The following is a 138,805-nucleotide window of genomic DNA, read 5'->3' on the forward strand; positions in this document are numbered from 1 at the left end:
CATCGATTTTATTTTAAAAGCTTCCCCTGGAGATACCAAGGTGCAGCCAGGGTCAAGAGGCATACCCGGATGCATTAAAAAAAAAAAAAGAAAAAAGAAAAAAAGACAGCCATTCCCTCTTGGAGTTGAACACACGTCAGAGTTGTGTGGCTGCATGGAAGACTCGGAATGTGGCGCAAAAATTAGCTGAGTTTGGAAACATTTGGAAATTTGAAAAGAAAGGTAGTTTCCCAGGGCCCAGCAGAGAAAGCTTGGTAAGAGTGGACTTGAAGATTTGCGAGACTATGGGGTCAACAACCCACAGGCGCAGTGTGGTCTTATTCTGTTCCACCTGGAATAACCAGGGTGGGTATCACCCTCGGTCACCTGCTCAGTTCCAGGTGGCGCCTGTGTTTCTTTTCATCCAGACTCAGGCCTCTCCCTGTCTCAGAGCCGTCTCTCAGTCTCTGTCTCCCTGTCATCTGTCTGTCCGCCCCTCTCTCTTCCCACACTTCTCATTGGATACCAGCCCTATCTCTGCCTCCACCCAGCAGCCTGACCCGTCTGTCACCTCCTCCCTACCTCAGCTCCCCTCTGCTACCTGTGCCTGTGTGATTCCTCCCCAGGTGCCTGTTCCTCCCCCTGGCCTACCTTGTCCCCCCTTGCTGCTCTCCCTGGGTCTCTGTGTCCCTCCCTTTCTGACCCCTCTCTCTGGGTCTCTGTCCCTCTCTGTCTCTGTCCCTCTCCTCCTCATTCTGCCCACCACATGGGACAGCCTCTCAGCTCAGCCCCGCCTTCTTCCCTGGGGGTCGAGGAGATGGGAATCTGCCCTCTCCCCTACTCACCAGCTGTCCCTAATGCCCCAGGAATTGCCTCTCAGGTCGCTGCAGGAGGGCTCAGCCCACCAGTCTCCTCCCCAGATGCTCCTCTGGGGCAGGACCAGAGGGACTGACACAGCTGTCGCCCGAGGGCCTGGGCCACACGCACATAGAGCAGGGGGTTGAGGCAGCCACTGGCCACCACCAGGGTGAACCCCAAGGGTCTGAGAAGCACCCAGACATCCCCCAGGTCCAGACCAGCCTCCTGCATCCCCAGGAGCCTCAGGAGAAGCAGCAGGTGGAAGGGGAACCAGCAGAGAAACAGCATGGCCCTGGTGGCCCAGGGCATGCCCAGCAGTGGGGGCCGCCCCGTGAGCCTCACCAACCACAGCCTGGCCCGCAGGAGGCTGTGGAAGGTGCTCAGCACCCCCAGGGGCACCCCAAGCCCAAACACCAGCTGGTCCAGCACGTGGCCCCAGGATCTGGAGCCCTGGCCTTGGCTGGGGAGTTCCCCGGCAGGTGTCTTGTTGTAGGGGTCAGCGGGGCTTGCCTGGTCCCTCAGGGCTCGCAGGGCTGACCCACTGAGGCCCAGCAGGAGGAGCCAGAACCCAGCGGCCCAGAAAACCACCTGGCGAGCCGTGTGGTGAGCCAGAGCCCAGGCCGGCTGCAGCAAGACAGCCTGGCAGTCAGCAGCCGTGCGGGTCAGCAGGCGGCCGCTGGCGTAGAAGGTCAGGAAGGCCAGGCTGGGGTCCAGACGGCAGAAGGCAGCACCCAGGGGCCAGCAGGAGCGTGTCCAGGTGAGGGTCAGCGGCAGGAGGACTGTGAAGATGACATCAGTAGTGGCCTGGTGGCCAAACCAGGCAGCCGACAAAGGGGAAGGCAGGAGGGGGCCCGCAGCCTTGATCAGCAGGCCGTGGATGGTCACCTCCAGCAAGTAGGAGGTGAGCGCCACCAGGGAGTAGAGGAGGATGAGGGAGGCCCAGGGCAGGCACAGCGCCTCATGGGGAGCCAACCGCGGAGTCTCTGCAGGGTCCTCCATGGGCTGAATGATGCTGTGGGGACCCGCAGGCCACCACGTTAGTGTGACCTGCCGCTGTCCCCAGAACCGCCCAGGTCCTGCAGTCAGCCCCACTGTCCACCCAGAGGCCCGGGCATCATCCTCTCCTGTGCATCTCCCATCCTAGCTCTGCCCACGGCGCCCACCCCATTCAGAACTCATTTTCCTCCCCAGCCTTCCTGCCTCCAGCCTCCTGCTCCAGCCCATCTTGGAATACTCCAGAGCTGACCTGTCCCTCCCCTGATCGCAGCCCTTCCGGGGCTCCCCAGCACCCCCGGACAAGATCCCAGCCCCTCAGCCCAGGGTGGAAATCCTGGGAGGCTGTCCCTGTTCCCCACTGCCTCCTCTACTGGCCTCCCCCGCCCCCCCCCCCCCCCCCCCGCATCAGGCCTACAGGCTTCCGGAGCCAGCTCCTGCCCCTCAACCCTTCTGTCCTCCGACCTCCTGGACTCTGCGTCTCCAAATCTCAGAGCCCTACCTGCCAGGTGGCTTCTCTGAGCAGCTCCTCCTCCAGGTGGAGAAACCAAACCCAGAAAGAGGGATTCAAAATCCCACTGCAAAGCCGACACCGTGGGACCCTGAGGCCTGGGTGTCACCTCCCGGATCTGCCTGCAAGGCCAGCTCTGTCTGCAGGCCTGACTGTATGCCCTCTGTTCCGTGGCGTCCTCCTCCGGCAGGTGGAGGGTAGGTGTCTTCCGGGTGTCTGAGCAGGAGCTAGTAACGAGGTCTCCCCAGAGGATTGGAAGTGGAACCTGTGGGCAGCTCACAGCGGAGGGAAGAGGAAGTGGGAGCCGGGGCCTGGCTGGGAATCAGAGAGGCCACTGAGTGGCGCTGAGCCTGGGCCTCGGTTTCCCCTCTGTGTATCCCCAGGGTGGTTTCCGCCCCTCCCCCGGCCTGCAGCCTGGCCTGTTGTAGCCCCGCCCACCCCATCTGCCTCCCAGCTCCCCACTTCCCTCTGCTTTGCAGTTCCTAGAATAAGCCACACCTCTCACACACACAGGCACAAACAGCACTGTCCCTGCTGTTATTCATCCCTTTGCTGAAGAAGCAAACTCCTATGCATCCTTCAAAACCCAATTGGGTAGCACTTTCCCTGGAAACCCTTCTCTGGCCACCACTCACCCCATCAGACTGGGTCAGGTACCACTGTCCTTGTATGCATCAGTGTCTCAGAGTGGGTTGGTGCTATGCCAAGGGCAAGGACTAAGTGTCCACTGAGAACAGGACAGTGTGCGATGTCCTTTACATCATTTTAATTTCTTCCAAGATCCCCGTGAGGACGTTACTATTGCTGCCTGCATCTTACCAGGGGGAGATTGAGGCACAGAGCGAGCACAAGGAACTGAGCCAGCCAGGAAGTAAAAGGACTGAGGAAGGGATCTAGGGCCACCGACTGTGGCTGCATCATGTCATCCTGATGAAACCCGATAACTCCTTGAGCCACCAAACCCCACGAGGCCACAGGGCATGTTGGGAAAGGATGAGTGAAGGAACAGTCCTGTGTCCACCCTGCAGACTCCCACTCACCTAACAATGCCCCATTCTCATGTCCCCTCCTCCAGGAAGAAGCAGAGTCCTGCCTGGAACCTCCTTCCCTCCCTCTCACTCCCTTGACCCCCCTCTGTGTGTTTCCTGAACAACCCCGGAGTCCCCAAAGGCTGATTCACATCCCCAGAATCATCCCGTCTGGGGTCTGAATGGCAGGCAGCTTGGGCACAAATTTACATGGACAGCTGATGGTCTGGAGATGGCCTGGGGGGGGGGCTAAAATCAGGGGGGAAACAGCAGAACCTCGGGCCAGTTCTCCAGGGAAGAGCCTGCGGGCTGCAGGCCCAGAGCACCGACCTCCACCTGCTGACCCACCCCTCGCTCTGGCCTCTGGTGTGACCCCAGCCCCGTGCACGCTCCTCGGCTGGAGAACCAGGGGTCCGTCAACGTGTGATGAATGATGACCATACTGGATCCGTCCCACTGTCCTTATTTGCACCAGGCACCTCTAGTCCTGGACCCTGCAGTGCCAGCTGCCTGCGGCACCCTTCCTCCCTCCCGCAGCCTCCTGGATGCCTCGGGTGGGGTCTTCAGGTCTGCTCAGTGTGTCCTGGTCCCAAAAAAGTCCCCAGGCCATGGGAGGGGGCAGTAGCCTCTCATCCCTTGCTCTCCCCTAATCCCTCTTCCTCTCGCTCACGACCAGCTATTGTCTTTAACGTGGGCCTCCTGCCCATCATTTGTGTCCCCCACCCCATGCTCTCACTTTGAAAGGCCATCAGAGCAGGGACAGCAGGGGTTGCTTCCACTCTGTACCTGAGAGCGCTTGGTGCTTCCTAAAGACTGTTGAATGAGGTGAGCCGGGATCCCTGTGCCCACTGAGGTGGCAGATGGATGGCCCCCAGGAGGTTCCTGTTCTAACCCCTGGGACCTGGGAATGTGTACCATGACTCAGCCAAGGGAAGCCAAGGCCACCATGGCACTCAGGCTGCTGCTCTCGTCCTCTGACAGCAGGGAGACCGTCTCGGGTGGCCCAGGTGGGCCTGATGTGACCACAGAGGTCCTTGTGGGGAAGAGGAAGGTGAGAGTGGGAGCCAGGGACAGATGTAAAGAGGCCGTGGGGAATGTGGGCCCCTCTGGAGGCTGGGAAAGGCAGCTGACTCTCCTCAAGATCCCAGAGAACTTTTTAGGACCTGTAAAATAATTTGTGTTGCTTGAAGCCCCCAAATTTGGATACTTTGTTACAGCAGCAAGAAGAAACCAATACACCCATTTTATAGACCAGCAAATGGAGACACTTGGAAGGTCACACAGTCACTTCATTGTTGAGTTTGCCTTTGGAAGGAGAAGGGGGTGGGGAGTTGGAGGCAGACTGCAGAGAAAGGGGGTCTACACCCAAGATGGATAAAGGCGGACCTGGAGGGAATGGCTAGGCGGTGGTGGCAGTGGGTAGGATGGGTACTGGGAAAGAGGAAGGAGCACCAACAAGAGGGGAAGGGGGTGGCTCCTGTGGACCTCAAACTGCCTGAGATGTGGAGGAGGAGGTGAAGCCAGGCAGGAGGAGGAGTGTCCTGGATCTGTACCCACTGCCAGGTTTCCCCCAGCAGGGCCCCCTGCCCTCCCCCAGTGTCTGACCCATCACCTTCTCCAGCTCAGTGGCCCTCCCGGCTCAGGCCACCTCCTCTACCCCTGGACCCTGGACGCAGCCTCCTCCTGGCCTCTGGCCATCCCTCACCAGGATCTTTCTACCCTCTGCCCTCCCCTGCTTACAGACCTGTCATGGCTCCCCAGCACCCCTGGCAAATCCCCCAGTCCCTCAGCCTGGGATCCAGCTCCCCCCGCCCACCCCCGGCGGGGAGGTGGCAAGCCCTCTGCTACAGCCTGAGCACCTCTTTGGTGGTTGGTGCCCATCTCCACAGACTCAGGAGGCAAATTCAGTTAGAAGGTGGTCACATCGTCTCCTCATTTTATTCCACACGAACGAGAGTGGGCACCCGGAGCCCACGGGGCATCTGGCAGTGCTGCGGAAGCGGGTGGACGCCGGACTCCCACGGTCTTGAGTTCGAATCCCGGCCCTGGCAGCGCGTCCTGGGGAGGCGGGGGGGGGTGCACCATGCACGAATTAGGCTCATACCTCGCAGAGCAGCTGCGAGGAGTAGAAGGCCCGGGGCGCTCAGACCGACGGTGTACGAGCGGGGAGGGCTCCTGCGCGGGGCTGGGGACGTGTCGAGGTGAGGAGTCTCATGACAGCTATTTTCCGACATTTGATGACAGACTGTCTCCTAAGGCTGGGAACATCTCAAACCAGGCCAGATTGGGGGCGACGCCTCCCCTCCCGCGTTGCCTGCGAGAAACAGAGGTAGTGATTAAGATGGCATAATTACCTCCCTCCTGCCTGGGATCTTGGGTTAGGACTGCTTTCCCCTAGCTGCGCGCTCCGCCAGCGTAGAGGCTTCCCCACGCTGCAGTCTCCACCCCTGGGAGGGGTTGGCACCTACTATGTGCGGGGCCAACACGTGCGCGATCAGGGCTCCCCAGCAGGTGAAGGCTGCAGGCTCCCCAGAATGGAAAGTACCCCGGGCCGGAATGTCGACCCCGCCCCCAAACTAACATTCAGCCCCCCCCCCCACCGGGATGTGAGCCCTCCCACTCGGACATCAGCCCCTCCTCCTGGAGGGTTGGCCCCGCCCCCTGGACTCCAGCCCCTTCCCCAGGAGGTCAGCCTCTCCCCCGCGCCCCATATGTCATTTCTTCAATTCAGGATCTTTGCCTCCTGCGCCATTTACCCGCCGGGTACTCTCTGAGCGAAACGGGTTGATGCAGTCAGCCCCGTCAAGTGCTGTGCGACCTTCCGTGAGTGACTATACCTCGCTGAGCCTAGAGTTTCCTCAGTTTCCTCGTCTGTACGAAGGACATCAAGGAAGTGCTGTCCCCATGGGTTGAGAGGCTGTTGTCGGGGGCGCACAGGACAGGATCTGGCACTCAGGAGGTCGTGATGGATGGAGGAGCGACTCGCCTCCCGTGGTCACAGCAGTCTGATGCGGTGAGGAGTTTCGGGCCCGACCGGGCGGAGGAGAAACCCGGGCTCCGGGAGGCGGTCCAGGGAAATGCCAGCCCCGGGGGACCTTGCCCGGAGCGCTCCCGAGCGCAGCCCCCGCCTGGCCACGCCGCCAGCTCCCCCGCCACCAGAGACCACCGCCCCCGCAAGGAGAGTCCCGCAGCGGGCCCCGAAAGCCACCGTCTACTTGAGAGAACGCGTCGCCGCACTCATTAGAAAATCAATGCAAATTAAAAACCTCCCCGGGAGCCACTTTCCCTGGAGAAGGCGAGGAGCAGAGTCTGACTCGCGGTTGCGTTGGCGAAGCCAGCCGGGGAAACAGCTTTGCGGAGCGGCGCTGGGTGGCGGTGTCTGGCGACACGGAACACGCCCTCTGACCCTGCAGTTCCCCGCCGAGGAGCTGCTCCTAACAGGTGTCACCGCTGGTCGTCGCAGACTCGTCGCGCCTCCTCGGTGCGGCAGCCGCCTGGGCGCCTCACCCACAGGAGCGCTCCTCACGGCGACCCTTTGCCAGAGGCCCACCAGTGTCCCCATTTTACACGGGTGGAAACCAAGGCGTGGAGGGCGGGAGCGGCTTGCCTGGTGTCCCCAACAATAAATGACCATGTCTTTGGACTAAGACTTTTTTGGGACTCAAAAAAGTACATAAATGTTTAGGGATATTATTGCTAGGAGTGTGTGTGTGTGTGTGTGTGTGAGAGAGAGGGCGGGGGGAGAGAAATGAAAAAGAATAACAATTTCCCTCCAAGAACCATCTTCTTATCCTTGCCCACACCTTTTTCTTAATTTCCTCATTAACCTCTACTAAGGTTGATGTTTCCTTTCAACTTTTGGTGCACTCATTTTATTGTTCTTTTTCTACTTTCTGGAATGCTTTGCTTTACTAATTTCCTTTTGGACTTTTGTTTTCCCCCTATTAAAATTTAGAGCTACAGATTGTCCTCTAGGCACTGCCTTGGTCCTCCCTCCGCCAATTTAGGTGGGCAGTGTTTCTAAATCAGGTGGAACTTGAATTTTGATCATGGTTGAACACAGGAGGTACTGATAAAGGTGTTTTGCAACATATGTCCAAGGCAATAGGAGTGGGAATTTGGGGTCCTTCCTCATATTGGATTTTTAATTTCCAGTGTGGCCTGTGTTACTTCTACCATGGGGATCATTCTAGGCTGTGCTTATGACCTGAATCAACCAGTTTGGGGTGGGAAAAGAAAACCATTGTAGAATCTTGATTTTTTTTAATGCTCTAAAGTGCATAATTGGGACAGTTAGGAAATTTGAATATGGACTTTTGTTAGATCATATCATGTTAAAGTTCTTAAGGAGAAGAATGAAGATATGGTTGTGCAGGGAAAATGCCCTTGTTCTTAGTGGCACAGGCTGAAGAATTTATAAGTGACAACTAATGTCCTATTTGCACCTACTTTCAAAAGTTTCAAAATTTTCTGGAGCTGCCTGTAAACACGGCCCCTTAGGAACAGCACCTTGTCAGGGTGCCCTTCCCTGTGTCTCTATCTTGGCTTGCTACGTGGTGGAGGTGCGATAATGTACACATGCAGGTGTGTGGAAAGGAAGTGGGAAGAGAGAGCGAACATGGGAACATCTGTGGGGTGGAAAATATTAACATCTTGGGAACTTTATAGTAACCAGATAACTGAAAGGTAACCAGTACTGTTCTGGTAATCATACCTTAGAAGTTTTTCAAATGAAATATTTTATTTTTTAAATTTTTTAGTTGTAGTTGGACACAATACCTTTATTTTATTTATTTATTTTTATGTGGTGCTGAGGATTGAACCCAGCACCTTGCACATGCTAGGCGAGCACTCTACTGCAACCTCAGCCCATAAAAGACAAGTGTTTACAACAAAGTTTGGGTCAGAGGTCACCTTTAGAGTTGGAGGAGTGATTGGGAGGAGGAGGAGGAAGAGGAGGAGGAGGAGGAGGGGGAAAAGGAGGAGGAGGAGGAGGAGGAGAGGAGGGAGACAACCCTGGAGTACTGTTTTATTCTGTGACCTGGCTAAGTCGCGCTCGCATGGTTTTTCACTTGGTGATCAATCAATTAATTCTCCCAGTTCTTTTTTTTTTTTTTTCAATGTTCTCCAGAATGTGTGTTAGATGGAATAATTTTTGAACTTTCAAAGATACATTGTAGCAAGCTCAAAGCAATCTAGATACCCATCAGTAGAGGATGGATGAAATACCTTTAGGCACAGTATATCTGCATAAGAGAACACTTGGCCCCACCACTGAGAAACCATGTGGCAGCCTCACAGACATTTATAAGCAGCCACCTCTTAGACACACTCTTTGTTTGTTTGTTTGTTTGTTTGTTTGCAGTGCAAGGGATTGGAATCAGGGTTTCCTGCATGTCAGGCAAGCACTCTACCACTGAGCCACATCCCTCGTCCCTAGACTCTTAATAGAACACACATGGTGTGGGATAATGTACTTGGCATGTTCTGTTTGTGTTAAAAATAATTGTGCATGGGTAGGCTATCTGGAAGGATATGCAAAAAGGTGATGTCATCCCCAGGGAGGAAAAGTAGGCATGGAGGATGAGGAGTAGGAGTGAGAGTTTCTTTTTTGCCATGTGCCTACACCGCTTTAAAGTTTTGGTTTGTTTTTCATAAGCCACTTCCTGCAGTTAGTGTTTTTCAAGGTGCCTCCATCCTTCCCGTCACCGGGGTATCAGGTCATTTAGTCCTATCCTCACCCATGAATGTGGAAGCATTTGGTCCCATTTTACAGAGTTGGTAAACTAAGGCTCTGAGTGGCAGAGTTTCAGAACACGTCAGAGCTGGGCCAGAGATGCCACTAAGAATTGGGACAAGTAAGTGTGATGGTGTCTGGTTTGGATGGTTTTTTGTTTGTTTTTCCTCTCCCTAGAACTAAGGGAATGGTGCCCCACGACTAGGAACCACTAGCATTTCTATCCCTGGAGAGAAGCATTTATGGCATGTATCAGCAAGGGCCGCTCTGGGTTTCCAGTAAGAGCAAGTCTGACTCTAAGTGGCTTTGGCAATACGAAAACTTATTACCTCCCTTCATACAGTTCCAGAGGTTGGTGGCCCAACAGGTACAGGTCCATTCAGCTGCTGCAGCACAGACACCAGGTGACAGTGGCTCCAGGGAACTGGAATTTGAGCTCTCTCTTCATGGCCCGGGTGTGAACAGCCAGGGCTGGCATGGGTTCTCCTTGGGGACACATAGCTTCCCATGTGGCTTGCCACAGTGGTTGCTGTGCAGATTGTAAAAAAAAATGGCCCCAGTTCCGCATGCTGCTCAGAATCCATGGCCTTTTGCAATGTCGCTTTGCGGATTTTCCGACTGAGAGGTGGAACCTCTCGCCTGATCTAGGCTGGCGTGTGACTTGTTTTGACCAGTAGGAATGATGGTCACCTGTGCAAAGTTCCAAGCTTTATCTCCTGCTTTTCTCACTCTTAAAACCCTCCTCGTGGGCTGGGGATGTGGCTCAGTGGTAGAGCACTTGCCTAGCAGCACAGGACCCTGGATTTAATCCCCAGTACCCCTAAAAATCAAACAAAAACAAAACAAAACCTCTCCACATAAATGCCACATTAAAAAAAAAAAAAAAAAAGAGTCACACTGCAGGACAATAGGAACTACATGGCTTAGCCAATCCCATTATCCCAGTTGACCAGCCACCCCTCCCAGATTCATTTAGCAGGTCCACAGGTGCATGAGGGGGTCCAACTAAGACAAGAAAACTGCTCAACTGAGCCCAGTCTAAATTTCTTAACCACAGAAATCATAAAAGGTTGTGATTCTAAGCCTCTCGATTTTGGGAGGGTTTGTTCCACAGTAAAAGCTAACTGACCCATTCACTGTCTAGTCACATGGAGAAAGGAAGGGGCAAGCCCCTTTCATTTAAGGGCACTTCAAGGAAGTCACACTGATGATGTCCACTCCATCCTACTGGCCAGACAGGAGTCCCATGGATGCCTCTACTTGCTACAGTTACTGGAAAATGTAGTCTTTTCTTTCTTTTTTTATTTGTCTGTCCGTATTTCCTCCTTCTTTCTTTCTTTCTGGTCAACCGCATGTCCAGCTTAAAGCAAATAAAACTGTCGTAAAGAAAGGGAATGAGGGGTGAGGTCGTAGCTCAGTGGTAGAGTGCTTGCCCTGCATGTGTGAGGCCCTGGGTTCGATCCCCAGCACCACACAAAAATAAACACAAATAAAGATCTTGTGTCCATCTACATCTAAAAAAAAAAAAAATTAAAGGAATTGGTGGGGAATACCTAGCTGTCCCTTAGGTGAGGGACTGCTGGGGAGACTTCCTAAAGAAGAGGCAGATCCTTGGAAGCCCGCCTAAGTTAGGGTTTGCACCCTAAGGAGGGAGATTTCCAGCTGCTACTCGGAGGTTCCCATTGTCCTCTGGGGACTTCATCTCTGGGACAGGATGATTGATGAATCCCTCATCGCCAAACGCTCTGGCCAGGGCAGAAGGCAAAGACTGAAAAAATTTTTCTTGGAAATCTCTGCCAATAAAGACGTAGAGAAAGGGGTTGAGGCAGCTGTTGAGGCAGCCCAGGGAGAAGGCAGCCCACAGGACGAGCATCATCTTGGGCCAGTGGGATTGCTTTTGCATCATCAGTAGCCCTGACTGGACCAGGAGCGCCATGTTGAATGGGAACCAGAAGAGGAAGAAGGCATTCACTAGCACCAGCAGCATTCTCTTCGGCCTGCTGCTATGGACCCAGCCTACCTGCCGGAGCTTGGCCTGGATGAGGTGGGCACAGGTACCAATGATCACCAAGGGCACCAAGAAGCCCAGCAGGAAGTGAGTGATGGCCACTGCCATCTGTCCCTTCCAAGACGTTGGCTCCCCATCCTGGGTGACCTCGTTCTGTAAGTTGAACTTGAAGTAGCAGTAGTCACATCCATTCACTTTTCCAGTGGCCCGGAATTTCAGGTAGGGAGAGCACGCGGTGGCAGCCAGGAGCCACACACCCAGGGCCAGCCAACTGGCCCGTCGTGCGGTGCGGTGGTTTCGGGCCCAGACAGGGTAGAGAACAGACAGGCAACGGTCCACAGAGATAAGGACCAGGAAGTAGATGCTGGCGAAGAGGTTCAGGGCCAGAAAGGCCATGTAGAGTTTGCAGACCAGATCGTCGAGGGGCCACTGGCCGAAGGCAACATTGTGGATGGCGATGGGCAGGAACAGCAAGCCCGAGAAATCAGCAAGGGCCAGGTTGAAGAACCAGATGGTGGTGACGGTCCGGGCCATTCGGAAGACGGTCATCCACAGCACCAGCCCGTTGCCCAGCACACCCATGGCGAAGGACACGGACAGCACTGCTGTGGTCAGCTGGCGGAGGTACCCCATCTGCTCAGGCTGGCACTCGGAAGCACTCATCTTTCTAGAAGAGGAATCATCACGTGTCAGAGCCAGAGGCTGCTTTTCACTAGAGCCCACCGTCCCCTGGAAGACCCCAGGCGTCCATTCCTCCATTCAGTAACTTTTTATTGGCTGGGAGTGGGGACACATGCCTGTCATCCCAGTGGCTCAGAAGGCTGAGGCAGGAGGATCACGAGTTCAAAGCCAGACTCAGCAAGGCCCTAAGCAACTCAGGGAGACCCTGTCTCTAAAGAAAGCACAAAAAAAGGGCTGGGATGTGGCTCAGTGGTTGAGTGCCTCTGGGTTCAATGCCTGGTGCCAAAATAATAATAATTTTTTATCGACTGCCGATTATATCACAATGATATTCTTCTAGGTACGGGAGATGAGTAATGTAGCAAGGCAAGCCTTCACAGAACTTGTAGCCCAGGAAAGTATGTCAGATGTAACACCTAAAATAAGTAAATCCGTGATGAACCGCTTTAGAAGATGACATGTTATGGGGGAAAGTCAAAAGGAGCGGTTCTGATTTTTGGTAATATTAGCACAGCTTTTTTAAAGAGTCCTACAGTCAAAAAATTACAAACACTAGACAACAATATCAAAGATCAATCTACTGATCGAGAACACTGGAGAGTAATCAAAATTAGGCATAAACTAGAGGAGAATCCCCCCAAAGGAGGGTTTTAGTTTGCATCTTTTGTGTGTGCTCACTATGCTGACCCTACAGCTCCCAGATGCAGTGGTGCACGCCTGTCATCCCAGAAGCTTGGGAGGATGAGACAGGAAGATCCCGAGTTCAAAGCCAGCCTCAGCATAAGTGAGGTGCTGAGCAACTCAGTGAGACCCTGTCTCTAAATAAAATAAAAATAGGGCTGGGGACATGGCTCAGTGGTTTAGTACCCTTGAATTCAATCCCCAGTACCAGAAAAGAAGAAAAATTCTACCTGCCCAGCTGATTTGTGTTATGAGAGGACAGAGATTAGAGCAAGGAAATTGGCCATAAAGATAGTAGGAGCAAGAGAACTGGGGAAGGAAGCCACCCATTGGGTAAATGCCAAAATCTGCATTCAAAGCCCATCCAAACCTTTTCCTGACTAAATGTCTGGGGGAGACACCAAGATGCCTGGTGGAAAAGGAACAGTTGAAATTAGAAATTCCAGAGCACAGATTTCAACCATCGTCCACCAGAGGTGACACAGACTTTGGGGTTTCAGTCCAGCCAACTTAATTGTCTGCCAAAACAAAAGTCACTTTTCAAAGGAACTTAACACAATGCAGATTCTCAATGTCACTTATGATCTCCAGTCTGTGTGTGAAAACCTCTAGACGTGTGAAGTAACAGAGATGTACAAACCATGCTCAAGAAAAAAGCAGCAATACAAAAACCCTGGGGTGACATGGATAGTGTAACACACAAGGATGTTAAATCACCTGATACAAATGTGTTCGAAGACTTCAAGGAAAAGGTATTCGTAATAAACAAACTAGAGGCCCATGGCCTGCTTAGAGGTCACTCTGGACATCTTGACCAGAAAAACTGCTGACCTTCGGAATCAGAATATCCTGAAATTAGGATGTTCTCTCCAGGGCTGACTGAGAGTCAAGCTCCCCTCAGCTGTTTGCAAAACGCTGTGCTCATTCCCTTTTAATTCTATCTAGAGTTCCAGCTTGCTGGCACAGAGAACTGCTTGCTAAAGTAATAAAATCGAGCAGCTCAGCACTCACGGCTGCTTCTAATCACATCTCTGGTTCTATGCTCCTGAGAACATGCCTGCTTGTTCATTTATCTCTAGTTCTGGGTTCCTTAGAACACCGTACCATTGTTCATTCCTCCTATTTAAAAAAAAAAGGCTGCTCAGCCTGGGACTTCCCTTCATCCTGAGTGAAGTCACCTGATCCCCCTCTTTAGAACAACTTTGTCTCTGTGTCATTGTTCACTCGCTGTGTTCCGCTGGTCTGGCCTGGCAAATAAATAGTGTGGGTATTCTAGTAGAAAAGAGGAACTATAAAAAGAGAAGTAACCAACAATTCTAGACATGAACAGTTGAGATTTCATCAAATGGATATATGGGCTTCAGAGGTGGGAAATGACCTCAGTGAACTTGAAGATAGATCAGTAGAAATGTCCCAACCGGAAAGATGAAGGAAGAAAAAAAAAAAATTAAAGAAAAATGACTAGGCCACCCAGGACACTGTGGAACAATATAAGTCAGTCCACCCTAGAACCCTAGAAGTAGTGGGATTTCAGGGCAGAAAAAGCAAATGAGACAGAGAAGTCTTTGCAAAAATAAATAAATAAATAAAAATAAATGACCTTAAATATACCAAAGTTAGAAAAAGACATTGTCTTATAGATCCAAGAATTTCAATGAACTCCAAGCAGAATAAATACAAGAAAATCACTCTCAAGGCACAGTGCAGGAAGAAGAATGAACTCCAAAGACAAAGAGGCAATTTTGGAAAAAAGCTCCATAAAAATGACACTTCACATAAAGCTAAACATTGATGTGAATATGAGCTGACTGATCACAGAGGGGGGATGGAATGGTGACTCCTGTTTCTAAGGTGCTAAAAGAAAAAGGAAAAAAGAAGTCCATTTGGGATTTTACAACCTGTGAAGCTATCCTTCAGCAATGAAGAACATTTTCAAGTAAAACAAGTTGAGATGATTTACGGTGAGCCGGCCACAAGGAAGGCTAGACGAAGCTCTGGGGGCTGGAAGGAAACGATAGCAAATGGTAACACGTTTCTTAGGAAGAATGAAGAGGGTGAAATGCTTTCTTAGAAAATCAAGGTAAAGGAGGGGCACTGGGAATGTGGAGGCTGGGGCGGAAGAGAAAAGGCTCAGGACAGACCCTGAAAGATTTGATTGATTGATTGATTGACTGATAGATTTGGCTACAACCGCAAAATCTGCCTCACTCAGGCCCAGAGCAATGAAGTGAGCCTTCTATGGACTGAGACCTCTGAAGCCACGAGCCCCAAACGAACTTGTCTTCTACAATTGTTCTTGCCAGGTCTTTTGGTCACCGTGGTGCACAGCTGACGGAAACATCATCTGAGAAGGGACGGACACCCAGAATGCATCTAAGGAGCTCAACCCAGCAGCAAAAAATAATCTGGTTCCTTCAGTGGACCAACGATGGGAGCAGACATTTGTCAAAGGAAGGTCTACAAATTGCCAAGAAGTACGTGAGAAAATGCTCAGTCCTTGATCATCAGGGAAATGCAAATGGAAACCGCAATGGGCATCTCACCCTAGTTAGAAGAGCTGTCATCAAAAAGAAAAAGGAACAACGCTGGAGAGTTCAGAGAAGGGGAGCCGCACACACTGCTGGTGGGGATGTAAGAAACAGAGCCGCCTCCTGGTCTGGTGGGCCGCTACTGGTGCAGACCCAAAGGAAACCAGGCAATATGTTGAGGAGTCGCCTGCACCGCGTGTTTATTAGGTGTCCATAAGCAGTGGAATCCTATTCAGCCATCAGAAGAGCAGTGGGAGTGAGGGCAGAGAGGGAAGAGGCCTGACCATGTAGGACATTGTGGTCCTGAATGAGGACTCCCACAGCTTTCCCCCTGAGAGCCACCGAGCCTTTTTTTTTTTTTTTTTTGTCGTTTTAATTTGTTTTTATTCCTCTCCAGAGCCTGCCGGTACCCCATCTCCCTTCACTTACCACATCCCGGCTTCCCGCTCCCTGTCCATTGCTGAGACTCCCCTTGTCCCCTCTTGCCTCAGGGCCTTGGCACCTGTTCCGCCCTCTGACCTCACACCCTTCTTGCCCCTGCCTTTTGTTTTCAAACTCCTTCTTGACTTCTCAGTGCAGATCTCTTTGTCCCCCAAGCCTTCCCTGGTCACCTTAACTAAAGCAAGGCTGTCCCCTGGGAACTTTTTAGAAATGAAGGGATTGCTATGGGCAGCCATGTCTACACGATTCACATCCTTCCTCTCCGGTCCCCAGTGATCTCTGAGTTCTGTCAAAATGAGGCCCGTGTGGGGCTGGATCACCAGCTCCCAGTGCACAGCAGGCGGTCAATCAGTAATTGGAGGGTGGATTAAAGGCAATCTCCTGCTGGGCAGGACTCCCTGGCCCTTGCAACCCAGGAGGCTGAGGCAGGAGATTCACAAGTTTGAGGCCAGTCTCAGCAATTTAGCTAGATCCTGTCTCAAAAAAAAAAAAAAAATATTATTTTTTTAAAGGGGCTGGGGGTGTGGCTCAGTGGTTAAGTGCCCCCCAGGTTCAGACTCTGGTATCAAAAAAAAAAAAAGCAATCTTTGCCACTGGAAGGTGGATTCTCACCCATTTCACCTAGAAACACACCGTGATCGGGTGCTGGGTGCCAGACACCACCCCATGAGCTGGGCCCAGCGGCGGGCCTCAGGATTCCAGGATTCCACACCCACCTCAGGAGCCAGACACTGCCCCCTCAATGGGCCTCAGTGGGCAGACCTGAGAGGCAGGAGAAAGCTCTTCCCGGGAGGTGACCCAGAAGGGCAGCCTCCCTGTCACCTCCCTCTGTGCACACCACACCTATGCCTGAGACCCCTCCCAACAAACCCAGGTCCGTTGTCACCCACCGTGTCCGAGGGTGGGAGTGGGGTCCAGGGCTCCGCCTGCCTCCGACGTCTGCCCCCGCAGCTGCCAGCCAGGAGCCCAGGTTGGGAACAGGAAGCAGCTAGTGAATTTGCGGGGACAGATAAGGGTTCAGGAGAGTCTTGAGCAAGGGCTCTGGTGGCCCCAGAGATCAATATCAGAGAGTGTGAAGGGCCTGTCCCTAGATGTGGGTCCCAATAGGCTCAGGGCCTGGGGACCAGCGGGAGTCCCTCCAGCCCCCTGCTCTGCCCTTCCCAGCTCCTGAGGCGAGTTCAGATATGCAAAGCACTGGGAGCGCCCCTGGCACAGCGCCGTGCCCAAACTTGGCCAGCTGTCATCCCTGACAGGACTTCCCTGCTAGAGAGGGTTCTGGCCGCTGCGTTTCACGGGACGCTTGAGAGATACCAAGTAAAAGACAACATAGAAAATGCTACATGCTCTCTTTGCCCTTGGAATTTCGACTTCGTGGTTCCTGGAAGACCTCTTAGAAATGGATTACCCAGAGGGACACACAGGTGGAGCGTCCTTTGTCTGAAATAGTTGGGACCAGAAGTATTTCCTGCCCCATGGATTTAGGAATGTCTGCACATACAGACTGCGGTGGTCTTGGGGCTGGACCTACGGCTCACCTGAGATGCACTCCTTTCACACACACCTTCTGCACACACCTGAGGTGAACTTAAACACTGCTAGGGTGCACACTGTCTGTGCCTGTGGGGTTTGGCTTTGTTTTGTTTGGGGTACCAGGGATTGAACCCAGGGGCACTTGACCACTGAGCCACACCCACAGTCCTTTTTATATTTTATTTAGAGACAGGGTCTCACTGAGTTGCTTAGGGCCTTGCTAAGTTGCTGAGGCTGACTCTGAACTTGTGATCCTCCTGCCTCTGCCTCCCAAGCCGCTGGACTTACAGGCGTGTGCCACTGTGCCTGGCTATGCCTGTGGTTTTGGCTACCCAACCCTTGAGGTCAGGTGAAGAATGCTCCATCCATGGCGTATGCCAATGCTCAAAATGTTTTGGATTTTGGAGCATTTCCGATTAGGGATGCTTAACTTGTACAACTAAAATGAAGTATTCCCCAAATTGAAATCTTTTTTTTTTTTGTCTAAAAAAATTCAAAAACAATAAAACAAAACAAAACTGCATTTTAAAAAATGCCTCAACAGAGGCAGGAACAGTCACCAGAGTGTGGAGACCTTCTTTGGATCATGTGTGACCTTGTTCCGTCGACATCTTTATCCCCCACCCCGACAAGCAGTTGATTTGGAAAGATACTGGGAGATTGAACCTGGGGTGCTTTACCATGTCCCCAGCCCTTTCCATCTTGAGACAGAGTTTTGCTAAGTCCAGGAACTTGGCTTTGAACTTGTGATCCTCCTGCCTCAGCCTCCTCGAGCAGCTGATTTTAAAGTCCAGATATCACATTATTCCAACAGAGAATAACTCAGTATCTTTGGTATGTTTCAGATATGGGTTGAGTGTGCCCCACCCCAAGCATTCTGTGTTGAAATTTAACCCCAAATTTGAGGTATTAAGAGGGTGGAAGCTTCCAGCTGGGAAGGCTGTGGTGGGAGGATCACAAGTTCAAGACCAGCCTCAGCCACTTGGTGAGACCTTGTCTCAAAATTAAATTTAATAAAGGGCTGCAGATGTGGCCCGGGGGCAGAGCAACCCTGGGTTTAATCCTAAAAAAAAAAAAAAAAGTGGAAGCATAATCTAATTGTGATGTTTAGGGTTGGGGACTTTGGGGATGATTGGAATTGGATAAGGCCATTAGGAACCCCATGACTGGGTCCCGCAGGCTTTATAGGAAGCCCTTCTGAGTTTCTCTTAACTATTACGAGGTTTGGGGGTGGGAGGCCCAGCTCTCCTCAATCACTTTTGACGCAGAGTCATTCAGGTGCTTAGGTGTCTAAGCCATAGCAGCTCTGTGATAGCTAGGTCAGGGCTTGGGAAACGTCCCTGTAAAGTGACAGAGAACAAATGTTTGGGGCTCTTGGGGGAACACAGCCCAGGCTGCCAGCACCAGCTCTGCCATCGCATCAGGAGACCAAATCCACAGAAAACAGGATGTGGCTGTGGCCGTGCCTGGAAAATTTTCTTTATGAATGCCGAGTTCTGAAGTTCATATCACCGTTATGTGCCACGAATATTCTCCTTCTTTTGATCTTGTCCAGCTGTTAAAAAATATGAAAACCATTCTTAACTCAGAGGCGGCACAAACAGCAAGTCCTGGGGCCAGAGTCTGCCGTCCCTGAACCGGACACCAGCCCAGCTCTGGCCATACGGCTGCCTCAAAGATGGTGAGAGCCCAGAATCATCACCACGGGGCTCCTGCTCCTGCTCTGCAATTCCGGCTTATCATCAGCATCTCCCAATACAGCTCCATCTTCACCAGCTCCTCACCTGTCCCACCCATGCCCGGTTGGCATCAGAGGTGTGTTGTCAGAAGACATCTCCTGGCTCAGAGGGGTCAAGATGTGGGAGAATGTGCTTTTTTGAATCATCAAGTTCAAGTTCAAGACCAGCCTCAGCAACTTAGTGAGACCTTGTCTCAAAATAAAATTTAATAAAGGGCTGCAGATGTGGCCCAGGGGCAGAGCAATCCTGGGTTCAATCCTAAAACAAAACAAAACAAAACAAAAACAGAATTTCAATACACAATGCCCAGGATACAGAATACATGGTACCTCTTCCAAAGGCGGAGCCTCCTTAACCAGAGCCAGTGGATTTTCTTTTTCTTTTAGTCGTCAGGGGACTTTATTTTATTTGTTTTTATGTGGTGCTGAGGATTGAACCCAATGCCTCACACATGCTAGGCAAGCGCTCTGCCACTGAGGCCCAGCCCCAGCCTCAGCCGGTGCCTTTTCTAAAGGCAACACAAGACAATCTGTGAGGCTGTTCTCGCCAGCCTGTGCTCTACCTGGATTTGGGGATTGCTTCTCGCTGTGGTGAAATCCTAAATGTATTTCTCCTGCTGCTACATAATCTTCAGCTTTTTAAAATCATGGTGCCCCATGAAGTGTTAATGGCATCCTTACCCAATCCTTTCTTGGCCCCAGTGGCCCGAAAGTCAGGGGTGTTTTTTCTTCCTAAGTGTTTTGCTATTATAAATAGGGCTGCAAATCATGTCTTTGAAGATAAAGCTTTTCTCCACATCCAGGATTATTTATTTGTTCTGGATTCCCACAAGTGCCCCACAGAAGAAAAGATCTTGTCTTTACCATCCAGGAGGATATGAGAACCTTACGACAGCACAGGACGGATTCTTCCCCAGCCTCATCCAGTGGATCTTGGGATTCTTGTTAGATTCCCCCCGCCCCTTGTTGATTTACTGGGACAACTGGTGGTGTGTGTGTATGTGCGCGCGTGAGCGTGCATGTGTGTGTGTGTGTGTGTGTGTGTGTTTTGCTAGGGATCAAATCCAGAACCTTGCACATGTGAGGCAAACACTTCACCACGGAGCGACAAACCCAGCCCCGATTTGGGGTCTTGTGTGGTGGAGTAATGGTCTGAAACGGTCTGCGGCTGTTTCTGTGTATGAACCATCTCCTCAGTCTCTTGTCTACCTGCCTCCTGGAATCCAGCTGCCCCTCTCTTTCCTATGCCCTTTACAGAGAAGATTATAAACTCTGCTTCTGTCACAGGGGAGACAAGTGCTCCCCCTACTCTATTTCTTGACTTGTCTTAGGCTGGGGTTTTATTTTTTTAATAAGCTGAGTTATTAGTTCAAAGGCTGTCAAATCTGTATCCTTAATACAAGAAAAAATTAAGTATGTTAAAATTCAAGCTGTGTTTGCACACAGTATGATCCACACTTTTTAGGGGCAGTTCTGAGATTCTGCAAATGCATAACTTGTGTGGCCAGCCCTGTCGTGACACAGAAGAGTTCTGTTGCCCCAGATTCCCTGTGCCCTTTCACACTTGAGTATTTTAAAACACAAGAAGAATGCAGGAAGATGGGAGTCTGTCAGAGTGGCCACTGAAAGATGCAGGGCTTCTTCATGAGGTGGAGAAAATGTTCTAAAATTGACTGGGGGGCAGTTGCACAAATCTGTGCTATACACTTTAAGTGTGTAAATTGTCTTCTATGTGAATCCCAAAAATCATTAGCTCTAAACTAAGCCACACACGTTTGCTTGCAATTGCATTAAACCTATAAATCATTTGTGAGATCTTGACATCACCCCAACCAAGAGCCAGGGACATCTTTGTTTTTATTTTGGCTATCCTGAAGTTCCATTCAAATTGGAGATTAAGTTTAAGCGGCAGAAGTTTATTCTTTCTTCTTTGCTAATTTTTGCACGATTATTAGCTTTGGGTGGGATTTGAAGGGTATCTTTAATATAGGATGTTTGTTTATTGCTGGTGTAAAGAAATGGAATCGATTTTTCTCGGATTCATCTTGCCACAGGAGACCTTGCTGATATCTCTTATTTTTGGTCTAGTAGTTTATCTGCTCATTCATTGACTTTACCGGGTATAAATTATATCATATTTAAATAGTGGCAGCTTTCTCTCTTCCTGTCTAGTCTCCACACCTCTTGTGTCCTTTTCTATTTCAAGGAAACGTTAGTCAGGACTTATCTTCGGCTCTACACAGAGCGACAGCCATAAGAGGGACATCCTGGCCCGCTCGGGACCCAGAAGGAACACCATCCAAAACTTCTGTGGTGTTTGCTGGAAGCTCTATGCAGTTAAGAAAGTTCCCTTTCTTCCTTGGTTTGCTAAGTATTCTAGCTTTTAATCATGGACAGGTGGCGAGCCTTATCAAATTGGTTTCCCACATTAATTGAAACCATGATATTTTCTTCCCTGGTCCACTGACATGATGAATGACACTGAAAGATTCTACAAAGTCCGAACCATCTTTGTACCAGAGGCCCAGATTCTACCTGATCATGATGAATTTTGATCCAACATTAGATTTAATAGGTTATTTATTATGTGATTTGAGTGTTTTGCATCTACATTCGTAAGAGAAACAGAACTGTATACAGTTCTTTTCTTGTATGTGGTCATTTTCCAGTTTTGAAATCACGAGAATCATCAATGGATGCTAAATCTAGGGGAAAATTTTAATGAGGAACCAGATTTTACCTGGTCTTAAAAGTGTCTGTCCACGGACTGCTCATTAGTTACAGAGGAGGAAAAAAAAAAAAAACCAGCAGTTACACAGTGGAAGAACTGGACATCATGTTGGCCAAGTGATCAAACCTAGTGACAAAAACAAGGGACAGTCGGGCACTGACTGTCCAGATGAGAAAATCAGAAGGACGCACTTCACCTCCTGTACCCTGGCGGACACCAATCATCATGAGGAAACGTCAGACAAACTCAAAATGAGGAACTGTCACTTTTAAAGGAGGGGCAGAGGGGATGTTCTTCCAAAATGTCAGTATCATAAATGGGGGAATGTTCCAGATGAGAGGAGCTTGGATCATCCCTGAAGAGACCTGAGAACTAATGCAGTGAGACTCCAGACTGGATCCTGGACCAGAGGGTGAGTGCTGTGAGGCACATCACCCAATCAACTGACAAGACTAGAATGTCACCAGGAGATCAGACAAAAGCGTTGCGTAAATATTGTGTTTACTGAGGTTGATTACTGCAGTTATGTAAGAGACCGCTCAAATGCTTCAGGAAAACACATATATAATGAGAAACGAAAACTAGCTAGGACTGTGAAAATCTGCCCTGCCCTCCTTTTATGGAAACAGATAAAGTCAGCTGCAAGGTTAACTGGAAATATTTCATCCAGGGATGTGCCGGGCCAGTACCTGTAAGGTGTCATCGCAATCTCTTTGTGAGTAACTACTGCTGTGCTATCACCACCAGCAACATTATTGCTATTTAAAAGTATATACATAAGAATGGAACACCAGCCATTTGGACACAGATGAGAAGCACTGATTTCCAGCCCTGGTGGAGAGCTTCAAATAAAGGTGTCTGAGCACAACATGCCACATTTATATTAACATTGTAGTTTCCTAGGAAACAGGACCCTGGGTCCACTCTACTGTTGGGATTTGATGCTTTGAACTATAGTTCTCAAACATCCTTTCAACTGTCTTTCACCCAGATTCCTCTCTTCCTCTAAATCCTAAAACTCCAGCACAGCTTGGATCATTCCTAAAGAAAAGGGAAACAGTAAAAAAGCACGTCCCTGAATGCCCCTCTGTGTTCCCCAAAACCTATCCAAGTTAAGGGAACAACAAAAGCAAACCTGGGCCCAAAAGTCCAGATATAAACCATCTTGAAGGATTGCACACACTGGGAACTAGGGAGAATCAGAGTGGCTGTAGAAAGCTACTTTCTTGCATGCACAGCAGGACAGGTGCTTCCTGGGAAGCTGCTCACACAAGCATACTCAGCAAGTTGATGCTGATGATGCCGTTGCTTCTGCAGCCTAAGACATAACAGCCCTCTCCTGAGTGGGAACAAGTGCGGAACTAAGGGCGCTGTAGAAGGGATAGTGTCACTCATCCAACTGACCACCACTGGACAAAACACCTTGAGGGAAAGGAGACACTGTTTGACAAAGCACCCTGAGGGACAGAGGTGCTTTCAGTCAGAATGTCACCACTGAATATTTTGCAGCAGATTCTGATCTCTTGTAAGTTTTCCCAATAAATTATGTCTCCAGGCACTTTCCTTGGCCTATCTGCAACCTGCCCCACTGCCCTGGCACACCTGGGCTGGGATGGGAGACAGCTCTTCCCTGAAGCGTGGTCTCCTTCATTGCAGTGGGGTGACATTGTCCCTGGTGACTGGTCTTGGATGGGTGGGTAGAATGACAGAGCTAAAGCAAAGGAATAAACAGTTACTCACTAGCATTAAGTCTGGATAAGCGTATTTGTGCAGGTTATGTGTAAATTTAAAATTATTTCTAAATTAAAAAAAAAATGTTTTTGTTCTTTTCTTTAAGAAACTAAGTTGGTGTGGACCAGTGTGTAGCAAACATTTCCCAGGCAAAAGAAATTTTGTTGTATTTGAGATGGTAGTTCCGTACAAACTACGATGTTCAACTTTTTGAGATCTATTTCTTGCCATTTTCTAGGCACCCTGAATTCATTTCACCGTTAAATAATGGTTATGATCACCCCCACGGTAAGTCAGCCGTATTTGCAAAACTCTGGGTGGAAAGACGCATACACAAGTGGACTCTGATGCTTCCGGTTTTCCTACTCCTGGCCCAGGGAATCGACTACATTTCCCAAAGCACCTCAAGGAGCCGGGGAGAGGTCTGAGCTCTGATTGGGGACTGCTGAGCTCTGACCTCACTGATGAGGGCGTGGTCATCAGGTTTGCTGGGAAATGTAGGCGAAGCCCACGTGGAAGGAGGGGGCGGGGCTTGTGAGAACGCTGCAGGAGACTCCGGACAACTGCTGGGACGTGAGAACCCGCCTCTCAGCCTCCTGGGATTCGTAGTCCTGAAACTCCATAGGGCCCCTGGTTTTTCCTGCTCCTCTGGTAATATCAAGCTTCGTGCTCTTTCTGCACTATAATCTGGGATCCTTTAATGCATCCGTCCCAGTCAGCTGCCCTGGCGTCCTCTGGTCCATAACTCTGGCCTCGCAAATTGAAAAGCCAGAGAAGGAACATTCCCAGCTGTAGTCCATGGGACGCCTGGAGGACTTCCTGGCAGAGTGGACAGGTTTCCCACTCCTTGACCACATAAAGCCACGTACGCGCGCGCTGCTCTGGTACATAAACAGTCCTCGCCAATGTGCACCATTCCCCACCCATAGCCTCTCTTCATGCCACAACACTCCCTGAGCTGGTATGGTGGCCCTGGCCACCTGTCAGGGAGAAGACCAGATAGTAACACCTATGGTGATATGGAAAGCCTTCCCCGTCCCCAGGACCCAGTGGTTGCCTGACTTATCCTAGACAGGGCAGAGAGGAAAAACTGCAGAGATCCAACTCATTTTTGGGTTACCTTCACCATCATGGTCCCACATTGTATTCTCATTCAGTGGGCTCCCATGTGCCAGGGAGGCTGGGGGCAAGAGTTGATCCTACCTATCCACACCTACCCCTGCCATCAGTGTCCCCCAGCCTGGCTGAGTCACGTGAGCAGACAGTGGTTTTGGAATACAGAAGAGGGACATTAACTGGGGGTATCCAGAAAAGGCTGGCTCTCATTAATGGGTGTTCACCCTGCAGAAAAGGGAGGACAGGGACTTTTGCATGTGCAAAGGCAGGTGTCAGGAGACAGTGGTGGAGGTTGGAATAACCGTGGATTGCCTAGGTATTCCAGCAATCTTTTAGAAGAGGTGAGAATTATTACCATTCCTGCACAGCAAGGCAAAGTCCCACTCAAACTCATCTCGTAGATAAGTGGCTAAGATAGAATTAGAACTTGGGCCATCTGGCTCCAGAATCCAGGCAGGTCTCTATTGTATAGTCTCAACCGTGTCCCGTGGTGACCCCTCTGGAAATGGCACATACTCGTCATTGTGGCCTGATCTGTCCTGGTTTGCTGTAAGTATCATGCTGTCTGTCCCCTCTAATCCTGGGAAACTGCTTAGAGTGGAAAGACTTTCAAGCCATGTCTGTCCGCACCAATTGAAGCCCTTCTGACCATAAGCCATTCCCACCTCCATTTTCTGTACTTCCTGTGCGGTCCTGTAGCTGAAAAATAACTCCACAATGGATAAGAGGAAGTACTCTACTCTGCTAGAGATGACAGGAGTGGCTTGTCTCCCACTCCCACCACAGTAGATCCAATGATGACACTTTAGGCATGTGGTGCTATGGTGGAAGGAAGGTCAAGAGCAAAGATGTAATGGCAGCCAGAGTCACATCCCTATTCCTGTACTCCACAATAATGTCAGGGTCAGGCCCAGGTTGCCAACATTGGCAGTAGCATTGGGATAATGCCATGAGCTCCTCCCCGAAATAATGTGGTAAAAATGCTGAGGCCCAGGCTGGCCAACTCCTGGGTATTTTCACTGCTCCCAGGGAATAAAATTATGAAAAACGGCAAGGGAGGAAGATAGTGTGTGGCTTTATGTTCAACCTCTTCCCAAACACTCATTTTCCCAGCCTCACCTGAACATCACAAGAGCCATACAAAGTAAGGGAGATGGTACCCATGTTCAGATACAAAAATTGAGGTTCAGACAGGAAGGGCCTGACTCATCCTTTCATTGGCCAGGAAGTAGAGGCAGCAGCATTGGGAAGGAACCTGAGCTTCCTGGCAGGGAAGGTTGTTAATTTGTGTCTGAACACAGAGCCCAGGAGTTTGGGAGAGGGAAAAATAGTAGGAGGTGTCTCTCCTTTCAGATCAGGGCTTGATGAAATGGTACCATCTGGAAAAAATGAGCTTGAGACACACTAATTAACACTAAATAAAATTAAATGGGTTCTTTCCAGTAGGACCTGCCAGATCCTTTAGCACCTTCGTGTGGTCCCAGATCTCTGACCAGGACCAAGGCCAGGGTCTGGGGCAATGATTGACAGAACTTGGGTCCCAAAGGCCTTCAGAGGGGACACAATGGAGGTGAAGGCATTTGAAATGTGTGCATATGTGCACTCGTGGTGACATATGTGCAAGGGAGCACATAATCGTGCACACATGCACATATGTTCTCAGTCATTGATACTGGGCTCACATGTCAACCATAAAAAGCAGGTCTGTAAGGTACCCAGGTGCCAGAATCTGCTTCGCCCGAGGCAAGATAAGTCAAAAGTGCCTCCACAGTCCCTCAAGTCAGATTCCACAAGGCTTTATTGGCGCCGGACCAAGCCTGGTATTCGCAGGTTCAAGAAAAGGCACAGACACTGAAGGGGCTCCCGAACCCCGCAAGAGTCCTCCCAGAAGCGCCCAGCCCAGCCGGGGAGGGGGGCACACTTTCACCGCGGGGCCCAGGGAGGGAAAGGCGTCCTGGTGTGTGTGTGGGGGGGGGGGGAGGTGTGCACAGTGGAGGGATGGAACGGAAAGGCGGTGGACCCGCCCTCTAGAAAGGGAACTCGCAGACGAAGTAGAGACGCCGCTGGCAGTCGTGGTCCCACCAGGAGCCGTCGTCCGAGGCCTGCGCCACGCAGTTCTCCAGCGCACCGCCGTTTGGCTGGTCGGGACTAAGCGGGTGCGGCGCGGCGCTAGGTTGAGCGCCCGGCTCGGTGCTGGGCGAGCGGTGCCAGGCGAAGAAGGACACCCGCTGGCCGTTTTCGAAGAGGTAGAGCCCTTCGGCGCGCCGGTCGTGCACGCCCAGCCACACCGGCCAGTTGTAGGGAGCGAGCGCTGCACGCAGGTAGCGAGTGAGCGCTTCCATCTGCTGGCGGTCGGCCGGCTGCGCCAGGCTACCGCCTCGCGCCACGCACCGCGCCTGCGCCGCCGCTTGCACCTCGAAGTCGCGCGAGAGCAGGAAACACTTGTGGCCCAGGCGCAGCCCCTTTAGACAGCCTGTGGGCGGGGCGGGGAGGGAAGGCGGGGTCAGGGAGTTTGGGGCGGGACCAGGGTCTGTGCGGGAGGAGGCGGGGTCAGAACCCGGGCGAGCTACAAGGCGGACCACCAGGGCTGCCGAGGGTGGGTCTAGTCTGCTGGGGCGGGACTTTAGGGGGCGTGGCGCGGCCCGAGTTGGTCAGCACAGTTGCGAGGGGAGGAGTGTCTCGCGCATGGCCCATCCCAGTTACTCGAACCTCCTGGGCACCAACACACGACAATTCTCTCGGGACACTCTCGCCCAAGACATCCAGGGTCCCCAACTCTTTATGCCTCTCAGGGCCCCTCCTCCCACCAGTGCCCAACCTGGTCCGGATCGTCCCATTTTCCCTTCTGTGTGTGGTGGGGACTTACCCTCCAAGCGGCCGTGCTCCCGCTCTGCTCGGCCCTGCGCCTCCTGCAGGACTTGCACCGCGTCGCGGGTGTCACCCGCTGCTTCCCGCAGCTGCCGCAGCCCTTGGGTCAGCTCGACCACGCGGGTGTCCAACGCGTGCAGACGGACGTGCAACTGGTGCAGGCTTGCGTCCAGACCGGCCAGGCGTCCCACTGCGGAAGGACAGGGCAAGCGCTGGAGGAGGAACCTTGGGGTTCTGGAACTTCTGGAAGTTCTAGATCAGTAGCCTAGACTCTTGGAGGCGAGGACTGGGGCGGGGCCCCCTGGGATGTGGGGGCTCTGGGCTGGGCCGTGAGCAGCTGAAAGGCCACCCCAGGTTCTGCTTACTCACAGATATAAGTGATGGTGTCCTCATGGGTGGGAGAGGGACTGGGGATGGTGGAAGGGGTTGGCGTTGCTTCCTCCTCCTCTTCCTCCCCCTGATCCTCTTGAGTCTCCCAGGCCAGTTTGCCTTCAGGAGTAACAGCAAGATTCTCATCCACCCCCACAGCTGGCAGCCCCAGAGCCTCCTGCAAATGCTGGGGTAGGGGAGGGATGGTCAGCCCCAGCTTGCCGCTCCTGATGCCCCACTGTCCCCTCTCCAGCTCAGCTCATGCTCTGAGCCTGAAGCCTTTCTCTGAACCCATCACCCCCATCCTCTGAGTCTATCCTCATGACTCCCCCTTAACCATTTCCATAACCTTGGAATACCCCCTCCCAAGCCCACAGTTCCCCAAAACTCCACAGCTCACCTTCAGCATCAGGGCCTCCCTCTCCCGTTCCTCCTCCAGGGCACCTCCCCAGCCTCCCTCCCATTCCCTCTCGACTCCCCGAGCTCCGTAGCCAAATCCTAAGAGTTGGGGGACCACCAGGGCCCCAAAGAGCCAAGCTGCCTGCATCAAGCTGGGCTCTCAGCACCCAAGGTTGCAGATGTCAGGGTGTCTGGTGTAGGGCTAGGGTCTCTGGAGACTGGTGAATGCTCCTGTCCTGTGTGCAGATCACTAGCCCCAGGTTCCTGGTTTTGTCAGCCTCTTTCTTGTGCCTCCCCTCCTGCTCCTGTCTCTGTCCGTTGGTCTCCTCCGCCCCTCTGTGTGTGTCTCCCCGCCCTCTTGGCTCCCCAGAGGTCCTGCCTCTGTGGCCGGAAACCTCCAACGTTCCAAAGCCTTGATCCCGCCTTGGGTCTCCCTACACCCCCCTCTTTCCACAGAGCTCGCTTCCGCCCTGTTCTTTCCTTCTGCCTGGCCAAGAGCTCAGATGGTCAGGAAGAGGATGGAGCTGGCTTTCCAAGGGATCCTAGGGATGGCAGGCCCTGGCCTTGGAAAGGAACCCCTCAGGACCAGGCTGGCAGTAGTGGGCTGCTGGGGCTTCAGCCTTATTCCTTTCTCCCCCTCCTGGCCATTCCTGAGGAGGGGGGAGAACTCTGGGACTCACTAAGGTTGTTATTACCCTGCAGCCACCATCGCCCACACACCCTGATGGAAGAGACTTTTCCACCACTCTCAGGCTCTGGGGCACCTCCTGCACCCTGGATGGCCCACCCTTGGCCTCCCAGCCCTTGCCTAGTGATGCAAGTGGGTGTGAGAGGATGAGTGCCTGTGGGGACATGTGTGAAAAGCATGCTATGGTTGTGTGTGCAGCCCCAGATGGGGTTCCTGGATTCAGTGCCTACATTTTACTGGAAGCCTCCTGCAGGCCAAGCACTGGGCAGGGCTATGCTGGAGACTGCATATGCTGAGCTGCTCATAGTCAAGCAGACAGAGAAGTCCCCAGGGTAAGAGGCTGGGCAGAGGGTGGAGACTGGGGGCTAGTGGCCAGAGAAGTTTGCTCCAGGTGGTAGAATAGACAGATGCTGGGCTGGGTGCAGAGAGAGCTCTGAGCATTCGGCAAGCTGTCTCAACCCAGCCTGGACCACTGCAGTCACCTCCTCCCTGCCCTCCCCCTCCTTCCTCCCAAGCCCCTCCAATCCCGGCTGCTTGCCGCAGCCAGAGCAATCCTTCCAAACCATAAATCAGATCACATCATTCCCCACTCCCCTGCTCCCCCACCTTCCCATCATAAGCAGGAGGGAAGCCAAACCCAAGCCTTAGTCCTCAGCATAGCCTGCCTGGCGGGGGCGCTGGGAAAGAGGAGCCCTTGCAGGTTTGCAGGTCTGCAACCTCATTGCCCCCACTGGCCCTGCCCCCATGGCTCCAGCCTTGCTGGCCTCCTTGCTCTGCCCCACCTCATCCTTTGCATTCGCCTTTCCCTCCTTCTAGAAGGTTCTTCCTTCAGCTCCCCCTCATTATTGGGGTCTCGGCTTCAAGAAGCCTTCTCTGGAAGCTTCAGGTCCACAAATTGCTTTATAAAGTGCCTCTCCTTATCAATTTGGTGTACTCACTTGGCATGATCCTATCAGTTAACACATATGCCTCCTGCTAATGAAAGCAGGGATTCTTGTACACGCTGTTTCCCCCGAGCTTCCCTAGCACATAGTAGGTGTTGACTCCCGCTGAGTAAGGAGGTAGCTGTTCCTTGTGTGGCAGAGCTTGATCAAAGGCCCGGGGCTTGGCTTGTGTTTAGCATGCATCCTGAGTTCCCAGGGTGGTGGCTGCAGCTTGGGTGGAGGCAGTGAGGACAGTGGGAGAGAGGCTCAGAGGCAAGGGGAGCAGAGGCCATGCCACGGCCACCCTGTGCCAGCCCTGTGAGTCATGCAGGGCTTTTCCAGCGTCAGACTGGCTGGTTGTGCCAACAAGCATGTAGCTCATGAGCCAGGAATCAAGGGGTCCACGCTTCAAAAGAGGAAATGGAGGCTCTGAGAGGGGAAATAGCACAGCCCTCTGGAGGTCACCAGCCTGGTGGCAGCTGGCCAAGACTTCTGGCTCCTACAAAGAGCAGGGCATCTGCCCTCTGCTACTGGGAGCCCCAGGAGGGGCCTTGGAAATCAACACATTCAGCTTTCCATTTTCCAAGAAAGCTGGTACACCGAGGGCAGCGTGACCTTGGGCAGGCTGCTCACTGCTTTGGAGCCTGGGTCTCTCCAGTGCCCATCTGGGCCCAGAAACCCCTCACTAGGCCTCGAGACCTCAAGAGGTAATGTGTAGGTCCAGAAAGGCCTTGTAGGCTGTAGAGGGGGCACCGCTTCTCACTGCTGGTGCCCAAAAGAGCAGCTGTTTCCCCTGGGCCCAGCTGCTCACCACCTGGCAGGTGGGTGTGCATCAGGATAGGGGCCTCCCTAGGCTAGGCTGGCACCCACTCCAGCTCATCCCAGGAGCCCCGGAGAGCCTGCAGCTGGAGGCAAACTGAAGGGCTGACTAGAACTCTCCACTGTAGGTGCCTGTGTTTACTGGTGACCAAGGTGGTGCCATTGGAGCTGGAGTAAGATAGAAGTCTGGGCTGCCCTGTGGAGTTCACTCTTTCTGAGTGCATCCTGGGCATGAGTGAACACAGATGACTGTGTGTACATGAGCTCTGAGCACATGGCTGTGCAGGACTATTTGTGATAAGTGAAGATATGCAACTATGGCACCCTGTAGTGCATATAGGGGACAAATGAAGACTTTGGATCCAGCCTGCCTGTCCCTAATTCTGAATGCTCCTCTTTATAGCTGGGCAACCTTGGGCAAAATACTTAGCCTCTCTGTGCCTCAATTTTTTGTGCCTTTGGAACACAGGAAGGTGAAAGTCTCAGAGCCTGGCACACTGCACCTGCACAAGAAATGTCCTGGGGTGGAGTTATGGCACAGTATTGTGCAACTAAACAGGTGTATGCAAACCTGTGTGATGGGTGGTACTGTGGGTGTGTTAGGAAGGCACACACACTCCTCCCTACCATTGCCTCCGTTCCAGTTTGTGAGATATGAGCACGCACCCCCAGTTGTGCTTCTGGGCTTGTGGTGGGTGAGACCTGCACTGTGCTGCATGCATGCTCTGGAGGGCACAAGGGTATGACAAGCACAAGCAGCTGGGTATGTTTGTGGTCGTGTGTCCCCAAGTACCTTGTGCCTGGACGGCATGCCCAGTATGCACACGTGGGGTTATCTGTGAGTTCTATGCAGGCTGGTGACTCACACACCTGTGCCTTGGGGGACACAGTGCCTGTCAGGTGTGCCCGCGTGTGCCTTGCCCTGTGCTTAAGTAGTGTGTGTGTGTGTGTGTGTGTGTGTGTGTTTAGGGGCAAAGGACAGGAATCTATAACCCTCAAAATCCAATTTGGGGATGCGGGTGCCTGACAACAAATACTTAATGCACCCCACTGTGTGTAGAGGGGGTAGGAGGCACTCTGGGGCAGGGCAGTCTCCGGATGTTTGTTGGGTACCCTTGGGGGGGGAGCGGGACCCCATCGTTGGTGCATGGGGGCAAGCAGGGTGGAGTCTGGGGTTGGGGACTTGGCAGTGGAGAAGAGTGGTGGGGGAGGGCAAGGGGAGGGGGCGGAGCCGGCGGTGGGGGGGATGGGCGAGGTTTGGGGGCGCGGGGAGGGGCGATGTCTCCTCTGCCGGCTCCCGGAGGGAGGGGAGAGGGCGGAGGGAGGGGAGGGAGGGAGAGAGGGAGGGAGAGAGAGACAGGGTGAGGGAGAGACAGTGAGAGCGAGAGAGCGAGAAGGGTGGCAGAGGAGGCGCGGAGCGGGCGGCGGCGGCGGCGGCGGCGGCGGCGGCCCGAGGAAGAGGAGGAGGAAGAGCAGGCGGAGACGCGGCGCCCGGAGCCGGCCGGACCGAGCCGGGGGCGGGCGAGGAGGGGCGCGGCGGCCGCGGCAGAAGGGGGGGCGCTCTGCGGATGGCCAGGCCCGGCCCGCGGGGGGGGTGAGGTCCTCGGCACCCCCGCCCTCCCCCCCGGCCCCCGCCCGCCCCCTCCCCGGCCCGCTCGCCCTCCGGGGCGGTGGGGCATGGCCTGAGGGTCCCCCGTCTCCGGGGGGGTGGGGGGTGGGGGGAGGGGGGAGGGGCCGCGGGCGCCGCCGACCGGGACTCAGCAGCCCCGCCAGGCAGGTAAGGGGGCCGGGAACCTGGGGTTTTGGTGGAGCTGCGGGGCTGGGGCTGCGGGGGGGGGCGGGGGCGCCCCGGATGTCCTTGGCCCGGCGCCGGCTCCGGGCCTGGGTGTGCTGTGGGGGGTGCGGGTGAGGAGGGGATCGTTGCCCCGGGTGACACCAAATTGGGTTACGCCCGGGTCCCGGGTGCCCCGTCCCAGATCGCATCCTTGGTGAGAGGGTGCGCCCCCTCCCCCGCCAGCAGAGCCCCTAGCCCGAACCCGCCTACTGGCTCTCTAGGGCCAAGGGTCGGTCGCGGGACCGCCTCCTGGCCCTGCCCGGCCACTCCCCCGCCTCGCCCACCCTGGCGCACCTGGGCCCCTCCCTCAGGTCACCCTGGTTCCCACCCCCTTCAGCGCGGGTCTAGGCCCTAGCATCCTCTGCCCCCCTCGACCGCCTCTAGCTCCCACTTCTTCTTCCCGGAGCCTCGATCCCTTCCCACCCCCGACCCAGGCTCCCCCCATCCCCACCGTCTCCAGTCCTTTCACCGCCGGCCGGCGCACCCCCTCGGCTCCCGCCCCCGAGTCCCGCTCCCGGAGCCCCCGCCCCTCTCCCCGGCCCGGGGCTCTCCCCCACCAGCCTCTCGGCCTCAGCCCGAGCTCTCTCTCCTCCCCCCTCCGCCTCCATTCATTCTCCCGGGCTCGCTCTCGGCCACGCCAGTCGCCCCTGTCCCCCCGCAGCCTCCCAGGGCACCCCCTCTCCCCTTTTCCACCCCCCCTCGCCGATTCCTCAGCCCGTCTCAGTACCAGCTGCGTGCCAGCTATTCTTAGCCGCGGAGCGTTTGATTCATGCCGCCCCGGCGGAGTGTGCCCGCTCCCTCCCTCGAGGCCGGAGGGGGAGGGGCCGGAGCTGGTCCTGGGGGCTGGGGCAGTCGTGCGCGCGGGTGGCCGGGGACCAGCTTTTCTTTCATCCAACTGGCCACCCCATTCCTGCGGGGCTGGAGCTGAGGGTCAGCCAGGGTCAGCCGAGGGGGAGTGGCTGTGGCCCCAGATAGAGGCGGGACGTGTGGTAGGGCGGACGGAGGATTGGAAGGAGGCTGGGGTCTCGGCAGGGCAGGGTGGGTGGGGCAGCTGGGCTGCGCACCTGGAGGTGGAGGGGACTTCCAAGCTCTGGCCACGCGTGGGGGAGGGGCCCTGGCCGTGGTTAGATGCTCACTCGCCCACAGTTCTTGGAACTCTCTTCCCTCCACACATATTTTGTCTTCCCTTCCCCAACCCCCTAACCCATCCCCACTCCCCCAAAGTCAGCAGTACCCTCCACTGCTTCCCATCTCCATGACAACGGTGCAGGAGCCGGGCCTGGTGTTGGGGGTAGGGACCAGACCAGACATTCTGGTTTCCGGTGCTGGGGTGGGAGTAGGGGAGAACATGAGGAAGGCAGACCCCATGTGGAAGGGACCCATCTTCTTAGAGCCACCTTAGGGGAGAACAGTGAGGATCCAGAGGTCCTCTACCCCTACCCCTGCCCCCAGATCTTCACTTCACTTCTTAGTCTCCTCCCAGCCACCCCCCAACCAATGCTATTCCGTGGAACCACCAGTGCGGGCAATGCCAGCCCAGCTGCCCTGCAGCGCCAATCCTGAAACACTCCCACAGGTTATTCACAGCATCCCACACCCACCCAGGCCATCACACCTGGGCAGCTGTCCCTGGGACAGCCTCCCCACCCAGCCACATGCCCTCTTAAGATGCCCCAATAACTGCCAAAGGCCATTGCTCCTAGTTCCCTAGGGTACACCCCGTGCAAGATGCTCTGAACTGTGACAACCCATCTCAATGCCCCTTGCTCCCCTGGAATGGCCAACTCCCAGCAACCCTCTGCACATGTAGTCAGCCACACTCAGTGAAGTCACCGACTCCACCTGCTCATGGGCACCTCCTGCCGCCCCAGGCTCACCACACCTCCATCTCCCCTTTACTACAGCTCAGCCTCAGCCTCCCTCAGGGTGAGGGGCCAGGCCAAGGCCAGGAGGGCGGGATGCCGGTGGGTTGGTCCACCTGTCTGTCCTTAGCTAATTTTAGCTGCATTTTCTGTGGCCTGACAAAGTGGGCCAGTAGCTCCCGCGGTGATTCTGCGGTTTCTGGGACACGGCCACACTAGGTCAGCGGCAAAGTGGGGCGCAGGGGGGGCAGGGGCTGCTAGCAGGGCCAAGGGCACGGAAGGAGACAGGTGCTGAGAGCATGGCAGGATCAGGGGTGATATGCACTTGCAGAGGTGGCAGAGCATGTGCCCAGCCTCCTTAGTGTCCCTGAGAACAGTGGGGAAAACCTGCCCTTGACCACTTGTCCATTAAGTGGTGCCAGTGGCCTCAGAGGGGTTCTGGGCTCCTATTCTGACAGTCACCCTTGGCCCCTGCAGCCGCCTGTGATGCTGCCGTCCCCCGTCGCCCCGTGGCCCCACGATGACCCACAGCCCTGCCACAAGCGAGGACGAGGAACGCCACAGTGCCAGCGAGTGTCCCGAGGGGGGCTCAGAGTCCGACAGCTCCCCAGACGGGCCAGGGCAAGGCCCTCGGGGGACCCGGGGCCAGGGCAGTGGGACACCTGGTAGCCTGGCCTCTGCCCGAGGCCTCCAGGGTCGCTCCATGTCTGTCCCAGACGACGCCCACTTCAGCATGATGGTCTTCAGGATTGGCATCCCGGACCTGCACCAGACAGTGAGTGACCACCTACTTGCCAGAAGCAGAGGTGGGGACAGTGTCTGAGTGGCCTAGGAGGCCTCTGGGGCTGGGTGTCCTCCCAGGAAGCCCCCTTGGCTCCCATTTCAGACACCATGTGCTTCCCCTTCTCCTGCTCCTGTGTCCAGAATCACCCCCACCCCAGCTGTCCACTTCCTTCCCCACCTACCTTGGACCCCTGACTCACCCTGGCCCCGGTTGTCCCCCCCCCACCAGAAATGCCTGCGCTTCAACCCGGATGCCACCATCTGGACTGCCAAGCAGCAGGTGCTCTGTGCCCTCAGTGAGAGCTTGCAGGATGTGCTCAACTACGGCCTGTTCCAGCCGGCCACCTCAGGCCGGGATGCCAATTTCCTGGAGGAGGAGAGGCTGCTGCGGGAGTACCCCCAGTCCTTTGAGAAGGGGGTACCCTACCTGGAGGTGAGGTCCACAGCCTCCTGACCCCCTTCACTGACAACATGAGTCCTGTCCTAAAGCAATCAACCCCCAAACACATACTGGTTCCAGTTGAGACCTTAACAAGGGAAACCCCAGTGAGCTCTTCCGGATATCCTAGGACCCACAGGGAGTCGGAGGCCGAGTTCAGATCACCATTTGTTCTGAGTGGCCTAGGGAAAATCCCTTCACCACCCCAAGCTTCTCTTGCCTCATGGATTGGGGAAGGACCCCCAGTTACAGTAGGCATTCTAGAACATTTCTTGTGGGGTCCTCATGCCTGCTTCTTCAAGGTAGGAGTTGTAGGGAACTATGCCTCGAGGACCCAGCACTCTCAGGAAAGCTCTCTGCCACCATCTGCCCACCAACTGAGGCTCCAGAGCTGTTTCCACATCATCCCCGAGCTCCTCCTGGGGGATCAGAAGGGGTCAGACCTACCTGCCCAGGTTTCCGCTTCTAAGTCCGTGTCTCTCCCCCCGCACCCTACTGCTGACCTCAGTTCCGATACAAGACCCGCGTTTACAAACAGACCAACCTGGATGAGAAGCAGCTGGCCAAGTTGCACACAAAGGTGAGAGACCCCTGCTGGCATTGCCCCCAAACCTCCCTTCCTTCTTCCCTCTGAGGCCGCTCATCCTTCCCAGGAGCATTCCGTTTCCACCTGGCTCCTTTGCCTCCCGCTTCTCTTCCCCTGAGACCCCATGTCCACTCAGGGTCCTTTTCTTACTGCTGCTTGCCCATCTGGGGACTACTTTATAGATGCCCTGAAAGTCCCCAATCCCATAGCCTGAATTTCTACCAAATCCAAGGATCAATCCCTCTTCTCCATTGGTATTTGTTCTGGGATCTAACCCTCCAATCCTGGGGTCTCGTCTCCCCAGTGTCTCCCCTAGTCACCTAAGAGCTGGAAGGAAGTCAGGGGCTGCTGTGGCCAGAGAGGGAGGATTCTTGACGCTTTGGAAGGACGAAACCCTGACCCCTTCTTACCTGCTCCCCCACACTGTGCACCCTCTTTCCTCCCCAACCTTGCCATCCACTTTGGGAGCCACTTGCCTTATGTGGCTTCTGTGCACCTGCAGCATGGAGTTGGGTCACAGGGGATTGCAAAGACTCCATGCAAAAAAAAAAAAAAAAAAAAAAAGTGAAATATCTTATTAATAACTTTCTTATGGATTGCTTGCTGAACTGGAGCACTGTGGATATATTAGTTCAGAACATAGCTCTTCAGATTGAATTTCAATATAATTGATGGTTCCCCTTTCCTTTTGCTTTGGAGGTGGCCACAGGAAATTTCAATGCCACTTGCGGCTAGCTGTGCATTTCCACTGGACGGTGCTGCTGGGGATCTCTGCCCTTCCCCCCGGTCCCTAACCAGCCTATGTTCTCTCTCTGTCCATGGCACAGACGGGGTTGAAGAAGTTCCTGGAGTACGTGCAGCTTGGGACGTCAGACAAGGTGGCGCGCCTGCTGGACAAGGGGCTGGACCCCAATTACCATGACTCAGATTCGGGAGGTAGGGAGGAGCCCACGTCGTGGGGGACAGCAGGGGCCAGATAGGGCAGCAGGGGCAGGAATGCCAAATTCCCTACCACTGTCACTCCCGAGGGGGACCATGGGACCACAGGTTGTGGGTGTCAAGCTGGGGAACCAAGGAGGTGGTGTGGGAAGGGCTGGAGGCTAAGGGCCTGCATGTGACTGGCCTTTCTTGCCCCTCAGAGACCCCCTTGACCCTGGCGGCCCAGACTGAAGGCTCGGTAGAGGTGATTCGAACTCTGTGCCTGGGTGGGGCCCACATTGACTTCCGGGCCCGGGATGGCATGACAGCACTGCACAAGGCCGCGTGTGCTCGGCATTGCCTGGCTCTCACGGTGAGGCTGCCGTGACCACCCCTCACCCTGGGACCCTGTCTCCATTCCCCCTAGTCCTCTCTCAAACCCTAGTTCTTTAGTTTGTTATAAATAGCTGCTCCTCCTATCCCTGGTACAAAGCCCCCTTCCACAGACTGACAAATACACAGTCCCTATTGTCATTCCAACTCCTCAGGCCCCAGGTGTGCCCACCCATGCAGCACTAGCTGCCCAGGTAGCTCCTGACTCTCCCCAGCACAGCCTCCTCCCTCAGACACCCAGACCGCTCTCGGCTCTCACCTGTGCAGCACCCATCCTACTTCTGTCTCCCAGGCGTCAGCCCGCCTCATATTCCTTAAAACAGCGACCTGCTGTGCTCCCCGCTCTCCATGCACACGGTGGCCACCCTCTACCTGCCCTTCCCCAGCCAGTGCCTGCTGCCCGTGCGTCGACTCTCTTCTCACGTGCAAGCTCAGCCCTGCTTCGCATCCCCCTGTGCCTCAAATGCTCTTTTCCAAATAGGCAGGCCTCCCGGTACCCACAAAATACATCACAGAGTGTTCATACAATCTTATTTAGAAGGACCCCCCCATCAGCACACTTCATTCTCTTCATGCACAGCCCAGGATTGGCTGCACCCAAGGGTGACCGTGGACGAACATCCCTTTTCTCAGAGGGTCCAGTGGACTTGGCACACCATTCTCTTCTCCAACTCTTTTCTTGAAGAACCCTTAATGTAGCCAAGCGCCAGCCACACAGAGCTGCCTTTTATCAGTGTAATCAACCCCTGCATACTCAGCCCCAGACCTCCACCCTGGACACACACACCCAGCCCCTAGGCCTCCCCCAACCCGTTGCCACCGGCCACATGGGGTTGTTTGAATTCAAATTAATTAAAATGAAGTAAAACTGCAATTTAAATGCCTCAGTCTCACTAGCCACTTTCAGGTGTCATTGCCGTCCTGTGGCCACCATAGGGGTGGCACCATTGAAGATCATCTCTAACATTGCAGAATGTCTCCCTGGACAGTGCTGCTGCAGGCTGTCCTTACACAGGGTTCCTTCAACGCTTTCTCCTATTAGTATTCGATGTCACCCGCCTTCCACACCCAGAGGTATCCCTTAAATAGGATCATTCCCCACCCCTCAGCCTGCACCCCCAGTGAGGCTGGCTCAGGACTTGCCTCACCCCACGCTTGCCCTTTCCCAGGCTCCCTCCTGTCCCCTATCTTCAGGACTCTGGTCTCAGCTGCACTCTCACTTGGCCATAGGCCCTCCTGCACCCACAATTCATCTCTCCTTGTCCCCCAGTGTGCGTCCTCTGGGGTGAGGGGCACTGCAGCTACCGACATTCTTTAATGACTCATCCACGGTCACCCGTGGATGAAAGACTGGGCAGTACGTGAGAAGGAGATGTCCTCGGAGGCATCTACCCTGTCCCCTCATTGTTCCCCAGGGATGGGGATGGCCTGGCAAGGGGAAAGGCCTGGCCCAAGGTCTACGAGGGCGTTATGGTTGAGCTGAGACAGGCTTTGGCCAGTGAGGGTCACCAGGATTCCTCACCAGCACTTCAGAATGAGCTGGTTCTAGTGTGACTGTCATCTGTCCTTTCTTCCTTGGCTCTCTCTCCCTTCCTAGGCACTCCTGGACCTTGGGGGCTCCCCCAATTACAAGGACCGCCGTGGGCTGACCCCTCTGTTCCATACGGCCATGGTGGGGGGCGACCCCCGCTGCTGTGAACTGCTCCTGTACAACAGGGCCCAGCTGGGCATAGCTGATGAGAATGGCTGGCAGGAAATCCACCAGGTGCTCCAGACTTGGCCCCAAGGGGTAGGGGTGGGCAGTGCCCGGGCCCCAAGGCATCCCAGGTGCTGGAGCTGGGGCAGGGATCCAGATGCTGGGGTCCTGGCAGAGGGCAGGAGTGAGAATAGAGTGGTCTGCACAGAGGAAAAGGTGGCTGCATGGACATCAGGACCAAAGGGGACATAGGCTGGGGAAGTGAACAGCTTGATCACGGAGATACGTGAGCCTGGCCTCTTGGTCCTCTTGAGTACCAGACTGGACACCTAGGCGTGGAAATGACCAAACATTCAGACTTGTGAAGCTGACAGCCTAGGTCCTTGGGCAAGAATGGGGTGGAAAGAGAAGAGCGGGTAGATGTGGGGGTTCCTGGCTCCAGGGGAGAGAACCTGGACGGTTTCAGGCCGTGTCTGATCTGGCCCTTCGATCTCTGACCTCCCAGGCCTGCCAGCGGGGCCACTCTCAGCACCTGGAACACCTGCTCTTCTATGGGGCTGAGCCTGGAGCCCAGAACGCCTCGGGGAACACGGCCCTGCACATCTGTGCTCTCTACAACAAGGTCTGACCCCTCAGGGCCCAGCCGGCTCTGCACAGCCACCTCCCCACAGCCACCTCCCCAGTGCCGAGCCAGGCCCGGGGACTCCAGCCTCCAGGCCTCCGCAGTCTCTGCTCCTCCACGGTTTTCACCCTTCATCCTCCATCCTTCCATCCGTCTGTCCAACCATCCATCTATCCATCCAACAGATACTGACAGAGTGCCTTCCCTGGTCAGACCCAGAGCTGGGTGCTGGAGACAGTGTGCTGACCTTGTGGCCCGGAGGGGAGCAGACAGTAGCCCCTGTCGATACAGTCCAGGATGCTCAGAGGGAAGTCACAGGGAATCCAGGTCCCCACAGAAGCCCACCCCCGGGCTTGCCTTGGGTGGAGGTGCCTTCCTGGAGGGTGCACCTTTGAGACAAGCCAGAGATGGCCAAGCAGAGGGCACAGCCTGTGCAGAAGAGCAGAAGGAGGGCAGGTGGGACCACTGCAGGAAGGAAAAGGGGTTCAGCAGGTCCCCTTGCCATGTGTCTCCAGCCAGCCAGCAGGGTGCCTGGGAGCTGTGTGGGGGCACAGCTGGGGACCGAGGCAAGGCCAGAGTGCAGCCCTGGCAGGGATGAGGCAGTGTTGTGCGTTTAGCAACTCGAGGCTGGGTGGATACTACCCCCAGGAGGTCCCGGGAGAGGTGGGCAGTCACAGCAGCAGGAGGGCTCACATAGGCGCAGGAGCTGTACTCGACAGCCGTTGGCCCCTGCCTGTTTCTCCACGCTCCCTGCCCTTGAAGAACTTAGGGAGACAGGGCCTGGCATGAGGCTGCTGGTCTGGCAGCCCCCTTCCTCCAGGAAGTCTTCCAAAACAGCCCAGCCCCTTCTGCTTCAGGAGAACTTGCAGTGCTGGGGATTTGGCAGGTGGCCACATGCCGCCTGGTGGCGGTGAGCAGTATGCCGAGCGCTGAGGAAGGACTCGGTTTGTCAAACCAGACCACTTCCTCTCCTGTTTGCTTCTGCCTCTCCTGCTCCCTGACAGCAGGCTTGGCGTCCAGGACCTCTGATTCTGAGGCCACTGTGCAGTGGAGAAGGGGGACCCCCAGTCCTGGGCAGCCTGGGGGACCCTGGACAGGACCCTTTTCCTCTCCAAGACTGTCCTTCTCCCTGAAATGGGAATAAAGCCAGCTGATTGAAAGGGCTGAGTGATCATGTATATTAAGTGTTCATCCCTAGAAGACAGTCATGATAATAATAATTGTTATTATTATTATTATCATTTCCAGTGTCAATCAGGATTCACTTGGAAGACATACCATTCATTTGAGCAGGGAATATTTAGCACAAACAATTAATGATATAGCAGGCACAGTGACTCTTAGACTGGATGAACACATCATTTCCCCTTCTGGGGCTTCCCCTGTCTCAACTGTGAAATGGGTCAGTGATTGATGCCCACCACACAGAAGGATCAAGTGGGTTAACATTTTGCTTGCTGTTGGCATGGTGGTAATAAATGGGAGCTCACCTTCCACTTCTCGAGATCCCCGAGTCTTCCCTCCCAGGCTTTAAGCTTTCCAAAGGCTGGAGCTGGGGCTGGGGCTGACCATCTTTCCTTGATCTTGCTCCCTGGCCTCTTGGTCCGCCTGTCTAGCCTCTGTGGTGAAGGTCAGGTCCATGTCTTGACTGTTTGCTCTTCTGGGTGAGGGCTGAGTTTGCTCTGTCCCAAGCCCCCAGCATATAGAAGGCCAGGCTGCATCTTTGTGGAGCGAATGAATGGATGACGAGTCAGCCATCCTGGGTTCCTGCAGGGCTGTGCGCAGTGCCCACCTCAGAATGCTCCAGGGGTGTCTGTTTCAACAGATTGAATGACTCAGGGAATGAGTGAATGAATGAATGACTCAGTGAACAAATGAATTTTGACTGACAGTTCCACATCCTCCATCCTCGTCCTTTCCATGTGCATTTCTTATATACACCTACTGTGTGCCCCGTGCCAGGTGCTGGGGATGCAAGATGAATCAGAGACAGCGTCTGCCCTGAGAATGGTGGGGGGAGTTCACAGTCTGGCGCAGAGGCAGACGTAAACAAATCATTGAATCCCATGAGATAAGTGCTAGTTTGCAAGTAAATATGAGGTTCCCCAGGCATCCAGAGGAGGGAGCTACTAACTAAGACTTGGGCATTTTCTGGACTAGGGTAGAGTAGAAGGAAGAGCCCGGGAGCTAGTGGATGGTGCCTGGGCCCTGTACCCCCATCGTGGGAGCTGGAAGTGTGTGAGAATATGCAAAAATACAGGTGGAGGTAATACCAGTGCCGTTGGGGGACAGCGTGTACATACTCGGACACACACTTACACACACACGCGCACACATTCTTAGCACACACACACAACACTAACTGGAATGACTCTGCTGTCCAGGGGGTGGTCTTGGTGATCGGATCCTCCTCTACGAGGGGTCATTTGTAGGAGACAGAGGAGCACCAGCATGAGAAGACCAGGGTGGACTCCTGGCTGCTCCGCTAACTGCCTGTGGGTCTTGGGCAAGGGATTTGGCCTCACTGGACCTGGTCTGTGGATGGGCCTGTGCCTGTATCCCTGGAGGGTCTTATCTGGAAGGATAGGAAGGGGCTTGTGGATACTTGAAATTAGCATCAGGGAGCCAGCGCGGAGTTGAGCCGGGGCAGCCAGGTTGGACTTGGCCACGCCAAGGCAGGGCAGAAGAGTTTCCCCACTGACTGACTGTCCACTGAACAGTCCCTGTGTGCAGGTACTGTTCCTGGTGGCAAGTGCCACAGACAATACAATGCCCTGTGGAACTTACCACATAAGGGAGGAGATGCCACAGAGAAAAATGACATCAAAACGGAATGTCAGGACATGGTGTTAGAAAGAAATGAGTTAACATTGGCTTCAAAGAATGCCTGTCACATGCAAGAGTGTCACATAAAAATAAATAAAACAATTAGAAAGGAACAGGACAAGGGAGTTCCTTTAGACAGAATGTTCAGAGAAGGCCTTTCTGAAGCATGGCGGCACATGCTGTGATCCTAGCTAATTGGAAGGGAAGGCTGTGATAGTCATTCACTGTGTGACCTTGAGCTCCTCTGGAGCCTTAGTTTCCTCATCTGTAAAATAGGGACCATAATTTCCATCTCACTGAGTTGTTAGGAAATTCGATGAGCTCAGTTCTGAAGGGCTGAGCACCTGACCTGCCACGTAGTAAGCCCTTCCTAAGATTTAGAGTGGTGGTTCTCCACCGGGTGCTTCTGCCCCCAAGGGGACAGTTAGCAATGTCTGGAGACATTTTTGGTTGTCATGACTGGGGAAGGGACTGCTACTGGCATCTAGTGGCAGAATCCTGTGATGCCACTCTACACTCCACAGTGCAGAACATAGCCCTGTGTGACAAAGGCTCATTGGCTTCCAAAGCCAGTATGCCAAGGTCGAGAAGCCCTGGTTCCGATCAGCACCGTCCAGTAGAATATAACGCAAGCCACATCTTCCGCATGTCCTTAAACACCTCATGGCCACGTTTAAGGAAAAACCATCAAGCGAAATTCATTCATTTTAGTAGCATCTTTTATGTAACCCAATGTATTTAATATCTTCTCACCTCAATACAGAATCAATACAAAAATTATTCGAGATGTTTAATTTCTTTTGCGCAACTCTGTGTAAGTCCTTGAAACAGGAGTCCACCTTTAAAGTGCTGGTGGGCTACACTCACGGAGAGTGGCTGCGTCCTATGCAGCATGGGTTCAGGTGGGGTCATTCCCAGAGTTCCCAGTGCAGTGCCTGCGTCCACTCATGGTGACCTTCAGCTTTTTTTTTTTTTTTTTAACTTTCATCCTGTGCCCCTGGCTGTCACCTTCAGGAGACCTGTGCAAGAATCCTCCTCTATCGAGGCGCCAATAAGGATGTGAAAAATAACAATGGACAGACACCCTTCCAGGTCTGGGGCTGGTAGGGGGTCGCATGGCTGCAGGGGCCGGGAGGGAGGATAAAGAGGACCCAGTGGACAGACAGTTGGGACAGGAATGGTGGGAGGGGTGCCCCTGGTCAGGGAGAGGGGAGGGTTTGGGCTGGAGGGGACCTCAGGTGGTTTCCTGTCTTCTCTCCGCCACCTGGGCCACCCGGTCCCTGTGCCTCTCCCTCCAGGTGGCAGTCATTGCTGGCAATTTTGAGCTGGGGGAGTTGATCCGCAACCATCGGGAACAGGACGTGGGTGAGCGAGTGGGGTCTGGAGCGAAGAGGGGGGTCTAGGGCAACTGGGGTTCACGATGGGATTGGGGGGCTGGGGGCTTGACAGAGGAGCCAAGATGGGATGGAGAAAACCCCAAAGGGCCAGAACGGCCTCAAGAGTGGTGGGGGGAGCAATCCTACGCCCTTGCTCTTTCTCATCTCTTGTCTCTCTCCGGCCCCTCCCCCACCACCTCTTGCCCATACAATGCCACCTGCCTTTGTCACCTCTACCTCATCTGCCCCCAACCACCACTGCCCTCTCAGTGCCCTTCCAGGAGTCCCCCAAGTATGCAGCACGGAGACGGGGACCCCCAGGTGCAGGGCTGACGGTGCCCCCCGCGCTGCTGCGGGCCAACAGCGATACCAGCATGGCACTCCCTGACTGGATGGTGTTCTCCGCCCCGGGGGCCTCGTCCTCTGGGGCCCCTGGCCCGCCCTCGGGACCCCAGGGCCAGTCTCAGCCCTCGGCCCCCAGCACCAAGCTCAGCAGTGGGACCCTCCGCAGTGCCAGCAGCCCCCGGGGTGCCCGGGCCCGCTCCCCATCCCGAGGGAGGCACCCCGAGGAGGCCAAGAGGCAGCCCCGAGGACGACCCAGGTAGGGAAGGAGTCGGTCCTGGTCCCACAGTGCCCTGCCAGCCCAGTGCCCTCCTCAGAGCTTACACGCTCCCCAAGGTCAGCCCAGCTGTTCTGCTCCTGTCCTAAGAGGGGAGAGCCCCCCCATGTAGCCGTCAGTCCCCAGGGATAAGTGGGGACATACCAGCTGCCCTCCTGACCCCCTCCCCAAATCACCCAATTGTAGCTAAGCACCTGTGCATGACAGGGGCCTGGGACTGGGGGTCCCCAAAAGAAAGATCAGTTCCAGCCCCTGAGGACAGACAGAATGTCAGGGTGGGGTGAGCAGGAGGAGGGTTGTGGGCATGGGCAGGGGCTTTGGGAGGGCTGTCCAGACTTGGGGATGAGCCCAGGGAGGAGAAGAGGTCACCCAGGGCAGAGGGAGGGTGGGCAGGAGTCATTCGAGGGCAGGGAGGCCGGCCTGGGCAGAGAGCAGGGCAGCCAGGCACAGCCCCGGAGTGGGAGAAGCCGGGAGTGGTGGGCAAAGGACCTGGACCCGACCCAGGAGGAGGCTGGGAGTCCTGAGGGCTCCTGAGCTGAGGGATGACACAGTCCCAGCTCCGTTTCAGGAAGCTGAATCAGGCAGTGTGTGCAGGACCGTGGGAGGGGGCAGAGCGGAAGCCGGGAGGCAGGAGAGGGGGGCTGGGGTGCATCGGCAGGCAGGCAGAGGGAGCCTCTAAATGCCCTCTTCCCGGAGGACTCCAGAGCTGGGAAACCCACTCACCCCTCCCCCACTCTGTGCGCCATCCCCCTCCCACCCGAGGACCCCTGTTCTCCCAGAGATGCCCCCTCCCTCCACGCCCCCTGCCTCTTACACCCTCTGTGTATGCAGCTCCAGCGGGACGCCCCGGGAAGGGCCAGCCGGGGGCACAGGGGGCTCAGGGGGCCCTGGGGGCTCCCTGGGCAGCCGCGGGAGGCGGAGGAAGCTCTACTCAGCGGTACCTGGACGCTCCTTCATGGCTGTCAAGTCGTACCAGGCCCAAGCTGAGGGGGAAATCTCCCTGAGCAAGGGCGAGAAGATCAAAGGTAACTGGACAGGCCACGCAGCACTGTGGGGCCAGGCGGGGGCAGGCGCGCCACATTCGTTTTGGTGAATCTGAGCAGCACCTAGGCACCTAGAATGTCCCTTGCACTCTGTGGACCCCAGTGAGCCCCAACAGGTCCCTCTGCCTTGGAAGAGAAGGCACACTGAGAGGATTCTGCCAGGAGCAGGGTCCAGGTGAAGGAGGGGAAGGGAACTTTCGCGGGACCCTGCTGGCTAGGTTGGAGTATTTCACCCCCGGGGTCTCATTAGATGTCTGACTGCCCTTTCAGGAAGGGGTCCTGAGCCCCATTGTATAGGTGAAGGGACATAGATGAAGTGACTCGCCCAGTGTCCCCAGCCCAAGCCCAGCACCCTTGACTTCACCTCCTGCCTCAGCCAGGTGTTCTCTTCTGAGAAATGGGAGGGTGCTCTGAGGAGGTGGCAGGTGTGTGAGGCTTGGCTGAGGCCAGGGCTCCGTCAATGGAGGCTGCTGATACCAGGTGACCTCTCTGGTTTTCCCATTCTCCCCTGGAGAACAGTGCACTGGCTCCCACATGCAGACCCGGCCGGGCCTTCGGTGTGTTCTTGGATAGCACAGTGCTTTGGAGGAGGGAGGTGCGCTGCAGACACAAGGTCAACACCAGGAGAAGGAGCAGTGTGGGGGCTGAGAGCCAGGCTGCCTGGTTCAAATCCTGCCCCACCACCTCTGAGTGGGCCTCAGTTCCCTCATCTTTAAAATAAGACCCTTACAAGGCTGGAAATAGTCTTATAAAGCATTTAGACCAATGCTTTGCACATAATAAGCCCTGAGTAAGGGCTAGCCATTGGTGTCATAGTGGCCCTACTTCAGGCACTTAGAGGGGGACAGCCCGGCCACCCAGATTAGCAGAGGAAGGCCTGAAGAGGCACATGGGGACCAGGTTGATTCCTTGGTCTGCTTTGTAGTCTGTCTCCCCGTAGTCTGAGTTCCTGCAGACAGTGAGATCACAGGTCATTGGTCTCTGGGTCACCAAGGCCCAGTTTAGTGACCCAGCCCATAGGAGGCCCAGTGCACATTTGCTGAGTGAATGGATGAATGACAAGATGCGTCAGAGCCAGTGGCCTGGGAAGTGAGGGGAGAGGATGAGGGAAAGAAGAAAGGGGAGCCGAGGCCGGGGCAAGGGACCTTCAGGGTGCCCAGGACCAGAGCAGTATCTCCCACTGTCTTTCTGTGTAGGGAGAGGACACACTTCCTCCTATTTTCACATCCCCCTTTCATTAAAGGGACTTGGTTGTCTCGGGGCTCGCCTGCATGCATGAGGCCCCTGAGCTCCTCACCAGCTCCCTCTACTCTCAGAGTCAAAGCCCAACCTCGTCCCCTGGCCTCGGCGCCCTCCTGCCCACTCTTCCTTCACGCTCTCCACACACTTTACATCCTTTTCTGTGCCAGACTCTTCCTTCTGCCTGCAAAGCCCTTCCTCCTGCTCTCTGCCTCCTCAACTCCTGGGATCCTTCAGCTCTCCAGCCAATATGTCAATCCTCAGAGACCCCAGGGCCCTCTGCCATCTAGTTTATGCACTCCCATCTGCCCTCTCTCCCAACACCCTGTTCTTTCCTTTTGAGTTCTGGCCTTGATTTCCAATCCTGCAGTGGCTTGTAGAGTTACTTCTCCAACAGCCACTTGTCTGGGACCTCCATGAGCCACAGTGATTGTGTGCAACAGTGTCTGCCCTGGTCATGACTGGCACTAAATAAGTATCCATCCAGTAACAAATGACTGATTACGAGACTGCCCAGCCAAGCATGGCAGAGCCAGCCAGGAACCCAGGCCCCTGGACTTGCCATCTCTGCTCTTGTCCATGACCCTGGACACCTCAGCTGAATTCCCCACATTCTATCAAAGGAGGCCGTTTGTGTAGGGAAAAGGATCTCAACTCCTAGAGTGGCCTGAGCCATCTCCAGATAGGGGATTTTCTTTGTCACCTTCAGTGTCCTCATGCACAAAGTGGAAAAACAGTTGTTCCCTCCCTGGGTGGGTGCAAAGACTAATGAGGTGGAGGAGTGGGGACAGAGTCATGAGGAATGCTGGGAACAGGGAAGACGTGTGTCTATCACTTGTCAGCAGCAGCAGCAGCAGCGGCGAGCCTTGGATGAAAAGTTAACAGCACATTAATGACTCAAAGCATCAGCTCTGGAAACTGATCTGTGTTCAAAGCCACCCTGCCAGTGACGGGCCCTAGAACCTTGGGCAAATGATGCCGCTCCCTGAGCCTCAGTTTCCTTGTCAGTAAAACAGCGATAGTGAAGATGCTCACTGTAGGGTTCTGGCACAGAGTGAGAACTGGGTAAACTTTGCTAGCCTGGTCACCCGTCTCTGTACTTCAACGCCAGGCACGTAACAGGCAGAGGGTGAAGATGTGCCCACTGGCCAAGAGGTGGAGCTGGCAGCAAGCATCCTGAGTTGTGGTGAGGAGAAGGAAGGAGGAGATTTTAATTTCTTTTTCTTTCTAGAGCCAAGTGAGGCAAAGAGGCCGAGGGAGGGCCCTGGAGGAAAGGATAAAAGACTAAGTGGCAAGGACACTTCAGAATGTGGCAGAAGCAGGGTGGCAGGGGAGCACAGCTTGTCCTTGCAATGGCCACCCAAGTTCACAGGGCCTAGGATGGTTTAGGGGAATTATACAGCTTGGCTGCGGCTGATTACCAGGGGAAATAGATAAGGACGGAGGACCTGCCCCTAACCTGGGAGGACCATGTCAGGAAATGCCTTTTCCCCGATGGCTCTTTTCTTTTCTTTCTTTCTTTTTTTAAGTTTAGTTTTAGTTAAACAATACCTTTCTTTTATTTATTTTTATGTGGTGCTGAGGATCGAACTCAGTGCCTTGCACGTGCTAGGTGAGTGCTCTACCACTGAACCACAACCCCAGCCCCCTCTTTTGTTTTTTTAGTATTGGCAATTGAACCCAAGGTTGTTGGCACTGAGCTACATCCATCCCCAGACCTTTTAATTTTTTTAGACAGGGTCTCACTAAGTTGTTTAGGGTCTTGCTAAGTTACTGAGGCTGGCCTCAAACTTGCGATCCTCTTGCCTCAACCTCTGGAGTCCCTATGATTACAGGCTTGCACCATCAGGCCCAGCTCCCCTCACTCCTATGTTTCTTGATGTTCCCATTGGGTCCAGAAATCTTGAAGGTAATAGTGACATGGTTTGGTTCTCCCATGATCCCCTCACCCTTCTTCAGACATTTCTTGAGGATGCCCGTAAGCCAGGTGCTAGGGATTGTGGGCAGGCTACCTGTTCAGGAGTGTGCTGGCGGCTGGGGAGCAGCATAGACACATCAAAATGTCCCCATGTCTCTGCTCCCGTCCAGTGCTCAGCATTGGGGAAGGAGGCTTCTGGGAAGGCCAGGTCAAAGGTCGTGTTGGCTGGTTCCCTTCTGACTGCTTGGAAGAGGTGGCAAACCGTTCCCAGGAGGGAAAGCAAGGTAACGAGGAACTCCCAACTGTCCCCAGTACACCCTAGAATCCTCATCTCCCTTCCTCTCCCCCTCCTGGGGAACGGGTGGGGTGCTGGAGGAGAAGAAAGGCTCAGGCCATGGATTCCAAAGCAAGGAAGGGTTCAAGACTGTTCCTTGTCCTCCTGCAGAAAGCCGCAGTGACAAAGCAAAGAGACTCTTCCGGCATTATACTGTGGGCTCCTACGACAGCTTTGATGCCCCAAGGTAAATGTCTTTACACTCTCAGGTGCCCCCCGCCCTAGTCTTCCTGCAGGCTCCACACTTTAGCTATGTCCACCAGCTCTAAGCCCCCATCTCATCTCCTCCCAAAATTTGAAGGGGTGTCAAGGGTGGGAGAAGGCATTGGCTTCAGACAACTCAGCCCAACTCCAAACCATGCTTGGCAGCCATGAGACTGTCCATTTTGGGGTAGCCAGAGACTAATGAGGTGGCTGGGTACCCTGGGGGTGTTCGTGTGTGTGGCTGGGTGGAGGCTCTGGTCTCCTTCATGTGCCCCATCGTGCAGTCACATGCAGTGGAAGTGTGTGTGCATCCCCTGCCTTGCACTGATGTAGGGAGGGAGGGGACGGGCAGGGCCAGGTGGGATGGGGTCTGGAGAGGGGCACACTGACACCTTTCCCCTCCCTGGCTGCTGGCTGACTTGCTTCTGAAGCTTGATGGATGGGATTGGCCCAGGGAGGTGAGAGGGGAGGGGCAGGGAGGGGACGGGGTCAGGATGGGAAGGACGGGGTGCCTGTGGGGTGAATGAATGTGTGTGTGTGCACGACCAGAGCTGAGGTTTCCCAATGTGTGGATGTGTGTCTCTATAGGTGTGCATGACACCCATCCGTGTGCATGTGTGGCTGGAAGGCCTTTAGATGGAGGTCCCTGTAAAAATGCTCTGTCCCATTGGATATATCCGGGTGCATTTGTGACTGTGCTAACTGTGCAACTGGCTCTGCATATCTGTGCTTCTCTGAGTCTGTGGGCAGGCACTGCCAGAAGTGTTCATGTGTCTGATCACACATGTGGACAGGCAGGTCTCTGTACACATCTGTGGGTCTGTGCATGCTGCTGTGCGTGTGAGCACAGAGGAGTGTGTGCATGCATCTGCATCTATCTGATTGATCTGGAATTCAGGATCTGGAATGCTGGGGGAGGGGAGAGCAGAGGAAGGGAGGACTCCAGGGCTTGGGCTTCCAGAGGGCAGGGCTGTGGGAGAGGGAGGGTCATAATCTGGTGTCTGAGAGATGACACTCTCCTCCGCCGCCCCACAAGCCAAGGAAGGGTCTCCTTGTTCATAGCGTCCTTCCATTAAATGTGTCCAAACCTATGTGTCTGTGTTCTGGCCAGTGGGGAAGGGTCAGGGTTGGGGTGGGAAGAGAAATGACAACGTGGGGAGAGGGAGTGGGACTGGAATGCCACCCTGCGCCCCGAGGGTCTGAGGCGCTTGACCATTGTGCGTGTTCGCCTGGCACGTCTCCGGCTCTGGGCACTGGGTGAGTATCAAGGTTTCCCCACCCCTGGTGTTCTTGCTTCAGAGAGTTGGCCTCTGCTTCTGTCTCTGTCCACATCTCTCTGGGCCTCTCCTTGGCCTTGGTCTGGGAGGTCACTTGCTTCACCAGCTGTTTGGGGATGGTCCCTCTCTACCTCCTTCCCCTTCTGCTAGCCTGTCTTGCTGTCTACTGTGGTTCCTGTCTTTTCTCCTCCACTGCTCCTGGGCTCCCGGTGCTGCTGTGTGTGTGGAGTGCCTGAGGCCCCCTCCTCCTGCCTTCCCTCTGTTCTACCTGGCCTTTTCTGTGGTGACCTGGCCTGGCCTCTGTCCTGCATCCCACTACTGGGCCCCAGCACCCCTGCTGGAGCAGGGCCATCCAGCTGTGTATCCCCCTTCTGGTGTGTGCCACTCTCCCCTCTAGCCGGCTTGGGGTGCTGTGTGTCTCCCTCTGGCAGGGCTTCTGGGCCATGGGGGAGTGCTGTCTTGCCTCCCCAGGGGCCAGGTCTGAAAGTCCTGGACTTCCTTTCTGGGCCCTTTCAGGCGGTGTTGGGGTGCCTTGTGTGTTGGTCTGTGGTGGTGGGTTGCGTGTCCGCTCCGGGGCCTCTCTCACCCGTGGTGTCCCTGCCCGGGAAGTGAGGCTCTGTCCATGCGTCCCTGCACGCGGTTGCGAGAGGCATCTTGTGTGATGTTGTGCGTCCCTCTCCCGCTCTCCCTCGCTCTGCACCTGCGCGGGAGGGCTCTGGAGGGGGGAGGGGGGTTAAGGGGGGGCAGACCGGAAGTGCCTCCCCCTTCTCCCCCCGCGCCTCGCCCCTCCCCCTTTTCCCGCCAAGGGGGCCCCCGCGTTCCCCTCCCAGCCCCCTCCCCCTGCCCGGCCCCCTCCGCCACCCGGCGCAGGACGCCAAGGGGTTAAGCCTCCCGCCCGCCGCCGCCTCCGGAGCTGTCCGCGGTGCTGAAGCCGGCGCCGTCCGCGGTCCTCGCGCTACCGCCGCGGCCCGACCCCGCGCCCCGCGCCCCCGCGCCCCCCGGCATGTGAGCCCCCGGCCCTGCCCTCCCTCCCGCGGGGGGAGGTGCGCGCCCCCTCCCCCTCCCCCCTCCCGGCGCGGGTCAGCATGAGGCGGGGCCTGGGGGCCCGGACACGGGGGTTCGGCCGAGCGGGGACGGGGACGCGGCGGCGGCGGCGGCGGCGGGGGCGGCCGGCACCGGGACCCGGGCCGGGGCCGGGGCCGCGGCGGCGATGGCTTTGTCTGCGGTCGGCGGCGGCGGGGGTCTCGGGGGCGGCCCCGGCGGGGGCTCCCTGCCGCAGCCGCCCCCCGCGCTCTCCTCCAGCTGGCCGGCCCTGGGGCCCCGGCGGCGCAGCGTCTGGTACATCTACAGGTAACCCAGCGCGCCGCCCCTTCCCTGCGGCCTGGCCCGAGGCCCCGGCCCGCTCCCGGGACCCTGCCCGGCCGCCAGCGCCCCTCCGAGGGCTGCCCCCAGCCCAAGACTCCTCCTGCCCTCCCTGCCTGTCCCTAACCTCGGCCCGGCCTAGAGCCCTTCCATCCCTCCTCGCGATCCCTCGGCCGGCTCCCTGGGCCCCCCTGCTAGAGCCCCCGCGCACACTCCTCAGCCCCGGGACCGTCCTCCACCCTCTCACGGCCGTTCACGGCCCCCTCTCCTCTTTCCGCAAGACCCTTCCCCAGTCTGGCCCTCCAGACGGACCCCACTCTAGGTTCGGCACCCACTGCCCCTGCTGCCGCCGTCAGCGCCCCCATTCTGTGCAGCCCTCCACGGGGAGCCACAGTGGCTTCCCTCAGGCACCGACACCCCCAGGCCCCTGTTCCACTGATCCCCCTTTCCCCGCCCCTCTTCCCAGAGTTGGCAAGTCCCCCCATTCATACCCCTCTCTCCCATTCACAGTCGTCCCCCCATCACACACGCAATCCGCCCCCAGTCTCCCCTCCCCTCCCCTCCTCTTTTTCCGCTGCGTGTCACTGTGCGACTGTGCGTGTGTCAGTATGGCTGTGTCGATATGCGTGTGTGACCGCCTGCAGCCGTATGTGTATGTATGTGTGTGAGAGGGAGAGAGATGGGGAGCTGGCGGGCTCTTAGCCCACCCCACAGCTGTGTCCATCTGTGTGGCCCTGTGTGACAGTGTCTGTTTCTGTGTGACTTGGAACGATAGTGAGGCTGTCTGGGGAGTCGTGTGTGTGTGCGCGCGTGCATGCGTGTGTGTGTGTGTGTGTGTGTGTGTGTGTGTGTGTGTGAGTGATGGAGTGGATCTGTCCCAGGGACTGCGGCTATGTTTCCCAACACCCCACCTCCAGTGCCCAGCCTGCCCCTCCCCCACTAGCCCCTTCACTGGTCCCTCTTGTGTTTCTATCACCATGTGCCCCTCCCCTTGCCCCCAGGGGGTCTTGCGTGGGAGGGGACCCTTGTGAGCCAGAGGTTCTGCCCATGCCGGGCACGTGTACTGGGCCACAGCTGAGCTTCTGCATGGGGAGCCGCATCTGCTTGTGTTTGCCACTTCTCAGCATGGAGAAGGGGGCTGGCCTCCCTGTGTGGGGGCCTCTGGGCTTGCTGTGGAGATGCCCATGGATATGGGTACACGGGGAGGGACTGAGCACCGGAGGGGCGCCATGGACAGCCGCGGGCGTGGGGCTATGGGATTCTGAGTGTGTGAGAAGGACCTCCGCGTGGGGGTGGGGGAGTGGACACCGCAGTCTCCGCGTGTAGGATCCAGGGAACAGGAGCTGGCCGCCGAGCTCCAGAGGCCTCTCAGGGACGCCGAGGGATGGCCTGGGGGAGAGCGCTGTGCCAGCTCCTGACAGGCAGGTAGTCCGCACCAGAGAGCGTAAATGGGGTGCAGTGTGGGTAGCACATGTGGGGGAGGGGAAGGTGGAAGGGCCTGAGTAGGAGCGGGAGGGACAGAGCGAGTGGGGGTGCTGGAGTAGGGAGTGGATGCTGGAGCATGGGGTGTGTGGAGTGTGCAAAGAAAGGAAATGGGGTACAGAGGGAATGCGGGAATGCGAAGAGGATTTGGGGGTGGGGATCTGGGCAGCCTGGAGAGCAGGGAAGAGGACGCAGGGAATGTAAATGAATGCAGCTGCGAATAGAGCTGCGGAGGGTGCTGGAGGGTGCTCGGTGGGTGCTGGGGAATTGAGTTGAGGATGCAAGGAGGAGAGCTTCCCATGGATGAACCGGTGGGGTGCAAAGTAGGAACTGGGGGTGATTTAGGGGACACATACAGAGGAGGCCAAAGAGGACGATGGAGAGATGAGGCTAAGGAAAGCAGGGAGAGGTGGCATGGATAGGGTGAGGAGGTCACAGGAGCCTGAGGAGGACATTTTGGGGAAGGGAATGTGGGAGATGGAAAGATGGTCCCCTGGCGTGGGATGAGGGTCTGCAGAGGGCTGTGCAGGCTGGTGGAGTGGTTAGGGTGAGGAGGAACTGCAAGATGGTATGGAGTGAGGTCAGGGGGAGGGGACAGGAGAGATGAAATACAGAGTTGCAGGAAGCTGGGGGACAAGAGGGCAGTTGAGAAGTTGGCGGGATGGGGGCCACCACAGATAGCAAGGGCCCATGTGACCCAGTCATGAGAACGAGGAGAGAGATCCCTTATGGGATTCAGAGGTGGGAATTGGGAGGGAAGGACAGAGGGATGCTGTGGTGATCTGGGGGTGTTTGGACACTTAGGGTATATGGATTATTGGGACATACTGCTTGTGGGAAGTTTAAATCATGGCTTCCACACTTTTTTGTAGCTGGCGTGATCTTGAGCAAGTTTTTTCTCTGTGCCTCAGTTTCCTCATCTGTAAGATGGGAACAATAACAGCTAATGCCTCCTAGGACTGATGTTAGGATTAAATGAATAGATAAACGTGAAGTGCTTAGAACAGTGGCATTTAGCAGTTCGATACGTGTTACTCGCTGTGTGGTTGGCATAACTTGAGATAAACTTTAGGTGCTGGAGGACATTTCCTGGTGATTTTGTGTATGTGCTCAAGGTATTTCGGTGCAATGGAGTAGAGGGTATTATTACTGCAGTGGCCCGGGTATTTTCTTGGATATTATTGAATGTTATTCACCCTGTGAGTTCAGGCAAGTTACTTAACCTTTGTTTCCTCTGTTCCCTCACCTGCAGAGTGGAAATGGTACTTACGCGTACCTCACAGGCTGGTTGTGGGGGGACATGTGAGTGCTTTGCCTGTGAGGGGCTTTATGTACGGCCTGCCCATAGCAAGTGCCTCTTGGTGTATCAAGCATGGGGTTTTACTGATTATGCTGTGGGACGGAGGATTCTGAGGCTTGTGGATGGAGAGTGAGGATGGTGTGGGGCAGGGGAAAGGTGGGGGAGGGAGGGGTGAGAGGTATGAATGAAGGAAAGAGGTAGTGCTGCTGGTGAGGGATAAAGGGTGCTGATGGGCACTCTTGGCTGCGGGCGGGGCCTGGAGAGCTGGAAAGGATATGGGAGTAGCAAGGACATAAGGCTTGGAGGAGGTTGTCAGGTTGGGGGCGGGGCAAAAATGGGGATGAGGATGTCACCAAATGCATGGTCAGGAGCAGGCAGCCCTGACCTCAGAACCAACTTCTGCTGACCCTGCCTCCCCACTGTACCTGCGCCCAAGGCTTCTTGACCCCTTGTCCTTCCTGTTCCCCTCACCTGGCCTCCTTCAGCCCTTCTCTCCCATCAGCAGCTCCATTAGCTGCAAAGGTGGCCAGGCCCTGGGCTGCATAGAAGATCAGGGGGGAGGAAGACATGGTGGGTGTGGTGTGGATGTGTTGATTGGACCAGGTTGAACTCTCCAGCAAGGGCTGCGGCTCAGATGTGTCTGTGTGTACATATGTGCTGTCGAGCACATTGAGGCGCGCTAAGGAGGGTGGAGACGGGCTGGCAGTACACGTGCACATGCTGAACACGGTTGCTGTGATACAGATGTATAGATTTTACAGTGGAACTCGTGGGGTTCATGGGAGTATACAGGGGTGCCTGTGGGGGTGATGCCAAAATACACTAGAAGCACATTGGGTTTTATTGGCATGTGCTGGGATGTGTCAGGGGGTGTGTTATGGGAATACACTGAGATCGGAGTGAGGGGGAAGTTATTATTGGAGCATACTGGGATATGTGGGGGTGTTACTGAAATATACTGGAGTATTCGTGGAGGGCTGTTTTGCTAAATCTGTGGGGGTAGGTAATTGGGGAGCACGCTTGGCTATTATTGGAGTGTGCTGAAGCTGCATGGATGTTACTGGGGTACGCTGAGGGGGTCTGGGCATTGTTGGCATATCTGAGGACGTGCAAGAGGAACAGTGGGGAGGGGCTACAAGTATGCAGTGTCTCCAGCCCCAGTTATTACTGAAGGATGTTTGGGGCCAAACAGGTGTGCATTCTGTGGCTCTTAGGTATTCTTGGGGGTTCTGAAGGGAGTGGTCTGGGCCCAGGGTGTTTGAGCATTCTTGATGGACCTGGGGTCTTGGTCTCCCTGGAGGATGAGCTGTGCATTGCTGAGGTATACAGTAGGGGGATGTTGGAGTTTGGGACAGTGGTCTGAGCAAACCTGCACAGGCAGGGATATAAATGCAAAGTCTTCAGTTTAATTGATATTTACTGGGTTTGTGAGCATTGCCCAAATGTACTGGTGGGACTTGGTGGCTTTCCTGAGGACTGTCAGCATATTCATGGGGAGTTCACATTTTACTAGGGCATACTGATGGCATTCAGGGGATGCACTTGAGATTTACCAAGGCCTAAAGAAAGCCCACTGGAACTTTCTACAGCGGTGGAAATGTTTTGTTCAGCACTGTCCTGCATGGTAGTAGCCACCAGCCGCATGTGGCCACTGTGACTGAGGAACTGAATGCTTTTAGTTTTGATTAACTTTCATAAAATTAGTCACATGCAGCCAGTGGCTGCCATATTGGACAGTTCAAAACAAGCAGAGTCCCACTTGGCTTGGGGACCTCAGGAAGTGTTACTGTAATGTATATATAGTAATGGAGTTGAGAGGGGTCTCGTCAAAGGACGTGTCATTGTAACTTAATACCTTGATCCCAGGATGGTGAACAGGTCCCACTAAACACAGGCTTTTGCCAGGCACTGTGCCATGCACCATGCATGTTACTCACTCTGAATTCCCTCATGACCCCATCAGGCAGGGTCTGTAATTATCCCCCATTATAGGTGAGGAAACCAAGGCACAAATGGTTAAAGTCATGGGCTCAAGGTCACAGATAGGAAGTGGCTAGCAGGGACCCAAGCTAAGCTCTGTGGGTCTCCGGAGGCTTCTCTCCCCAGCCCTCTGCGTTCCTGGTGCACAGTGGGCCCGGTAACTACTTGCTGAATGGATGGGTGGCTGGATGCATGGATGGATGAATGAGGAAAGAGTGAGTGGGAGAGAGAGCACTCTGGGCTCTGAGGGGGAGGCCTGTCAGGGCTGCTGCCAGCACATGCACACGGAGAGACATCCCAGGAGGTGCCGTGAATGGTCCCGGAGCAGAGCAGGGGCTGGGGCACCGGGTTGCTGGGTGGGGCGCCAGCTTTGTATCTCATGATCCCTTCTCCACCCCCATCCCTCCTGCCTTCCTGCCAGCGATTACATCATTAAGGAGAAGACAGTTTTACTGCAGAAGAAGGACAGTGAGGGGTTTGGGTTCGTGCTCCGGGGGGCCAAGGGTGAGTGCCGGCCGGGGAGGGGCTGGGAGCAGGGCTCTCTACCCAGGAAGCAGGGCCAGGGTGGGAGGCATGGAAAGAGAAAGGGACCCCACCCCTCCCACCACCCCACCCTGGGGTGCTGGTCCCTCAGCTACGGTGAGGCCTCCGTGACTTGGGTCTGAGCCCCATCCCCTGCTTGGCCTCTCCACCCCCTCCCCTCCGACCCCGCCGGCTCCTCCCTGTCTGCAGCGCAGACCCCCATCGAGGAGTTCACCCCCACCCCGGCCTTCCCGGCGCTGCAGTACCTGGAGTCAGTGGACGAGGGCGGCGTGGCATGGAGGGCTGGACTTCGAATGGGAGACTTCCTCATCGAGGTGAGTCCTGCCACCTCTCTTCCTGGGGCCATGATGACAGGCCCCTAGTCCCCTCATAGTCCACACCAAGATCTGCCTGCCCAACTCCAGAGTCTCCTCTGGCACCAGGCTTCCCAGTTCCCTGGCCACCCCCAGCCACAATTCCATCTGAAGTCTCTTCTGAAGTGTCTTGAAAGAGTGGCACAGAGCTGTCTCCAACACACGCGCATGCATGTGTGTGTATGTGTGCGCGCGCGCGCGCACACACACACACACACACACACACACACTCTTCTGGGAGATGAGAAGGGGACTGGGATGAATAGGGTACGCAGAGCCTCCTCCTGGACCCTGAGCCAGGGAGTTCAGGAAGGGGGTAGGGGCCTGGCCAGGGCAGGAATGGTGAGGAGGTTCAGAGGGAGGGGAGAGTGGTGGACGGGGACAGGGCAGGGTAGGAGGCCACTTTGCTGGGATTCTGAAGCTGAAAACAATCCTCCCTCATCCAAACCTGTGCCACAGGTGAATGGGCAGAACGTGGTGAAGGTCGGCCACCGACAGGTGGTAAACATGATCCGCCAAGGGGGCAACACACTGATGGTCAAGGTGGTGATGGTCACCAGGCACCCGGACATGGATGAAGCTGTCCATAAGAAAGGTACTTCGCACACCTGCATGGCAAGGCCTGGGCATCTCACAGATACCAGATCAAGACCCTCAGGAGCCTTCATGGCTGGTCCCCACCACCCGAGGCCTGCACTTTCCCAAGGCTGCTTGTTCATGACCCTTCTGGGGACAAAAGGAGGCAGGGAGGGCTCAGCATGCCGGAGGTGCTGTTCTCTAGCTCTGGGAGCAGTGTGGTGGCAGGAAGTCATGGGGTCTTGTCCCCATGGTTCTGATGACTCCCACCCCCACGTCGCCTTTTCAGCACCCCAGCAGGCTAAGCGGCTCCCGCCCCCAGCCATCTCCCTTCGTTCCAAGTCTATGACCTCAGAGCTGGAGGAAATGGGTGAGCCTGAGGGGCTGCCGGGGCTGAGGGCCAGGGAGGGGTGGGGAGGGGGCTGGACGGTCCCTCGAGTTTGTTAGTGTTGTTAGTGATCAGGGTCCTCGTCCTCCTTCTGTTCCCCAATCTATGGGCCAGACTCTGTGGCCTGCCTGTGTGTCGCTGGGAAGGGCTGTCTGAGAGAACGCGTTCCCCTGTCCTCTTGTATCTCTGTTTCTGTCGGGATCTCTCTTAGGGTCGATATGTGTCCCGCTCTCTGCGGGTCGCTCTTTCTTTCCTTCAGGCCTCCCTACATCAGTGCCACCTCGCCCCCACCCCATTCTCTCTCTCTCTCTCCTTCCACTGGCACCCCCCAAATCCCAATAACACAGGAGAGCGAACCCCTCCTTCCAGACAGGGCCCATTGGACCCAGGGGGGTCCGGTTTCCGCCGCCGTCAGGGGCGGGTCGGGCATCTGACCACCCGCCACCCGGGGCCCTGAGGGAGGGGGGCGTTCCAGAGAGGGGGCCCTCGCCTCCCCCTGACGTCCTAACTCTTGGCTCCTCTACTGCCTCTCCCCCGGGCTAGTCTCCCCTTGGAAGAAGAAGAGTGGTGAGTGGGTACAGGACTGGCGGGAGGGCCCCTGTCTCCCGATCCCGCCGGCGGACTCGCCCCTCCCTGACCCCCGGCCCCTCACTACCCCACTCGCGCTTGCGCAGCCGCTGGCCACACCCACCGGCCTGCACCTGCTAGCCACGCCCACGGGCCGAGCCTGCTCCGCCCCGTCCGCTGGGGCGCCCTTGGGCTTCATCTGTCTCCTTTGCCCACAGAGTACGAGCAGCAGCCTGCGCCAGTGCCCAGCATGGAGAAAAAGCGGACCGTGTATCAGATGGCTCTCAGTAAGATGACCAGCCCTGCTCCGGGTCTGCCCGCGTGCCCCACCCCTCGGCCCTGCTGGGCGCCACGTTCACTCTTTCTCCCCGCGCCCTTCAGCCACTTCCACTTAGCGCTTGTCTTGTACCCCAGCCAGGCCACGATCTCACCCCTCCCCTCTGGCTGCCGCCCGCCCCCTCCCCTGAGGCTCTCCTACTCTCTGCCTCACTCTTTCCCATCGCCGGGTCCTGCCTGCTGCGGGCAGAGGTGTCTCCCAGCAGGACCGGGGTGGAGGACAGCAGCCCTTTCCTGGTTCCTTCACAGCGCTGTTCGGGCTTCCCCCACTCCCGCGCCAGCTCTGCCTTTGTGGCGGGGTCTGAGCCAACTTCATCTCTCTGTCTCCCCACCCACCTTTGCCTCTGTCTAGACAAACTGGACGAAATCTTGGCGGCAGCTCAACAGACCATCAGTGCAAGCGAGAGTCCTGGGCCTGGCGGCCTGGCGTCCCTGGGCAAGCACCGACCCAAAGGCTTCTTTGCCACCGAGGTAGGCAGCCTGGGGTGGGGAGGAAACAGCGGGGTGCACGTGCCGCCCTGGAGCCTCTTTCTTCTCCCCTTCCAAAAGGCTTCCTGACTGCCTGTGCTTCATGCCAGCCCTGGAGGGACATCACTTCCTGGGTCCCCTCCTTTCTCCCCACTTTGCTGGCTCCCTTTCTCTCTGCCCGTCCTCTTGCCCCTCATTCTCCCGCAAATCCAGTCTCTCATAGCCTCTCTCCTGGCCACTCCTGCTCCTCATGTTAGTTCTCTTGTCCTGCCTCTCTCTGCTCCTCGGGGGTCTCAGGGAAGGCAGAATGACATCATAGATGGAGATCCTGGCATAACAGCTGCTCAACAAGTGGTAGTTGTTGAAATATTAATCATTAAGCCAGGCACGGTGCTACACACTTGTCGACCCAGCCACTTGGGAGACTGAGGTTGGAGGATTGCTTGAGCCCAGGGAATCAAGGCCAACCTGGTCAACACAGTGAGCCCTCACCTCCAAAAACATATGTATGAATTATTATTTTTGTCCCTTCTCTGCAGCCTTTCCCCACTAGAGGGTGACCTCTGGAAGGTGGCTGTTGATCAGTTTGGGATGCTGTTTTTGGCAAAGATGATCTCATTTGTTCCTTAGAATCACCCTGTGCGGTACATACGCTTGTTAGCCCATTTACAGAAGCTGAGACTCAGAGAAGGGGACAGGATTCCAACCCAGGAAGTCAGGCCCTAGACTCATAGTCCAGTCTCAGCCTGGATTCTTCTGGAAGGACCCTGCCGGCTTCTAACTGGCTGTGTACTCTCTGAGATGTGCCTTTGACACCAATGTCCTCCCACCTCCAGATCTGACAGTACCTCACCCCACCCTCCACCAGTCACCTCCTGAGGCCACCCACTGCCTTAACTCTCCCTGAGCCCTCCTCCTTCTCTGCCCAGGTCCTGCCCTCTGGTCACACCTACCATCTGGTGGCCAAGGGGCATTTACTCTAGAGCTGGGTTCCTTGGCTTTTAGGGGCCATGGTCCCCTTTGGCAGGCTGACCAGTTGTCTCAGAATAATGCTTATAGATGCAAAATATGTACAATTAAAAAAAGGACAGTTACCCCAAAATAGTAATCAAATTTTTTATTATTACTTTCTTCTTTTGCAGTACAAGAAATTGAACCCAGGGGTACTATACCACGGAGCTACATCCCTAGCTCCTTTTATTTTGAGACAGAGGGTCTCACTAAGTTGCCCAGGCTGGCCTCAAACTTGTGATCCTTCTGCCCCAGCCTCCTGAACTGCAGGGATTACAGGCATGCACCACCATGCCTGGCTTAAAATATTTTTAAAAGGCAAAATTTGTGATATCGTAATATTGGTCCCATTTTGTCAACACAAGATCTGGTGGTGGATCTTAACTACTCTAATTTCAAAATCATGAGGAGCATAAACACTATTTTGAGAAATGCGTACCACTGTGATGGGATATGGAAATGTCTGTGATTTCTACTGGGCATGTAGGCGCTGGTCTTGCTGAGACTAGCAGAGTTTGTTGCCTACATCCTTAATTGAGGAAGAGTTGAATATTCACTGGAGGATGTAAAAATAAAGACTTGTAGTTTATTCCTGTCTAAGTGCACAGTCGAGCCTGAAGTCTTCCCATAGCCTCCCCAAGGGTTAGGCCGCATCCTGTAGAGGGTCTCATACTTTCACGAGATTCAAGAACTGGCAGCCAATTTTGCCCCAGAAATTTCTGTCCAGTTTAGAGGCAGTAGGTCTTTAGCTACTTCTCAGAGCTTGGGGGAGTGCCTGTAAGCAACAGGCCCTGTCTTTATGCCCTTTTCCAAAGAAGTTTGAAATCCCTGCAGCTGTGAGGCTATCTCCCATGCTCACCTCCCTGCAAGTTCAAAAGTTCAAAAGTGCATGGTCAAGCGGAGCATGGGCCCGGTGGCACATGCCAGTAATCCCAGCGGCTCAGGAGGCTGAAGCAGGAGGATCACAAATTCAAAGCCAGCCTCAGCAATTTAGCAAGGCACTAAGCAATTTAGTGAGACCCTGTGTCAAAATAAAAACAAAAAGGGCTGGGGATGTGGCTCAGTGGTTAAGCACCCCTGGGTTCAATCCCTGGTGCAAAAACAAAGCAAAACATGGCCATGAAAGTCAGGGAGATGTGACTTCAAATCCTGACTTCCTTGGCTAACTATATCGTTTTGGATTATGCTACTTAATTTCTGGGCATCTCACTTTCCTGCTCTGTAAAATGGGGTGAAAGCTGACTGTATTGCTTTTTAGGAGAATTAAAGGAGCCCAACTCCTCGCGTAGCAGGTTCTCAACAAACAGTAGCCTCCCTAGAGCCCGGCTCTTCCTCCCTCTTCTCAGAGATGCTTTTCTATCACCTTCTGATCTGAAGCAAATCATCTCCCCACTTCCCAAAACTTTCACTCTGGGGTTTTTGAAATTTCACATCCAGCTCTGAGTTGCACAGATTCCTGGACCATCATCTGGGAGCATCAGCCAGAATCTAGTCCACCTCTTTTTTTTTTTTTTTTTTTTAATTTTCTCTACCACTTACTGGTTCAATCCTCTTCCAGCCTGAACTTGAAGACAGAGAGCTCTTGTCTTCAGAGCTCATCACCTCCTGTTTTCTATATGTGGACAGGCTTCCAGAAAGTTCTTCCTTATATGAGGCCCAAATCTACTCCCTCTGGGCTCCTAGCTTTTTGTCACTGTTTTCTCTGTCTGTGGTCTTCTTTGCTCACCCTCTGGTACCATCTGGTACCATCTGGTACCAGCAAACTTCTCTCAGGGCAGGAGGGAAGGGCAGGAGAGAGAGAAAGCATCCCCATTTAACAGAAGATGAATAGAGGGCCTCAGAGATTTGAATTTGCTGGCCTTAGATCTCTCATCCAATGTATGTTCAATCGGAGCCAAGGTCCAAGTCCTCTTGACACACATCAGGGTTTCTTGGGTCCTCAGTAATTGAGGGTTCTATATTTGCAAACTTACCTGCTCACTAAAATTTAATTGGAACCCCAAATCAATATCTGTAGGTCTTTCTGTGATTCATCATGGACATGGACAGAGTCGAAAAATTTTCAAGTCACCCAACATGCGTGCTCCTGACTAAGGTGGACTAAGCCAGTGCTCTGCCCAGTGCACACCCCTGTAGACTGGCACCCTAGAGTCACTGATTTCATACCATGGATTTTTTTTTTCATCTTTGTGTCTTTTGTTGGCGATTTCAGTGTTTGAAATGTCCCCCAAGTATAGTTCTGAAATGCCACCTAGTATTTCTAAGTGCAGGAAGGCCGTGATGTGCCTTATGGAGCTTTCTCAGGCATGAGTTGTGGTGCTGCTGGCGGTGAGTTTAATGTTAATCCACAAACTATCTTAAGTAAGGCATGTCTCTACAGGAACACATCCAAACAAGGTGACGTATTGACAGGTTGACAAAAATGCAAATTGACTTTACAGAACGTAACTACCACAGATAACCAGAATTGTCTGTGTTTGGGGCCTGATGACTCTGGGTTGCGGGACCTGTCCTGTGCGTTGTAGGATGTCTGGCAGCGTCCCTGGAAGTTTTCCTCCAGGACTGCCTCCAGTCCACCACGGTCCCCAGAGATGACCCATTGTTGCCGGTTGGGCAAAGCCACTTCTGGTTGAGCACCACTGCCTCACCATTCTGAGGCTAAAAGAGTCTCAGCCTCAATGGACTCCAATCCTGGCCTCCCCATGTTCCCTCCCCCACTCAATCAGGATTTGCTGGTGGGCTGGCACGTGGTGGCCTTTCTTTCCTCAGGCTTCCTTTCCTTCCAGAGGCATTTCAGCCTCTGCTCTCCCTCTGAATGTTCTTCCCTGTGAATCTCCCCCAGGTTAGGGTTAGGGTTAGGGTTAGGGTTAGGGTTCGCAGACCCCAGAAATTCTGTAATTCACCTGTTAGGTGAATGTGCATTTAAATCCTTCTAACTTCATGTGCCACTTTTGGCCACATTACTTCATTTCTCTGCATCTCAACTTCCTCTTCTGTTACATGGGGTCAGAGTGACCTTGCCCATTCTGATGAGGCTTAATGGAGGGTAACTCTAGCATGGCAAGGTGTTGATGAGAGACCCCACTGTGACTAGTGAATATCAGATTAGGGAAAGCAAATCTTACTTTCATTCATTCAGCAAATGCATGGAGCCCCCAGGAAGTTCCCTGAAGCTCCAGTGTGGGGGCCACACTGTGAACTTGGTTACAGGAGAGACAAAATCCTGAGCCTTGAACTAGCCATCTGAGCTCCAAAGACCACCCAGCTGGGCTCAGCCACCAGCCAGTAATGAAACCAGATGCCCACCTGTTCTCTCCCCCTAGAAGTGAAGCTCATGGCGTTCACCTGATTTCTTCTCTGAGTCCTCCTGTTGCTCCTTGTCCAGGAGTCCAGGAGCCTGTGGTCATCTGCCCAGTAGAACCTCTGTTTCTTTTCTCACTCGCTGGATCTGTCCCTAGGTCCTCTCTAAACCTCCTCTTATGTGGGGCTCTCTGCCCCTCTCTGCTCCACCCCACCTGCCAACCTCATCTTTCCTGCTCCAGCAGCCAACATGGAGGCTTCTGCATCTCACTGGCCTCTCGCATTTCTGGGAGTTATTCTCCTCTGTATCTCCACCTCTGCTTCTCTCCCTCTTCATCCTTCGTGTGGACCCCGCTGTGTCTGTACTAGAAGCAGCACTAGGACCTTGAGAGGTTTCATTCCCCAGGACATTGTTACACTCAGCCTAAGGGGTGGGGAGGGAGACCCTTGGCTACAATGGGGGCACAGAGCCCAGGCAGATCAAGGCCAAGGCCCAGGCCATGTCTCCTCCGAGGGATCTGCTGTTCGCCTGTCTGTCCTTCTGCATGGTTTTCGCTTCCTTGGCCACTGTCTCTGCTCTCTGGTCCCCGCAGTCTCTGTATGGGTGCTAGTTTCAGCCTTTCTCTCAACTTAGGTTCTCCCTCTAATTATATTCATCACTCTGGGCTGGTGGCCTGGGACTGCCCCAGCCCTTCCCGCCTCCAGGCCTACCAGGCTTGCCCCCCTGGGCCCCTCTTTCTCCCTGTTGCATTTCATTTCCCCTCCTGTCCCCCAGTCTTTCCCGCCCTCCTGAGCCCCCACCTCTCTCTCTGCCCCTACCTCTCTCTCTGCCCCCCATCTGCCCCTCCATCTCATCCCGGGCCCTCCCACTCCCACGGTGCAGCCTCCTTTAGCCCTCTCAGGAGCTGTATCCTCAGCAGGAGTTTCCCAGCCCCTTGGCAGCCTGTGCCCCAGCAGGAGGGCACACACTCTGCCACGGGGCACCCTCCCTCAGGCCACGGGAGAGCTGGACCCACGGGCCGACTCTTTCTAAGGAGGATCTTGCCCGGCAGCCAGTGACGTCACGGGCCGCTGGCGCACTCTGATTGGCTGCCCCCCTGCGCGGGAGAGGATGCCCTGGGCTTGGTGATGGAGGTGGGCTGCCGCATCTGGAAGCCAGTTCTCCCGGCAGGCTGTCAGACCGACGCCTCCTAGGGTATAATGGCTCCGCCGGACACCTCTGAAACGGACCCTTCTTATATCTTCTTCTCTCCTTCCTCTAACACCTTGAAGGGTCTTTCACTGATCTTCACCCTCTTCAGCCCGGAACACTCTCGGCTCTCACCCTGAAGCTTATCGGTTTCCCTGACTGCTTGGACATCACTCCAAACAGTTCCCAGCTGCTCTCACCCGACCCCCATCTCCCCGACCCCACTAGTCCCCTGGCTCTTCCGGGCACTTCCCCACCCTCCTGCCCTCCTGCCCTCCTCCCCTGCTTCCACCTCCACAGCCCCACGTCTGCTTCAGCATCCTCCCCTCTCTTTCCACCTGTATTTGATCTTAGCATTTCCCACCACCCTGGTCTGCTTTCTCCAATACCTCTTTAATCTTCTCCTCATTCACCGGCTGATCTAGGACAAAATCCTTGTCCCCTCTGATCCACAGCCTCTTTCATGATCATCAGAACAGCCTCATTGACCCCAGCTCAGGAGTTTGAGGGCTTAGGGGGACCAGTGTAGAAAGCAGCCGGCCAGTGGCTCACACAAAGATGTCCCCTTCACCTGCCCCTCCTCTTTCTCTGCACCTCTGAATAATACCTTTACCATTCACAGGGTTCTGCTCCCTGATACAGACAGCCGCAGGAAAGGATGGGAACCAAGCAGGGCCTTTGGCAGGAGAAGAAGTTTGAGCAAGGTTGAGAGACTTGGGTGGCTGAGACCACTCAGTGGAGAACAGAGGAGGGGAAAGTGGTCACAGTGGGGGTGTGCTCGGAAGATACTGTCCTTTTTCCCCTGTGGGAGCTGGCGCTATACTGTTTGATGGGATGTTCAGAAGGACAGGACTGTTTTGCCCTCAGGGCTCACTCACATCTTGCAGTGGGTCTTGTATGGCCTCCAAACAATTCTGCATTTTATACCTATTTATTGAGCACCCACTGCTAGGATCTGAGGTTGTAGGAGTAAACCAGTCAAGTAAAGTCACTTCCTTCAGAGAACTTACATGTGCAGGGTGGGATGGGGCAGAATTGGGTTCTGCTGTATGTGAGAGAAATTTCCAGATCACCGTGGTTTGACAAGGTAAATGCTCAGTCTCTTTCATGTTAGAGAAGTCTGGGGTAGGGATTCCCAGGAAGGTGGCAGCCTTCATGGTAAGGGAGACCAACCGTATTTCTTATTACCCTCTGAGAATCTTAGCTTTGCTTCTGCCTGCAAAGCAGCTGTAGAGCCCAAGAGGGCGGCTGGAGCTCTAGCTGTTGCACCAGCAATTCCAAGTAACAGGAACTTTGCAGGGTAGAAAGGCAAGAAAGGGCACCTTGCTGCCTCTTGGGTTATGGCTAAAGAGATGTCCCAGAAGTGACATACACTTCCACTTACCTTCGTCAACCCATTATATTTTACTGACTTATTTTGTTTATGGTCTGCCTGCCCTTCATGTGGCTGGGACATTTGTTGAATTTGCTGCATCTGCAGCATTCGCATCAGCTCTGGCATGAGGAGGTGCTCAGTAAATATTTGTAGAATGAATGAGACAAACACAGAATCAGGACCAATGCAGGAAGGCAGTGCAGTGACGGGTGGCCCAGACCTTAGGGAGGTCTGGGCTCTACTGCACCAGGGCCACCAGGGCGGTCCAGTAGAATTTCCTGTGATGATGGAAATGTGCCACATCTGTGCCACCCATCATGGTAGTCACCAGTAGCTGTGCCATGGAGAGACTGAAATTTACATCTAAATGGTCAGTGACTACCCTGAGCCTACATAGGCGCCCAGGAGAGCCAGCCAGCCAGCATGGAGAGGAGTCTTCCCAAGCAGAGCAGCAGTTCAGGGAAAGGCTGCCCCAGGCAGAGGGGCTGGCAAATGCTAAGGCTCTGAAGCAGGAAACGCAGAGGCTGGATCAAGGGGAAAGGAGGGGCCTGGTGGCCACCCAGAGTCCTGTCCCAAAGGCGGGAACTTTGTCCTGATCCAGTTTTCTGTCTCTGCACTTGTGGTCTCAAAAACGGAGAAGGGAGGCATCTGGGGCCACCAGGCAGAAGCTGGGAGTGTGCGCCAGCAGGCAGGTGGCTGGCTGGTTCTCGGTCAGTCACCCTCATTTAACCCGTGTTTGTGGAGCATCAGGCAGGGGAGAGGGCTGCCCGTGGCTGCCCTCAGGCAGATTTCTGATTTTACTTCCCCGAGCATTGGGAACTTTGCCTTTGTGAGCCCCTCCTATATTCCATGCTTATGTGGGTACAAAGGCAAATACAGTTGGCCCTCTGTACCCTCGATTTCCAAATTCTACAGATTGAAAATATGTGGGGGGAAAATGGCCTCTGTACCAAACATGTGGTTTTTCTTATTACCCTCTGAGCAATATTAGTAGAGCAACTCTTTACAGAGCTTTGCAGATAATCTAGAAATGATTTGAGGTATACAGGAGGATGCACCTAGGTTGTATGCAAATACTGTGCCATTTTAGATAAGGGACTTGAGCTTCCATGGGTTCCGGTACCCATTGGGGTCCTGAAACCAATCACCGTGGATACCAAAGGACGACTGTTGGTGGCCTGTCTTCCTTTTGTTCCTTCTGCTTTTTAAAAGACATTAAAACACTTCCCCTAGCAGTACTGTGGCCCTAGAGCTGGTAGCTCGAGTGCCGGGAGAGGTTGCCCTGCCTTCAGGGAGCTTCTTGTTAGAGGCTGGTTCAGAGAGCAAGCAAGTGAACTAGGTCATTTCAGATGAAGACAGGCGCGACAGCGAAACATGGCAGACAGCTGTGGGCCAGGCAGAGGACTGTGGGGTGGAGGAGTCAAAGATGAAAGAATGGTGAGACCAGGGGGAGGACAGGCTGCAGGGAGAAGAGCCAGGACTTGTCAGTTCTAGGCCAGGACAGAGCTGGGGTGTTGGGGAGCAGAAGAGGTGGGTGTGCTGGGAACAGAGGGAACAGGTGAGAGATGCAGGCGAGGGCTGGGTGACAGAGGGCGTCTTAGCGTGGGTCATCTGGAATGGGAGCCCAAGATGGTGATTCCCGTGCTGGCCGTTTGCTATGGTGGAACCTTCAGAAAGTGACGCCAGCAGACTGGTCCCCGCTGGAGTCTCTCTTCAGCCTGATCCCACAAGGAGCTCTGGAGTGTGAGCTGCACCCGGGAGCCAGACCTGCCTTGTACCTGTGCCTTACTAGTCCCTCCTGGGCACTGCTCTGAGAAGCTGGCTCCCTGGGGAACCTGCGATTCTCTAGTGCTGCCAGCAGGAGCCGCCCACAGGAGGGGAGCTCGAGGGGAGGGGTCTGCAGGGCCCCAGCAATGCCTCCCTCAGAGGGCCGTGCAGACAGAATTGGGAATTCAGATCTGCTTCTAACCAACATGGGATGCTGCTCCAGGAGTCCAGGCGGGGCAATTGCGTGCCCTGAATTTCTTCTCAAAACATCCCTTTGACTTTTGTATGACCAGCAACCCAGAAAGGGGTGTGGGGATAAGTAGGGGCAGGAGTAGGAAGAATGAGGTTCCTGCCGCCCTCCAGGTGAGCGCCAGTGGGGACATGGGCACAGGAAGTGACGGCAGGAACTGTGCAGCTTAGTGATGGTAGCGCCATGGGTTGGCTGCTCATCTGCTCTGTTCTCCGTCCTTTCTCCCCCTGCCCACACTAAAAACTTTGCCCTGACTTAGATGTGTTTCCACTTCTCCCCAAGGTCCCCCCCGCCCGCCTGTCGAGCTCTGGCAGAGGAATGCGGGGTGGTTGTGTGGACAGCCGGGAGGCTCCATGCCCTGACTGACTCTCCTCTGCTCTCTCCTCTCTCCTGCTGACTGCCGCCCCAAAGTCAAGCTTTGATCCCCACCACCGCTCCCAGCCAAGTTATGAGCGTCCTTCTTTCCTGCCTCCGGGACCTGGGCTTATGCTCCGGCAAAAATCCATCGGTATGTCCCTGGAAGGGTGCATGTGAGGGACATGGGGTGGGTGGCTGATCATTTACGTGTCAAGCAAGGGCGCTTGGAGATGTTTTCTACTTCCACATGTGACCACGTTCTGTCAGGTCTGGCAAAGAGCTCAGACTTTGGAACTGGGGAAGTGCGGTGTGAATCCTGGCTCCTCTCCTGTGTGACCTGGAACAGGTGGCTGCTCTGGGCTTTGGACTCTGCATCTACAAAACAGGACATTTTTGCATTCCTGGATATAGGATTAGTGCTCAGAAGAGAGGATGGGGCCCTTAGACAACTGGGAGTTGAAAACAGGTTGGGAGGAAGGCAGATGCGGGATGGGAAACAGGTGAGAGGGTCAAAGACAGTCCTGACAGTCCATGAGCAGGCAAAGACCCAACTCCTCCAAGCTTCCCACAGTGGTTTGCCCATTGGAGCCAGCTGTTCCCCAGCGTCCAGTGTTCACAGTCTCCCTGAGTCTTGCATCTTTGAGGTCTGCCTGTGTCTGGCTGTGTGCCCAGTGCTTTCTCCATCACTTCTCTTAAACATTGGCTGCACCCTGCGCATTCTACCTGTATAATCACAGGTCTGAGGCGCTGACTGCATTTCCTTCCTGCATATACATGAAAAGAAGCACACACTACCCCCATAATCACTGCGATCCCTTCCCAGCTTAAGCTACTTTGGCTCACCCCAAGCCACCACCAACACACCACAGCCTTTCTGCAAATTAGAAAAAGGCGCCCCCTCATGGCTCCAGGAGGAAATTCAGATGAATTTCGCCCCCTGCCCGCTTCCTCCCCCTGCTGTTTGTTGCTGCGCAGTGCACAACCTGTATTAATTGCAGGGGTTGGGCTAATATCTGAAATTTTAAGCATGTGATACTAGGTCATCGTTATCATCATCATCATCACCACCATCCCTACTACTGCTGCCTTCTATGGGATAGGGGAGCGGGAGACTCCTGCCCCTAGGCCCCATCCTGGATCCTCTCTGTCTCCCTAGGGGCTGCAGAGGATGATAGACCCTACCTAGCACCCCCAGCCATGAAGTTTAGCCGCAGCCTGTCTGTGCCTGGTTCGGAGGACATCCCCCCACCACCCACGACGTCCCCACCAGAGCCTCCCTACAGCACACCTCCGGCCCCCTCCACCTCCGGCCGCCTTACCCCCTCCCCCCGGGGTGGCCCCTTCAACCCAGGCTCAGGTGGACCCCTCCCCGCCTCCTCCCCCGCGTCCTTTGATGGACCCTCCCTTCCCGACACCCGCGTGGGGGGCCGTGAGAAGAGCCTGTACCACAGTGGCCCCCTCCCCCCTGCCCACCACCACCCGCCCCACCACCACCACCACCACGCCCCACCCCCCCAGCCCCACCACCACCACGCCCACCCCCCTCACCCCCCAGAGATGGAGACCGGTGGCTCCCCGGACGACCCCCCTCCCCGATTGGCTCTGGGGCCCCAGCCGAGCCTGAGAGGCTGGCGGGGCGGCGGGCCCAGCCCGACCCCTGGAGCCCCGTCCCCTTCACACCACGGTAGCGGGGTCGGGGTCAGCAGCTCCACCCAGGCCCCGGCCCTGCGCTACTTTCAGCTGCCACCCAGGGCGGCCAGCGCGGCCATGTACGTGCCAGCCCGCTCCGGCCGTGGCCGCAAGGGCCCGCTGGTCAAGCAGACCAAAGTGGAGGGCGAGCCCCAGAAGGGTGGCCTCCCGCCCGCCCCCTCGCCCACGTCCCCCGCCTCCCCGCAGCCGCCGCCAGCCGCGGCCGCGCCCTCCGAGAAAAACTCCATCCCCATCCCCACCATCATCATCAAGGCTCCGTCCACCAGTAGCAGCGGCCGCAGCAGCCAGGGCAGCAGCACCGAGGCCGAGCCCCCGACCCAGCCCGAGGCAGCCGGCAGCGGCGGCGGCTCCTCGCCGAGTCCCGCCCCGGCCGTGTCGCCCGTGCCGCCGTCTCCCTCGCCCGTGCCCACCCCCGCCTCGCCCAGCGGCCCGGCCACTCTAGATTTCACCAGCCAGTTCGGAGCGGCCCTGGTGGGGGCGGCCCGGAGGGAAGGGGGCTGGCAGAACGAGGCCCGCCGGCGCTCCACGCTCTTCCTGTCCACCGACGCGGGGGATGAGGACGGCGGCGACGGCGGGCTGGGCCCAGGGGCGCCCCCGGGGCCGCGGCTGCGCCACTCCAAATCCATCGACGAGGGCATGTTCTCGGCTGAGCCCTACCTCCGGCTGGAGTCGGCGGGCGCGGGCGGCGGCGCGGGCTACGGGGGCTACGGAGCCGGCGGCCGCGCCTACGGGGGCAGCGGGGGCAGCAGCGCCTTTACCAGCTTCCTGCCCCCGCGACCCCTGGTCCACCCGCTGACCGGCAAGGCCCTGGATCCGGCCTCCCCGCTCGGGCTGGCCCTGGCCGCCCGCGAGCGGGCGCTGAAGGAGTCCTCGGAGGGCGGCGGGGCGCCCCAGCCTCCTCCCCGGCCCCCGTCGCCGCGCTACGAGGCCCCGCCGCCCACCCCGCACCACCACTCGCCCCACGCCCACCACGAGCCAGTGCTGCGCCTCTGGGGGGCCTCGCCGCCCGACCCCGCGCGCCGGGAGCTGGGGTACCGGGCAGGGCTGGGCAGCCAGGAGAAGTCCCTCCCGGCCAGTCCACCGGCCGCGCGACGCTCCCTGCTGCACCGCCTGCCCCCCACAGCTCCTGGGGTCGGGCCGCTCCTGCTGCAGCTGGGGCCCGAGCCCCCGGCCCCGCACCCTGCCATGAGCAAGGCCTGGCGGTCCGGAGCCCCAGAAGAGCCCGAGAGGCTGCCCCTGCACGTGCGGTTCCTCGAGAATTGCCAGCCGAGGGCCACCGCGTCGGGCGGACGGGGGCCCCCGTCGGAAGACGGGCCCGGAGTCCCGCCGCCCAGCCCGCGCCGCTCGGTGCCTGCCTCCCCCACCTCCCCGCGGGGCGGCGAGGAGAACGGGCTCCCCCTGCTGGTCCTGCCGCCGCCCGCTCCTTCGGTGGACGTGGACGACGGCGAATTCCTTTTTGTGGAACCTCTGCCTCCGCCTTTGGAGTTCTCCAACAGCTTCGAAAAGCCAGAGTCGCCTCTCACGCCTGGGCCTCCGCACCCGCTGCCGGACCCTCCCACCCCCGCCACTCCCTTACCCCCGGTGCCACCCCCGGCGGTGGCCCCCGCCCCTCCCACCCTGGACTCCACCGCATCGAGCCTGACGTCCTACGACAGTGAGGTGGCCACACTGACCCAGGGGGCTCCTTCAGCTCCTGGAGACCCCCCTCCACCAGGCCCTCCGGCCCCAGCAGCACCGGCTCCCCCAGTCCCTCAGCCGGGTCCAGACCCTCCACCAGGCACGGATTCTGGTATTGAGGAGGTGGACAGTCGGAGCAGCAGTGACCACCCCCTGGAGACCATCAGTAGCGCATCCACGCTGAGCAGCCTGTCTGCTGAAGGTGGTGGGAGCGCAGGGGGTGGTGGAGGTGGCGGGGGTGGGGCCGGTGTGTCCAGTGGGCCCGAGCTTCTGGACACCTATGTGGCCTACCTGGACGGCCAGGCCTTCGGGGGGAGCGGGACTCCTGGCCCACCGTACCCCCCACAGCTCATGACTCCCTCTAAGCTCCGGAGCCGGGCGCTGGGGGCCAGTGGAGGGTTGCGGCCTGGCCCCAGTGGGGGCCTGCGAGACCCTGTCACCCCTACCAGCCCCACCGTCTCGGTGACAGGGGCTGGAACTGATGGGCTGCTGGCCCTGAGTGCTTGCTCGGGACCCTCGACAGCAAGTGTAGCTGGGGGTTCAGTGGCAGTAGAGCCAGAAGTCCCACCGGTGCCCTTGCCAACGGCCTCCTCCCTGCCTCGGAAGCTGCTGCCCTGGGAGGAGGGCCCGGGCCCACCACCACCACCCCTGCCTGGGCCTCTGACCCAGCCTCAGGCCTCAGCCTTGGCCACAGTAAAAGCCAGCATCATCAGTGAACTCAGCTCCAAGCTCCAACAGTTTGGGGGCTCCTCGGCAGCTGGAGGGGCTCTGCCCTGGGCCCGGGGAGGCAGCGGGGGCAGCGGGGACAGTCACCATGGGGGACCCAGCTACGTGCCCGAGAGGACCTCCTCCCTGCAGCGGCAGAGGTGAGCATGGGCTAGTGGCTGGCAGGAGAGGCCAGAGAGGCCCATGTGGGTACCAGAGTCCCTCTAACCCAGAGCTGTGTCCTTTTAGGGTCTCTGGGTGACAGAAAGGAAATAGAAACGAGGCTGGGTTGCAGACCTGGCCCTGAAGATGCATGCCTTCCCAAGTGCCTAGGACTTCCTCTCAGTGGCCCCTTTGGCCTCCTCCATCCCCGCCACAGCCCACACCCCAGGATGAGACTCAGAGCGGCTTGCTGAGGTCTCTTTCCTTGGTGGGGTCAATTCCTCTGACAGTCCCTGGAATCTCCTTGAGATCTGTGGTGTGGCTCAGGATGTGATGTTTGGGGGCACAGTGGTTACAGGTGTGGCTCTGGGGCCCAGTTCCTTGGGTCCCAGGCCCGGCCCAGCCCTGAAGCGAGGTGATTTTAGACAAAGGAATTCCACCTCTCTGTAGAAGGGGGCAGCACAGTGCCTGCTCAAAAGAGTCTGAAGTGGGCCACTGTTAGGAGATGGAGGAGGACAGGAGCCTCTTAGGAGCCCGGCACCGTGTAGGTGGGTAAATACGGGAAGATGCCCAAGTTTCCCCCAAGAGCCAGTCTGAACCCATCAAGACCTCTGAGCCTTAGGGAAAGTGGTTACTGTCCTGATTCAGACCCAGGGAGGGAGAGAGAGCTTAAGAGTGGCATCCATCCCCAGAGCGCACTGGACTTCCATTTGAGAGTTGGGGATCATCATGATTAACATGCAAGTGTGGTTTATTAGGCCATTGAGATTCTAAAGCAATTCACTCGTGATTCTTGAATATTCTGAGTTGAGGAGAGGACACTTTATTTAGCCAACAAATGCATCCCTTACGATGTATCACCTGCCATGTGCTGGGTACCATTCTGGGTGAGGAGGGCTCCAGAGTGGACAAGGCAGGGCACAGACCCCACAGCCCACAGTCTAGTGAGGCTGTGGGGGGGGGGACGGCACAGAATGATTTCAACCATCCTTAAGAAAAATAAAATAATGGGATGGTTATAGAAGGTCTCTCAAAAAACAGGCAAGAGGAGCCGAGAGTGGAGAAGGGAAGGGGCCCATCACCAGGCTGTCTGGGGAAAGAATGAGCTACCCAGAGGGAACAGCCATTCAAAGGCCCTGAGGTGGGCCTGTACTGGAGGGAGGTAAAGGGATGAGGGGAACCTAGTTCTCCCCTTGTTTCTTCTCTCTTTCATCTCCCTCTCTTCATCTCTCTTTCTCTCTCTCTCTGTCCCCTGTCCCCATCCATCTTTCTCCCCTGAATGCCCACCCTCTTTTTGTTTCTCTCTCACTGTCTCCCTGTCTTCCACTCTGCTATGACTGGCCATAACCCGAAAGGCAGTATAGAGTAGTGGTTAAGAGCTCAGACTTTGGTGCCATATAACCGGGCTCTGCCACTTCCTGGCTGTGTGTCCTTAGGCAAGTTACTTAACCTCTCTGTGCTGATGATGATGATGATGATGATGATAATAATAGTAACCTGCGTCAGGGCTGTCGTGGGGATTAAATTGAGATGCAATATAGAAAGCACTTAGAACGATGCCTGGCACACGTGAGCAGCAGTGAGTGATGGCGATTATTATTATTATCACTTAATGTCTCTTTTTCTTTCATCTCTTGACTGTCACCCTGTCCCTGTCCTCTCCTCTCTCTCTCCCTTCATTTCTGTCCTGACGTCCATCTGACCCCTGTGCTCCTCCCATCTCTCCCTGCCTCTCTTCTCCACCTCTCTACCCACCCTCATGTCTCTCTCCCTATATCTTGACCTCTGCCTCTCTCTCACCCTGCCCTGGCCCCCTGCGCCCCTCTCCTCCACCCTGGCCCCTGGTCATCTTCCAGGCTCTCCGACGACTCCCAGTCCTCCCTCCTCTCCAAACCAGTCAGCAGCCTGTTTCAGAACTGGCCCAAACCGCCTCTGCCACCACTCCCCACTGGAACTGGCGTGCCCCCTTCGGCAGCTGCAGCCCCAGGGGCCACCTCACCCTCGGCCTCCTCCTCCTCCACGTCCACCCGCCACCTCCAGGGCGTGGAGTTCGAGATGCGGCCCCCTCTGCTCCGGCGGGCCCCCAGCCCCTCGCTGCTGCCCACCTCGGAGCACAAGGTCAGCCCTGCGCCCAGGCCCTCGTCCTTGCCCATCCTGCCTTCTGGACCCCTCTATCCGGGCCTCTTTGACATCCGTGGCTCCCCCACCGGAGGGGCAGGAGGCTCTGCTGACCCGTTTGCCCCTGTCTTTGTGCCGCCACACCCGGGGATGTCCGGGGGCCTTGGAGGAGCTCTGTCAGGGGCATCCCGCTCCCTCTCACCCACCCGCCTGCTTTCGCTGCCCCCGGACAAGCCGTTTGGCGCTAAACCTCTGGGGTTCTGGACCAAGTTCGATGTGGCCGATTGGCTCGAGTGGCTGGGCTTGGCTGAGCACCGTGCCCGGTTCCTGGACCACGAGATCGATGGCTCCCACCTGCCCGCCTTGACCAAGGAGGACTATGTGGATCTGGGCGTGACCAGGGTGGGCCACCGCATGAACATTGACCGGGCTCTCAAATTCTTCCTGGAGAGGTGATGGCTGGCCTGGACGGACCAGCCCGTCCACAGTACCCTTGAGCCTGCTGGCCTCCTGACCTCTGAACCCTGACCACCATTCTCTCCCTGGGCCAGGGACTCTGCTGAAACTGCGCCCTGCCCTAGTCTCCCAAGGCCTTGGGCCACCAGGTGGCCCTGTGCAGGCCGGACACTTTGCGCCCTACAGGAGGGGGCGGCTGACACAAGACTGTTGTGACAGGGGGCGGAGGGGGCGATGGAAGAAAGGACATGGGGATCCAGAAGGAGGGAAGGGTCGATTCTGGGGGGAGGGGTCAGATAGAGCCATAGAGGGTCAGCCCTGAGCCTGACTGGATGGGGGCCTGACTCCCAGGCCACAGGGGAAGGGGGCACCCTCAGATTCCACCACCTGCCGCCTCTCAGCAGCCTTCCCACCTTGCCGGCCCCAGCCTCCCTTGCCCCTCCCCTGCACACACGGCTGCCCCTCCTGCACGCGCGCTCCATTGCACGCCCACTCGCCTCTACCCGCTTCCCCGGGCTGCAGTTTTGCACAGATTGGCCCTCTCGCTGTCTTGCACACTCGCCTTTGCGTCCAGGCTCCGGGGCCCCTCAGCTGTCAGACACCCTGTTTTCCTGGCACATGTTGCGTTTCGCTCCCTCCTCCGCTCTGCGCCCTCCGCTCTGACTCTGCTCACACTCTTCCGCTGGGTCCCTCTTGTGCACACCTCACTTCCTACAGCCTCAGACCCCTCAGCCTCTCTGAACCCATGATGCAGACACACGTGGGACACACCTTCCCTGCCCATCCAGACCCCACACCCCGCCCCCACTCCCTGGGAGCCTTCTCTGCTCAGTCCTAGCATCTGTCCGACTGTCCGTCTGTCAGTGCTCTCTCGTGCAGCCCTCCGCACACAGTTACCTCCATTTGCTTACGTCGAAGCACTTTCTCTTCTTTATCATGAACCCCCAGATTGTGACTCTACCCACCTCTTCCTCCAAGTGGCACTCTCACCCCTCCACTGCCACTTTCTCCCTCAACCTCTTGCACTGTCACTTTTGCACACTTGCTTCACAGAACTGTCTCTCTCACAAATGCTCACTCCCCTCCTCTTTGCCAGGCCCCATTTCCCTGCACCCCTCTTGTCCACCTCCACTCTTGACTCTCACACACCCTCTTGCACACTCGCCGTCACGTGCACCCTCCCCTGCGTCCTCACTGTTCCCCGGGAGCCTCTTCCTTCTGTGATGCTTTGCACCCGGGGACCTGCTGCACCCCTCTGCCTTTCCGCTAATGCAGCTCCCAGGAGAGCGTGCACTGCCCCCTCTTTTTGTTTGCACACCCATCTCCCCCGTTCTGGGCTGCGCTGCCCCTCCTTCTCCTGACACCCTTCTCTTCTGCTCCTGCCCAGGCACAGCTCTGTGGCTGTTCTCATGCTCTGCGCCCCTCCTGCGCTCCTCACTCCCTGGAGAAAGGCCGGTGCTTGCCTGCTCCTGCTCACCAGGCTTCTCACCCCTCCTCTGCCGCCAGCTCCCCTTCTCTTCCAGCTCTCTCCCCTTACTCTCCCTGCCCTTCCTGGGCCACCTGTCCCTCCGTTTTGCACGAGGATCCCACTCTCCTCCTACCCTTCTCTTCTCTCCTTTCTCTCCCCCTTCTCCCTCCAGCATGGCTGCTCCGTCCCGCACGCTTCCCCTTTCCCCTTATTCCTGGGGCTTGGGAATTTTAAGCCACCCCTACCCCTTGGAAGCCCCCTCCCCTGCTGTGGGTAAAGGGGGGAGGGCATAGCCCTCAGGTCCCCCCCACCAAGTTCAGCTGCCAAAGAAGGGAGCTCCCCCTCCGTCCCCCAAGCCCATTCCCCTCTGCTGCCCCCTACCCCCGAGGGGGGGGGGCGCTCCGCCCATGAGGGGAGGGGGCTGCCCCCTCCCCTCACCACGTCAGGGATCTGCGGGGAAACTTGCGGGAGGGTCGTGGGAGGGGGGAGGGATGGCGAGAAGAGGAGCAGAAGTCGCGCTGGGTCCCTACCCGCCCCCTCCCCCTTGTCGGATGCCCCCCAGTCCGCAGGGGGCCTGCGTGGCACCTGTCTATCAAGGGCTTGTTCATTCTGGATGGGTGCCGCGGGGTTGGGGAGGGTGTTGGGGGTGGGGAGGGGGAGGAGAGGTGGGGGAGGGGGGAGGGACTGGATGGGGGGGCAGCGCGGGGTGGAGAGGAGAGACAAAGCAAAAAGAAACAATAACAAAAGAAGAAAATACAAAGCAAAAGAAACTAGAACACACACACAAAAAAAAATCCAGAAAAAAAACCTGAAATAAAAGCCCGAGAATTGTCTTCCAAGGGGGGGTGGGAGGAGGAAGAGGAGGGGGCGGATGAAGACGTCTGGTTCTAGCTAAGACAGGGATGACATGCGTTGAAAGCCCCGGCGCCCTGTCTTCCCTTCCGCTGGCCTCGGTTCCTCCCTTGAGGGATTGGGATCCCAGCGTCCATTTGCAGGGACTGGAGTACGATTAGGGAGGCGGGGTTATAATGTGGGGGTTTGTCCCTACCCCCCATCACCTCCCTCCCCCTGACTCCCCACCAAGATTTTGCAGAGAGAAATGGCTTTTGTACCAGGTCATTCTTTATAATTAAACTCACAGTATCCACCCCCTCGAGCCGGCCCCGCCTCCTTCCTGGGGAGGCAACGCCCCCTTTCCTCCGGGGTTTGGCGTGGGACGCCCAGGCCCACGGGACGGTGTGCAGCTGGGGCCCGCCCTGCGCGTCAGTCTTCCTCCGTAGGCTCCGCCCCCAGAGCCTGGAGCATGTGCCGCCGGACCAGGGCGCGGCGCAGGTGCAGGCGGTAGTCGCCCAGCAGCAGCTCGTCGTGGCGCACCAGCGAGTGAGCAATCCCTCTCGGGCTGATCCCTGAGTGCAGCAGGCGCGAGCGCGTCTGGAAGTCCGTGACCGTGATGAGCCACCTGCGGGGCCGGGGCCGAGGGAAAGGGGCGGGGCGAACACCAAAGGGGAACTTGCTCCGCAGCCCTCTGTCCCTCGCTAGGTCCCTGTTCGTTTACTGACTGTAGCCACTCTGTCCCTGAGGTCCTCTCCTGCCGAGGTCAGTCCGTGCCCTGACCCCCATCAAGCTCGGTCCTCTCGGCCTGGCTCTGCCCCCTAATCACAGGCTCCCCCTTCTCAAACCGCCGCTCCAGGCCCCGCCCTCCCCTGATCGCCCCCGGACCTGCCACTCCTGTCTTCAATCCAGTGCCCCTTCATAGCTGCTTCTCCAGGCTCGGACTCCACATCAAGGCCTTGCCTTGGTCTTGGTCTTGTCACTGCCTGATTAACTCAAAGTCGGGTGCCCCGCTGCGCCCATTCCCGCTGTCTCTCAGTTCTCTCCCGGCCCCGCCTCGGCGCCCTGCCTCCTCCCTGCTCTTTCCTGGTCTCCCAGCCCTTACTCTGACTCCGCCTCCAGCTCCACGCCCCGCCCCGCCCCGCCCCGCCCTCCACGCTCCCAGCCCCGCCTCCACGCGGGCTTACCGGTCCCGGCGGCCCGCGGTTCCACAGATGACGTTCACGTTCTCAAAGCGGATGCTGCTCACGCACCCGCTCTCCATGGCCCCGGGCAACTCGGCCTCAAGCGCCTCCAGCACCTCCAGGTGGGTAAAATCCTCCTGGGGGAGTCGAAGAGCTTCAGCCCTTGATGCCCTGGTCCAACCCTTCAGTCCTAGTTAGAAAGTCACCACCCTAGACGCCCTGCAGAACCTGCCAAGGTCCCAGGTGGCGTTTGAGGGGCGGGGATCGCACTTGATCCCAGGGTGTCAAACGAGAGTAGGGGACGATAGGTATCTTTCAGCGTCAACTGACATTCGAGGTCATTCTCCAGAGACTCAGTTCTCGCCAAGCCAATGAACAGTTGCCTGAATGATTCCCAGTGTGGCCAACTTCAGCAGTCTACCAAAAACTTTTCCAGCAATGCGATGTATGGTACTATAAGCTCCTGAAGATTTCTGCCAGGATTTAAATTGTAACTTTTCCTTTTAAAGCCATATTTGCATTTTAAGGATGTTCATTTATCAAAACATAAGGGACATGGCGTTTTGACGTCCTATCAATCTATTTAACATTCAGAAGAATCTCTTGATCACCAGCCACGTTTTCAGCATGAGACTGCAATTTCAAAAGCGATTCAGAGTTGTTAAAGCATATACCGTTACTGAGGAGCTAAGTGAAAACGCATTCTCACCTCCAGAGAGGCAAGGCTTAGGTGGGGAGGAGCAGGAGCTGAAGGGTCCCTTCCTCAAAACTCCACAGGAGAGGAGTGATGGGGTGGGAGTTGGTCCCTAAAAGGAGAACAATCCCCGTGTTGGTACCAAGGCACACAAATTAGGGACACCTCAGAGGCCGGTGCCTGGTGCACCTTAAGTTCCCATTAATATCGGCTCTTCTCGCTGCAGTGCTAGGTGCCTGGAACCTGCACATTACCTACTCTAAGAGCAGGGATTGCCCAGGGTCCCGATTACCTGTTTGCTGAATCTGTCAAAAGCCTGAGTATTCCTTGTGAGTTTTTGTTAGACTTGAAACTTTACAGAATTTTCTAGCATATGGATTGCAGGACCCCTTTGTCCTCGGTTTTTCCCCAAACCTCTCAGACCCCTCTGGGATGAGCAGTGATAAATTGAATGACTAATCCTTTGACAAATTCACAATCAATTTTCAACAAACTGTCCCAGTGCCAAAGCCACAGCTGGTAAGCCACAGAGCCTGAATTAAAACCCTGGCCACCTCAATCCTGAGTCTGTGCCCTTTCAGCCCCACCAGCCAAGCTGCAGAAACTAAGGCCCTGGGCCACAAAGGTCAGGGGTCACTCACCGAGGTCTCCATGCAGAGGCAGAGGGGCTGGGCAGCAGGTGGCATGGAGAACTTCCGAATGCATGGGAGCTCTCTGTCCAGTGCCTCATATTCTGCAATGACCTGCCGCAGGTACTGCTTCCTGGGGAAACAGTGACAGGCAGGGACATCTGAGGTCAGGGGTCATTGCTGTCACATCTGTGGGAGCTGAGGTCAGAAGTCATGGGGCCAGAGGCCACTCACGAGGATTTGATGGGCCTGCCCTGGATCCGGGCCTGTGTGTCTTCTGGGATCTCCAGATTCACAAGGAGGGCTCCTGTGGACAGAGTATGCAGTGTCAACTGCCCTGAGCCCTCCTCAGTCATGATTCGGTTTAACTGGGGATCACTCAGTGCTATCTACACCACCCCAGGATAGCTCCTAGGTCAGTGCTGTGCTACTGTCCCTCAGTTCCCAACTCAGCCAGGTCTGAAATCCTGGGACTGGGACCCATCACCTCCCGAGATGTTTTGACACCTGGTTCCCATCAGGCTCTGCCTGAAGGGGGCGCCAGAGGGAGGTTGGAGTGAGACCCATTTGGAAGGGCCTTGCTCCTTTCTGTGACCTCTTCTGGTGGCCCTGCCTGGCTTCTCAGGGCAGCAGCATCACTTGGCTCCAGGAGCAACATCTGCATCTAGTTTGATGTTTTTCCAACCTTTCAGAACCAGCTTCCTCCTCTGGCCCCTTCTTGACTGCTGGCTGTGGGTTAGCCGCTCTCTGCCTCATTCCTGGCTGCCCCCATGATCTAGCTCCTCTTCCGCGAGAGGTACCCAGCACACGGCTGCCCAGCCTCCCTGGCAGTGACCAAGCTCTCGCCCACAGAGTGCTAGCAGAGTGAAGGGTGAGATTCTGTGGTCATTTCCTTAAAAGAAATTGCTTGCCTTGGGTTTTTCCCCTTTCCTTGGGCTGGAATGTGGGCGTCACAGTAACCCGGCTTGCTCCACACCAGGCTGTGCTGAGCACCAACATGGGAGGAGCCTGGGGCTCTGAATGATCTCGTGGACCCCAGGTGTCCCGTAGTCCAGACCACGTGCCCCCGTTACATGGGCTCATGAGAGAAGTAGACTTCTGTCATCTTTATGCTATTTTGTTTTGGGGTCTCTTTTTTAGAGCAGCTGAAGAGAGAAAAGCAGCCCCTAACAGCCAGGAACTGTTGTGCTCAGAGCCAAGCCCTGGTGCACTCCTGTAGGACATGAGCAGCTTCCCACACCACACCCTGGCAAGGCCTCTGTGACTGCAATGAGGAGACAAGACCACCTTGAATCTCATCTCTGCACACACAAAATCACCAACATTGTCCACACCCCAGAAATGAGCAAGCACTCCCTCCTGGCTCAGAGCTGACGGCTGCTTCTTTAGTAGGCCCAGCAACTGGGGATGGAACCCAGGGGTGCTTAGCCACTGAGCCACATCCCCAACCCTTTTTATATTTTATTTAGAGACAGGGTCTCGCTAAGTTGCTTAGGGTGTCACTAAGTTGCTAAGTGTGGCCTCAAACCTGTGATCCTCCTGCCTCAGCCTCCAGAGCTGCTGGGATTACAGGCATGTGGCACCGCAACTGGCGCACCGACAGTTTGCAGAAGTCAGCCTTTAGCACCTGTGTTCCAGTACAGGCATCTCCAGCACACACTGCCACCTGTGCTCCTGGAGGTCTCTGACTCCAGGCTGTGGACACTGTAGGCACCCTGCTCTGTTCCCATCCTCCCTCTTCCCTTCTGTCCCCTGGGCAGCTGGAGTTGAAGCCCCCAGACCCCTGCTCCCAGAATACAGTCCTCGCCTGGTGGAGACTTGCTCTCTGCCCAGACCTCCTGGGCCAGAATCTGCATTTTTAAAGGCTGGCCTGTGAGAAGCCCTGCCCTCGCCCGGATCACAGGTTGACCCTCCTCCCTTTCTTCTTGCCCTGCAGGCCTCCCCCACCCCTCTCAAGCACAGAGCCTCCAGCTCCAGCCCATCTAGTCCCAAGTCCTGAAGAGCTTGTCATGGGCTTGCTCACTTGGTGCTCAGGACAGCTGCACTTTGACCTTTATGTCTGTGATATATTAATTGAACCTGTCCCCCCACATCTTGTGAGGGAGGAAGGCAGAGGCCCCGGTTTTGTCCCAGCATCTGGCACTGTGCCAGGCACATGGTTCATAGTAAGGACTGAATAAAGCTCAAAGGAACATAATCATCAGAAGCCATGGGGGGGATTTATTTGGGTCCTACTCATCATTTTTTGGTACCAGGGATTGAAACCAGAGGAATTTAACCACTGAGCCACACCCCCAGCCCTTTTTCATATTTTATTTAGAGATAGGGTCTCCCTGAGTTGCTTAGGGCCTTGCCAAGTTGCTGAGGCTGGCTTTGAACTTTCAATCGTCCTGCCTCAGCCTCCCAAGAGGCTGGATTACAGGTGTATGCCTGTCTTATCTAGGTCTTAATTCTGAAAAACCAAATAAAAAACAAATGTTTGACATAAGTAATGGGATATGAGTATGTAGTAGGTTTGGATGACATTCAAGAATAATTGTGAATTTTGCTAGTGTAATTATGGCTCAGTGGGTATGTAGCTAGTAGAGATGTGAGCTGAAGTATTTTGGGATGAAATGGAATTATGTCTGCAACTTTCTTAAAACAAGTTTGTCCTATAGAATGGCCTCCTAAAAGCATGTGTGGGGGGCAGGGTGCCTGGATGAAACAAGACCAGCAAAGTATTGCTAGTTACCGGAGCCATTGCCTGTGTGAGTTCATTACAACATCGGTTCTATTTTTGTACAATGTCAATTCTATTTTTGTATATGTTTAAAATTTTTTTTGTAATAAAATTCTTTAAAATTTTATCACAGATAACTTAGAAATAAAAATTATATGCCCTGCCGGCTTGGTGGCACTCGCCTGAAATCCTAGTGACTTGGGAGGCTGAGGCAGGAGGATTGTTAGTTCAAAGCCAGCCTCAGCAACTTAGTGAGGCCCTGTCTCTAAATAAAATATATTTAAAGGGCTGGGGTTGTGGCTTAGTGGTAGAGCGCTTGCCTAGCATGTGTGAGGCACTGAGTTTGATCCTCAGAATCACATAAAAATAAAAGGTAAAAGGAATGTAAGACAAAATTAGATAAATAAATAAATACACACACACACACACATATACACATATATTATGCATATATATTTATAAAGGGCTTGGGATGTGCCTTAGTGGTTGAGTGCTTCTTGGTTCAATCTCTAGTACAAACAAAACCAAAATGATATGCCCTGGAAAAGTGTGTTCAATGACTCATGAAGTGGCTTTGGTGATGTCAAAGATGCTTATGAAAAACTGCAGCTGCAATGGCTTCTCATACAACATGACATTAGGAATAAGAAATACTGGGGCCGGGTTGTGGCTCAGTGGTAGAGCACTTGCCTAGTAAGCATGAGGCACTGGGTTCGATCCCTGGCACCACATTAAAAAATAATAATAATAAACAAATAAACTAAAGGAATTGTGTCCATCTTCAACTAAAACAATATTAAAAAAATAAGAAATACTTCTAAATTACAAGAGTGATGTCAATACAGTCCTTTAAATGTACGTGAATATGTATATGAAAGGTATGCAAATTATATTTAAATTTAAATGTATGTGGATTATACATTTAAATTAACTGAAGTAATAAAAGCATAAATTTAAGTTTTTGCTGAATAATTATCATTTATTCTGTCACAGCATCTCAGAGGCCTCCTCTGTGCCTTGGAGGATGCTGGACACCAAGGGCTGAGTGAGGCCTGGGAACCCCCAGTCTGGGGAGCAAGGGAGGAACTGGAAAGTGCAGGGGAAGCTCAGTCCCGGAGCAATCAGGGAAGGCTTCCCAGAGGAGGTGCTGTCCACGGTGACACCTGAGGGGTAAGGAGGAGCCTGCCAAATAAAGAGGTGGCAGGAAGAAGGATATTTCCTGCAGAGGGGCTGGTGAGCCCACGGAGCCAAGAGAAACAAAAGGACAGGGTCATCTGCAGGAACTCCCTAGAGTCCTCTCTAGCCCAAGACCAGAGCACTTCCTGCAGTCATAGGTGATTAATTATTCCTGAGATGGGACTCGGCATCTGCCCTGTTTGTCCATTAGGCCCTCCAGGAAAATTGCTGGGCGTCCACAGGCTCCTGGCGGCCTCGGTCAAGGTCTGCAACCTGATAAACTGAAAGTGCTATTGGTTCCTAAATGTCACAACAGCAGCGCTGGACCTGTCCACCCACACAGCTGCCCAGCTGCCCGGGGCGCACGGCTCAGCTCTTCTGAGCTTGTCCATAAATTACCTTCAGCACGCAGGGCCTCTGGGGTGAGATGGTATGGGGCCGGCTCCCTTAGATAGCTTCACAGGCACAGCATGGCACCCGGGAAGGAGACCCCCAGCACCCACTCCTGCAGGCCCTCTACACCCAAGTGACACAGGAGGCTCATGCACTGCCAGTTCCCTTGGGAATACTCATATCCACCTTGAACCAATGTCTCCCAACTCTTGCTGCTCATCAGAGCCACCCAGGAAAACCGCAAGTACTCACCCCACCCCACCCCCACCCCCACCCCAGACATTCTTGTTACGTGAGGTCTGGGGTAGAGTTAGGTACAATTTTTTTGTTTGTTTGTTTTTTCAGTAAGCTTCTAATTGGTATGCAGGGGAAGGGAAGTCAAAGATCCCTGACTAAAATGACGATAATCCCATTCCTCTGCCTGGTAGAAGTGGGCAAGTGATTGAGTGCTGACCAATGGGATGTGAGAAAGGTCACTTGGGGGATCTAAAAATGAAGATCTCTGGAGGTGATGCCTGGGACTGTAGCAACCACATATGACCATGAGGTAAGCAAGATGGTATGCAAAGATGACATATCCCAAACCAAGAAGCTGGACTACAGAAAGAAACTGGGTCTTCTGTGATACGGCTGAGCAGCTGACTCAACAAAACCCAAACCCCTACCTACACACACATACTTCTAGGTTTCTTTTGGGGTGACATAATGAAATTCTTAGTCTTTATCCGAGTCCAGTTGTCTGTTACTTGCAGCCAAATGCATCCTCACTGAAATATTAATTACCGTTGAGGAAGTGAATGAACTGTGCTAACGCACAGAGTGCAAGCCGGGAGAGCTTGCAGGCAGGGGCCTGAGGGGACAGACCACACAGGACCTCAAAAGCTGGTGGGGAAGTGGGAAGCCAGAAAGGGCTGTCAACAGGGACAGCCAGGGTCAGTGCGCCATGTCAGAAAGAGCACTTGGGAGCCATGTAGACTGGGGGAGAGAGACTGAAGACCAGGGAGAAGGTGACAAGAGGGTCCACGTGGAAGAGAACCAGACCAGGCAGACAGGAGAGTCAGAGGACAGGAAGTCGGGGACTGAGGAGCTGTGGGAGGGAAAGGAAGGGGAGATGCTGAGTTCAGCCTGGAAGAGAAGGGCCTCTGGGGGAAAAATGGCCTCAGAATTGCTGAGGCCCAGAGAGTCATGGGAAATGTAGTTCTGGGCTCAGAGGATGGGCCAAGGGCCTGCAGAGGCTTGTGAGAAGTGTAGCTGGAGGTCAAGGAGCCACTGTCCAGGATTCTGTGAATGAGAATGCCCGTGGCTCACTCAGGACCACCCCCCAGGCCCAGCTGGTACCTGCCTCCTTGTGCACGCAGGGGCTGCCCAGGGTGGCGGAACACAGAGGCTCCACCTCTTGCTGCATCCTGGGAAGGCGGGTGGGGGGTGTCTCAGGAAGGTGGGAAGGACTCTGCCTAGGCCACCCACCCCCGGTCCTTCTCCCTGCTTCCTCTTCTTTTTTGAAGCCCGGGAGGGGAAATAAAGAATTGGAAGGCGGGGACCACATGGTGACCCTGGTGCCCCTGACCTCGGGGACTTCCTGTGCGGCCCAGCGCCTTCTTCCCCACTTCACTGCTCCTTCCTTGGCCTCTCCCTGTGTCCTGGGGTCCCTTTCCCCGTCTCTCTCTCTGAACCCCTCCTGCTCACTCTCTCCCCACTTCTCGGCCCCACTCCCCCCGACCCTCCCCTCCCTCTTGCTGGGCTTCTCTGCCCTCCTCTTCCCCGTCCCTCTCCTCCCTGGCTCCATTCCCCGCCTTCTCCCTCAGTTTCCCCAGCCCCTCCCCAGCCCCACGGCCCTTCGGCTCTTCATACTCTGTGGCCTGTCTGGAACTCTGTCCCCCTCTCCCCCTGACCCTGCCTCTCTCCTCCCCTCTCCCCAGCCTCCTTCCTCCATCTCTCTTCCCTCATAGCTGCCTCCGCCACCGTCCCAGCCTCCCCTTTCCTCTCTCATCCCTTTCTGTTCCCACTTGCCCTCCGCTCATCCCTGTCTGACGCAGGAACTGGTTAGACACAGGCGAGTCAAACTGAAACTGGGTTCTCTAGGGGGAGGGGGGGGAACAGAGGCCCGTTGCCATGGAACCCGGGGGTGGGGCTGAGGGTTCTGACCCGGATCAGAGAGGAGAACTGGGGCCTGGACCCTGGGCCTAGGGAGGAGGCTGGGCCTGGACCCTGAGTCTGAGGAAGAGGGAACTGGGGCTGGACCCCTGGTTCTGGGGCTTTGGGTCTCAAGTGTTGGGTGAAGGGTCCGCCCTGTGTGTTGCTAGCCGTTGCCTTTTTGTGTCTTTAGAGCTCTACCCAGAGCTGCAGGCAGGAGGCTGGGCGTGTTCCCTCTGACCTCCGGGCCTTCTGCCTCTGCCGCTCTGATCTCTGCTTTCCTTTCTCTCCAATTCCAGAGGGTCCTGCCTTCGCTGACTGTTGTCCCCACTTGCTGGGCATCAGTTTCCTGCTTTCTAGGCAGTAGCCCCTTGATTCCCTTAGTGACCTGCTTAGGGTGAAATTAAGAATCAGTCTAGCCTCCACAGACAACTTGTACATATATCTCTTTTCTTTCTACACTGAAGTTGCTGGGCTGATCAGAGTCAGGTTGGAGCTGGTGAGGCCACTGTGGCAATGTGCAAGGAGAGAACCTGCCTGAGAGCGAATACAATTGGAGGGAAGCAGATCCCAAAGATGAGACAGTCAGGTTCCTGGTGATGATGGACACAGCTGGATCTAGCTGAACCTGAAGCCCTCATCTACCCAATAAATTCCTCTTATACTTAGGTAGATTCAATTCGAGTTTTTGTCATTGCCAACCGAAACAGTCTAGATAAATGGTCTCACTCAGTTCTTCTGTGGCTCTGATTCCCTTCCTGCATCTTCACATCTCTTTCTCTCCTGTCAATCTGTCCTTCTCCAGTGCCAATTCCATCTTTGTAAGGTGGGGACCCTTTGCCATGGCCGTAGGCACACCTAGTCCCCACAGCCCCTTGGTCCGGGAGCTCTCTGCCTCTTACCTCTCAGCCCCTTCCTCTCTTCCTCCCTCTCCACTCCCACTTTCCCCCTCTCTCTGGAAGCCATTCAGTGCTGCTCTTGTCCCACCTGGACCCTGGTCCTAGCCTCCTCCTGTCCTCCCCACCCCCAGCCTCTTTCCCTCATCCCCTTCCCCACAGGCAAGACTCCAGAGAGGGTCCCTCGGCACCCAGAGCTGGCGCCGCCCCTGCCCTGCTTGTGGACTCTCCATAGCTTTCTGGTGCCCTTGGGTGGTGTTCAGTCTTCAGTCCCGCTCCCCGCCACCTCTGCCCCTCAAGCTCTTTCTTCTGCCTCCCTCTATGAGTTAGTTGGTCCACCCTCCCACACCTCCCCCATTCCTGTCTCCACTCCATGTGGGAAGCCACATGCTGGACCTCCACCCACCCTCCTCCCTCACATCCCACCTGTTCTCAAAATAAGAAGCCCAAGTGCCCCCTCCTCCAGGAAGCCCTCTCTGACTCCTCCTCCTGCCAGGAGTGTTTTTGGTCTCCTTCAGCTGCGTCTTCTTTTCTGCTCCTGTTCCAGACCTGTCAACACTGTCCCTGCTGCCCACTCTCTGTCTTGCTCAGGGATTGGTCCCCTGACCCCTCTCTGCCCCCCAGCTCACCTCACAGTGGCCAGCCCTCTGAGAAGTTCAGCCCATGTGAATTGGATGATCAAACAAGTGACTATTTCCCCTCTATCTCTGTGACTCAGCAGCCCCCAACCCCATCTGCCCTGTCTGTCCTGGTCCCCGTGAGAGAACAGACGGCAGAGAATAGGGTGCAGGCTCTGGAGTCAAGCAGATCAGCATGGGATGCTGTGCAAACCCGGGCAAGTGTCTAGCCCTCTCAGAGCCTCAGTTTCTTCATCTCTAGTCAACAATGCTGCCTTGAGGGGCTACTGGTAAATAAATGATGATATCTACCCACCTGACCCCAGCCAGGCACACAGGGGCACTCAGCACTGTCTTCCTGGGTTCTCTGTCTCTGCATCTGGATTAAGCTGGCTTCTCTGGAACCCTCTCTCCGGTGACCTGTCTCTTCCCCCCTCTAGCACTGGGCCCTCTGTCTGTCTTTCTCTCTTTCTCCCTCCCTCCTTCCCTCCTCCTCACTGAGTCCCCATCTCTGTTCCACTGTGTCCAGTCTCACTGTCTCTGGGCCTGCCTCCCTGCTTTGCCCCCACCTGTACCCCTCCGCCCCCCCATCTCTCTTGGGCCATCCGAATCCCACTCTCTGGCCTGGCGCCCAGCCGGGGACAAGCGGTCCAAAACCAGCATTTAGAGGTGATGTCAGCACTGTGGGGGTGCGGCCGGTTGTAACCCTGCGTGGAGGGGTTCCTGCCCACCTCTGCCAGGCCCTGGCCAGCTGGACTGACCTCTCCTCCCAGTGAATACCCTCGCCTTGGGGACCATGTTTCCACATATGGGTGCCTATCCCTGCTGTGGGTCTTTGTCTATGTCCAGGAGCGTCTGTGTGTGAGTCGGTAGGTATTTGTGCAAATCCATCCATCCATCCATCCATCCATCCTTTTATTTATTCTTCCAACACCTGTCCATCTATTCAGTTGGTAACTGACCCATCCATCCTCCTGGTATCCATCGGTCCAGCACCTTCCATCACCACTCCTTCCATCACCACTCCTTCCATCACCACCCACCCAGGGGTCCGGCACCCACCTAGCCATCCATACGTAATGAATACACCCCTCTATCCACTCGTTCCTCCATCCGGCCCAACAACAAATATGTCGTGAGTGCCTGCCATGTGCCAGACCCTGCGCCTGGTGAGCCGCGAGCCGTGTGCCCCAGCCCTCCTGTGGCAGAGCCCTCCCGCCCCAGCCTGAACTAGGTTGCTCCTTCTCGATGGCATTTCCCCTCCTCCTCCCTCTCCCCTGCTCTAACCCACTCCCTCTCTGTGCTCCGCTCAATCGGGGTTTCACGGGGAGCACACCCTCCCTGACTTCTTTCTCAGTCACCCAGCACCCTGGACTTGCCTTGGTAGCGTGGATCCTAGTTAGGAGCCTGGAATGTTGAGTTATTTGATCATCTGTCTTCTCACTAGACCACGAGTTCTCCCTCCACTGGGATTTTTTGTCTATTTTGTCTAGTTCCCAGCTGAATCCCTGTTGCCTAAAAAAAAATGTCGAGGACACAATAGATGCTCACAAAGCATACATCAAATGACCGTGTGAATTCAATGGGATAAATATGGAGGACTCTCCTTCTGTCTCCTGGTTCCTGTTCTTTATACCATTCTACATTCCCAGGGGCAGTGGCTTGCAAGGGCCTTCCCACATCCCAGATGCACTAAAGTTGTGGCTAGGGCAGGGACTCTAGGTTGACACTCACATGTTTCCAATCTCAAACCTGACACTTGCCAGCTGTGTGGTCCTGAGGAGGGTGTGTCCCTCTCTGGGCCTCAGTTTTCTCACTTGTCAAATGTGATTAAAGATTAAATGAGCAAACTCATGCAATTATTAATTACGCCAGCACTAACCACTAGCCATTTCTTCTAAGCACCTCCTGTGCATTTAAATTAGTCCTTAAAATAATGAGATCAAATCTGATCTTCAAAAGTATCATCATCCTCATTTACAGAGGTGGAAACCGAGGTGTGGAGAACATGGGAACCCGCCCAAATCTCCATAGTGAGAGAAAAAGCAGAGTGGGACTTGAACCTGATGCTTGGCCCTCAAAGCCACACTGGGTGCCAAAGACTGCCCCTCAATGCCTGGGCAGCCTCAGAGTCCAGGGCTCTGGAAACGTGCCCATTTCTGAGTGTGTGCATGCCTGCTGGCCTGAGGAATGGGGCTGTTGGTGGAGCCTGGACAGGCCCCTGCTGGGTGCAAGATCTGGCTGTGAGAATGGCCATAGAGCAGGGCCGTGCTGCACTCTCTCCAGGTATGGGCTCATGCAAGCTTCCCTGGGAGTGAATGCAGACCCATCTGCAAAATGTGAGCAGACAGGAGGATGGGAGTCCGGGGTAAGCCAGGGGTCATTTTTAGAGGATTCTGCCATCTAAGGACTGTAAGATGAATACAGTTGCCCAGTAGAGAGGGCAATCTAGTTAGGGGGGAGTCTAGAAGACCTGTGTTACAGTTGCATTTGCAGAAGCAAGAAATCTTTTCCTTAAAGGTTGTATTTATTTGGGTGTCCCTGGTTGGGGGTAGGCACCAAGTGACATTGGGGGCCTTCCAAAGCCACCTTTCTGGGCTGGGACGGTGGCTAGGTAGATCTGGACTTCATCAAGGGAATTAACCTCCATGGGTCTTGTTTGTCTCCTCTGTGAAATGGGAATAACATAATTGCACCCATCTCAGCACCAAAGTGAAGATTAAACGAGAAAATGCTTTCAAAGCACTCAGCACATTGCCACTTTATCATAGGAAGAGGCAATTATCATTAACTGCTATTAATATACCAGAAACTGCTACTTGCTGCTTTTAAGAAGTATTCATTAAAGCACCGACTTGGTGCTAGAGTTTTATCTATTCTGACTGGTTTTTCAAACTCTGCATCCCTTAGGAAATAAGTGGATTGTTTACAATCTGCTGGTGAGAACGGGGCGAGGAGCCAGGATCATAGAGCAAGGAGCGGCCCCTTCGGAGCCTCCAGCTCTGCCTCCGCCTGTGAGGCCTCCTCCTGCTGCCAGCCCTCAGAGCGGCTCAGGGGAGGCACCAGGGTCCGGGGTTTCTAGGTCTGAGAGCCGCAGAGCCCTGGTGCCAGGGGGGACAGGGGTCCTGATCCCAGACCTCTGAGGTGGAGGCGCACTGGGTCTCTGATGCCTCCGTGCCGGGAAGCCTCCCTCCTTCCTCGCTGCAGCCTCGCGATTTTGGCTTTCGGGCGGCGGGTAGGGAGGGGAGAAGGAGGGGGTGCAGGGGGAGGAGCTGCGGGCCTGCGACAGGGGCGGAGGAGGAGCCGGGCGGGCACCGCGGCGGGCGCGCGGGGCTGCGGCGGCGGCGGCGGCGGCTCCGGTGAGTCCGCTCCTCCCCCTCCCCTGCCACAGCCCCCGCCCCAGCCCGAGCCGGGGGGCGGCCCCAGCGCGTGGGGCGGGGGTCGGTGCCGGGGCCCGTGGCCCTCGGGCCGGGCAGTGGGAGTCTGCAGCGCTCGCTGGCCGCTCCGGGGGAGGGGCACGTGGCCCTGGAAAGGGGATCCCAAAACACCTGGGTATACCCCACCCCTGGCCCACCGATCCCCGACGCGCGGGGATCGTTTACCCATTCCCTGGCCCCTAAGGACTTAGGTCCCCGCGGTCTTTCAAGGTCCTGGACATCGTTCCGCTCCCCTACAGTGTCTTGGGACCCTGGCATCTTAACCCCCCCCTCACCACCCATACCTCCAAAAAAAAAAAAAAAAAAACCGTGTCCTCTCTGCAGCCCAGAGAGGCATTCAGAACTTCAACTCCCAGCAGCCTTTGCAGCGCCCGGTCTAGAAAGCCTCTGCAGCGCGAGCGCGAGGCCTGTCGGGAGTTGTAGTCTCCGAGCTTTTACCGGCGCGGGGCCCGGAGGTGGGAGGGGGCAGCGGGACCCCCGGGGTCGACTGGGGTCGGGCGACTGGTTCCAATAGGGCAAGATGTATGGCTTTGGCTGAGCTTTCCCCCTCCTTCGGCCTCGGCCCCTAGATCAGTCATCCCCTCACCACCTGGCGCGCGTGGGGACGGGTCTGCAGCCCCTTGTCCGCCCTACAACCCCCATGGGCTGCCGCCCGCCGCCGCCTCGGCTGCCACCCAGGACAAGGCAGGGATAAGCGCAGGTGAGTCTGACCATGCCTCTTTTGGAGTCCTGGGCTTTTGCAGCACCCCCATGACACCTGCCCATCTGTGAGCCCGGATCTGATCCTCCCTAATTTCCTTCGGCATCCCCCTTCCAACCCATCTCTGATGTCTGGCTCCAAACCATGTGTCACTAATTCTCCCCCCTCCCACATTCACCTCTCTCTCCTGGCCCCCTCTCATTTATGTCCCCAGGCAACCTTCCCTTCTGGACCCACTCTGTCTGCCCAGCTCTCCTCTCTACCCTTGTGTCTGTCTTGAGCTCAAGCCATTATCTGTCTGTCTGGGCTTTGTTTCTGCATCCCTTTATCCTCTTCTCCTGCTGTTTCTCTTTGGAAGCTATTTCTGCTCACACTGCCACCTGCCCCTCATTGCTGCCCCTCTGTCCATTTTTCACCTCCCATGAATACATACCAGCTCATTTTTTTGTCTCTGTCCAGCCCAAGTCGCAATTCTTGACTTCCCCTCCATCTGTCTGTACCTCTCTCCTTCTCCTCTGGTCTCCAGGTTGCCCTCTCCATTATCTCTGTCTCTCCTCCCATCATCTCTCCCTTCCCTCAACTTGGTTCCCGTCTCTGCATCCCCATCCCTCCCCATAATTCACCACACCTATCACCTCTTCTCCTCTGTTTTCCTGGTCCTCTAACTGCCCGCCCCAGTCTGGTTCCTTCTCCTTCCTCTGACCCTCTAAGCACTTTCCAACCTGAAGCCCTTGCTCCTGCTGTTCCTGCTGCCCAAAATGCTTTGCCCTGCTCTAGCCTCATTGCCCACTACTCATGGCTGGCTCCATCTTGTCCTTCAAGTGCCAGAGAGCCCTCCCTAACTGTCCCCTTCCTGGTTCCTTTGTGGCCCGTCCTCCAGCTGTTTCTTTTGAAGCGGAGCGTGTCTTCTTGTTGGTATTGGTTTGTTTACTTGTTTGCTCTTCGTCGCCTGTCTTTGGATTGTGACACTGAGGGGCCCCGTACTTTGTTCTCTGCTGGATCTTCAGCAGCCAGCACAGAGCCTGGTGTGTAGTTGGTGCTTGCTGAAGATGTGTTGGAAGAATGAATGAATGATGAATGGCCGTCTCCTCAGGGGTCCGTCCCTAATCTCTGTCCCTTCCTATGTGCAGCCCTAATCTCTGTCTCCTTGTCTGCCCATCCCTTTATTTGTGCATCCTGACTCTGCCCCTTTGCTGACCTTCCCAGTCTGCCCCTCCAGGTCCACTTGTCCCTGTCCTCCTCTCTCTGTCTCCTTAGTGTGTCCAACCCATGTCTCTATCTTCTTGTCTGTCCACCCCTGACTTCTGTCCTCTTGTCTATCTGCTCCTAATTTTCTTTCCTTGTCCATCTCTCCCTCATGTTTGTGTTCTTGTCCTTCTTCCTCTGATCTTGGTCCCTGATTCACCTGCTCCTGCTCTCTGCCCGCTGCCCACCCCTTCTCCCCACCCCCCTCCCAATCACAGGACCAGACGGGCACCATGTCTGGAGACTATGAGGATGACCTCTGCCGGCGGGCTCTCATCCTGGTCTCAGACCTCTGTGCACGGGTCCGAGACGCCGACACCAATGACAGGTGCCAGGAGTTCAATGAGCTGCGAATCCGAGGCTACCCCCGGGGTCCAGATGCAGGTCAGCACCCCAGCTGTCTTGGCTGGCCGCCCGCCTCCACAACAGCCAAGACTTCCAGGAATTCAGAGCAGGCTGCTCAGCTTCCCGTTCCCTTTGGGAACAGTCGCACTTAGCACCTTGAACCCCTCCTGCCTGCTGCTACCCCATTCCCCAAACCTCTCACCTAAGGAGAAGGAGCTGTGTGGTTAGTCACTTGACTGCGGAACCACTTGACCTCTGACCTTTTGCATTTTGCTCTGTGGCCTCCCCATAGCTGTGGCCCTTGGTGCATCTCACACAGTGGTTCCAAGCTCAGGTTTGAGTCAGGCTGTCTGACTTGTGTGTGTCCAAATCCCACCTCCCTGCCTGGTAACTGGATGGCCTTAGGAAAGCGGCTCTTCTTCTGTACCTCAGCCTTCTCATCCGGAAAATGGGGATGATAAAAGTGACTACTTCATAGGGCAGATGAGAGACTCAAATGATGCAACCCATGGGAAGCACTTAGAACACTGGACACACAGTGAGCCTTCAGCCAATCCTGGGATTTACTTATTGAGCACCCGCTGTGGATCGGGGACCAGGCGAGGTCCTCATCATTGACCGTGCACAGTGGTCCTCCATGGTACATATATCCTGGTTTTCTACAGGGAAAACTGAGGCTCAGAGGGTGAGGTGACTTGCCTGATGTCAGAGAGCTAGGAAGCAGCAGGGTTCTGAAACCAGGAAATGTCACGCATGCCACCACAGCCTCTGGCCAAGCACCGGGGCAGGGCTGGGCCTCCTGTGTGTAGGACAGCCAGGGGCCACTGATGAGGAACCAGGGCCAGAGAGTGGCCGTCGCTTGCTCAGAGTCTTAGGTGAGTAGTGGGGCCAGAATTTGATCCTGGAGAGTCTAGTCCTTGGGATCCCAGGGACCCCTCAGGTTCAAGGATTTACTAGAAGAACTCGGAACTGAGCAAAGCTGTCGTATGGTCCCAGGTCCCGGTGAAATAAGCCACTCCCTATCAGGCAGGGACCACATGGGCTTAGAGCCCTTGTCTGTCTGTCCTGGCAGTTTCCCTCCCAGGAGCTGGTCAAGGGCCAGCCTTCTCTGCGGGCAGGCGTGACTCCTTTGCTGTGGAGTCACACACCTCCCCAGACCTGGCGGCTCCCGGGCCTCACGTGGGGATGAGGGACCGTCAGCCTTGGAGCGCTCACGGTCTGACTTGGACAGTGAAGGCTATTCAGTCTTCCTCCAGAAGGACCCCCGGCCTCCGCTCGACCCGCATTCAGGAGGCTTTTAAAGTCCTTGCCTCTGGTTTCTAACGGTCCCCAGAACTTGCAGTAAGTTTGGGTCACTTAGAAAGGATACCTCAAGGGAGGAGGCAGGGGAAATTTAGGATTCCTCTGCCAGTGGTTGGTCACGGCCCTGCAGGGTCATGGTCTCTCTCTCTCAGAGCCTCGGTTTTCTATGTGTAAGATGGGACAAGTGATCCCTAGGTTACACAGGGTCAAGGATTAGTGCCACACACTGCTGTAGCTTCACTGAGCAGTACAGGACCAGGAGGTGTCTGTTCCCTCTGTCTGTCCCCTGAACACTCAGCTGTCCTTGCTGGTAATGACTTAGCCACCTACTTCCCCACCGTAATCTGCCACCTACACAGGCAGGGCTCACCTGTCTTCTACCTCGCTGACCCCCAGGAGCCAGTCCCAGAACAAGTGCACATTTCCAGAAAACCCCACTCCTGGTACCAATCACTGAGCAAGCCACAAATTTTTGGTTGCAAGAAAACAGGCTGTTGCCTGGGTTTCTCTGAGGCAGAGCAGCATGTCACAGGCATTTGGAAGCTGGTGTTATGGTGCTGGGTCACTTCATAAAAGCAATAGGACTAATTATTCCAATATGAAGTCACACTGGAACTAACATTTATTAAGCATGATTGAGGTAAGATAGCACAGTGGTGAGGACCATGGGTTCTACAGCCAGGCATCCCAGGCTCAAACTGTGACTCTACCATCTACCTGCTGAGGGACTTTGGGCAGGTGATTCTAATAACTTCAGTTACCTTTTGTGTAAAATGGGAATAATCATATTGCCAGCTTCATCTGGGGCACTGAGGTGTCTAGTATGTGGCTACCTGTGAGCCACATTTACCTTAGGATATTCCACATTTACCTCTGCATTTCTTCAAACCAAAAAGCAGGATGATCTTTCCCATCGGGCAAATGGAGAATGTAAGGCTCAGAGTGGTTCAGACAGGTTCCCAAGGCCACAGGGCAAACTGTGATTTCAGTCCTGACCCTCCTGACACTGCCATGCATTCCCACTTTTCCTGGACCATCTCTGAGTGTTTGGGAGGGGCCTTGATCTTGTCCCAGGTGTTGTGTTTTCTTATCGGAAGTCAGACGGGGCTCTGATCAAGAGAGTAAAATGTGGAGGCAGACAGCTGGGGCCAGACCTCAGCTCTGTCCTCCACAACCTAATGCAAACTCTCAACCTCTTTAGAACGGTCCGTGGAATAGTTCCCTCCAGGGCTGGGGAGTTTAAATTGCCTGCATGAGAAGTGCTGGGGACGATGCATGCCAAATACCGAGGGTCGAGAGTTAGCTCCTTGGGGACCCAGCGGGAGGATGCACTCTGACCCACCATGACCCCTGACCTCTGTCCTCACTCTTTCCAGACATTTCTGTGAGCCTGCTGTCGGTCATCGTCACATTCTGTGGCATTGTCCTCCTGGGTGTCTCTCTCTTCGTGTCCTGGAAGTTGTGCTGGGTGCCCTGGCGGGACAAGGGAGGCTCGGCAGTGGGCGGCGGCCCCCTGCGGAAAGACCTAGGCCCTGGGGTTGGGCTGGCGGGCCTGGTGGGTGGTGGCGGGCACCACCTGGGGGCTGGCCTGGGTGGCCATCCTCTGCTCGGTGGCCCACATCACCATGCCCACACGGCCCACCATCCGCCCTTCGCCGAGCTGCTGGAGCCGGGCAGCTTGGGGGGCTCCGACCCCCCAGAACCCTCTTACTTGGACATGGACTCATATCCAGAGGCGGCAGCAGCGGCTGTGGTAGCTGCTGGGGTCAAACCAAGCCAGACATCTCCTGAGCTGCCCTCCGAGGGCGGGGCAGGATCTGGGTTGCTCCTGTTGCCCCCCAGTGGTGGAAGCTTGCCCAGTGCCCAGTCGCATCAGCAGGTCACAAGCCTAGCGCCCAGCACCAGGTGAGAGTGACTGCTGGACTGGGGTCTACTCTGAACTTCTGCTCCTCTGTGTCTCTTTCCCATCTGTGACTTTTCTGAGTTCTGGGTCAGGAAGATTGTGGTCTGGACTCCGGATCCCAGGAATGAAGAGGCGGAGGCCCCAGACTCCGGATCTAAGGGAGGATGGGGCTAGAGGGGCCTTTTTTCCTCTGACCTGAAGGAGAGGGGCCTGGAGACTTGGGGACTTGGATTCTTGGGTTCAGAGGCTGGAGAGGGCTGGGGACAAGAATATAGGGTCAGGAAAGTGGAGGAGAATGGGAATTGGATCCCCAAGGCACAGGCAATTATTCCTCTTTAAGCTGGGATTAGCCCTGGGGACCTGGAGCCCATTCCAGGGTAGCTCTTTCTGCATGTGGACATTGAGCACCTGGCATGAGCTCAGCCTGACTGCCCTGGAGCACCCCTGAAGGTCCCGAGGAGACCCTGTTCCCAGGCTGGAAGGAGACCAGGGGCTTCCTGGAGGCGGAGGTGCCTCTGCTGAGTCAGGCAGGGGGCAGGGGTATGGCTGTACATTCTGGGAAAAGGGAGCTGCCCGCACAAAGGCGAGAGGGGAGCTGGAAGTCACTGGGGGAACAGCCAGGAGTCACTGGGTGGGAGAGGGACGTTGGAAGATGTGGCTGCAGACACCAGACCACACAGGGCCTCAAGTGCCAGCTAGGGGGGCCGGGGCTTTGTCTGTGGGCCCTGGGGAGCATTGGAGGGCTGTGAGCAGGGGAGGAGCAGGGTCAGCTCTGGGTGTAGAAGGACCCCTCTGGGGCCACAAGGAGTGGACAGGAGGGAGACTGGAGGCTGGGAGTCCCGACCGAAAAGGACAGGCCTTGGTTAGGAAAGGGCCGTGGCAATAGAGAGGAAGGTTGGGGAGAAGAAGATTCAGAGGGTCTGGGCTATGGGAGACCCCAGGGGCCCAAGAAGTTATTCTGAGTCACCAGTTTGAAGTCCAGAGGAGGCTTCTGAAAGCTGATTCACAGGTCTAGGAGCTGGCCTAGAAATGGGGCTAATTCCCCCCAGATACAGATGAAGAAATAGGCTCAGTGAGGCGTCAAGATCACGGAGTGGGCACAGGAAGGGTTCACAGCCACCTCTCTGGGAGCTGAGGGGAGGCAGGGAGGAGTCCCCAGGTGGTCAGATGCAGCCAAAGATCAGAGCCACTGGGTCTGACCTGGACCCCTGGGTCTGAGGGAGGAGGCTGGGCCTGGACCCCTGGGTCTGAGGGAGGAGCCTGGGTCTGAGGGAGGAGGCTGGGCCTGGACCCCCACCTTGGTCTCGCCTGCCCACAGGTACCCAGCCCTGCCCCGGCCCCTCACCCAGCAGACTCTGACCACCCAACCTGACCCGAGCAGCGAGGAGCGGCCACCTGCCCTGCCCCTGCCCCTCCCCGGTGGAGAGGAAAAAGCCAAACTCATTGGGCAGATTAAGCCGGAGCTGTACCAGGGCACGGGACCAGGTGGCCGGCGGGGTGGCGGGGGCTCTGGCGAGGCAGGGGCGCCCTGTGGCCGCATCAGCTTTGCCCTGCGGTACCTCTATGGCTCCGACCAGCTGGTGGTACGGATCCTGCAGGCCTTGGACCTCCCCGCAAAGGACTCCAATGGGTTCTCGGATCCCTATGTGAAGATCTACCTGCTGCCAGACCGCAAGAAGAAGTTCCAGACCAAGGTCTGAAGCCGCGGGCTGCAGTTCAGGGTTCCGAAGAGCAGGGACCTAAGAGCTTGCACCCCTGGGTCTGAGGGAGGAGGCTGGGGCTGGACCCTGGGTCCGAGGGAGGAGGCCGGGCCTGGATCCTGGGTCCGAGGGAGGAGGCTGGGGCTGGACCCTGGGTCTGAGGAGGAGGCCTGGGCCTGGACCCTGGGTCTGAGGAGGAGGCCGGGCCTGGACCCCCGGGTCTGAAGGAGGAGGCTGGAGCTGGACCCTTGGGTCTGAGGGAGGAGGCTGGGCCTGGACCCCCGGGTCTGAGGGAGGAGGCTGGGCCTGGACCCTGGGTCTGAGGGAGGAGACCGGGCCTGGACCCCCGGGTCTGAGGGAGGAGGCTGGGCCTGGACCCCTGGGTCTGAGGGAGGAGGCTGGGGCTGGACCCTGGGTCTGAGGGAGGAGTCTGGGCCTGGACCCTGGGTCTGAGGGAGGAGTCTGGGCCTGGACCCTGGGTCTGAGGGAGGAGGCTGGGCCTGGACCCTGGGTCTGAGGGAGGAGGCTGGGGCTGGACCCCTGGGTCCTGGGAAGGGGCTGGGGGCATGTTGTCTGCTTCCCTCTCTCGCCCACTGCCAGGTGCATAGGAAGACCCTGAACCCTGTCTTCAACGAGACGTTTCAGTTCTCCGTGCCCCTGGCCGAGCTGGCGCAGCGTAAGCTGCACTTCAGCGTCTATGACTTTGACCGCTTCTCGCGGCATGACCTCATCGGCCAGGTGGTGCTAGACAACCTCCTGGAGCTGGCCGAGCAGCCCCCCGACCGCCCGCTCTGGAGGGACATCGTGGAGGGCGGCTCGGTCAGTAGCACCTGCGTCCCACTGGCCCTCGGCTGACCTCCCCCTCCCCAGCCTGAGACACTGGCCCTGGGACTTCCTAACTTCTTGTCCTGGGGGTCTGCTGTTTGGTTGTTTTAATGTGTCGTGACACAGCAATGGGCCTCTCATCCCCCACCCCGACTCTGTCAGACGTTAGCATCGGCCTGGATCCCGGATCCCGGGCTTCGGGCCCCCTCCCCACCCATCTCATTATGTCACGGTGCAATCCTGTGACATCTGCCCTCTGACCCCAGGTTTCTGACTCTCCAGCTTCCTTCACCTCCCACCTCCTGACCTTAAGCCGAGGCCTCTCTGATCTCGGGGCTACTCCACTCTTCAAACCCATGACCTTCAAACTCCCCCTCCCGCGCCCGTCCTGTTCTGCCCACTGTTTCTTCCTGCCCCCTCCCCTGAGTCCCCATAGCCTGATCACCCAGGCCTCAGGCCTGCTGGGATCCCCAGTCCCCCATGCCTCCCAGGGCCCTGATGGTGGTGCCCACAGGCTCTCTCCCAGGGCACCCTCCTCCTTTCTTACAAACCCACCCTCTGGCAGCTCATCTGTGTGACCCCAGGGTCAGCCCTAGGCCTGCTCCCAGGGAACCCACCTCCCGGTTCTCTGTCTCTGGGAGCCGCGGAGGGGCAGCAAGGCCTGTTCGCACACCAGGACAGGGCTGTTTCCCTGTCTGTCCAGTGGCACACTGGGTGCCTACGGCTCTTGCCACAGGCCTCCACGGGCTCTCCCTGGCCGTGTGCCCCGTCCTGCAAGCCCAGCCTCTGGACCTCAGTGGCCTAGTGCCAGGAACCCTGCCTGCCGTGCGCCCATCTGTCACACCTCTGCTCTCTGATGCCGTCTCAGCAGCCCCACAAGGCCCTCTCCCTTGTCCCCTTGTGCCTGCCCCCTCCCATTTGCCCCCGGCTCATCCACTCATCCCTCCTCCCCCAGCCTGTCCTCGGGAGCTCAGGTCTGGGTTGACACAGCTGGTGTCAGGGGCCAGTGTTGGGAGGAGCATCTGCCCAGGGCTTGTGGGAGGAGGTGACCCCGAAGCTGAGGCTTGAAGGCTGGGGAGGTGACAGGAGGCAGGGAGGGAAGGGTATTCTGAGCCGAGGGAGCAGCCCGAGCAAGGGCCTGAGGTGAGTGGGGGAGGGGTGGGACGCAGGGCCCAGGCAGGCTGCAGGGCTGCCCAGCGCAGCGGGGTTCCTGGCCAGCCCCGGCCACTGCTCCTTCTCTGTGTCAGGGACAGGGGGTCTGTCTCCCTTGAAGCCTCGCTGCGACTGGGGAAGGGGTTCAGTGGTGCCACCTGTCCTGCAAACTCCAGGGTCCCCTCCTACTGCCCTGAGCAGATGATTCGCCTCTGTGTCCCCAAAACACTGGCCCCTAACACCGTCGGTGATGACCTAGACCCCGGCCCCAGGTCTGCCTCCTGTCCCCTGCCCTCTCTGGAACTAGCTCTGTGTCTGTTGCCAGTTCTCATCCTGTCTGTCCATGTCGGTCTCTCTCTGCACGTTGGGGGTCCACTCGCTGCTCCCCCTCCTCCCCTTCGCACCCCTAGGGTTCCCACGCCCCTCCCCACCCAGTCCCCCTCTTGCTGTGGTCTCTGCTCCCTCACAGGACCCCGGCCCTGTCTCTCCCTCCCCCACTGGGTCTCTGTCTCCCTCCTCGTCTCTGTCCCTCTCTCTCTCTCTCTCTCTCTCTCTCTCTGGGTCTCTGTCCTCCTCTCTCTCTGGATCTCTGTCCCTCTCTCTCTCTCTCTCTCTCTCTCTCTCTCTGGATCTCTGTCCCTCTCTCTCTCTCTCTCTCTCTCTGGGTCTCTGTCCCTCTCTCTCTGGGTCTCTGTCCCTCTCTCTCTCTCTGGGTCTCTGTCCCCCTCTCTCTCTGGGTCTCTGTCCCTTCCCTCTGGGTCTCTGTCCCCTCTCTGTGGGTCTCTGTCCCCTTTTCTCTCTGGATCTCTGTCCCCCTCTCTCTCTGGGTCTCTGTCCCCCTCTCTCTCTGGGTCTCTGTCCCCTCTCTCTCTCTGGGTCTCTGTCCCTCTCTCTCTCTTGGTCTCTGTCCCCCTCTCTGGGTCTCTGTCCCCTCTCTCTCTCTCTCTCTCTCTCTCTCTGGGTCTCTGTCCCTCTCTCTCTCTCTCTCTCTCTCTCTCTCTCTGGGTCTCTGTCCCTCTCTCTCTGGGTCTCTGTCCCTCTCTCTCTCTTGGTCTCTGTCCCCCTCTCTGGGTCTCTGTCCCCTCTCTCTCTCTGGGTCTCTGTCCCCTCTCTGTGGGTCTCTGTCCCTCTCTCTCTCTTGGTCTCTGTCCCCCTCTCTGGGTCTCTGTCCCCTCTCTCTCTCTCTCTCTCTCTCTCTGGGTCTCTGTCCCTCTCTCTCTCTCTCTCTCTCTCTGGGTCTCTGTCCCTCTCTCTCTGGGTCTCTGTCCCTCTCTCTCTCTCTGGGTCTCTGTCCCCTCTCTCTCTCTTGGTCTCTGTCCCCCTCTCTGGGTCTCTGTCCCCTCTCTCTCTCTGGGTCTCTGTCCCCTCTCTGTGGGTCTCTGTCCCTCTCTCTCTCTTGGTCTCTGTCCCCACTCTCTCTCTCTCTCTCTCTCTCTCTGGGTCTCTGTCCCTCTCTCTCTCTCTCTCTCTCTCTCTCTGGGTCTCTGTCCCTCTCTCTCTCTCTCTCTCTCTCTCTCTCTGGGTCTCTGTCCCCCTCTCTGGGTCTCTGTCCCTCTCTCTCTCTCTTGGTCTCTGTCTCCCTCTCTGGGTCTCTGTCCCCTCTTTCTCTCTGGGTCTCTGTCCCCTCTCTGTGGGTCTCTGTCCCTCTCTCTCTCTCTTGGTCTCTGTCCCCCTCTCTGGGTCTCTGTCCCCCTCTCTCTCTGGGTCTCTGTCCCCTCTCTGTGGGTCTCTGTCCCTCTCTCTCTCTTGGTCTCTGTCCCCCTCTCTGGGTCTCTGTCCCCTCTCTCTCTCTGGGTCTCTGTCCCTCTCTCTCTCTTGGTCTCTGTCCCCCTCTCTGGGTCTCTGTCCCCTCTCTGTGGGTCTCTGTCCCTCTCTCTCTCTCTTGGTCTCTGTCCCCCTCTCTGGGTCTCTGTCCCCCTCTCTCTCTGGGTCTCTGTCCCCTCTCTGTGGGTCTTTGTGCCTCTCTCTCTCTTGGTCTCTGTCCCCCTCTCTGGGTCTCTGTCCCCTCTCTCTCTCTGGGTCTCTGTCCCTCTCTCTCTCTTGGTCTCTGTCCCCCTCTCTGGGTCTCTGTCCCCTCTCTCTCTCTGGGTCTCTGTCCCTCTCTCTCTGGGCCTCTGCCCCCCCCTTCCTCTGGGTCTCTGTCCTTCTCTGGGCCTCCACCTGTGGTCTCCATCAGCATCCTCGCCCCTGGCCCCATCCACTACTCGCTGGGTCCTCTCTTCCCGGCTCCCTCCCCTCCTCCCCTCCTTCCCACCTTCACTTCAGAACACACAGGCTCTGACAGTGGTGGGCACTGTGTCAGCCTAGCCCAGAGTCAGGTGCTGAGTGGATGGGCTGAGCCCAGGTGTCAGAAGGAGAGAGAGGAACCAGGACGAGATGGGCCCAGAATCACTGAACCCCTTCCACCTGCAGGAAAAGGCAGATCTTGGGGAGCTCAACTTCTCACTCTGCTACCTCCCCACGGCCGGGCGTCTCACCGTGACCATCATCAAAGCCTCTAACCTCAAAGCGATGGACCTCACCGGCTTCTCAGGTGAGTTCCAGGGGGCCACTAGACTAAGGGAGGAGGACTGGGGCCTGGGTCTGAGGGAGGGGGCTGGGGCTGCACCCTGGGTCTGAGGGGGGAGGCTGGGCCTGGACCCTGGGTCTGAGGGAGGAGGCTGGGCCTGGACCCTGGGTCTGAGGGGGGAGGCTGGGCCTGGACCCTGGGTCTGAGGGAGGAGGCTGGGCCTGGACCCTGGGTCTGAGGGGGGAGGCTGGGCCTGGACCCTGGGTCTGAGGGGGGAGGCTGGGCCTGGACCCCTGGACATGAGCCCTGTACCCTTCCCTCTCCCTAGACCCCTATGTGAAGGCCTCTCTGATTAGCGAGGGGCGGCGTCTGAAGAAGCGGAAGACCTCCATCAAAAAGAACACCTTGAACCCCACGTACAACGAGGCGCTGGTGTTCGACGTGGCCCCCGAGAGCGTGGAGAACGTGGGGCTCAGCATCGCCGTGGTGGACTATGACTGGTGAGCGGCGCTGCCTGGGCGGGTGGCGCGCCCGACCCCCCCTTCCCCTGGTAATCACCACCCGCACCCCAGCATCGGGCACAACGAGGTGATCGGAGTGTGCCGCGTGGGCCCCGAGGCCGCCGACCCCCACGGCCGCGAGCACTGGGCGGAGATGCTGGCGAACCCCCGCAAGCCCGTGGAGCACTGGCATCAGCTGGTGGAGGTGAGTGCGGCCGGCAGGCTCCGGAGGGAGGAGCCGGATGGTCTAGGGTCTAACGCCTGCTCTGACCGCTGTGCCACCCGGAGCAAGCCGGTTTACCTCTCTGTGCCAGAGTTTCCTCTGCTGGGACATAGAGCTGTTAATAGCAACTACCCTTAGGGACAGATGTAAGGATTCGGTGAGTTAAGGGTTCAGTCAAGGGTGGGCTAATATTGTTACCCATGGGTGCTAGATATTAATCAAGGGGGAAACTGGGTGATAAAATGAAGCATCTTGGAGCAGGTTGTGAAAATTAGTGGATGTGGTGTACCGGGTGAGGACATTTATAATCAATAAGAAAATAATAAAGTCAAAATGGAACACAGCAGCTGGGTGAGGTGGCCCATGACTGTAATCCCAAGGGCTCTGGAGGCTGAGGGTGGAAGATCCCAAGTTCAAAGGCAGCCGCAGCCACTTAGTGAGGTCCTAAGTACTTGGTGACCAAAATAAAAAATAAAAAGGGCTGGGGATGTGGCTGAGTGGATAAGCACCCCTGGGTTCAATCCCTGGCACATACTAATAATGATACAACACGCGGGCTGGGGACATAGCTCAGGGGTAGATTGCATAGTGTGTGTGAGGCCCTGGGTTCCATACTCAGTAACACACACACACACACACACACACACACCCCACAAAAAACACGTCTGTAGGGGTGCACACTGGCCCAAACGGGTCAACAGACCCTAAATCCTCGGTCAGTCCATCTGATGGCATGGGACCACTATCCTCATTTAAAATTTGGTATTTCGTTCATCATGGATCTTTGCATTCGTTTTGACTTTTAAAGAATATCACATTAATATCTTCCTCAGCTTGATGGCTGGGTGGGGCCACAGCCTCACCCAGGGGACTTGGGTGAATTCCCCCTGGCCTGAGTCCCGTCCTGCCTGGACTTCCTTTCTGGGTACAGAGCTTGGATCGAAGTCTTGAAGACTCTGACTCTGGTGGGAGGGAGGTCCCACCAGAGCCCCCCGACTCCTTTAGTCCTTCAGGCTTCTAACTCACTTGCTCCTTCATTCCACAAACTTCTCCGGAAGCTTTCAGTGAGCCACAGCCCAGGCCGGGCGGTGCTGGCTCCTGACTCTGCCCCTGACTTTCAGCCCACAGAGCTTTATGGGGCCCCAGAGCCGCCCCTGCTCCTCCCCTGCTTACAGCCCTCTCTGGCTCCTCAGTTCCCCCAGGACAAAGCCTCAGTTCCTCGGAGGCCAGTCACCCTCGGGCCTCATCTCCCCTTGCACTTGCAGGCACTGGCCTCTTTGTGCCGTGGTTCCCTGTCCACAGAAGGAGATAGTCATACCGATTGCCCCGTCCCCTGGAGCTGAGTGTAAAGAGCACACAGGCAGGAGTGCTGTCTCTCCTGTTGATCCTTAGTGGTCATTTTGCCTCTGTCCCCTGCTGAATGTTCTGGATTTCCCCTTCAGGAAAAGACTCTGACCAGCTTCACAAAAGGCAGCAAAGGACTATCAGAGAAAGAGAACTCAGAGTGAGGGGTAAGGAACCCAAACAGGGAGGGGAGCCAACTCAGTCTGAGAGAGGAGGCTGGGCCTGGACCCTTGGGTCTGAGGGAGGAGGCTGGGGCTGGGCTCCTGGGTCTGAGGGAGGAGGCTGGGCCTGGACCCTGGGTCTGAGGGGGGAGGCTGGGCCTGGACCCCTGGGCCTGAGGGAGGGGGCTGGGCCTGGACCCTGGGTCTGAGAGAGGAGGCTGGGCCTGGACCCCTGGGTCTGAGGGAGGAGGCTGGACCTGGACCCTTGGGTCTGAGGGAGGAGGCTGGGGCTGGACCCTGGGTCTGAGAGAGGAGGCTGGTCCTGGACCCCTGGGTCTGAGGGACGGGGCTGGGCCTGGACCCTGGGTCTGAGAGAGGGGAGGCCAAGGCCCAGGCTTTCTTGTCCCCACTGATGGGGACCGGAAAGGTCATGACCTTACTCTCTGGTTGCTGACCTCCCCTCTCTTGCCCTGTTGTGCAGGTCTGGCCTAGGCCCGGGATCGGACCAGGCCCCCATCCCTTCCTGCCCGGACTGTGAACTCATCTCCTCGAAGCCATAATGTCCGAGCTGCTGGTGCGGGGCAGCCCTGGGCTTGCCCTTCCTCCCCCTGGAGCGGGAGGCGGGGAGGCAGGCCCAGCTCCCTGTTTCAGGGTGGGGGGCTTTCAGCCTCCACTGTCTGTCTTCTCTTTCCTGGGGCTCCCCCTCGAGGCAAGGGGCCGTGCATGTCTGGGGGACCCCCGCCCCACAAACCCTCTGTCTCTGTCTCTTGACTGTTGTCCAAGACTTGGTGTCCTGACCCTTGTACGTGTGTGAATGTCAACAGACCAGTCCTCTGTGTCCCCCAGACACTCGCTCACACCTGTGTCCGCCCCTTGTGTTCGCCACACCCCGTGTCTGGCCGATCCCCCCACCGCTGCTGCTATCAATGCCAGAATAAACACACTCCGTGGGTCTCACTCACCGGCGGCTCCTGTCCTCTCTGGGACTGAGAAGCTGTCCTGGAACATGCCGGCTGTGTGTTGAGACACAGGCGTGTTTCCTCCCGTGGCTGGCCAGCTTCGTCCATCTCTCTGAGCCTTAGTTTCTAAAGATTCCATTAGCCAAGACTGTTGTGGTTATAGGTCACAAAATGCTCCACAGATCCTCCAAGAGAACTGAAAGACCTCTGTACATGGGGAGTCTGGGGGAGCACAGGGACTTCAGGCATAGTTGGATGCAGGGGTCGAGTGACTCTTCCACATCTGCTGCCCTCCACTGTTGTCATCTAGGTCTCGCAGTAGTAACGAGATGACCATTTGGCATCCAGGCTTGTTAAGCTGCATATGTTACAATGCCTTCGGCTGCAAAAACCAACCAACAAAACCCAACAACAAAACTGAACGGGTTTAAGGGATGGAGATTTCTTGTGCTCACAACAAATCTTTCAAAGACAGACAGTCCCAGGGTTAGTTCAGGCACCAGGCTCCACAACACCAGCCCCTGAGTGGGCGTCTCCGAGACTGGCTTTGCCTTCCCCTCACAAGGACAAGCTGTCTGAAGCCACACCAAGCATGCTGTTCTCACCCAGCGGCATTAAAGCAGGCAGGGTTGACGGGCCTCGCCTTATGTGCTCAGCTCTTTCTCCCCTGAAGGGTTCCAGTTTCCCTTTTGCCAGAACTGGGCTCTGTGGCCACCCTGAGTTGCAAAGCACTCTGGGGAAGTGGGCATCTGTCATGTCTGGTCTCCATCACGGGGCACAAGGCTTTGCCACTGAGGAAGCAGAGGGAGGGAGGCGGTGTCTGAGTGAGACATTCACAGGACCTGCTGCAATTTTAAGAGACTAGCAGGTTCTGCTATATTTGCAGATAATTTCTGAGGTAGCAAAATGTGGCTCTTCTCTGTCCCTTCATATTAATCAGGGAAAAGAATTCTGATTGGTCTTGTTCAGGCTTTAGATGCCCACCACCAAATTTGCACCCAGCTGGGCAAGCATGCTCTTGGGTCCCTTCCCCCGTCCTGCCCTCTTGCCTCTGATTGGCCCAGACCCCCTCGGGACTCCTCCCTTTTTCCTGGAAGGGTGAATTCATCTCCTGGAAGCCATAACATTCATATATAGTATTATTTTTTTTTTTTAGTTGATGGACCTTTATTTATTTTTATGTGGTGCTGAGGATCGAACCCAGTGCCTCACACATGCAAGGCAAGCCCTTTTACCACTGAGCTGCAGCCCCAGCCAGCCATAACATTCTTTAGCAGAGAATATAGGGGGGTCCCTTGATTGTCAGTCCTGAAAGACTTGCATGGCAGTGGACAAGGGACAGTCCCTTAAAATAGATGTCCACTACATTCTATTACGTCCTGCCCTTGGCTATTTGGAGTTAATTCACACCTACACACCTTTTTCCAGAAATCTGTGATGCCAAACCACATACTGCTGTCCTTGCTTGGTAGGGCTGCTGAACCAGGTGGCTGCAGACGGGCTCAGGGGAACAACATGACCTATTCCCTCACAGTTCAGGAAGGCGGAAGTCTGGCGTCAAGGGGCCCACAGGGTTGGTTCCCTCTGAGGCCCTGGGGAAGAGCCAGTTCATGCTTCTGTCCTGGCTGCTGGCAGCTGTGGGCAGACCTCGCATTCCTTGGCTGGTAGATCGTCACTCCGGTCTCTATGTCCACCTCCAGATCGCTTTCCCCACGGCCCCCGCGTCTTTCTCTTAAGGACTCTTGTCACTGGGTTTGAGCACCAGCCTAAATATAAAATGATCTCCTTTGGAGATCCTTAACTTAATTACATCTGCAAAGACCCTTTTTCCAAAAGTTTCCATTCACAAGCTCTGGAGGTTGGGACGTGGACTGTCTTTTGGGGTCTACCGTGACCCTACGCCCACCTGGAGAAAGGGTGTCCCTTTCTTACACACATAATCTTAACATGTGACTCAGTAATCCCTCTCCTAAGTATTTACCCATAAGAGTAAAAACATGGGCACACAGATATTCATAATAGCCCCGACCAGGAACATTGGGAAGCAGCCAACTGCCCATCAGCAGGAGAAGGGAGAGTGGAGGGCAGTGTCCCCGCAGGACTACATGCGACTCGGCAGTGAAAAGAACCACCTGCCGACAGGTGTCGCACTGCAGGTACCTCTCGGAAACCTGTGTTTGGTGAAGGGAGCCTGGAGCAGAGGAGTCCAGGCGCACGCTGTGTGGTGACCTTTACATGAAATTGTACAGCAGGAAACTCTCATCCACAGGGACAGAAAGCAGATCTGTCGCCTGGGCCGTGATGTGCAGCGGGTCAGGATGGGCCATGATTACAGATGGGCACCAGGGAGTATTCTGGGATGGTGGAGCTGCCTTCTGTCTTGATTATGGTCACACCAATGGACACACCGGCCAGAACTCATTGAACGGTGTGCACTCAGAGTTGGTGCACTAAAATATTTTAATTGAAAGGGCTAAAATTTTTTAATTGTTCCAAAATATATGTAAAATTTACCGTTATTTTTGCCCTGTGAAATTTCTATTTAATTTTTTTTTTGCTTTTTAAAATTGGTTAGTTACACATAAAAGTTATATATAGTTACACATAAAAGTGGGATTTATTGTTATTTATTTATTTGTTCATGCACACAACATGATGTTATAATTGGGTCAGTTCTGTCCCCCCAATACCTCCCCTCTCCGCTCCTCCCTCCTCCTCCTGGTCCTCTTCTTCTACTCTACTCCTTTCCCCTTCCATTTCTGTGAAGTTCCCCACCCCGTTTCTCCCCCCATTTTCCTCTCTAAAAGCTTCTACATATGACCCTTGACTTCCTGACTCAGACTTATTTCAACTTCCATCCATTTTTCTGCAAATGACATAATTTCATTTTTATTCATGGCTGAGTAAAACTCCATTGTGTATCTCCACCACATCTTCTTTATTCATCTGTTGATGGACACCTAGTTTTCTTTCCTAATTTGGCTATTGTGAATTGTGCTGCCATAAACATGGCTCTGCATGTGTCCCTAGAGCACGCTGACTTTAATTCTTTTGGATAAACCCAGGGGAGTGGTCTGGTTGGGTCGTATGGTGGTTCCATGCCTCGTCCTTGAAGGAGGCTCCATACCGATTTCCATAGTGGTTGTACTAGTTCACCATCCCACTAACAGTGTTCCTTTCCCCGCATCCAGCATTTATTATTTGTACTATCCATGGCTGTTGATCTAACTGGAGTGAGATGTAATCTCAGTGGAGTTTTGAGTTGCATTTCCCTACTTGCTAAAGATGTTGAGGATTTTTCATAGAATTATTGGCCATTTGTATTTCTTCTTTTAAGAAGTGTCTGTTTAATTCATTTGCCCATTATTGATTGGATCATTTGTTTTCTGGGTGGTAATTTTTTTAATTCTTTGCATGTTCTGGATTTAATCCTCTGTTGGAAGAGTAGCTAGCAAAGATTTTTCTCCCATTCTGTAGACTCTCTTTGTGCTCTGATTGTTTACTTTGCTGTGCAGAAGCCTTTTAATTTGATATCGTCCCATTTATTAATTCTTGGCATTATTTCCTGAACTTTACAAGTCCTTTTGAGGAAGTTATTGTCTGTGCTTCTATGTTGGAGTGTTGACCCTATGTTTTCTTCTAGCAGTTGCGGAGTTTCTGGTCTAATTCCAATGTCTTTGCTGCACCGTTGGTTGACTCGCGCAGGGTGGGGGATCTAGTTTCTGTCTTTTACATAGAGGCTTCCAGTTTTCCCAGCACCACTGATTTAAAAGGCTGCCTTTTCTCCAACGTAGTGTTTGGCATCTTCGTCAAGAATCAGATGACCGTATCCGTGTGGGTTTGTCTCTGGGTCTTCTGTTTTGGACCACTGGTCTATGTGTCTGTTTCGATGCCAGTTGCGTGCAGCTTTGCTACTTAGAGCCCTGTGGTGTGGTTTGCAGTCAGGAATTGATGCTTGGCCTTTCTTGCTCAGGTTTGCTTTAGCTGTTCTGACTCTTCAATTCTCTCAACTGAATTTTAGGACTTTTTTCTAGTTCTGTGAGGAAGCAAACCACTTTTAGGTGAATGGGAACACAGACACACTCACACTGTTGTGCACACATCACTGCCTTGTCTCCAAAATTGTTCCAGTTTCACATAATTGGAACTCTGTACCCAGGAAACAACTCCCTTGCCTCTCCTCCAGCCCCTACCACCCACCATTCGGTGTGGGGGGGGGATCCTCTATGAGCTCAACTACTCTAGGTACCTCATGTAAGTGGAATCATGCAATATTTTTGGGACTGGATCATTTCACTTGGCATAATGTGTTCAGGGGTCATCCATGTTGTAGCATGTGCCAGAATTTTCCTCCTTTTTAAGGTGAATTGTTTTATGTGTTGACCACCTTTTTATCCATTCATCTGTTGGTGGACATTTGAGTTACTTCCTACCATATTTTAGCTATTGTGAATAATGCTCCTGTGAACATGTGAACACAGATACCTATCTATACACACACTAAGGTTAACACCCCGGGGTGCTCTGCCACTGAGCCACACCCTCAGCCCTCTTTTATATTTTATTTAGAGACAGGGTCTCACTGAGTTGCTCAGGGCCTCACTAAATAGCTGAGGGTGGCCTCGAACTTGTGATCCTCCTGCCTCAGCCTCCTGAACTTCTGAGATTTTAGTGTGCACCACCATGCCCAGCAGTATATTTTCTTTTACTTTTAAAATTTTTTAGATGTTGATGGACCTTTATTTATTTATTTATTTATTTGAAATATTTGTTTTTTAGGTGTAGATGGACACAACACAATGCCTTTATTTTTATGTGGTGCTGAGGATCCAAGCCGGGTCCTGCCTGTGCTAGGCGAGTGCTCTACCGCTGAGCCACAATCCCAGCCCAACGGACCTTTATTTTATTCATTTATTTATATGTGGTGCTGAGAATGGAATCCGGTGTCTCACACGTGCTAGGCAAATGCTCTACCACTGGACCACAGCCCCAGCCCCTAGTATATTTTCTTAGACATAAATTATAGCTCACTAAGGTTGATTTCTTTAAAAAATACTCCTACCTAACAAAATACAATCACCCAAGTGCAATGGCATAAGCCTGTGCCCCTCCCCAAGGAGAGGTAGTGCAGAGTCATGTGGAACTTCAGGATGGGATCTCCGGATGCTGGGCCTGCCTCTCAAGGACCACACACAGCCTCCCTTGATGCCAAAAGGAATGCCAGGTGAACGGCTGCCCTCAGCAACCCATCCTGGGGAGAACAGGGAGGGATGACGGGAGAACCAGCACAGTTTATGTTTGAGAAAGGGAAGAAGAGAGACATACAGGGTCCATTTGCTGTCTGTGTCACAAAAAACTGGCCTTTAAAAACGAAGTAGAATATGGCTGCAGGAAAATGCAGAGGTGTGAGTGTGTATCACTCAGGTCACCAGTCCCCACAGTCCCCCCAGCTCCCTGCGGGCTACTCCTTCATGACCAAGGTAACTGTGTGATTACTGCCCCCCTAAGTCTGTTTTGCCTGGTTTTGGAAACTCCTTTGAATCTGACTTCTTCCAGGTAGCACATCTGTGAGACTGGTCCAGATGGTGACTGGCTGGTCTGGGTAATTTACTGTCATTGTCCTATGAGAGCATACTAGGGGACTAGCATGCCCATGTTACTGTCACTGAACCTTCAGGGGGTTTCCGATTTGGCACTCACTGTTTTAGGGCACACCTGTAATCCCAGCAGCTCAGGAGGCTGAGGCAAGAGGATCACAAGCTCAAAGACAGCCTCCAGCAACTTACTGAGGCCCTAGGAAACTTAGCAAGACCATGTCTCAAAAATAAAATATGAAAAGGGCTGGGGATGTGGCTCAGTGGTTGAGCGACGCTGGGTTCAATCCCTGGTACAAAAACAAACAAACAAAAAAAAACACATATACACACAAAACAAACAAACAAAAAACTTCCCTGACTCTTTGCTTGTCTGTTCATTTTTTTAGTGACTTTTTTGATGAACATAGTTTCTATTTTAATGACATTCAGTTTATCAATAGTTTGCTTTATGGCTAAGTTTTTTTGTTTCTTAAGAAATCTTTGCCTACCCTGAAGGTCCCAAAGATATTCTACAATGTTTTCTTCTAGAGGTTTTATTGATTAAGCTTAAACATTGGAATTCTATGCCTGGTGTGAAGTAGATCTTCAAAAAGATCATTTTAAAAAATATCACTATACTTTGATTTTACTTTTGTTATAAATCAGGTGACCATATATGTATGGACATTTAGGTGACATATATGTATGAACATTTAGTCTTGTTCTTTTGATCTATTTGTTTTCCTTGCAATAGCATGATGCTCTAATTATTATTATACTGTTTCACTTTCTGGATGTTATTCTACCTTTTGGGTTTTAAATTTTTTTTAGTTGTTAATGGACCTTTATTTTTTCATTTATATATGATGCTGAGAATTGAATCCAGTGCCTCACACATGCTAGGCAAGTGCTCTGCCACTGAGCCACATCCCCCAGCCCTATCTGTTTTGTTTTGTTTTGTTTTGTTTATTTGTACCAAGGATTGAACTCAGGGACACTTGATCACTGAACCACATTTCCAGCCATATTTTTATTTATTTAGAGACAGGCAGGGTCTTACTGAGTTGCTTAGTGCCTCACTCTTGCTGAGGCTGGCTTTGAACTCATGAACCTCCTGAATTTACAGGCATGCGCCACTGCGCCAGGCTTACCTTTTTGTTTTTGACAACAGGAATTTATTGACTTCTGGAACTGAGCTAGATAACTAGCTTTAGGCAGGCTGAATCCAAGTGCTCAGATGAATTTATCTCTTTTCCTATTTGGGCGTTACTTGCTGTATCTTGACTATCTCAGGTAGAGACTCTCCCCTTATAAGGCAAAGAGAGCCCAGGCTTTCATCCTATTAGCTCATCAACCTAGCAGGAAGAGGACAGCTTTGTGCTAAATGCTGATTCCAAAGTCCCAAGATTAGCTCTCATTGGCCTAACTCGGGTCGCATGTCTATTTTCAGACCAATTATTATGGCCAGAGTGATGAAATGTTCTCACTGACCTGGCTCTTGTTCCCACTGTTGGATCCCTGGAAGAATACAAAGAATGTGGGTTTCAGCTGAGGAGGGATGATAGGAGAATCAGGAGTTTCAGAGAATGGAAAGAGAAGCTACAGATGATGGGGAAAATCTTTGCAAAACACATATCAGATAAAGGAATGGTATCCAAAATACACAAAGAACCCTTAAAACTCAACAATAAGAAATTAGGCAACCCAATTTAAAAATGAGCAAAATAGCTGAACAGAAAAAAAGAAGATATACAGATGGTTGTTATAGTTCGCGCATGTATGAATATGTAACAACAAATCCCACTATTATGTACAACTACAATGCACCAAAAAAATGGTGAGGGGTGTGAGAAAAAAGAAGGTATACAGATGGCAAATAAGCATGCGAAAAGGCATTCAACATCATATGTTGTAGGAAATGAAAAATTAAAACAACAATGAGATACTGCCTCTCCCCATTAGAATAGTCCAAATCCAAAACACTGATACCACCAAATGCTGGTGAGGACACGGAGCAGCGCGAACTCTCATTCATCGTTGGTGGGGATGTGCGCTCACGCAGCCACTCTGGAAGACAGTTTGGCCGTTTCTCACAGAACTAAACATACTCTAACCATATGGTACAGCAGTCGAGCTCCTTGGTATTTACCCAAATGAGTTGAAAACTTATGTCCACACAAAAACCCGAACATGGATGTTCATAGCAGCTCTATTCATAATTGCCAAAACCTGGAAGCAACCAAGATGTCCTTCAGTAGGTGAATAAATTATGGTTCATGGAGACTGAGTGAGAAAAAGACAGGAATGAATCTAAAATGCACAGTGCTATGTGGAAAATGTCCATCTGGTAGGATCCCAATGATATGACATTCTGGAACAGCAAAACTACAGAGACAGTAAAGATCAGGGGATTAAGAGAAGCAAAAGATAAATCGGTGGAGTTCTGGGGTGTTCAGGACGGTAAAACTATTCTATGTAATGCTGCAAGAGTGGCTACATGTCATTCCAGCTTTGTCTGGCTCTATGGAATATAGGACACCAAGAACCAGGCTCAATGGCGCATACCTGTAATCCCAGTGGCTCAAGAGGTGGAGGCAGGAGGATTGCAAATTCAAAGCCAGCCTCAGCACCTTAGCAAGGCCCTAAGCAACTTAGTGAGAACTTGTCTCAACATTAAAAATAATAAAAAAGGCTGGGAGCCAGGTGCAGTGGTGCTCTCCTATAATCCCAGCAGCTTGGGAAGCTGAGACAGGAAGATCATGAGTTCAGAGCCAGATTCAGCAAAAGTGAGGTGCTAAAGAACTCAGTGAAACCCTTTCTCTAAATAATTTAAACACAAAATAGGGCTGGGGATGTGGTTCAGTGGTCCAGCGCCCCTGAGTTCAATTCCCAGTACACAAAAATAAAATAATAGGCCTGGAGATGTGGCTCAGTAGCTAAGCACCCTGGGTTCAATCCCCATACAAACATATCTAGAAGGAACCCTATTGTCAACTAGGATAGATTCTGGGAATTAATGATGTATCAGTGTAACAAATTATCAATTATAAAAAATGTACAATTCTGGTGGGGGATGTTGGTAATGTTAGAAGTTATATTATAACAGGTGTATGAGGTGGGGGAAGGAAGGGTATGAGAAACTGATGTGCCTTTCCTCTCAATTCTGCTGCAAATCTAAGACTGATCTAAAACACAAAGTCTGGTTTTTAAAAACCATATACACCATAGAATGTACACTGTGCAGCTCGATGGTGAACCCTAACATAAATTAAAGACTTTAGCTAATAACATTGTGTCAGTGTTGGCTTATTGTAACAAGTGTACCATAGTAATGCAAAATGTTAACGAAGAATTTGGGGGAAGGAGGTAGTAAGGGAGTATATTAAACTGTATTTTTCACTCTGTATTTTTAAAAATTGCTTTTTTAAAAAGTAAGTTAATGAAAAAGAAAGTCAGAGATTAACAGATGTCAGGCAAAAACGACAGGCGTCCAAGCTGCAGTAGGTGCCCACTCTAATAACAATTTGCACGTTGGGACCTGATTACGGCAATTAGAAAGACAAATGTCCTTTGCATACTTGAGGATTTAAGAACAGAGTCACAATTCCTGGACACACAAATTTCTCCCTGTGACACAACTTTCCAGGCTTCTCTTTGTGACTTTGCTATTGCACGGAGAGAGGAAGCCAATCACGAATGGACCACTACCGACGTCACGAGTCACCAAGGCTCCCCAGGGCTCAGCCCTCTGTGGCGCCCTCTGGCGAGAGGAGAGGTGGCTAGACCGTGAGAGTGCGCCAATCTTGTCCGTTGACTCTGGCCAGGTTCCCGGGCCACGTCCAATACCCCTCACGCCCCCTGGCGACTCCAGTCACTTTCCGTCTCCACATTGCCAGGGTTTGCGGAAGAAACCCAACTGCCAGGGAAAAATACTGAGAGGAAAGGGAATAGCCCAAATCCCTGGCATCCAATCAGATGCGGGCATTAGCACTACAGCTACCCAATCAGATCAGCCAAAATAGCGCAGGTATCCAATAGGATGGGGCCGAGTTGCCATGACGACATGAGTTTCCATAGGTTTCCAGGGTCCGGCGCTCCATCGCTGAGCGCCGCCTGGCGCCTGGCAACGCTGAACTACCCGCTGCAGCCCGCGCGAGCCGGTCGGAGGCAGCCAATGAGGCAGGGCCGAGCCGCCCCGGGACGTCACTAGCGGCCCAGCCGCCAGCGCGCACTTGCTTCCGGAGTGGTTGGTGCGCGTGCGCACCTGGGTTCCCTCCCTCCCTCTCCCCAGTTTGAGGAAGAGCTGAAGGGCGGGAAAGCGCTTGAGGCGAGGTGTGAGGCGAGGTGGGGACAGCCCTACTGACTGACTGGCCGACTGTCTGATAGACCTCGAGGCGGACTCTTCTATTTCAGTAAAGGCCTGGGAGATGTTGTGACCCCTTAAAATTCTGAGGGACAGAGCCCCGAAGACAAGGCCACCCAGAGAAGGGCTGGGAGCAAGAGCCAGCAGCAAGTGGTCTCTGCAGAGACCAGGGCGGAAGGACAGCGCAGGGCCAGGCCAGGGGCCCTGCTGACCAGGAAGGACCGTTGCCTAGAGGGAGGGGACAGAAGTCACAGATGGAGGACCCCAAGGCAGACACGGAGGGCAGGGGAGAGGGGACAGCGACAGGACAGAGGACAGCGTCAGGGCTGGAATGGACAGTGAGGAAGAGGATTGTAGAGGGTTAGGGAAGGTAACAGGCAGGGACAGTGGGTCAGACAGGAGGGAACCCGAGGTGGAGACCCAGGGCACCCGGCAGCGTGGGAGCTGGCCGCACAGACATCCGGGGGTCTAAGAATAAAGGTAGAGAGACCACAGAAGGCAGCAGTGCAGAGCGATGGGACAGTGACAGGAGGGACAAAGGCCAGGGAGACAGTGGTAGGAATTGATACAGAGAGGAAGGTGGCAGTTGTAGGGACAAGAAGACAGGCTCCAAGGTGATAACAGTGTACAGGGCAGTGACAGAGAGAAGACAGAGATAACAGAAGCAATACCAGAAGGAGTGACAAAAATAGAGAAGGTGCCAAAGACAGAGTTGGAGGCAACAGTGACTGAGGCAAAGAACATATTCAGACAGAGCAGGCAGGGATAAGGGTACCCTTGCTGGAGAGGCAGGAAGATATTCCAGAAAAGGACAGAGAGAGAACAGAATCAGAGAGGACAGAGACAGATCAAAGGCAGAGATAGGGCACCATGACATAAATAGAGGAAACAGAAGCAGAGCAGGGGGCGGAGATGGTGGATTCAGAGTGGAAGGAGACAGACAGGGGAGACAGATTCCGAGGAGACAGCCACAGAATGCACAGATTCAAAGTGGAGAGCAATAGTGGTGACAGTCCCCAAGTGGGAGTAAGAGAACAGTCAGTGACAGAGATGAAGAAATAGAGGCAGAGAGGAAGGCAACAGAAGAGACAGTGACAAAGATGAGAGCCACAGAAAAGACATGGAGATAAGATGGCAATAAAGAGATATGTGGTAAGAGCAGACACCCTGGATGTAGAGCTTGAGAAGGGTACAGGCAGAGCCAGAAGCAGATAGAATTGTGTCCTCGGAGGATGGCTATGGAGGAGAACATGACCAAGACACACCAGAGAAAGATAAGGACATAGACCAAGTCTCAGAGATGAATGGAGACAAGGGCAAAGAGGAAATTAGAGGGTCAGACTCCCTGAGAGTTGAGGGTGGTACACAGAAGCAAAGATGGCTGAAGATGCCACCAAAAACTCAGAGAACAAAAGGGTAGTTACCAGCTGAGACCTACCACCCAGCCCAATAGCTGATTCTAACAAGTACTGAAAACCAGGAAGGATTAAGTTTCTTTATGCCACCTTGGTAAGTTATGACTTTAATTTGAGGTGTGTTTTGCAAGGTCTTCACTCAGGTTCTAGATTTGTGACCATGTTTCTGAATTCCCTTGTCTTTCTTTGGCCCACTGTACCCAAAGCACAAAGATGAAGAAATAGAGACAGAGAGGTTGGCAATAGAAGTGACAGTGACAAAGGTATAGAGACCAGATGGGGATGTAGAAATAAAAGTAAGGGTTATTTCATTCATTCTTGAGGAAATGGCAGTAAACAAAACAACATACACTCACCCATGTAGTTTTCAACCTAGTTGGTAAACAAATGATAATATCAACGAGTGTAATGTGCTTACAAGAAAACTTAAGCAAAGCTAAGAGGAGAGAGTGATGAGGTTGCTGGCTAGGTTATTCAGACCAACGTTAACCATCAAAACAACTTACAATGTTGGATTTTTTTTTATTTTAATCAAAGGCATTGAAGGTCTCACAAGATTTATCAGGCTGTAACTGAAGGGAAATCAGGAACCCAGGGAAGTAATCAGAATAGTTATCCTATACTGAGGAAATTTACAATCCTGTCAAATTTGAACTTTTTTTGTAATAGCATTTCTGATGATGAGAATAAAAATAAGATGCCTATCCGAGGTTGGTATTTCACATTAAACTATGAAAGCAATGGTTGTACCTTCAGGATAAGGGGAACCAAAGTAAATTGGCCCTTGGTTGTGAATTTGCATCCTGTTCCTTGAGTGGTCCAATAGCTTCAAGTTGGCGATTTATTTAAAGTTCTAAACTACAACTGTATTTAGCACATATATAAAATTCTCTCTGGAGAAAAAAACTTTTGTTAATGGCCTCCATTATTCCTGTAAACATATTTCTTTCAAAGACTGAGTAGCACTCAGTCAGATATAACCAAGGATCCTAAGTAAGTACCAGGATTGAGAACAACAGAAATAAGAAACATTGAAAAGAGACCCACTAATACTTATGGTATTGGCATTACCAAACACATAACATATGCTTCATTAAATAAAAAGTTGTATTTTTGTTGGATCCAAGAAACTATTTAAAAAGTATTTAGATGGTTTGAAAATAACACTTTTATAAATTGAAAATGATGAATGGGGTTAAAAGTAAAATTAACATCTGAATAGAGAAATAGTGAATTGGAACATAGGGCAGAACAATTTATTCACAATATAACTCATCACGAAGAGACAAGGCAGGAAGCATGTAAAAGAAGTGAAGTTATGTGGTGAATGGAGAATATAGAGTAAGAAGGGTTTATTGCTATGATTGTTGTGTGGGTTGTGGGGTTTTGGTTGTTTGCTTGTTGCAGTGCTAGGAATGGAACCAAGGACCTGGCACATGAGAGGCAAGTGCTCTACCATTGAGCTACATCTCTAGCCCAAGTGAGAAGCTTTTATCTATACTGTATTTTAAATCCTAAAAGAAAGGAGAGGGTAAAAATGTGGCTAAAGAAAATAATGGGCCTCACTCTCGTACCCCACTAACCACTCCCTCAACGTCTCCAGGATTTTCACCAACAAATGTCATGCAGTAAACCTTAGAGGCACTGTTGAAGAAACATACCAAGAGGCCCAACGATCCACAATTGTGGACCTCAACCAAAGAACCTTGAAGCTATGTGGGATTTGCCAGTCTCCCAAATCAAATTTACAGAAAATCGGTGAAGAGTAGGCTTGAATTCACATTTATGTAGTAGGTGAATCTGGACTGGGAAAATCAATGTTAATCAACTCATTATTCCTCATATCTGTATTCTCCAGAGTATCTAGGTCCTTCCCATAGAATAAAAAAGACTGGGCAGTGGAACAACCCAAAGTTTTCACCAAAGAAGGTGGTGTTCAGTTGTGTTCATAATAGTTGTTACCCTAAGGATTTAGAGATGCAGTGGATAATAGTAATTACTGGAAGCCTGTTACTGACTAAATTTTAAGTAAATTTTAAGATTACCTAAATGCAGAATCTCAAGTAAACAGACATCAGATGCCTGATAACAGAGTTCAGTGTTGTTTATACTTCGTTGCTCCTTCAGGACATGGACTTAAACTATTGGACATTGAGTTTATGAAACGTTTGCATGAAAAAGTGAATATCATCCCACTATTGCCAAAGCAGACACACTCACACCCAAGGAATGCCAACAGTTTAAAAAACAGATAATGAAAGAAATTGGAGAACAAAAAATATATGAATTTCCAGAATCAGATGATGAGGAAGAAAATAAGCTGATTAAAAAGAAAAAGGACCGTTTACCTCTTGCAGTGGTAGGTAGTAATATTATCATTGAAGTTAATGGCAAAAGGGTCAGAGGAAGGCAGTATCCTTGGGGTGTGGCTGAAATTGAAAATGGTAAACATTATGATTTTACAATTCTAAGAAATATGTTGATAATAACACACACGCAGGACTTGAAAGATGTTACATAGTAATGTACACCATGAGAACTACAGAAGCAGAAAATTGGCAGCTGTAACTTATTATGGAGTCGATAACAACAAAATAACGAACAGCTTATGAAGAGTCCCCGGCGCAAATGGAAGAAGAAAGAAGGGAGCATGTAGCCAAGATGGAGAAGATGGAGACAGAGATGGAGCAGGTATTTGAGATGAAGGTCAAAGATAAAGTTCAAAAACTGAAGGACTCCAAAGCTGAGCTTCAGGGATGTCATAGGTAAATGAAAAAGAATTTGGAAGCCCAGCATAAGGAATTAGAGGGAAAGTGTCATCAGTTTGAGAAGGAGAAGGCAAACTGGGAAGCCCAACAATAAAATTTAGAACAACAGAACTTTTCAAGGACCTTGGAAAAGAACAAGAAGAAAGGGAAGATCTTTTAAACTCTGTACTGACCACCAGTTACATATCAATTGCCAATAATCCAGTTGGACATCAGTGTTTGTTGGATCCATTTGACCAATTTGTACCAGTTTTATCCATAATGATGGATTTAACAGCATGACAAAAATTATTTTTTATTGTTGTTCTTGATGGAGATTAAGATGCTCTGAATTTTTTAGGGTGTTGTATACTTAGAAAGTAACAGCTCTAAGTACCTTTCTACATTTTCTTTTCCTTTTTAAAAATTTTTATTTAAAAAGATGTCTTCAATTTAATGCAAGAGAACAGTTTACTGTTGTACAGTCATGTTCTGTGGTTTGATTATTTACAGGATATTCCAAAACAAAAGGATCCTGAAAGGTTAAAAGAAAAAGAAAGAAAGAAAGAATGGTGACTTTTTCAAGATTGATAAGAAATCCTAATCCAAAGATTTAAAAAGCCAAATGAGTCACAAGATTAAAAAGATCGATACTTCACAAGATTAAAGAAATCAACATTTTGAAACATTGCTGTATGTTTGCAGAACACCAAAGGCAAAGACAAGATCTCAACAAGCTAGAGAAAAGAGACAGATGTCCTTCAAAAGATCAGCAATCTTAATAACAAGTGACTTCCCACAGTAACAATGGAAGCCCAAATAAGATCAATGTTCAGATAGCAAATAACTGCCCGTTTTATACCCAGTGGAAAATATTCTTCAAGAATGAGGTCAAAACACATTTGGGGATAAATAAAATGAGATTTTCACCTTAGTAAAAATATTTTAAAGGATATAGTTTAGGCAAAAAAAAAATTGATGCCAGATGAAATATCTGAGATGCAAGATGAAATAAAAAGCAAAGGAAGTGATAGATGTGAATAAATCTGAACAAATCTTGGCTGCACGAAATAATCACAAGGACAGTAATAATGAAATACTGTGTTATTCATGACAGAATGAAAACACATAAAAATAAATACACTAGGAAAACTTGCCTGGAGTTTAAGCATTCTGCAGCCCTTCTGTTATCTAAGAGGTTAGTAAAGGTGCTGGCTAATTTTAGACTTTGTAAGTTAATTTATAAATTTTACTTTCTAGAATAATCGTAAAAGGAATACCACTTATTGTTTTTAAAGTACATAGGACTAAGCAACTCAGTGAGACCCTGTCTCTAAATAAAATACAAAATAGGCTGGGATGTGGCTTAGTGGTCGTGAGCCCCTGAGTTCAATACCCAGTAGCAAAAAAAAAAAAAAAAAAAAAAAAAAATTATATGGGAGACTGAGGCTATAGCTCAGTGGCAGAGCACTTGCCTGGCATGTGTGTGGCACTGAGTCTGATCCTTAGCACCACATATAAACAAACAAAATAAAGGCATGCTGTTCATCTACGACTCAAAGATTTTTTTTTTAAAGTACCTGGGAGGTGCTGGGGTTGTGACTCAGTGGTAGTGTGCTCACCTAGCATGCATGAGGTACTGGGTTCGATCCTCAGCACCACATAAAAATAAAGAAAATAAGTCCATCAACAACTAAAAAAATAATTAAAAAAAAAGTACATGGGAATTATAAAAATTAACACATTTAAAAGAAAAGAAACGGGAGACAGCCTTGTTGGGTTCCCATCCATCCAGCTTAGCAGCCCCCTCTAAGTACTGCACTCTGGCCTTGCTTCGTCACATGCCCAGTGTGACTGGCTGGAGATGTTAGGTTCTCTGCCTGACCAGGCCTGAACCATGTGCCTGTTGCTCACGAGAATCAGCCCTATCCAAGTCACACAGGCTCCTTGACCCTCGTTCTGCAAACAAAATGGAGCCACCTTTATTGGAATCAGGAAATGTATAATTTTGCTGCTGCCTTAAGAATTACCATAGCATAAATCTGCTGTGGTCCAGTTCTGTGGTGAGAAGCCCAGCAGGCTCCCTCTGGCTAAAACCAAGGTGTTGTAGGGCCTCCCTTCTTCCTGGGGAATCCATGTCATTCCCTTTGGCTTCCACTGGCCTTGTCTAGTGGCCCCTTCTACCATTTTCAAGGCAAGCAGTGTAGCATGTCACTAATCTCTGTTATCATTCACCTCTCTGATCTCTTCTGCTTACTCTTCTACTTTTTTTTAAAGACCCTGTGATTACTGTAGGCCCAACTGGGTAACCCAGGATGTTCTCCCCTCTTCAGCTCAGCTGTTAGAAACCATATTCCATCAGAAGCCTTGCTCTTTGCCATGTCCCCACACACGTCCACAGGTTCTGGGGTTAGGACTTCTTTGAGGAGCAATGATTCTGCCATCACAGAGGCATGAGTGCTAAGGAGGCCCCACAAACTGTCACCACAACTGACATGGATTAGAACCAAGGTTAAGGCCAGCAGGGGCTGGGAGATGGGAGAGAAGGAAATGATAGTTTAATTGAACACATACTAGCTGTCAGACACTGTGCTTGCTATTTTATATACATTATAATTTACTTTTTAAAAATTTGTTTATTATTATTATTTTATTTTATTTATTTTATTTTATTATTTTATTTTGTTAGTTTAAGGTGAACACAATATCTTTGTTTTATTTTTATGTTGTGCTGAGCATTGAACCCAGTGCCTCATGCATGCTGGGTGAGCACTCGACCACTGAGCCACAACCTCAGCCCTATAATTTACTTTTTATGACAAGATTATTATATGTAAATGAGTACCCCTATTTTACATTTTAGAAAACAGGTTTGAGTGATAGAATGACCTGTCTAGTGACAGCTGATGGCAGAGGCAGGATTTGGATTTGGACCTCTGCCTCTAAAAGACATTTAAAATGGAGCCTTGTGCTTAATTCCTGGTATGCGTATATAAATTCATATATATTTCTTTGAAAAATATTTGTACAGGTAATGAATGGATAGACTGTCCTTGCTTCTTAAAAAAGTATTGCAAATAAAGCTAAAGTTCCCTTTGGTCACCTCTCACCAGGCTGGATCCTTTCCCTGTAAATAATCTCTGTTACCAGTTTATGGTGGACTTTTCCAGATCTTTGTCCAAAAGTTAAGGGGGGTAAGCAGTGCATATGTACAGTGCATGCATAGTATTGTATAGTAAATGACTACTGCTGTTTTGAGCAAGCATGTGAGTGTGTTTTAACATAAATGGGATCATACCATACATATTGTTCTGCAGCTTTTTTAACTCAACAATATGTCTTGGAAATCCATCCAGATTTATTTAAAGAGCTCTGTCCCGTGCCTTTCAAGAACTGTGGTGGTATTCCAGAAAGCTCGTACTTTCTACATTCTCCTGTTACTGGACGTTCGGGCTCTTCTTGGTTTCTTTGCTCTTACAATATTGTTGTGAACATCTTTGTATAGGACTCTTTGGGTTTCAGTGTTTCCTTGGGGTCAACAGGGCAGGTAGAGGGTTGGGGCTGTGGCTCAGCAGTAGAGCACTTGCCTAGCTTGCCTGGGTTTGATCCTCAGCACCACACAAAATAAATAAATAAAATAAAGGTATGTGTCCAACTACAATTGAAAAATAAGTACAAAAAATAGGGCAGGTAGAATAATCAGGCCATATGAGTATATTCATTTTACTTTTCATCAATACCCCCATAATTGTCAACTATGGCTGTATAGCAAATGCCCAAAATTCAGCAACTTCAAACAACAATCATGTGTCATTGGTCTAGCCTGGCTTGCCTAGGGTCTGGAGCCCTGCTGAAGAGGGTCAGCTCCTGGGAGTGCTTCTTGTGGCAATAGCAGGGACAAGAGAGGCCTAAAGACAACATGCAAGACCTCTTAAGGCCTAGACTCAGGGTTGACACACTTTGGCCAAACCAAGTCACGTGGTCATGGAGAATACCTTACCCACATGACGAGGGCGAGGTAAGGCTGTGTAGCAGTGCAAGGGCCAGGACAGAGGACGGCTTCCCCGCACATTCACCAACACTTAGTGCACCAGTCATCTTGGATTCTGCCAGTGCTATGGGGAAATAGCTATTGATTCTCCCCCAGATGCTCTTCTGGCTACTGTCAGTGGAGACAGACAGCACAGCCCGGGGGAAACACCAGGTGGGAATCAGAAGAACCCGCACTGTGGCCACGGCCTGTGAGTGAAGAGTTGCTTCCCAGTACATACCTCAGCTTCTCCATCAGAAAATGGAGGATGAGACTTGGAGCCACAGACCAGAGTTCAACTCTCAGCAGCTCTGGGTGCCTGTTTCATGTGACCTTGGCCAAATCACTTTCTCCCAATTACCATATCTAAGTTGTAGAATAGGATCTGCCTTCCCTACTTCATGTAGCAGTATTCCTCCAAAATCGTGAACATACAGTCCGTGTGGGAATAGGAAGCATGTTGATTCCAGGCTTTCGTTTTGGAGTTGAGTACTGACACCCATAGAGGGGCGATGAGTGTGCTGAGCACCATGAGAGACTGGAGAGAGTTGGCTGGCAGTCCCTAACAGTGCCAGTCACTTCCATTACACTTGCAAATAACAGAACCCCAGTGCAAATTCCTGTAAGCTGGTGTGGGAGGGGGTGATGCATATTTCTTGGCTCATGTAACTGACAATCTTAGGACTAGCATCAACATCAGGAATGGCTGGATCAGGCACTCAACTGTTGCTGTCAAGAACTGTCTCTCCATTTCTCCCCTCTGCTTTCCTCTGCATTGCCTCATTCTCAAGCAGGTTTTCTCTATTATGGTAGAACCACCAGGTCACTTTTGGGGAAATTTCAAGAAAGAAAGAGGCCCCTGAGATATACAACTTAGAAAAAGCCACTAACTCTGGGAGGATACATTTCAAGAAAGCATTCCTTCCATCTGGCTAGAGCAGTCCTGAATCCAGAATGTATGGTTTGGCAAGAGGAACACAGGAACAAATTGCCCGATCGTGGGCAGCAGCCCTGAGTGCAGCAAGACTGTCACTGGCAGCTCGAGGTTGCACTTTTACCAGTGTTAACACAACACACTAGCCACGCCGTGGCCCATGCCTGTAATTCCAGTGACTTGCTTGGGAAGCGGAGGCAGGAGGATTCTAAGTTCAAACCCAGCTTCAGCAACTTAGCGAGGCCCTAAGCAACTCAGTGAGACCCTGTCTCTAATAAAATATTAAATAGGGCTGAGGATGTGGCTCAGTGGGATGAATGCCCCTGCATTCAATCCCTGGCACCAAAAAAAAAAAAAAAAAAAAAACACCTTTTTCCTGACAACTTGGAAAAGGTGCCTGAGATTCATTCTCACTGGCTCCGAGAATCCAGTGCCAGGCCTGGATCGTGCACTTTCCCCCAGTTAGTCCCACCAACATCCCAGAGAGTGAAAGGCGGGCAGGGAGAGCTCCCTGGGGGAACAACCGCGTCCTCCCACAAAGAGGGAGAAATACATGCTAGGCCAGCAAGACGATGGACACGTACTGTAGCCCTCAGGGAGATTCCAGTCTAGCAAAGGGGAATCACAAAGCAACCAAGTAAACTTAACAGATGGATTGTGAAAGTCATGGAGGGTACCTCTTCCACCTCCCCTACTTTAAATTTGGAGAAACTGAGGTAAAGAAACCTTTACTGGGCTTGGGGTGCAGCTCAGTGGCAGAGAACTTGCCTAGTGTGCTCAAGGCCCTGGATTCCATCTTCAGCACCACAAAAGAAGGAGGAAGAAGAGGAGGAGGGAGAGGAGGTGATGTTCCATTGAGGTGTGGCAGTGGGCTGGTCTCTCTCCATGTCCTGTTTTCCACTGTTTCGTCCATCATTATTCCCCTGGCAACCGGCAGAGCTTAGTCCAAATATGAGATGAATGGATCAGTTATCAATAAATAGGGCAGGAGTGATTAGAAATGAAAACAGGATGCAGGTACATCCCCAAGGTCACACCTCCTCCACTAGTTTTTAACACTTAAGTTATTTTCATACTTGGCTATTACAAGTGATTCTGTGATATACATTTTGGTGTGAATACTCTTATCTACTTCACTGATTATTTCCTTAATATAAATCCTTAGGAATTGAATTCAGGATCACTAAAAAAACTTCTATGCAAAAGCAAGAGTGATTTTCACATTAACTGTTTCACTTAGTTCCTTTCAGATAAAGCCCAAGGGCAAATGATTAAAACTACTCAGCGGTTCTTTCTTCTGCCCATTCTGTGAGCGACAAATATTTTAAGGTCTACTGAATGCTAGTCAGAGTGCAGCAAAACAGACATTCATGGTCACACACTGTCGTCGGAATGTAAATTGCTACCTGCCTTTTAGAAAGCAATTTGGCGGTAGATGTCAAATACAGGAAAAATGCCTTTGCCCTTAAATGCCCTGGCCTCCCATCCCTGGGAATCCACCTGAAAGTCAGAGTCTTATATACAAAAAGGTCCATCATGATGTTATTTATAATAGAATAAAATTGCCAAAGTATCCCACTAGAAGGGAATAGTTAAATTAACTATGCTACGTCCACACAATAGAATATCACACAGCCATTTAAAACTGCATTTTGAAAAAAATATATGAGCATGGAAATGTTGGTTAGTACAAATGTTCAATGCAAAAGTAGAATGTGAACATTTTATATGAAGCACGGATCTAACTGTGCTTTTAAAGACTAAGTGGAAATGCACTGACATGTTAAGAGGTGGGTGTTTGGAAGGTGAGCACACAGAAATGTTTTCTGCCTTTCTTGTTTTCATTCATTCTTTTATGATCACGGTGTCAGATAGAGATGCCCATGTCCTAGCCCCTGAGATCTGTAAATATGTGACCTTGCATGACTAGAGGGACTTTGCAGATGACTAGGATAAGGATCTTGGGTGTCCCACCTGGATCATCTTGATGAACCCTGTGTCATCAGAAGGGTCTTAACGAGAGGGAGTTAGCAGGGTCAGGGTCCGGGCAAGCAGAGGTTGGAGTTATGTGAGGTCACAAGCCCAGGAATGCAGGCAGCTTGGAGGAGCTGGAAAATGCCAGAAATGAATTTACCTCCAGAGCCTCCAGAAGGAACCTGCTTTGATCCTAGCCCAGCAAGACTGACTCTGGACTTCTGATATTCAGTACTGTAAGACGGTAAATCAGTGTGGTTTAAGCCTCTAACTTTGTAGTAATTTTTTGTCATAGCAGCTGCAGAAAACTAATATAGTCTTGAATCATGGTATTATTTTTTAAAAAACAAGCTTTTTAAAAATATGTTTTGCACAGGGAAAAATACATAAGTTTAAGTGTCCAGCTCAGTAAACTTTCATAAAACATATGTGTCCCTGTATTCAGCAGGTAGGAAATATCTCTGTTCACTCACCCTCCAATACAGAACACCAGCCCCTCGGAAGCCTTGCCGTGCTCCCTCCAGGCACCATCCTGACCTCCAGCCCTGTCAATCACTCTTGCCTCTTTTGTGATGAGCTTTTTTCACTTGGTGTTTGTGAGATCTGCCTATGTTGTGGCATGTGACTGTAGGTCCTTCGTCCTTACTACTCTGTGCCGTCTGGGAACACAGATGACTCATTCGTCCCACTGCTGGTGTACGTTTGCATTGCTTTTCAGGTTTGGGCTATTACAAGCCATGCTACTATGAAAGTCCTCAGGCATGTCTGTGGGTGAACACATGCATGCATTCCTGGTGGATGTGCACCTCAGAGTTGGGTACATATGTTCAGCTGAGGGTACTATGCTCAGGAGTGGTTATAATCAGCTGTGTTTCACCAAAAGTGTGTGAGAGTTTGACCACTTTTCTATTGGTTTCTCTGACTTTTTAATTGATTAGAAGGAATTCTTTACGTATTTCACATAAGAATGACCCCTGCCTGTGACTTGCTCTTTTACTCTCTCTCTCTTCCTTTTTTTTTTTTAATTTATTTGTTTATTTTTATGTGGTGCTGAGGATCAAACCCAGGGCCTCATGCATGTGAGGCAAGCGCTCTACCACTGAGCTACAACCCCAGTCTCCTTTTAATGTCTTAATGCTGTTCTTTGATAAACAAAAGTTCATAATATAGTCCAAATTTACCAATTTTTTCCTTTATGGTTAATTTTTTTTGGTCTTGTTTAGGAAATATTTCCCACCCCAAGGACATGAAGATACTCTTCTATGCAGTCTTTTAAAAGCTATATTGTAGCCAGGTAGAGTGGCCCACACCTGTAATCCCAGAAACTCAAAAGACGGAGGCAGGAAGATGGCAAGTTCAAGGCCAGTCTGGACAACTTATGAGATCCTGTCTCAAAATAAAATTAAAAGGGCTGGGGATGTAGCTCAATGGTAGTCAGCCCATGGGTTCAGTCCCCAGTACTGGGAGGAAAAGTTACCCACTGTTTTTTCTCTAGATTTATACCCATAACCTGTCTAGAATTAATTTGTGTAAATTATACAAGGTAGAGGTCAGTGGATTATTTTTTAGGGACAACTCATATACAGTGAAATGCAGGTATTAAAGTTACAAATCAGTGTGTAGTTTTGACAAACCTATACATAGGTGTAACCACCACCCCCATCAAGATAACAGAAATGCAGAAAACTGGGGCTGGGATTGTGGCTCAGCGGTAGAGCGCTCGCCTAGCAAGGGTGGGACCCGGGTTCGATCCTCAGCACCACATAAAAATAAAGGCATTGTGTTGTGTCCATGTACACCTAAAAAATAAAATTTAAAAAAAGAAATGCAGAAAAGTCCCTTGCACCCCTCTCCAGTGAATTCAGACACTGACCTATTACCAAATTTTAATCTTGTCTTTTCTTGAACTTGACATAAATAGACTCATGCAGTGTGGACTCTTGGTGTCTGGACTCTCCTTGCTCAGCTCACCCCTGCTATTGAATGTTCTAATGGCTTCTTGCTGCCAAAGAGAATTCCACTCCGTGAAGACACTGCCATTGGTTTCTCGGTTCTCTTGTTGGTGAACACCGGGATTGTTTCCAATTCTGTGCTATTATTAATAAAGATGCTCCAAATTCTTACCTAAGTCTTTATGTGTAATGTGGATATATATTTTCATTTGTCTTAGGAAAATACCTAGAAGTGAAATTACTAGGTCACAGGGTAGGTTATATAACATTACCAGAAAATGCCAACACATGATCGTGCCATTTTATATTCCTATAGCAATATGTGAGATTCAGTTTCTCCACTTGGTATTATCTTCCTAATTTCAGCCATTCTATTTGGTATGGATTGTATCTCACTGTGGTTTTAATCTGCATTTTCCTGATGGCTAATGATGTTGAGTGCCTCTTAACGTGCTTATCAATCATTTCTGTATCTTTTTTTGAAGTGTCTATTCAGATCTTTTCCCCATTTTTGGATGGGTTGTCCGTAGATATTGATCTATAGGAGTTCTTTATATTTTTGCAGTTGATTCCTTTATCTGATACGTGTCAGATGAGTGTTTCCACAGTCCATGGCTGTCTTTGCATTTTCTTGGTAATGTCTCTGGTCGTCACCCACGTTGTCGTATATGTCAGTAGTTCCTTGCTTTTATTGCCTTCTGTTCTATTAACATGTCACAATTTATTTGCTCGCTCTCTTATTGATGGACGTTTCAGTCGTCTCTAGCTCTGAGTATTGTGAATAAGAACAATATGAACATTCTTGCGTTAATCTTTTGTGGATATGTGTTTTCATTTTTCTCAGGCAAAAGAGTGCTGTGAATATAGTTCAGTGTAGAGCGCTTGCCCAGCGTGTCCAAGGCCCTGGGTTCCAGCCCCAGGACTACGAAAAAAAAAAAAAAGATAGGTTTGGGTAAAAGAAACCAGTGAGCTATTTTCCAAAGTGGCTGTGTCACTGGGCATTTTTGTAGCTCTCCATTGTCACCAATATTTGGTGTGGCTCATCTTTTAAATTTCCACCATTCTAATTAATGAAAAATGGCATCTTATTGTGCCACTTCATTTGCATTCTTCTAATGACAACAATGTTGAGTATTTTCTGTGTGTGTATGTCTATTGGATAATGTATATTTTCTTTGTAAAACGTCCTAGTATTTTGCCCACTTTTGATTGATTTGGCCATCATTCGTTACTGGCTTTTAGAAGCCCTTTACCCGTTCTGTTCATTTCTTCCTCGTGGGTGTGAATTGAAGATATCATCTGCAGGCCCGCATCTTGCCTTTGCATTTACTTAATGATGTTTTTGATAAGAAGCTGCTTTAAACTTGATTGGATCTAATTTATCTAATTTTTATGCTTACTTCTTTCTGTGCTTTGCCTAGGAAATCTTTGTCTCTCTCAGATTGCAAAACATGCTCCTATATTTTCTTCCTGGTTCTAGTTTTTATGCCAAGGTCCACGATCCACCCTGAATGGGCTCTCTGGTGTTGTGAGGCTGGGTTGGAGGTTAATCGTTTCCCAGGCATTTGTCTACTTGTTCTGGGCTCTCCTTTCCCCAGCGAATTGCTTCTACTCTTTTGTTGAAGAAATCATTTGATTATAAATATGGGTCTAGATAAGGGCTCTCTGTTCTTAATTGTCTGTTCTAATGCAAAACCACATTCTCTTGATTACTAAAGCTTTATGGTTACTTTGAATTGGGTTGAGTACTGCAACTTTGTTTTTCTTTTTTAGGATTGTTTTGTCTCTTCTTAGAGCCTTTACATTTGTGCATAAATTTTAAATTGAACTTGTCAACTTCTACAAAAAACCCATGAAATTCTTACTGGACTTGCATTGACTTTACAGACCAGTTGGGGAGAGGTGACATCTTAACACTATTGAGTCTCCCAGCTCCTAAACATGATGCCTCTTCCTATTTATTCTTTCAGTAACTTGTATAGTATTCAGTTAAGACTCACACCTCTTTTGTTAAGGTTATTTCTGTGCATTTCACATTGTGATGCTATTTTAAGTGGCATTTAAATTTTTCATTTTGCTCTGGTGTATAAAAATATAATTTTAAAAACTCTATATCAACCTCTTGTCTTGCATTGTAGCTAAATTCACATATTTGCTGTAGAAGTTGTTTTTGCAAATTCCTTTGAGTTTTCTACATACATGATGTTTTCTATGAATAAAGACAGTTTTATCATTTTTTTCTGCATCTATTGAGACAATCATATGATTTTCCTCCTTGTATTGTGTTACATGCTAAATTCTATTCACTGCTTTTTGAATGTTAAACAAATATTGTTTTCCTGGTCTAAATCCCACTTGCTCATAATGTATTAACCTTTTCATATATTACTATTTTGATTTTGCAATATTTTATTAAGAACTTTTCCATCTGTGTTCATAAGGGATATTGGTCTGTAATTTTATTTTCTTGTAATGTCAGGTTTGGATATTGAGATTTGCTGCCCTGTAAAACGACTTCAGAAGAGTTTTTTCCCTTTTCTCTTTTTAAAAATGTTTGTGTAATGTCTGGAATTTCCCCTGGATTATTCTTATAGTTTATCTCTGCTGAGATTTTCCATCTTAACTCACTGTGCTATCTTGTCCTTTAAGTCCTTAACATATTTATGATAGCTGCTTTAGGGGGCTGGGGATGTGGCTCAGTGGTAGAGCAGTTGCCTGGCATGTACAAGGCCTGGGTTTCATGTATACACACACACACACACACACACACACACACACACACACACACTTTGTATTTGCACATAAAGTTTTAGATTGAACTTGTCAATTTTTTGTCTACAAAAAGCCTGTGGACTCCTGACTGGCCTTGTATTGAATTTACAGACCAGCTGGGGAGAAGTGACATCTTCACTATTGAGTCTCCCAGCTCCTGAACATGATGTCTCTTCCTATTTATTCTTTCAGCAACATTGTGTAGTATTCAGTAAAGACTCGCACATCTTTTGTAAGGTTATTTCTGTGCATTTCACATTTTGATGCTATTTTAAGTGGAATTTTAAGTGGAACGTGTGTGTGTTCTTTAAAGTTTTGTCTCTCAGTAGCAACATCTGGGTCATCTTGAGGTCTGTTTCTGTTGACTACTTTCTTGGTCTTCACCTATGAACACACCTTCCTGTTTCTTTGGAAGTTAGCACTTTGAACTGCTCATTGGAGACTGTGACTGGCACATAATATGGGACCTGGATCATGCCGTCTTCCTTCGAGAAGTGTTGAGCTTTGCTCTGAAGGACAGTGTCTTGGACCCTTATCCAATTTACATTAGCATGTCTGCTTCATTCTGCTCTTGGTCCTCAGCTGAGCCCTGACCCTAGGGAGTGGGTTTGTTCCTAAAGCTTGGCCCTCCCATTTTCGGCTGGGTGCCTGGGGTCTCAGTGAAGCCCCTGTTCTGGCTAGACGGGGCCCTCCACATCGGTCTCCCAGCACCACATGGCCTCTGGTTTCTGTTCAGCTCTTGTTTCCTGAGCAGCTGTTCCCTGGGGGCCTCGTGGAGTCCTGCCCTCTGCAGACATAGCCAGTCTAAGCCAGGGGCCTGGGGTGAACCCGTACCAGACTCTTGAGTGTCTGCCTCCTGCAGCTCCCTCTCCTCCACGTCCCTGTCCCACAGAGTCCAGCCCCTTCAGCAGCCTTTCAACTCTGCTCTTGCCTTCTATGCTCAGCAAGGTGGTTCTATGGCAGAGACAGTGCTCCCAGGAGGAAGCCCAGGTAAAGATGGGGTTCACCCTCCCCATCTCTGTCCTCTCAAGGACCACATTCCTCTTTCTCTTGTTCAGTGTCTGAACACAGTGGCCTGCACTTTGTCCGCTCTCATGGTTGTTTGCTGCAGGAGGGAGGTCTGGTGCCAGTCACTATGGGGGCCAGTACAGGAGTTCCCAGATATGGCATTCGTAATGAAAAACACTCAATTCATTTTTGTCCCGTGCTGTGTGGCAGAGTCAAACAGGACAGATCTGTGTTCCAAACTCCAGTACTTCCCTCCAGGTGTCTTGGGCAAGCTCTTCACCTCCCTGGACTGGGTCTCCTCTGTAAGATGAGGAAATCACATCTTCTTTGCAGGGTTGTTGGTGGGATGGGCTCCCTGTGGCAGGCGAAGCTGGAGCATGAGTGGAGGGCAGACGAGGTCAGCGAAGTATCACGGCCCCAACCACGCAGGGCCTGGGAAGCCAGGGTGCAGTATGGAGGTTTTAACTAGAATGTGTGGTGGGCACCCTGGGAGTGTGTGAAGTGGGCACTAGCAGGATCAGGTTGACTTGCACGTTCACTGGCTGCTGTGTGGAGAATGGATTGTAGGGAGGCCAGAGCGGCAGTAGTAAGGCCAGGGAGGAAGTCTTCAGCTGCCCTTGAGAGGGCGGCTTCTGGCACCGGGTAGCAAAAGACAAGGGAGGCAGGAACTTTCTGAAATGAATCAATTTAGAGGCAGGGCCACAGGACTGCAGGATAGATTGGACACAGGGAGGAAAGCAACTTCTGCACTTTTCCTCAACACCTGAATAGATGTTTGGTGCAGTTTACTAAGAGAAGGAAGATGGGATGTTAACAGGTGTGTGTGGCAGTCGGGTGGGAGTCCACTCTGGCCTTATTACATTTGGGGATTGGGGCTGTCAAGGAGCCATCTGTACATGTGTGGGCAGAGCTCAGTGCAGAGGTCAGGGCTGGAGACCGCTCTGGGGAGCAGACTGGGTTTGAAGCCACAGAACCAGGTGTGACCATCTAGAGAGAGAAAGCAGGGTGCAAAGAGAGGTTGGACTCTGAGTCTCTGCTCCCACATTCAGGGTCCAGGCAAAGAAGGGGAGATGGGCAAAGCCCCAGCATGGTGAGGGAAAGGAAGGGGAGGAGGGGGTCAGAGCCACCAGAGCCCTTCAAGGGATAGGTGGAGGGGGAGCTGCATCAGTGGTGCAGAGTGAACCCGTGGAGTGAGGATGGAGAAGCAGTCCTGAGTTGGCAGTAGGGAGTCATCGTGGCCTAGACAGGGAAGCTGGGTGAGGAGATGGGGCCAGAACCCCAGCTGGTATCTGAGGAAAGATCAGGACCTGAGGAAGGGGAGGCCATGAGTCTTGGGGAAGCTTCATGGGAAGACAAGAGGACAGGTGTCAGAGAAGGGCGTGGTTACCTGAAGATGTGAGATGCCAGGCCAATCTTAAATGCTGATGGAGAGAGGGAGAGGGTATACAGGAGGGGGCAGGGAGAATTGCAAGTGACAACCTGCCCTAAATGTTACTTCTCTCAGCTGAATCCCCCTCAAATATTTATGGAAGGTGTCAAATGTATAGACAGTTGAAAAAATTTAATGAGCATCCATACACCCACCATTGAGATTCAATCATTGTTACTATTCCAAATGCTGAATTACTTGAAAGTAAGTTGCAGATGTAAATGCTTCATCAGGAATCTTCCAGGAATAGTCTCCTACATAGCTACAATGCCATATTATGCCACAGCTAAGCACATTAATTCCCCAAGCCTTCCAAGAAAGTCCAATTTACATTGTCCTGATCATCCAGAACTATATTGAAGGACTCTTAAAAATTCAAGCAAGATCTGGGGTTGTAGTTCAGTGGCACAGCACTTGCCTCACACATGTGAGGCACTGGGTTCGATCCTCAGCATCACACAAAAATAAATAAAACAAAATAAAGATATTTAAAAATATATATTTTTTAAATATTTATTTTTTAGTTCTTGGCGGACACAACATCTTTGTTTGTATGTGGTGCTGAGGATGGAACCCGGGCCACATGCATGCCAGGCAAGCGCGCTACCGCTTGCACCAAAGCTAATTTTCATCTTACAGGAAATAGGATAGAGCCATATCCTATTTGGCTTGAGCCATATCCCCAGCCCCTTTAAAAATATTTTTAAAAATTCAAGAAAAGTTCATAATTGCAGGCAGCTGCTAAAAGAACGACCGGACAAGACTCCACGGAGAAATACCCGTTTATTGAGGAACAGCTTTGCACATTTATAGAGCTGGGGGGCGGTTCAACAGAGCAGGGTATTGGCACTGTGCGCTTTCTGATTGGTGGGTAAGGATCATGAGGGTCAGCAGGGCTCACCATTGGGCAGCTCTTCCGGCAGCTGACTCCGGGCATAGGGAAGTTAGTACTGGAAGAGAAGCATGGTGGGCGCCATCTTTGGAGCCAGGGTGACTCCCAACAGCTGCTATCTGCTTAGTCTCTCTTAATAAGTAGCCACTCCAAACTTTTTTTCTCCCTCTTGATTCTTTTTGAAGAGACTAGGGTGGTGGTTGTTCTTCAAGGATGTCCCGCCTTCTGGTTTCCTGGTTGTTCTTCATAGTGTCTTTTAACTTGTTCCTCTATCCTATTTCCTGTAAGATGAAAATTAGCTTTGGTGCAGAGATGTTCTTAATTCACAGTGCCTTTGGTGTCCTGGTAATTTCTTCATAGTGTCCCTAAGCCAAGAAAAAAAAAATACTAAATGGTTCCAACTTATCAGGAAGGGGGATCCTTACAAATTAAGATACAGTCGCTTTTTCAACAGCACCAGTTGAAAAAGTAATGCATATAAGTTGAAAGAAAAATATTTTATTTCATTCTTAAATGATACTGATTTCTTACTAATGGTGTCTGCACATGTGGGTGACCTTCAAGCTTCAGAATCAGATCAGACATCACCATGCTCATTTCCCATTCCACAAACAGGAAGTGCTTGCTTTTTAATCACAGAACTGCCAAAAGCCTCAGCTGCACAAAAATAATATCATCCCAGAAACGTCGCAAAAACAAATGTTGAAACTGTGACTACCCTGAGCTAGTAGGTCACGAGGGGTGGGATAGGTAGCAGGCCTCATGACTACATTGAAAACATTAAATAACTCGTGACCTGTAAAGCACTGGAGCCAGCAAGTACCGCCTTTCTAAGAAGAAAGAAGGAAGAACTGTTCTCAACTGTTTGTGCCTACTTCAGTGTTCAGTAACAGCTCTAACACTCCCATCCCAGCACTGCTGGACTCACCATTGGCTCTGCTAAAATTCCCTGAGGTGCCTTGGCACACAGATGAGGGACTATGGGTCTTGATGCTTAATCCTAATGAAACATTATTGGCAAGAAGATTTTGCAAGTGATGCTGTGTGTCTTATATTGCATCACATCAGAAGGCACAGGATGGTGAGTTGGCCCGTTGTTCTGAGGCCAAGTTTCAACACTTGAAGTGACAACCCTCCATCCTTCCATTAAAGTATATTTTTTTCCCTTATAACTTGGGCTCAATCTGTAGGGCAAGACCAGGAGAATAACCTGGTTGCAGGAATGAATTGGGGGGTTCCAACTGGTGTCAATCTGTCACTCTATCATATCTATGTGGAGTGCATATATAACATACATACACACACTTGTTACACACACGTTACCATTCATTATAGTCATCCCCCCGCTTTTTTTTTTTTTTTGGTACCAGGGATTGAACTCAGGGGCACTCGATCACTGAGCCACATCCTCAGCCCTATTTTGTATTTTATTTAGAGACAGGGTCTCACTGAGTTGCTTAGCACCTTGCCATCGCTGAGGCTGGCTTTGAACTCTTGAACTGCCTGTCTCAGCCTCCTGAGCCTTGGAATTACAGGCGTGTGCCACTGCATTCAGCTTAGTCATTCTTTTTGATTCTCATATTGTCCCAACTTTTGCCAGCAGGAGCCCCTTCAACCTGGCTCCTGCATCCTTTTGATGTGAGTCTATTTATTTTGGAGCGCTTCTTTGCCTTTTTGGCACAAAAGTTGTCCCATGCATACTTTGTACTAGCCCCACTCTAAACCTGCAAGCAGCCACTTTTATGAGCCTGTCTCACTGTTGTGGGGAATAACATCTGGAAGCCAAGAACAGGGCAGTACATGTGCTCACATCAGCCCTGCTTTCAACCTCTGAGGAGAGCAGATGGTTTGAGCCCATCCCACCTACTAGGTAGCTCCCATGCCTGCCAGGACTCTACTGACTGTTGCAGTTGCCCACTGCTGTGTAACACGTCACCCCACCTTCAGGAAATAGTCTGCAATACTGACTCAATGATGGTCTTGTGGGATGCAGGCTATAAAAACAAAGCCTACAACTCGGTCAGCTGTCGCCCATGTCTCTTAATGGTTGGGGTTAGGGTTTGGATTAGAGTACTGTCTTAGTTTGTTCAGGCTACTATAATAAAACTGTTTTTTTGTTTGCTTGTTTTTTAATAAACAATTGAAATTTCTTTCTCACAGTCTGGAAGCTGGAAGACCAAGATCAAAGCACAGAGATTCGGCCTCTGGTGAGTATCTATTCCTGAAAGGCAGTGCCTTTTTGCTGTGTGCTCACTTGGCAGAAGGCACCAGCTATCAGCACTCTAAAGTCAGTAACCCCATGCATGAGGGCTCTTCCCTGTGACTTCTCACCTCTGAAGTCCCCTCCTTTCAATACTATTGCATTGGTGATTATTTTTCAACATGTGATTTTGAGGGGGACACATGCAGATCACACAGAATAAAGGTCAGAACTGGGGGTAAGGACTAGGCCTTGCTTAGTGACTGCAGTGTCACCCACCTTTCTAAAATTTTGTGCCTTCAGTGATAATCTTGTTTACTTCCTAGCTAAGATGAAGGTGTGTGGTAGCTGTGCAGAGTAAGTGTAGCGAACATAATACATGAGCACCACATGGGTGGTGATTCTGCTGGCCATTGTTCCCATGAGTCCCCAGAGATTTTTTTCTGAGCAAACTGAACTACATTAAGTGAAAAGTTCATTTATTTTCCCAATTTGTTTATTTTTTTTATTTTGGTACCTCTGAGCTGTATCTCCAGCCTTTTTACTTTTTTTTAATGCTGGCCTCCAACTTGTGATTCTCCTGCATCAGCCTCTGGAGTCACTGGTATTACACTATACCTGAACTCCATTTTCCCAAATTTTATTTATCACAGTTATAATAAATATAGATCACCCTGGTTATGGTTCAGCAAGCAGTGAGTACGCTG

The 138,805-nt window shown here is 53.2% G+C and overlaps 6 protein-coding genes and 1 pseudogene across 8 annotated transcripts; 3 read left to right on the top strand and 4 right to left on the bottom strand.

The window, feature by feature from the left end:
* Positions 1-855: 855 nt before the first annotated feature.
* On the bottom strand, positions 856-1,836 carry LOC143384297 (chemerin-like receptor 1). The gene has a single exon (XM_076839336.1). The coding sequence runs from the start codon at positions 1,834-1,836 to the stop codon at positions 856-858; it is 981 nt and encodes a 326-aa protein (XP_076695451.1).
* Positions 1,837-10,734: 8,898 nt separating this feature from the next.
* Positions 10,735-11,873, bottom strand: LOC143384298 (putative G-protein coupled receptor 32). Its single transcript, XM_076839337.2, is given in 2 exon segments — positions 10,735-10,824; positions 10,827-11,873. Coding segments are annotated over 2 exon segments (1,137 nt in total).
* Positions 11,874-26,138: 14,265 nt separating this feature from the next.
* Positions 26,139-28,134, bottom strand: Clec11a (C-type lectin domain containing 11A). The gene is made up of 4 exons (XM_076839371.2): positions 27,929-28,134; positions 27,529-27,715; positions 27,158-27,349; positions 26,139-26,764 (listed from the first exon to the last, which is right to left on the bottom strand). The coding sequence occupies exons 1-4, from the start codon at positions 28,073-28,075 to the stop codon at positions 26,319-26,321; spliced, it is 972 nt and encodes a 323-aa protein (XP_076695486.1). The 5' UTR covers positions 28,076-28,134; the 3' UTR covers positions 26,139-26,318.
* A 3,976-nt stretch (positions 28,135-32,110) lies between these two features.
* Positions 32,111-75,758, top strand: Shank1 (SH3 and multiple ankyrin repeat domains 1). Its single transcript, XM_076838124.2, has 25 exons — positions 32,111-32,134; positions 34,531-34,828; positions 35,066-35,269; positions 35,784-35,855; positions 36,689-36,797; positions 37,001-37,152; positions 38,770-38,937; positions 39,374-39,490; positions 43,331-43,408; positions 43,615-43,681; positions 43,963-44,293; positions 45,143-45,336; positions 48,682-48,795; positions 48,957-49,032; positions 49,481-49,507; positions 56,872-56,954; positions 57,183-57,307; positions 57,806-57,941; positions 58,212-58,292; positions 58,854-58,877; positions 59,096-59,164; positions 59,566-59,684; positions 68,985-69,081; positions 70,087-73,183; positions 75,041-75,758. Exons 2-25 carry the CDS (start codon positions 34,574-34,576, stop codon positions 75,756-75,758), a joined length of 6,513 nt encoding a protein of 2,170 aa, XP_076694239.2. The 5' UTR covers positions 32,111-32,134; positions 34,531-34,573.
* Positions 75,759-78,357: 2,599 nt separating this feature from the next.
* On the bottom strand, positions 78,358-86,260 carry C18H19orf81 (chromosome 18 C19orf81 homolog). 2 transcript variants are annotated; one of them, XM_076839431.2, is made up of 5 exons: positions 86,194-86,260; positions 80,799-80,871; positions 80,577-80,697; positions 79,245-79,378; positions 78,358-78,685 (listed from the first exon to the last, which is right to left on the bottom strand). In XM_076839431.2, the coding sequence occupies exons 1-5, from the start codon at positions 86,258-86,260 to the stop codon at positions 78,490-78,492; spliced, it is 591 nt and encodes a 196-aa protein (XP_076695546.1). In that variant the 3' UTR covers positions 78,358-78,489. The 2 variants fall into 2 exon arrangements, with proteins under 2 accessions (XP_076695546.1, XP_076695545.1); XM_076839430.2 differs by having other exon boundaries at positions 79,245-79,395; positions 80,573-80,697.
* Positions 86,261-91,797: 5,537 nt separating this feature from the next.
* On the top strand, positions 91,798-106,791 carry Syt3 (synaptotagmin 3). Of its 2 annotated transcripts, none has more exons than XM_076837800.2 (11): positions 91,798-91,860; positions 92,508-92,638; positions 93,845-94,267; positions 96,907-97,435; positions 98,752-99,127; positions 99,734-99,952; positions 103,523-103,643; positions 103,948-104,119; positions 104,192-104,324; positions 105,785-105,853; positions 106,329-106,791. In XM_076837800.2, the coding sequence occupies exons 3-10, from the start codon at positions 94,117-94,119 to the stop codon at positions 105,848-105,850; spliced, it is 1,767 nt and encodes a 588-aa protein (XP_076693915.1). In that variant the 5' UTR covers positions 91,798-91,860; positions 92,508-92,638; positions 93,845-94,116; the 3' UTR covers positions 105,851-105,853; positions 106,329-106,791. The 2 variants fall into 2 exon arrangements, with proteins under 2 accessions (XP_076693915.1, XP_076693913.1); XM_076837798.2 differs by having other exon boundaries at positions 94,102-94,267.
* A 9,654-nt stretch (positions 106,792-116,445) lies between these two features.
* On the top strand, positions 116,446-121,088 carry LOC143384299 (septin-7 pseudogene; annotated as a pseudogene).
* Positions 121,089-138,805: the final 17,717 nt, after the last annotated feature.

The sequence above is a fragment of the Callospermophilus lateralis genome, chromosome 18 (assembly GCF_048772815.1).
Source record: "Callospermophilus lateralis isolate mCalLat2 chromosome 18, mCalLat2.hap1, whole genome shotgun sequence".
In the NCBI taxonomy this organism is placed as follows: domain Eukaryota; kingdom Metazoa; phylum Chordata; class Mammalia; order Rodentia; family Sciuridae; genus Callospermophilus; species Callospermophilus lateralis.

Coding starts and splice junctions, on each gene's coding strand:
- LOC143384297 (XM_076839336.1), bottom strand. CDS start 1,836: ATGGAGGACCCTGCAGAGACTCCGCGGTTGGCTCCCCATGAGGCGCTG.
- Syt3 (XM_076837800.2), top strand. CDS start 94,117: ATGTCTGGAGACTATGAGGATGACCTCTGCCGGCGGGCTCTCATCCTG. Junction 97,436..98,751: donor AGCCTAGCGCCCAGCACCAG/GTGAGAGTGACT, acceptor GCCTGCCCACAG/GTACCCAGCCCTGCCCCGGC. Junction 99,128..99,733: donor AGAAGAAGTTCCAGACCAAG/GTCTGAAGCCGC, acceptor GCCCACTGCCAG/GTGCATAGGAAGACCCTGAA.
- C18H19orf81 (XM_076839430.2), bottom strand. CDS start 86,260: ATGCAGCAAGAGGTGGAGCCTCTGTGTTCCGCCACCCTGGGCAGCCCC. Junction 80,872..86,193: donor CTGCGTGCACAAGGAGGCAG/GTACCAGCTGGG, acceptor CTCTGTCCACAG/GAGCCCTCCTTGTGAATCTG. Junction 80,698..80,798: donor GGCAGGCCCATCAAATCCTC/GTGAGTGGCCTC, acceptor CTGTTTCCCCAG/GAAGCAGTACCTGCGGCAGG.
- Clec11a (XM_076839371.2), bottom strand. CDS start 28,075: ATGCAGGCAGCTTGGCTCTTTGGGGCCCTGGTGGTCCCCCAACTCTTA. Junction 27,716..27,928: donor GGGAGGCCCTGATGCTGAAG/GTGAGCTGTGGA, acceptor CCCCTACCCCAG/CATTTGCAGGAGGCTCTGGG. Junction 26,765..27,157: donor GGAGCACGGCCGCTTGGAGG/GTAAGTCCCCAC, acceptor CCCCGCCCACAG/GCTGTCTAAAGGGGCTGCGC.
- Shank1 (XM_076838124.2), top strand. CDS start 34,574: ATGACCCACAGCCCTGCCACAAGCGAGGACGAGGAACGCCACAGTGCC. Junction 36,798..37,000: donor CCATGACTCAGATTCGGGAG/GTAGGGAGGAGC, acceptor CTTGCCCCTCAG/AGACCCCCTTGACCCTGGCG. Junction 48,796..48,956: donor TTCCCAGGAGGGAAAGCAAG/GTAACGAGGAAC, acceptor GTCCTCCTGCAG/AAAGCCGCAGTGACAAAGCA.